Source organism: Anopheles arabiensis, chromosome 2 (genome assembly GCF_016920715.1).
Source record: "Anopheles arabiensis isolate DONGOLA chromosome 2, AaraD3, whole genome shotgun sequence".
NCBI classification, from domain to species: domain Eukaryota; kingdom Metazoa; phylum Arthropoda; class Insecta; order Diptera; family Culicidae; genus Anopheles; species Anopheles arabiensis.
This window is the reverse complement of record NC_053517.1, coordinates 92,914,920-93,028,185: the sequence shown is the minus strand read 5'-3', so window position 1 is coordinate 93,028,185 and position 113,266 is coordinate 92,914,920. Positions and strand designations below refer to the sequence as shown.

Here is a 113,266-nt window from a genome sequence, read left to right as displayed (position 1 = left end):
AGCGTCCAAAGACATGAACAAGAAAAAAAAAAACACACACACACATACGCTCGCGCCCTCCCATTCAACGTACAGCTCCCACGGCAAAGGGAAGCATTTTTGGGTGATTTTGAAACGGTTTTCGTACCGGTTTGACGGTCACACTAACGAACCTGCGCGAGAGGCGGCTTTTGGGGATCATTACCGCTCCAGCTTGGAACCGAGTTTTTGAGAAGGGGAGTGGAAAAGACACCATTCAAGACCAAAAAAATACACTCACACAGATACACAGCAAGCCATCGGTTTTTGGATTAGAGAAAGATAATTTAAATATCAGTCAAGGTTATTCGATGGCAAGGAGAGCGTTCGTCGCTGTGTTGGGAAATAGTTCGAAGTTGTCGGGCGGGCTAGCCAAATCAGATGCTGAACGCACGTGTGAAAGAGCGGAGCTAAGGCCACATAGTTAGTTCGTTGAACTAGAAACAAAAATAAGGTCTTGTTGTGGTTCTAAGCGTTACGCAAAGTCTCCCATTTTGAACACGGTTGATGCTGACGATGCTCACGACGGAAAGATGTTCTCCAAAATTTCAGCTCCTCAAAAAACCGGCTTTAAAGGACCAACCGGTCTAAAGGGTCACGAGCCATCTTCCCTTGCTTTCATCCTCCTCCTTCGCACGCTCACCTGCATCTGTTTCAAAATAAGGAAAAGTGACAGACCGACTCACCTACATACGGAACACGAAGAACTGGTATCTTTTCCTTTTCACTCGGTCATTGACACAGTTTCAGGCACGCTTCGACCATCCCCAGGGTCTTCCTGTTTTGCTGCCTACGAGCCTTGCGGGCGGGCGGTTCCAATCGGTCATCGCCGTCGGCAGGAAAAGATTAAGAAAGATTGAGCATGGAAAGCAGTAGGGCGATGGAAAGGCTAGGGCAGTAGAGAATAAAAAGCTGGATACATTGACACTGAGAACGGGTGGTGGTGGGAGGTTCGTTGATGTTCCATGTTCGTGGAGGGTACGGGTTGTTTGAAAACGGGATAGCTGATAGGTCAAGGACTACCTGTAGGCAAAGCGAATCGATACGAGGGTTCAAATTTTCGGATAATCCGTGATTATTGTATCATAGTAATATTTGATTTATTCGGAAGGTGTTTATTATTGTTTATTGTTTGAATATTCTATATGATCTTGTATTGCGACACTTTTTCTTTGTTTTTTACAGTCTCAATACTAGAAAAAATGATCTCATTTTTTTCAATTGACTCGAGAATAATCATCAAAGAAACATGCGAGGAATGATTTCTGTCCGTTACTGTAGCCAAGAAAAGCAAAGTGTTTTTGGAACCCAACGCTAGATGGCGCGCATAAAAACGATCATCGTGAGCTTTAAAGCTTTGTCGAAACGATCGCCAGGTTGGAGCATTTTAAAATCGATAATACGTCGTTGTTTTATGAAGCAATGAAATTCATCAGCTTTTCTTTTGCTGTGATAGTTATTTAAGTTTATTCGGGTTTCAAATAATTGTATGGCACAAGGGTAAAAAATCTCGTTCAGTTATGGGTGTTGAAACACAGACTTTAACATCGACTTAACAACAGATCTTAACATGAAATATAAATAAGTCTCTTGGCTCTTTGTTCTACTTACTTACTTATCCGGCGCTACAACCGTTTTGCGGTCTTGGTCTGCCTCAGGAGTGTCCGAAACCGCTCACGGTCTCGCGCCTTCGTCTGTCAGTCCGTTATCCCGGCCTTAATGGCGGACGCCTCCACGCCATCTTGCCACCTCAATTTGGGCCTACCACGCCTCCTCTGTCCTTGTGGACGGCCTAAAAAGACTTTACGGGCTGGGTCGTCCGTTTCCATGCGTATAACATGGCCAGCCCACCGGAGCCTAGCGAGCTTTATACGCTGTACGACATTGAGGTCGCCGTACATCTCGTATAGCTCGTCATTACATAGGCTCTTTGTTCACATTAGATAAAAGTTTTGTTTTCTCATCGCTTTCTTTATTTATTTGAGTCAAAGTAGGGGACTAAACGGCCACCTATATTGCCTATTTGAACACGTGTGGTACTAGTACGTATCTCGAGTCACCAAAGCTCCCATTTTGGAAACAACCCGCTCCGCCAATTCGTCAATGACGATCATGACGTCTTTCGAGAAAAAAAATATTTTAATTATCAGCTTACAATTACAATCTATTCTGCAACTATGGAGTGCAAAGATTACGTTATTGACAGCTTCACTTCCTACAAAAATAGTGGCATACTTTCCCCAAATGCCCAAATGTAGTTTCATCGTTAAAATAATTGAATACTATCATTAAAGTACCAACCTATATGAAGATTGTGTAATATCAAAAGGAAATCAATTGCGCTTTGTATGATAACGTAGTCGAATTACGATGATCAGCAGCAAAGTACTGCATCCGATCTGCATTGATTCTATATTCTAAGCTCATGTACGGTATAACCTTACTTCTTCCATGGTGACTTCTTAGCTTAGGCAAAATGAATCCCTACCAGCATTCAGTATGAGAAATTCATCAAATGTGCTGCTCAGAATCTTTTCCAGTAAAATCTACAGGCTCGACGTTACCGTAGTGTAGTTACCATCACCGTTGCCTTCTCGTTGGACCGAAGTCTTTAAGCGTTGAGCGGTATTTTATTCATTTGAACTCTTCTATCAAGAGCTTAACTCCAGGCTGCTTGTCGAATAATTCGTTCCAATCATAACGCGTACTTAATGAAACATGGCGCGAATTATCTTACCACTTCCATACGATTTATTTCGGACGTCACGTTAACCTAGAAGAGAGAACACGCCATACTGGTATTGTCACAAAACATCAAAACTTTTTATTCATCCTTCCTCAATTACCTCTTGAAGGAGACACCTATATTTTTTCTTCACTGTCTCTTTCAATCACTTCACTCAATCCTAAACGGCCCTCCGACAAAATAGCGGAACAGCCTCAAACGTATAAAATATTACAAATAAAATAATCTTATGTACTAATGGGACGAAAGGGGAAAAATACTATTTTTTGGAAAAAAAGGTAATGGTTTAGGACAAGCTAATGCAGTTACTAGAATCATCTGCAATCTTTGAAGCCACGTGCTACATTTTGTGTAAATGTACGCACAAAAGCTTAGAATAAAGGACCAAGTAAGGGAGAGACAGAGAAAGCGAGAGGGAGAGAGGGAAAACAAAACAAAACAATTACTAAACAGTGCACTAAATTGCTTTGCTATCACTTGCACAGGCGCGTCTGTCGGTGACGCATGCGAAACTGTCCTTCCTGCCATTCGCCAAACTCTGCAGAATATATCATATATCATTATTGTGTGTCATTAAACGTTCCTTTGCTTAATCAGTGCGCTTGTTGACAGGTGTTTTAAAGCTATCCCACAAAGTAGCAGAGCCGTTCCTACACAACTAACAAATGAAGATAATTTAACGGAATGTACTAACACCGAGCTCGGACACAGCGCGTAGCTACAGTGAGTGTGTGTACTGAAAATTGGATGAAGATGATTGGTTTGGTGCAAGGACAGGAATGGGGTAGTAGCTATATCGAGTAAAACACAAAACAGAGAGCCTAGATATGTACAAATTTGCCGATAATTATCAACCGGCTGGGAGTTTGCTATAAAACCCTCCTCCACGCGGTAGACAAAACCCGACGGAGTGCACATTTTCACCAGGAAAACGTGCGCTAGGTTTATGCTGCCATCAGATTTCACACTCAAACTCGGATATTCGCCGGTTGAAGTACACCATGCCCTGTTCCAGATCTTCGCTAAACCCGCTCACGTCCAGATATTCGGACGTGTTGGAGGTATCGTTGTCCTCCAGCTGCCACTGGCAGAGTGTCCGCGCGAGGCACGTGCGTGCCTCACTGAACGTGGGCCGCTGCCTTGGGTCCTTTCGCCAGGTGCGCTGCATCAGATCGTACAGCTCCGGCCGGCAGTCGGCGGGCACCTCCGGGCGGGCACCATTCGGGACACTCCGGACTACCTCACGGCCCGATAAGCTCGGGTAAGGAGTACAACCTGAAGGAGAGAAGGCATTGATTAGAATGCAATGTCTTAGATTGATGGGAGATACGGAACAGAGCCTTACCTAACGTGGCAATCTCCCACAGCACAATGCCGAATGCCCAGACGTCAGTTTCGCGGGAAAAGATGTGATACTGTAGCGCCTCCGGTGCCATCCAGCGGATCGGCAGCGCTGGCCGGCTCTTCGTATCATGCCCGTGACTATTGCTATGTCCACCTCCACTTCCACCACCTCCAGCACCGCCACCACCACCACCACCATGCCGTCCATGGGACGCATGATCGTGGCCATGGCTGTGATGCCTACCGATGCCGAACGATCGCGCACTGAGGTCAAACTTGAACCGCGACTCGCTGTGCTGGTGGCTGCGGGGCATTCGGATTTGGGCGTGCGACGATTTCACCTTCTCCAGATCGATCGACATACCAAAGTCGCAGATCTTGCAGATACCGTTGTGGTCGAGCAGCACGTTCCGCGCGGCCAAATCACGATGTACGATCTGAACAAAAAAAAAAAAGAAGCGGAAAACGGTTGAACAATCTGAATCTCGGAACACCTCACGGGCTACTCGTTACCTTCTTCTCCGAAATGTACTCCATGCCGCGGGCAATATCATGGGCAAAGCCGGTCAATCGCCTCGGTGACAGTGGCATGATCGGTGGTCGATTGTTGTGCACCGATGGGGCGAGCCCGTTGACAGCACCGCGGGCCGCACGTAGCAGTGATAGCAATCGGCCACGCATTGCATACTCCATGATCAGCAGCTGAGGATCTGTGTGGAGTAAAAGCAAAAGGGAAAGTGCATTAGAAGTTGCTCGGGGAAGCGAACAAGGGGCGACTCCTCCACATACCTTGCTCCAGGCAAGCACCGAGCAGCGTCACCACGTTCGGGTGCGAGCCCAGCTTGCGCATAATCTCAGCCTCCGCCTTCAGATCACCGTGCCCGTTGTCGCTCCGTTCAGTTTTTACCGCCACAATGCGTGTCGTCCCAAGATGGCCCGCCAGATCGTCCGCTTCCGCCTTCCAAACCTGCCCAAAGTTTCCCTCCCCGAGCAGGGATTTGAAGCGCAAATTGCCCCGATTAAAATCATGCTCCGTCATGATCGATTCATCCGTTGCGCTGGAGGTGTCGGACTGTTCCAATCGCACCACCGGGCTGATCGGTGGCTGACCGTCCGGGATGTAGCGTTCGAGATCGTGGGACACTTTGTTCTCCCGGTTAAACACGGTCGCCTTGAGCACGTACAGCACGATGATGACGATTGGCAGCATGCCCAGCCCGGCCAGCACAAAGGTGGCCGTGTTCATCTTGCGCATCTCGATCACGACGTCACTGTTGTGGTGAAGTAGCACACCGTCGAACGAGACGGCCGGTTTCTTCGTGCCGGAACTGTGATCTACCGGGGGTGGTGAGGTGAAGGCGAGCGAAAGGTCCAGGTTGGGTGGCGTTCGAGTGGAGAGCACCGGGCCGGCTAGTTTCGGGAAGATGTGCGAAAGGATGGGGTTAAATCCGGCTTCCGTTCCGTTCGATGCTGGAGGTGCTGTATCAGGGGGACTAGGCCGGAGACCGGTGAAGATGGCGACCGTTCGGTGTTCCGGGGGGCTGGTGGTGGTCGTCGGACGCGTTGGTTTCGGTGGAGAAGCGACCGTTGGAGGAGCCGAAGGTCGAAAGTGTCGGGAGGTGGTTGTCCGCACGTACACGGAAGGCGTTGCTGAAGGTACGGCCGACGTTACGAGAGCTTCCGTGGAACTTGTTGAAGCGAACGATCCTTCCGTTGTTGGTTTGGAGGTTAGAATAAGAATCGTCGTTGGAGGTTCCGTTTCTTCCTCCACAGGTTGCTCCGTGGTAGTGGATGTTGTTGTCGTGGTGGTCGTAGTAGTAGTTCGTGGAGTTGTACTCGTTCGGGTCGTTGTGGAACGACTAACAGGAACGTAGACGCGCGTGTTAAGCCGCGATCGTGCGGGAGCTGGTGCCATCGTGCTGGTAGTCGTCGGTTGCACTGTACTCGTTGTCGTCGTCGTCGTCATCTCCGTTGTAGTTGGTGTGGAAAGATTCCGGAAGATTTGATTAATATCCGGCAGGGACACAAGATTTCTCGGTGTATCGTAGTCTTCATCGAAGGTTGGCACGGATGTCGTCGGTACAGGATCTTCCGTCGCTTCCTGAAGATTAACGATCTGGGCGTGCGTTTCGAAGCTACTGAGCGGTCGATAGAAGTCTTCCGGTGTGGCATCATCCGGATAGTTGATGATGAGCTTGGAAATCCCAGAACTCAACCCGGACCCGTACAGTGCACCGGGTGAGCCGGCGTACTCATCCAGCAGGGTTTTGTGATTGCTTGGGAGCTCAGTTGTCGTGAGAGGACTACTGTCTACGGGTTCCACATACGAAGACTTCACAATGGCGTTGGTCGTCGTTGGAGTGTTGGACTTTGGAATAGCTTCATAAGAGCGCGTGTCCGGGTCTGTACGGTTCGGTGTGGTAAAGTTTGCACTGCGCGAAAACACCTGCTTTTCATCCTCGTCATTGCCGTCGGAGAGATTGCTCAGTGCAATCATTGAATTCGTAAGAGCATCCGAATGTACGGGAGCACCTTCAGGCTGTAAACTGCTGTAAGGAATGGTCGATGGATAAACAGTTGAAGTAATGCTCGCTGCTGTCGTCGTCGTTGTCGTCGTCGTAGTGAGAGGCAATGATCCACCCCTTCGCAGGTAATTGTTGAGCGCGACAACGTTTCGTGACTGATAGCGATTCGACCAGAACTTGCTCTTCTCCGTCGACGGTTTGATACCGTCGTTCATCTCGCCCAGCGCATCCTCCTTCAGCTTGTTCAGATGTGTGCGGCGTGTGTTGATCACCTGATTCCGCGCATCCAGGCCCGCCTTGTGATGGGCGGGCAGTAGCTTCTGCCCGAAGTATTGGTACGGGATGAGATCGCTTTCCTCGACCGATCGTTCCGTCGACAGCGGTGGAAAGGTTTTGCGATCGCGCATACGCTTACCGCGCGTCTCGAGGTAGAGACTTCGGGCGCCGGTGTGAAGTGTTGTCGTCGGGCTGGACGTGATCGGTGCAGTGCTGGTAGCCGCCGCACCCTTTGCCGAGGTAAGCTTGGTAATTTCGAGCGATTTGTTACCAACTGGCGCTGGTACGATGCCGATGAAGTTATTCGTCTCTTTGGCTAGCTTGATGGTTGCGCCCGTCTGCTGGAGTGCAATCTTGCCCGTGCGCGGATTCACCACGTACATGCCGTGGATGGATTCGTCCGTGTCGAGAAACTCATCCACTGGGGCGATGCGGCTTGATGATGAAGATGAGGACGACGATGAGCTGACCGGTACGATCAGGTTCGATTCGGGCGTGCTGCTGTCTTCAACCAGATTGCCCGCGACGCTCGCCTGCTGCCGAGCCTTCAGGGCGGAAGAGGATGATGGATGGTGGTACTCCTTGCGCCACCGGTCGCGGGACAGTGCGGTGCGCCGGGCTTGCAGAACCGACATCAGCTTATTGTCCCGATTAGTCATCCTGCGCTTGGTCATTGCCGTGGCCGGCGTTGCCGTTGTGGTCGTCGTCGTCGCTGTGGACGCCGTTGTGGTTCCCTCGGTGGAGGCCACCGTTGCTGTGACAGTCGTACCTGCAAACATACACAAATGGGAAACGAAACAACATGTCAGAAGAAAAGTAAGCCATTAAACCACTCTCTCTCTTTCTCTATCTCTCGTTCTCTTACTCTCGGTTTGAGCACTAATTTGAAACAGCAATTTAGAATGCGCTCAATCAGTGCCGTCGGTTTGGAGTCAGCGATCCGTTTCTATACACAACATTTTGCATACCCCCAACGGTGCGAGGTTCATTTTCTATCTGTCCAATCTGCCGATCGCAGTATGATCGATTGATCGATTGGTGAGGCACCCCGACCCGGGGGCTCGATTAAAGCGAAACGAATCGATCAGCAGCGGGAGGGCAGTCGGCATGTGTGCACACATACACACACACACGCTCGGGAATTAGGTAACTTCCTCTAGTCATCAGTCACTCGTCGGTCTGTGACGGGCGAAATTGTCACTCAAGCCGCATTTGCAGCCGCGGTTTGCAATCGATCGAATGAGGGGTCAACAGAGGTAAAGAGATTTGCAAGCGAACTCTGCTGGACGTTGCCAGTTCTGCGTCAGTGGCAATCCGTCAACAACATCATCGGCAGGTGCTAATCTAGCAGCATTGCGACACTGAAGGCCACACTAAGGAGGGCACATCGTTGGCTGTTGACTGCGCGTACAGAGCGGAACGGTTGGTCAATTAAAATCTGCTACCTCCTCTAGACTGAGCGGCTGATTTATTGAGCAGAGTTCCAGTTGATCGATGAAGATTCGTTTTAGACCACTGGGATGTCATAAGCTGACCTCAGGTAGATGAGGCAAGAGCTGACCCGTGGAAGGGCTAGTGTGTTCTATTGTTTCTTAAGCATAAATTACATAGCGCAGCTACGCTACACGCTGCACGTTTGCTGATGTACTGGCGAAGCTCCAACGCTCACAAATAGTGGACACAAATTGTAGGCTTTAACGTTCTGATCCCTACCTTCGCTGTAACCGTGTGAAATACATTAAACTTCTCGACAAGCTTAACGCTAGATCCATCTTCATCACTATCATGAAGATGGTGGCTTGTACGTTGGGGATGTGCGATTATCGTTGAGTTGATTAGCTCTTTCGGGGCAATGATTTGAATAAGTATGCGCCGAAAAACAAAAACGGTGTCAGGGGTGAAGGCTTGTTTGCCGGCGGCTTCAAATCCCTGACCTGTGACCGGGAGCCGATCGTAGTATTTGGTTGTTCCGTGTCTTCTCACGCTGTGGGCTTGAGTGGACGCTTCGGAGTAGCGATGAGTTTGGCCGATGAAGTTTGGAGGATGTGAAACGGGTCAATGGTCAATAGCGCACGGTGGAAGGTTTGGCTGAAAGATGGCGGCGCGATGGTACCGCGGTGAAGTTGGAGGAATAATGCCATACTTGGAGATTTTAGGAAACGATTCAATATCCAGTGTCGAGATAAATACTTTCGACTTTTTAGCAGTCCGGTTGTGCCCACTCTGAACAAATATCAATTATACTTCCAAACCCTGGATCATTTACAAGAAGGGCCCTTTGTACTGACGATGATGATTCATACGAATGGATTTTTTTTCCGCGGTAATCAGTAATATTTTGGAGTAAAGTAGGATACTCTAAGCATTCTTAATTTAACAATATCGCGTTGCAGCCTGTTACCTCGTGATTAGTGTGTGCGTAAGACTTCAGTATAACTTGAATGTAAACCAGTTTTTGATAGGAATTGTTTTTTAGTGAAATATGTTGCCAAAAAATCGAAAGTCTGTAACGAAAAGTGACTCAATATGAAGATCTATTTCTTCGCCAGGCAAGCTCTTGTATGGTTGCAGAAATCCCAGTTATCCCAATGATTGGTAAGTCCGTTTTGTATCTCAGTATAGCCCAAAATAGACCAATTGCAATTGAAAGAAAATTGAAGTTATAGAAATAATTCAATTACTACATCACTAAAATAGAAGAAGATTTGCTGAACGTTATTCATCAGGACCTAGACTCAATAAAACAAGATTCAAAAACTGAACTAGTAGAATATTATGTATTACTTCTCCTAGAAAAAGCAAAACATATGTCATTTCTTTTATTAAGATAAGTATTTAATCTTCATCGAAACAAAGCTATCACAAAACAAACAAATGGTACAACAAATTAGACGTCTAAAAGGCATCTGTAGGTCACCATCTCTATACGATTCGAGGGTTATAAGTACATAACTTGTATTGATTCCAGGAAATTCGTACTAACTACCTCAAGGCTGGTGGAGTTATCGCAGTTCGGCAACATGATGCCCTAACGCACAGCCTTGTCCCTAGCTTACGTTTCCCGCAAGATAACCCGCCCCACGCACGTTAAAGTGCAACGACGATAAAATTTGTGATAAGTGGGATAACTTAATCCCAAATTTCATGGAAGTATGATAACGATAATGTCTCACTAACATTTACACTTTGCTATCGCAACATCAAATCACACCATTAAACCACCTTCCCTTTGGCTTCGCTCTAACTTTAAGTAATTTACTCCGTAAAATAAACACTCGCCAGTGCCTATGGAAAGCTAGCTTTGACGAGGGATCGAATGGAATGGATCGGTTTCGGAATAAATTAAATGCCAAACACATTACCATCGATCTTAAGCTCCCTTTTGAGCGTGGAGAAAGTACACGAGCAGTAACAGAGCAACAGCGCTCCCCCCCTTCCTCCCTCATTACTCAACGCTCAATTCCATACGTTTTGTCTGTGCGTCATAATGTCCGCATAAAAAGTGCACTCAATTTGCTGCACTAAAAATTAATCGACATGTCTCCGGCTGTGGCTGTGGCTCCCGCGGGCACGCTAGGCGCGGGAGGGCGAAGTACACAGAGACAAAGTGATCGTGCATGTCGATGACAAGCGCTGGGGCCGTTTGTAGAAACAGGAAGTTTTCGCTAGACCGTCAACTCGAGTCACCCCGACCGACTCCTCCTAATCTCTTGGACTGTTAGGCGGGCGCGTGTTTCTTACGCAAGTCGTTCGCACGCACCCCGGCAGCGTGCAGATGTCGCGCGGAGACGCTTTTTTTCCCACAAACACACACACACACACACACACACACACACACACACACACACACACACACACACACACACACACACACACACACACACACACACACACACACACACACACACACACACACACACACACACACACACACACACACACACACACACACACACACACACACACACACACACACACACACATACACACACACACACACACACAAAGCACCATGGAGCGCAGTTTTCCCATACGCGTGCTCCGCTTTACGTAATTCCATCGGCAAGGGAACGGGAAGGAACGCCGGCAAAGGCTTGGGAATGTCACGAGTTGCACGGTACAAGCGGCGAGATGATGCTGCTGCTGGATGGTCACATCTGTCATCGGTTCCCAGCGGTCGATGGCAACACGCACACAGGGGGAGACAACACTACCAGGCTAGTCAACGTCACCGCAATGGTCAGTGAAATCGTTCGCTTAGGCCCGTAGGCTCGACATCTTCACGGCGTGCAAACGGCAAACGGCAGTGCACGCCAAAAGGTGCGCAGCAAACATGGAATCTTTCACGTAGCAGGCTGCCGTGTGTGTGTTGTTTGTTTTTTCTCTCTCACTGCAGTAGGAAATGGAGAACGTTTCGATTTCGCACTTCCCTTTTTACGCCACAACATAGCAACATTTTGTTTGGACGTACTGCTGCTACCGCTGGGCAGCTGCGAACGAACGCAGTAGCATCGATGTTTTCGCATGCATTCCTTAGGGCGATGCGTAAACGGAGGAGATTCAATAACGATGTACTGGTACGATCAGGCTTTCCGATGGGTCAATTAATTTGTTTTATTACGTGGAAATATGTGCTGCTGGAGATGGAGGTGATGCTGAAGCATGAAGAAAGCACTCTTCAGGGTGGTTGCAAGCGGGATTAAATGTTTAATTAAAGATGCAATCAGCTGGTTGAAAAAGGGATTTGCACTGCTTTATGATAGTGCTTGGGCAAATCTGTGCTAAGCTTTGAGGGCTTTTATGTGGAGAAAATGTACGTGATTTAAAGATTAATTAGAGGAAGGCCTTTAATTACAGCGGATAGGCTGACCTATTATACAATGAAGATAACAATGGAGTACAATATTCATGTTTTAATTGGGATTTTTTTTAAAGTTGCACGTAAGAGAAGATGATTGACGATTGATCAAAAAGCGTAACTTTAAGACTTGTGTAAATAATAATATAATGTTGATAACAATTCCAATGCTAAAGACATTGTAAAGTAAATATTTGGACATTTTAAAAGATACAAGACATAATTTGAAGTTTGATACATACAGCGGTAGATAATTGTGTTTTCGTAATAAATAAACATGCTTCTTAGCATTATAAGCTCTTGTTAAATGTTTTATGATAATTTTTTCACATGCAATTTTCTACATTGACATATAAATTATGTTTATGCAAGAAATATCTCAACTTTATCTCTTTGCATTGCACATAATTAATTACTTTTTTTTTTAAAGAAATACATGCAAAAATAGAAAAATGCACTTTAATGCTACCTCCTTTTGCATCACAAGAAGCGTCCAAAAGAATTCCTATTTATTTATCATATAATATATTCATCACTGGTCTAGTGATGGGAAAAATGAAGATTTTGTCGGAATCGATTCCGGCTAGCTCTTCATTTTCTTTTCTTTTCTAGAATTATTAGAAGTTTTCTGGAATTATTCGGAATAATTAGGAATTGGCTCCAAAATCAGAATAAGCTTCGAAACGGAGTCTTTTTCGGCATCCCTATAGGAATAGGAGTTTAGGTCCCATAATACTAAGTATTGATAGCTGCAAAACATAAAATTTACTTGCAAACAATCCATTCTCAAGGAGATTCCCGGACTGATTTCGCTTCTGAAACTTCTTATTTCAATTCAAGAACTAATTCTCATCCCGGAGCTAAATCCATTTCTTAATTCAATCTTGATTCAGCTACCGGAGCAAATTGCGATTCCCAGGTCGATTCCTATTCCGAAACCGATTCTGATTCCGGAGTTGACTTCGGAATCGATTCTGATCCCGAAATCAAATCCAAAGCCAACTTCGGAATTGAATCCGAAGTCGACTCCGGAATCGGCTCTGGAGGCAATTCCGGAATCTACTGCGAAATCTGCTCCAGAAACGACTCCGGAATTGGCTCCTGAATTGACTCTGGAATCGGAATTGGTACCAACATCGGAATCGGCTCGGGAATTGATTTTGAACACGGAATCGGAATCGGGTAGGTCCGATTCCGAGCTCCCACCACTACACTGCTCATATCTTATTTCGTATGCAACCATAGCCATTGTAAATTTGATTGTTTTTTCCCTTTCTTCTCTCTTGTTCATAATTTTCCTAGTTCAACAATCTTAAATCTTTGTGGTTGTTACCCCACCGCGAACGACACATAACCGGCGCGTGGTGCCTTTTGCGTACGGAACCGATTTTTCGCATAACGCATGTGGTACGTACGTCCTCCACGCAACGGTGTGGTTTGCCATTTTGTTGACTCTTTCGCAAGCTGCAGTATGTGTGTGCGTGGTAGAAGTGGCAGAGCATCTGGGGGTAGGTGAACTATTCTCATCTCGAAGCTTCTCACGGCCCACACCACGGGGAGTGGGAGCAGGAGTGACAATCGCAAATGTGCATTCTCGCATATTTCACTCGCGTAACTGTAGCGGCGGCATAATCTCCCAGCGGCAACAAAAACACAATGCACCCGAAGCATACTCGAGCTGCACTTTGCACCCATCGGCGGTGTGGTGGTGCATCGTTGCATAGAAATGGAGGTTCATGTGTTGTGCTTGTGTGCTTGCGCATAAAATTGCAGCCAGCTAGACAAACAGTATGCACTTGTTGCCGGTCCGGGATTTCCTTCCTTCGCGGACCACCACCACTTCGCGCGCACAACAATCCCATCGCGTGAGGTGTGCAACCTGGCGGCAACGGACGGCAACGTACCAACATCATAATTAGCCAGGAAGCACGGTCCGCCGAAGTGGTCTGCGCACACAGGAATCCAGCCTACACGGAGGGCAAACAGCTGATTTCCATCTCCCACCAACAAATCCTTCAATGGGTTAGTGACACACCCTCGGCCGGCGGGTAATTTCAACCCGAAAGGGTCTAAAGATTTCCTCAATTTATGTGTCAAAGGTATTTTTTTGCTATCGTTCGTTTCATTATCGAGACATACGGGAAGCGCCATTCTTCCGATCAGGCGCGAGGTCTCCGCAGCACCGCGCGAGGCCTATAATATCGGTTATTATCTAGAGAAACATGTTACGACATTATCGCACATGCTTTGGAGTGAGATACGGCGGCTGCTGCTGCTCCCGCGGTGTCCGAAACGGTGTGTGTTCTCCTGTCAATGCGGACTGAGGGATACAAATAAATAGATACAACCAAACCCAAAGTCATCATCGTCACCACGACAAACTGGTGCAACCGGCCGGAGGAAGGAAATAGAAAGTCGGAGTGTCCCCCGACGGACGGAGTGTCCCTGTTTTTTTTTTTTCGGTGTTCCTCTGGTTGACATCGTGTTACGCAAACGCGAGCAAGCGATTGAGGAAGCGATTGATTGGAAATGATTGGTTTTATCGGTTCAGGTTCAGGTTGGGGACTGGTTGAAACATCAAATCGTGAGGTAATTTATGCATGTCAATATTTGAATACATTGATTGAAGAATGTCGTTAAGTAATTTTGTGGTTTTTGAATAATTTGTTGAACAAAACTGTCGCACATGTATGTAACAATCTGTCTTTGAATTAATTGAGCTAAGACAAGTAGCTGCTGACTTCTGAAAAATGCTATTGGTTGCGTTATTGTATCCATTTTTCAAATTATCTTTATTCAGTTACTACACTGTAAATAGTATCTCAGACTTAATATCTGGTATGTATGACTAGTCAGTATAACTGAATGTAAAAAGTATGCCAAATCGTAGTTAAAAAGTAAAAACCCCCTAAAAAGCGGATTTTGTTTCATTTGTTTTTCATTATGAATTGGTAAATTAGTTTTTAATTACCGAAGAACTTTGCTCACATCTAAAACCACATCATCTTCACACCTTGAACGACCCATAACAACCCATTCCACTGTGCGCCATCGACATACACACATATAGTTTGATTCGGTTTGCCCTTGGGCATGATATTGGCTAATGAGTTTTCCTTTAACCTCATCTGTCCCTAGCGTGCCGGCAAGAAGGTCAGCCTCTGTCACCAAGCACGCAACAGCAATGACGAGTTAATTCAATTCAAAAATTTCCATCAACACAACTCTGCCGGAGTGTTTCGGAGGCAGCAAAAATCATCCGCAACAGGCTACCGTTCAGCATAGAAAAACCAGCCATTTCCATCGGCAGCTCACGCATAGACACGCAACCGGCGAGCATAAAACGCAATCATGCGTGCGTCCCTGGGACAGCATAAATCAATTAAATCGACCGATCGGCTTCGAGTTTATGACAAATCGTGCAGTTTGGGTCGTTTTAGGAGAGAACCCGCCGGTCCTCTCTACCAGCGGTTCTGTCCTGCTCACGCCAGCAACTCCAACGTGTTGAAAGTCCTAGCGAAACAGGCCCAATCCGGGTGGCTAACGTGATGGATCCGGGTGGCTTTTTTTTTGGGGGGGCGAGCTGCTCGGAAAGGTCAAACCTCGCGAAACATTCGTCAGTGACCAACACGACACCAAGAGCAGCAAAGGTGAAAGGAAGGAAGGAAGAAGCAAAAAAAAAAGCGGCCCCAGTCTACTGACTGGCATGTGAGATTGATCTGGTTTTTAACCGTTTCTCTGGCAGTTGGAATGTCTTGAGTTGCGGACGGTTTCGGTGGCTCTTAAGCCATCCTTCCCACTCTTTCTCCACTGCCATTGCGGGGAAGGAGAGGGAGGTGCAAACAAAATCTAGCACTATGAGCTTTTCCATCTCGTGCGATCAAATTTTTCTGTGTCGATTTCTGGGCGCTCGAAGTGGGCAAATCAAAATGGGATCATATTTGGCAGCGTCTCGTTGGTCTTTCGTTGAACAGTTGAGAGATTGATTTTTGAGACAAAAAAATGGTTTGTTGTGGTGGTAAAACATCACCATTAAAATGGCGACCTAGATGGGGCGTACGATTGATGTCATGAAGCGCAACTCGTGACGCGCATGGTACGATGACGCATAGATTAGGGTGAAGATAACATATTTGTAGCACTGCTTCCCCGGAATGCGTTTTGCGGGTGAGTTTTGATAAACGAAAGAAGATAAGTTTGTTTGGTGCTGCTGTATTTGAAAGTCGTGATAGGGTAATGCCTGTTTTGCTTGCGTTTATCGGCACAGTGCGGCGGCTGCACTGCGTAGATACTAAGGCAGGAAGATAACTAAGCGCAAGGTGATGCGAAAAATATGATGTTTTATTTCTTCTTTTCAGTCTTGTTGGTAAATGAATTTTAACGCATTTTGAATGAAAATAATTTAAGTGTTTTATTTACTATTGATATTTTCTGACAGTTTTTTTATCTTTCACAGCAATAAATTCGGAACTTTCCCTTCGAAACAAAATCCAAGACGAAGACGTTAATTTGCTGAGAAATTGATGCCTCAATCGCAAATATTTGATGCAAACATCCACAAATTGGTAATATAGTGTTGAAATATAGTGAAAAAAATGTAATAGTGTAGATTATTCCACATTATTTTACCTTACTATACACAGTAAAGAATTATTTCATTTATAGAATTAATAATATAGATTGCTAAAACCATTAAACTCCAATTTATATACGTTTAGTTCGAAAAACAAAAACAAAAAACACTGAAAATTGGTACGTTTCCATAAAGCATTGCAAAAGCATCATTTTCCACCATCTTTCACCTTCAAATCTTCACCAAATAAACTCTTCACAGATCGATTTTCGGACCTTAAAAAAGCCGAAAAAAACACCCACCAAAAAACGCTCAAGATCACAGGCTGCTGTGCCATCGCCAAGGTTGCTTTCCACGCCAAAGCGCCTGTGCTTTCCACGGCAGCCTCCCAATCTTACCCACCCCTGCTCCGACAACCCTCCCCCCCATCCATTTCTCGTGGCATACAATTGAATGTAATGCGAAAAGCAGAGATGATGCTCAATGATGGGTGGTTCGAGGGCGTCATTAGCATAAAATTGTTGATTATTATATGCTGCCGCAACGGTGGAACGGTCGCGCGCACGATTATAATTTTAGCTTTCCACCCACCAAGCCACAAACACACACAAACACACACATATATGCTGGATTTTTTTTTGCTTTGCCAAACGGCAAGCGTCAGCAGTCTGATGACAGTGACGGCAGAGAACGGAAAGCCGGCAAAGGAGCCGGTGGGTGGTGTTTAATGTTTAATAAAAGTTTAGCAACAAATTATGACGTGTGGAAACTTCCACCAACCAACCCACCCTTTCGAGATGAAACACGAAGGGAAAAGACAAGGAGGAAAGAGAAATCCGGCCCCAACAAGCGATGTGCCACACGTCGGTGTATGGTTCGAGATCTAGCCGTAGGAGATAAACACAACCCGATCGTTTGTTCGTATCGCTTCTCTTCACTCTGCCGCCGGTTTTTGCATTTTTGCAAACAGCAAAACCCGGGGGAAGGAAATTGCATTTTGCGTGGTAATGATTTCACACCTATCATTGTGAACCGTTTGCACCGTGGTGCATTAGTGTGCACGAGCCGCTGGCACCGTTGATCCGATAATGCCGCACTAAAACGGGCCGCGGGAAATGACGACAGCGGTGGCGTGTGTTGTTGTTTTGCGAAATTGCCGCTTTTTTAAACAAAAAAAAAAAACAACAGCAATAGCAGCACAACGTCCGGTGGGTGGTGTAGGAGGCTTAGGCACGGTATCACACAACGATCGCGATCGAGGCAGACACACAGGCCTGCTTTGGGGGAGGAAATTACGATAATGTCTTGATCGCTAAACGGACCGGGACAGTGTTTACGGCTGCGGATTTTCTTTGGATTTCGTTTGACAGATCGCACTGGAAAGTGCTCTGAGGCTTTTAACATGTCTACGGAGAATTAAACCATTTAAATCACGGCTCAAACGTTTCGAAAAGGAAAGTAAAATTAATTGCATCCGTATCGCACACCCATTCGATGCGTCGAGCTCCATTCGAAACCGGTTTTAAAAGGGATGGTCGGTACGCAACAGAATGCAAAGCACGGAATTGGGCTTTGAGCCCTCTTTCCTCCCCTTTTCTGTACGCCATTCGACCCAGAACGATCAGGATCAGTGGGTCAACCGATGGGGGGCGGCCCCGGCAGGTTCAGCGTGTTTTGGTTGAGCTTTATGGGATTTTTTTTTATTTTGTCGTGCGGCACTCGCCTTTTTTATGTATCGGTTTTCGTGCCGTCTTTTCGCTCACGGCCACTAAAGGCCGAAGGGTTTCCGGGGACGCGTGAAATTGGGCCAGGCGCAGAAAGTGATTGATTTGTTGGATTGTTGCGGGAGAAATTGTACTTTTTTTGTGTGGTGTGTATGCCGCACGATTGCTTCGTCTTTGAACGCTGTTCGTGGTCAATGTCACCAAACGGGAGATCAGCGGGAGGGCGAGAAAAGTAAAAGCATGACGAAAAGGCTTTGATGCAGCACAAGCCTACGAGTCGACTACGGTAATTGAGGTGTGAAAGTATTAGCTTCGTACGACAAGCCATCCACGCTCATTTGAGTTAAGCGGAGACTTGATGATAAACAAATACTTTCTCTTGCCTTTTGTGGTTGCTAATTAAACTTAGTATAATTGCATTTAACAAAACTTTAAAGGTTGATTGCATGGGTTTAGGATCAATTCCAAAACCAATATAGACGAGAGACCTATTCCAACATCAGTATGGATTTGGAATTAGTAATAGTTAGTATCATCAATTTCAAGACCCTGTGAGCTCCAATACCAATAAAGGATCCGGTTCCAACACCGTTTTGGGTACATGATCAGTTCTAGTATCAAAATAGATTCCGGATCAATTTCAACACCAGTTTGGCTCGAGGATCAGATGATCATTTTCAAAACCACTATTGGATCAAGATCGGATCCAAGGACAATATAGAACACGGTGTGGATTTAGGATCCGATCCAGGATCAATTCAGCTCCTGCTCAGTTTTGATATCAGTTTTAGCTTCAGCTCCAATACCAGTATAGTAATCGAATTCGTTTCAGAAATGTTATGGGCGCTGGATCAGTTCTAAGACCGTTATGGGTTCAATATTAGTTCAAGGATGAATATAGATTCCGGATAAGTTTCAATGCCGTTCTGGACTTAAGATAAATTTCACGATCAACATCCAATACCATCATGAGGTACATGAGTGATACGTGTTTATGCTCAGGTTCAGCACCGTAATGAGTTTCAGGAGGCTCAGGTCCAATACTAATATTAATGATCGGATCAGGTTTAAACACTAGTATCAGCTACAACTCCGAATTCAAGATAATTTAATTCCTTAGCAATGGGAATGAGGAACCCGACTCATGCCCCACCAAGAAGGTGTTCGATAGCGATGCCCGGTTCAGCATAAGGCGCAGGGGAGCACAGCGATCAGGTGAAGCGAGACCTGTCGGAGATCGGGTGTCTATATGGATGGGAGGCTACAGCCAGGGACCGATCATCCTGGAGAATGATTGGCGACAAGGCCATGTCACACTCTATCGTGAGCAGGCTAACAAAAGAAAAAGAGAGATTAATGGGAATAAACCACCATAAGTTTTTGAATCTGTTTAAACACCGGTATCTATTCCCGAACCGATACTGGTAAGGCATCACTTTCTTGCGACATTAATACATACATTTAGCTCTTTTTTGGTTCAGAAGGAATGGTCTAGATAGCCCGTATTGCAATATATTTTGGCTCTTTATGCCTTAAAATCTGCCAGATGGTTATACATATCTTGAAGACTACATGTTGAGGAGAAATTCCACGCAAGGATTGAGTGACCTTGACTATTAGAAATGCTCAGACGTTGTCACCATGATTTGTACAACTTTGTCCCAGCCAATATGTAAGAAAAGAAGGATCACGCAACGAAGTCACTTATACAACAGAATTGTGTCTAATAAATCTTTGATTTGCATGTAAATCTCATTATAACAACGAAGAAAATAAATTATTAAAATAACTTCTTGTTTTTGTAAATTGAAATACAGTTGAATTTCACAACTTTATTAAAAACTAACACATTCCTTATTCCTTATTTGACCACTATTCCTTATTTGCTTTGTGACATAAATCACACCCCATCTACATCGCTTATGTGTCGCCATTGCGTAATTGGGCAACAAATTCGATGCATCGGCCGTAAGGAGGCAAACACCCTAGGGTGTGCATCTACCAAACAACGAATCCTCCCCTCCCGCCGTTCACTTTGCCTAGGTTTTCGTGATCATCAAGCCCTTTGACCCACAAAAACAAAACAACTGGCAGAAGAAGAAGGAGAAAAAAAAAACAAACGACAAAATCAAAACGTCACCCACCAGCGAGCTCCAGCGCGCCAATCGCTAATTTCCCGTCGATGGCAGCATGCGAAAAAGCAGGCAGCGACGACCTGCTGCACCATCAGCATAACACATTGCCCAAGCCCAACATCCTCCCTTTGGCACTTGCCACCGACCTCCCCCCCCCCTTCCCCCAACGGTGCACTCCGAACCCGAGCGGAGCACCCCATTACGTAAGCTCATCTTCCGCACTCGGAGCATCAATCTCGATGGTAAGACCAAGAGAAACTTCGCCACCGAAGTGTGGTGTGTGTGTGCATGTATGGGCCCTGTACATTAATTCACCATAGGGCTCCGATCGCTGGTGCTCCGCTCCTTAGCGCACCGTTGGACGTCCGAGCGTCGCGGACTCGTTCGTTGCGGTTGCGGCAAAAATGGCAACCCCATCTCGTTAGATCTGCTTTCAGCGGAGGGGGGGGGGTTCAGGCGGTAGATGATGGTCACAAAACAACCAACGGCGTTTGCTAGTCTAACGAAAGCCGGGCCTTACAGTGCGCAATGCACCACACTGGAGTGGTAAATTAAATTTTCCCATACACTCACTCCGCCGGCTACAGTTTTCCCTTGCAGCGATCCAACGATTGTTTGAGTCAGCTCCCCACCCAAACACTGACACCCAACAGTGGACCATCATTTTGGACCATCATCTGCTGTAGCAGGGTTGAAGGGGCCGCATACCGCCGCATGTTAATGCGCTCTTCGGTGCAACTTCTTGCTGGGATGGCGGCGCCGGTTCTCGAGGTTTTGTACCCACACGACACACGACCACAAGCCACGCGTATCGTTTGACGTTCAGAAGATGGAGGGGAGGAAGGGGTGTTGCTATTACATATTGCTTTTGGCGCGAGAGCTGCTGACCCTTCTTACCGTTGCCGGGCCGTTCTGGTTGAGCACATTTCTAGTGCAAAGGGAATGGTAGTATATCTGTCAAGTGTTCCCACGAGTTCCTTTTTTTTTTTGGTTTTACATCTCGTTGGTGGTGTGATGCTTTTTCTTCTGCATGCTGCAGTCGTTGTTATGCATGCGCTTCGATGTCCGCACGGGGAGGCAGGGTGATGTGTGCGTCACCATGTTACAATTGTAGCAGCTGCCGATGTTCAATGCAAAATGTATATCGGTTGACAGTGTGTTTCACTTGTTTTTCATTAGCTACACCATTTTTAGAGCGGTAATTAGTTTCAAAAAAACTATCAGCACTATTATAACTATTATTCAAACAAATTGGAATGAAGAGTTAGGCAGCAAACAACTTAAACACATATGAGAAAAAACAACATTTCAGTTACTCTTTTTTTAGAGATCAAATGCACTTAAAAATAGTAAATGATCAATCTGCTAATTCGTGAGATAGATTACTCTGCTGAATATTTATTCTAATTTTTAAGGGGAAATAAGAAACGACATATTCATCATGTGATATTCTGCTCTCATTTTGCTTGCTCATAAGTAATCAAAAAAAAAGGTGACTTCAGAATTTACCTCTTGAATTCACCATTTGATTATATTTTAAAAAATAGAGCTAAATAGAGACTAAATAGTTTACAAAATCTGGTGTATTCGACACATTCATTTCCTTTTTATACTCTGAAGTAGTGATGTGCTCTCTGGAGCGCACTCACGACTCTGATCCGACTCCAACTACTGTTAGTCCGATTCCGACTCCGGCAAAATGGAACAACTAGATCCGCCCAGAGTCGGAGTCGCCCGGAGTCGTCATGAGCCTTCCGGAGTCGTTCGGAGTCGTCCGTGGTCGTTCGAAGTCATCCGGAGTCGGAGTCGTCCGGAGTCGTTCGGAGTCGTCCGGAGTCGTCCGGAGTCATTCGGAGTCGACCGGAATCTGAGTTGGTCGGAGTCAACAGGAGCCTTTGGGCTTACCATTTCGTTGTGGTTTTTTGTCTTTTACTTTGCGCGTGCACTTCTTATACAGGCCATTGTTTCGAAGGCCGACCTCGGCCTACTCCAGACGACTCTGGATAACGCTGTCTGTAGCCGATTTCCGATGAATCCATACGACTTCGAATGACTCCGGACGACTCCGAACGACGCCGAACGACTCCGAAGGACTCCAAACGACTCCGGTCGACTCCGACTCCGGACGACCACGACTCCGACACCTGACTTCTACGGACGACTCCGGACGGCTCCGGACGACTCCGGGCGATTCTGGACGATTCCGAACGACTCCGGATGATGCAGGGCGAACCTACCTACCGGAGTCGATTCCGAATTAATTGGAGTCGGATCGGAGCTGACTCCAGATTTTTGCCAACTTTAGCCATCACTACTCTGAAGGCTTTACGGTCATTTGGATTTTTTGTCAATAGATTTAACGTACAATTTCAAAATGTTGTCTACAGCTAGTAACTGTCAAAAGATACAACTTTCCTTCAAAACGAAAAACTTTGTGAAAGTTTCATGTTTCCCATGTCGAAAAGTTTCTCATGAATCTATTTAAAAAGCGTTCCAAAAGGTGGAAATTCTTTTGAAAGGTTTAAAGAACCAACATGTGGGGTCTTTAATATTTATATTCGAGCTTTGGTAGAATCATTTTTCGAAGTTTCAAACCAAATCCATTTTCGCATCGTTTGGTATTAATTGATTAGCGAATAGATTGTTTGTGTTTTTTCTACAAAACTGTTTTTTTTTTCAATTAAATTGAGCAAATGAATCATACAAAACTTTGATTGAAAAATGGCAAATAACATGTTTTTAAAATCTAATAAGAATTTATTCCGACCACTCATTATGCCATCTTTGATTAACCCATTTTTTGTACCTCATTTAAGCTTTATGAACCATTGCCTCTAATAACCCAGCCAGAACCGGGCAATCAATTCAAATGGTAGAGTTTATTAAAAATGATCAAACCATCGAGCGTATAATCAAAAGAATATTAGTGAGAGAAATAGAACAGCCCACTGGGCTGCCCACGTGGCCGTTTCGGAAAGATAGACTGCAGCAGCAGTGCAAGCGACGAACTTGCAAAACATTATTTTCCCTCGTGCGCTCGCAAAGGGATAATTATGATCATCACGGATTTTCCTTCTTCAATCAAGCAACACACACTGGACGGGGGCAGTACAGCCACCATAGCGCACATAATTTCCCAATCCGATGCGCATGCAGCAGCCATCGCCACAGCGCCGCGGTTTCGGTTCAATTACTCATCTTAGAAATAAAAATTATACTAATTTCATTTATCCACCTTGAGGTTTAGGTTGGCCTCGTACATCGTCGATTAATCAAGCCCCAAAATCTGGTACTAGCTGCCGAGCGGAACACAGGCCTCGGAGGTGCTTGGGGCAGCAGACGGCAAAGCCGTAAGCAGCTAGGGCTAGGATCGACGCCGGTGCGATAATAACCATCATTAATGAAATTTTATCGAAATTATACATCTCTTCCACGTGCAATGTTGGCATTGCACTGTTGGCTTCAGCTGGTCTCGGCGGCTTGCCCCATCGGGCCTCTCGCCGTCTCGCAACGGAAGCTCACCGCTGGCCGCAAGATTTGAAGGGCCCGATGCGTTTGGTGCTGTTTTTTGCCGCTCAACCATCAATCTTGATGCGAATTATGCGCTCTTGCACGCTCAGATAATCTGGTTTGAGGCTGAATCGCTCTCGCAAAAGTAGGTACAACAGAAGGCACACACAAAAAAACGCTGAAATCAATTGAAGTAAAGTGATGAAAAAAAACCCACTCAACGTATTGATGCGAAAATTGGCAAACAAATCAAACAGCAAACATCGCAACTACACACGGTAACCTCCACTTGCAACCAGTGTCCACCGCGCGGTTCTCATCGTTAGCGGCGCGCGCAAGCAGAGCAGGTTTTGGGGCCGCTGCCGCTGCGCTCGATCTGTTTTCCGCACGGATACGGCATTTAGATGTTCGAGCAAGATTTCACCGCTTTGTTTTTTTCTTTCACGGTTTTACACTGTGGCCGCATGCTTTCACACACACACATAACAAACTGTAGCGTTTGCTAATGTCCGGTAGCAAACCAAACCGTCCGTCGGCTTCAAACTTTCTCCCACGGTATGGCAAAAAAACGAGCAGGCAAACAACCACCGCGCACAGAAATAGTATCAAAAAAATTCCAGAGCAGCAAAACAGCAAACCCGGAGGCTTAAATAGCTCCGAACAAAGCGTGATTGAAGGTGGAGGGAAAATGGTAGCATCTCGGTCGGACTTCCGGACTCGTAAATGGTGTGCCGCACGGACGGGGACAAACGCGGTTAGGGCAGGTGAACGATCACGATCACGATGAAGAAGGCAGATGAGCTCGGATTCGTGAGGGTCTTTGTCGTCGTCGTCATCGTGCGGATTGTAAAAGTCGTCCATTTGGCATCAACCATTGCTGCCGCAGCACTGTCATTTTGTGTCAATAGCCCGCGACCGGAGGCCGCATGCATGAATGGCCGTTTTGCGAAAAGCGGTTCACTTTCCCGGCCACGGGTTCCGTTTTTCCGATTTCGTAAGAAGCAAACGGGGTGGAAATTATGGTAAGTTCGTGCGAGCATGCGGCTTGCCGCTTTTGCTCATTAAGCGATGACAGTTGGCGAAAATGGAAGACGGTTTGAAGGTGCTTTTGGGTTCCATTGGCTTGGTTACTGTTTCCGGCAGCCAATTGGAGCAGTGTGGTTGCACTTTTTTTTATTGCGAAAGCTTACAGAAAAGGAGAGAAAGTGATGGATTAAGTAATTTTATTTTAAATAAGGTTTGTTCAGACTTTTGGGATGAATTATTGAAGAGCTAATAAGTAGAAAAAGGGTATAAAAAGCATAAAGCCAAAAAGGTATTCCTTGAACATGTTGTCCAACATTTGATCTTCAATTCTTTCGATCCTTCTTTACACTCATTTCTCCTGCAACATGCATCGCGCTTCAAGTCAACCCTTCTGCATTCGGAATTACCCTATCGTTTCGATTCCCACGCGCCGCCAACTACCCCATCAGTTCTGAGAAAATGTCAAGAAGCACCGTCTCACTACCGTTGCCCTTTTTATCTGCTTCGGGTAATCAATTTCACTTTAACGCTACGACACACCAACCTTTTGCACCGATTTTTTCCCCTTCGAACCGTTCGATACTCTAAAAAACCCGGCGTTAATCCGGATCGGCGAGAAGGTGACGCTGGTGGCGGTTGATGGTTGTTGCATAATTGCAAAGAAGCACCGAATCGGATGGACCCCAAATTTCGTGTAACAAAGATGAGCGAAAGAGAAAGAGGGGGGCCCGGAATATGGCTTCCAAAATGAAAGTAAAAAGGCGGATAGTGCAAAGTGCGCTCCGGCCTAGCAGCAGCGACCGATGTCGTGAGTGTGCCTTTGTCGTGCTCTGCCAATGTGTGAAGCATGGCGTGGTGAGGAGAAAACCGGCGTGCAGAGCGCATTAAGTGGCAACCGTTTGGTGCGGTGAGGTGTCTTCGCGATGATTTCAGGATGGAAATGGAAAAGCTTGCTTGAGCCCACGCTTTGCCCTCCCCCGACAGACCCCGACGGTCTGCGCCTAAAGGCTAAAGGTTACTTTCTCCCAAAAGGGTAACCATCGGCATGATGGGGTGGAATTGTTGTCCCGGGTCGGCCGGAGCGGTTCGAAACACTCGTTGGCTGGCTGGAATCGATGTGAAGGATCCGGTTTTATGTGTGAATGTATTGAAGCGGCACACTGCAAGCCGGATTAAGTCGGGTTGTGGATTGCAGATTTGAAAGAAAGACAATACAACGAGTTATGGTTATGGTAGTTGGGTATTACACAGTAAAAAATGGCTTTAGTAATATATGGTGAGATAAAGGATGTATTTAAAAAAAACATGATAAAATAGCAAAAAATTTAAATAATTCAAAATAAGAATTTAATTTCATAGAATTTATGGTTTGCCGACAATGTCGTTAGAAACAAGACTAATGCAATCTAAGAATAAGTAAGTCACAAGACATTAACATCCAAACATGTGTTTTGAAGCAAAATTATGATTAAATACAGGACAAAACAAAAGATAACAAGGCAAGCAAACAATTAAAACAAACAGAAACTTATCTTATGCATAACACAATGTTTTTGCTACGGAAGAGATTGAACAAACGTATTATCAAGTTTAAATTGAGTTTTACGAAAGTCTTCAAACAAGGCGCAACTTGTAACATCAAAGGTTTGAGAAAAGAAGTAAAAATATAAGGAAATCAAAATCATGAATAACTAAGAATGAACAAACAAAGGATAACAAATAACAAAGGATTGAAAAAAAAAGTAAAAAAAAAAATGCCGATTCATATTCCAATTGGAAAACTAAAAAAAGCATTTAATCGTTCGTGTAGGAGAAAAAAGAAATAAAAAGAAAAGATATATTAATTGATAGAAGCAATTATAAAACAATCAAAATATACTGAAAGCAATTAAAACTTAACCCACAATATTGAACATTATAGTCTTCCAAACATAAATCTATAAGTAATGATAATTTAGCAAAAAAAAAAAAGAATTTAAACTCAGCAAAAGAGTACAAATCGATTAAAACGTAGGAAGAAACTAAATTAAAAAGTGACTGAAATGGATTTTTCAGATGATTAAAAGAGCTAATAAATCCGAAGCTAACCTTCACACAGGTATGCAGATGTAGAAGGTTTCATTAACATACAGTTAAAAAGCTGGCCATGCTGCATGTGAGCAGCCTGGGGGACCCCTTCTCGGATGTGCCCTTAATTTTCACGCGGGTGGAAAAGAAGCTTATGCTTCGAATAATGTTAAATGTTAACAGCTTTGCTACACTGCTCTGCCCGAGGAAACATGTTTTTTGTATGTTCAGCATCTCGTTCGTAAAACGCTTTTGTTGTAACCGCCGCCGATGGGTACGTTCCATTTCCGTGCCCGGCTTCATCCTCACAGCGTCATCATTGGGGGGTTTCATTTTTCCTAAACGAATTCGTTTTGTTACTTGAACGGAACGATTATTTAACACGCATCTTGCTGTACGCGTGTCTCTGCCCGCCGTATGCCGTGCGGTGATGCATTTTATCAAGCAGGACGTTTTTCGGATCGGTTGATCTTTCGGAAAATTGAAAACGGGTGTGATTTATTAATGAAAATCGAAACGTATTTTAAAACTGAACGTGTTACAAAGGGCAGCACCGCTTCAAAACACTTCGTTTTCACCCTTTTCTTTTGGTATTGAAAGCATTACATCAATTCGTTACTCCGAAAACGCAAACCTGTTGACCGGCTTTAGCCTGCGACAAAACCCAGGTTATGAATGCCTTTAAATCATGCCTGTCAACCTGAAACGGAACTCGAAACCAATCCGCCTTCAATTGCAAGGGGCGTAAGGGGAGTAGAAACTCTTAGGAGGTGAGGAGCATTTTTGGAGTTTGAATTTTTAATTAGATTTCTCTCTCTCTGCCAAGCCCGTGCTGGAATGGAGTGTATCGAAAGAGGAGCGTTTTTGCTACAATTGGAGGATGAAAATGGGAATTGATTTCCATATTCGTGTGGAATAATTTATAAATTTCGCAAAACGCGACTCGTTAGACGCGTTACGGTGCATTGAATTGAATTGAAAGTCGTGAGTGAGTAGTGGTGGCTTTGTTTTGTTTGTTTTGGGCATCGGTAGAGCGGCTAGCGGCACACCGCATTCCTTCCTTGAGGTGGGCGATCCTCACACATCGCGAATGCAGCACGAAACAAACAATGATCTTTCGCCATCATTTTTGAACAGAAATGGATGGGCTTAGACCTTAGAATTCGGCTTTATTTAAGCGATTTCCTAAACGAGACTCTTGCACATGAATAAAATAGGCTTAATCATGCTTGAATTACTTCATATTTTACGACGGTCATTAATGCCTCAACTTGCCTTCAAAATATTGCCACCGTTCTGCCCGTCCAATCGTTTGTTCGGACAGTTTTGGAACCGCCTCAAGCCAGCCGTTGTATGGGCTAATAATCATTATTAAACAAGGCATGGTTTGCCCTACATGCCCGTCATACTAAACCAGTAGTTACCGAACGGACGGTGCCAGTAGCATCAATCATATTTCTCGAGGCAAAAGAAGGCCTCCGATCAAAGCTCCGATGATCAAACGTCTCGCCTGTTTAGTGTTAGCGCAATGTGTTCCCTCCGTCCAGGGGAGGGGTCTTTTGTTTGATTCGCCCGTTCGTTAGGATGCTAATGATCGGCTCACTTTCTTAACCTTTCCCTCTTTAGGAAGCCCTCCGCTCCAAGATGAGCACCATGCGCGGTTGACGTAATTAGGGTGATCCATTGTTGAACCAGACACACATGAGCCCAAAGTTACGTTACTGTTCGACCTCTTCGAAATCCATCATTCATTTGTTTGCTCTGCAAAACCCACAGTGAAGTTGCAAAATGAAGAAAAAGTAAACCCCCTAAACACGTCATACCATGACGGACGACTCGTATGACTTTCACCTTCACTTGAGTGGGGCTAAGGTTGATCCTTTCTTTCTCAGATGCCAACTGTGGTTTGGCAGGACAAAATGTGCCTGCTTCGCGCGCAGACAAACCTGCCGGATGACTAAACACAAAGACTGCAAAACACAACGGACGCTCCAAAAATAGCCCAACAGGTATGGAGGGAGTTGTGATTAACAAACCATTATCGGTTTCGTGCGAGGGAGAGCTGTGTGTGTGTGTGTGTGTAAGCGTAAATGTGGTGTTTCTTTTTGTTTAATTTATGGACGCAAAGTTGCGTAGCGTGCTAACGTTGACCGAGTTGAAGCTTGCGTAATGACACTACGGTGTCCTCTTTATCGAACCAATCACCCGTGGCGATATGATTTGGACGTACGTGTCGCTAGACAAACACATGTTGGGGCATCGTAGAATGTGTCGTAGTCGAATCAACAGTGTGTCCTTGAGAAGTTGACAGTGGTTGTGGGTCAATTATTTGTTACTCAAGACGATACCTATGTAAGTCTTGTTTACTTCGGGAATGTTTCACTGAGGTTGACCGAGGAGTGCATATCTGGACCAAATTTGTAAAAAGAGCTTTAATTCAATTCAATGTAAAAAGAGCTTGAAGCTGGAGGAACAACATATGGTGATCTCTGCTCCTATGGCTAGACTACAATCCAAAACACTGAAGAACATTCGAAATCGACAGAGTTTTCTCCAAGATCTCCATACTTGACGGTGATCTCTAGTCCACTCTACTAGACGATCCAATGCACTGCAGATCTCCACCAATTCTAGTGGAATATATTCATACCACACGGTGATCTACAGTGCAGTGCGCTAGACAATCAAATGCACTATAGACGATCGAGAATCGCAGATCTTCTCCAATTCTAGAGGGAGCTCTTCATACCTCACAATGTTCTTCGGTCCAATGCATTAGCGCTAGCCATCTCCCAACAGGGTAAAGCGACCCAAATGCATGAAGATTTGATAACGTCTCTAAACAACACTGGCCGATGCATTCACGAACTGCACGAAACGCAATATGGCAGCAAACGGCGTGCAATGCCCATCTATGTTCTGGGGCTGTATCTATCCATGCCATCAGCACCATTTCGTGACCATCAATATTCAATAGACGACCCATCCGAACTACCATTGGACACACGAGAAGACGTCTTCAAGAGGAACGCATCGCATTGCACATCGAACCACAGACGGTACACACTCTGCGATCGACAGGCTTTGTTATTTTTTTTTGGGACGTTACGTTAACCCGATTCCATTTGAGTTACATCAAACACTTTGGTGGATTCGTTTGTGACAAAATCGAACCCTGTCGCACAAGTGCGACTGTTCGGGCAGCCATCCGAGCAACCATCTACACCGCACCCTTCACGACTGTTCCGGGTGTAGACAGCCGTAAAAGGAATGTAGTCGCCGTTCAATTCGCATCGGCAATACATATTCATAACAGCTTTATCCTTCACCGGGGCCGGGCCTTCATAAATCATGTACTCGAATTTCTTCGCGCAACGAGACATCAGTCCCTCCACCGCTTGGCTGGTTGATGAAGTTGACACAACGATCCGGTGAAGATGCTCCAGCGCGTGGTCTGTAGCGCACAAAAGGGACACGATCGTCTCAACTTCCCGGACGACCCCCGACCGTACGACCCAGCGAAGCGATGTGAGAATTATCTCGTCAACAGCAGCAGCATCCTCACCTACACGAGAGGTCGCACGATTCAATGATAATTGTCCGGTCGGCGTCCGGTCTTCCTGTCGCTGCCAGGGGAACCGATTCAACGAGCGGCCGATTGTCCGCCTTCGAGAGAGGGAGGCGTGCCGGGCAAATGCGATGCGAAGATGCACGAGCAGATGGCCCTGACGGGTGACGGCTCCGCATGGGTTGAGTGGGGCCGTCGTAAGGCAGGAAGGTTTTTTCCTGTGCAAAAAGGGTGTCTCACTACCGGGGCGTATGATAATGACGCTGCCGTTCTGTGTTTGCGTGTGGCGTGACCGTGAGATGAGATGACAGAGCGGGGTGTAAGTAATCGTCAGGCCGGAGAGGTGAGATAAAGGTTACGTTTTGGATGTGTGCGTTACAAGAGGCGCCTGCACATGAATGAATTTGTATTATTACTTCGTTTTTGTACGAGAAGAAGTTGAAGAGTTGTAAAATATTATGAACAATTGGGATCTTATCAATAATGCTTTAACGAAGATAAGTTTGAGAGAAGTCGTTGTTTGAAGATTGAGCTATTAAATGTGTTCTTGAGCTATTTTCATGGTATAAATGGTGCATAAATGCATGATAAAATATTATAAGTAAGTACCAAACATAAGATAGCGAAATCATTGCCCGTATTATCAAATAGCACAAGGTTCGATCAACACGAAGGTAAACATAAAAATGATGATCGATAACAGAATGTAGATTTATTGTACGATTTATCTTTCATCAGCGACCATTGCAAGGTCGTTTTGAGCAATTGTAGCTTGCAGAACTAGTAATCGTACTACTAGAATGTATTACTATAACTATACATGATGACACTTATATTCAATTGTTATCATTAAATTGAAAAAACAACAACCAAGAAATCGTTGGTATGTCCAAACAGTTACCAGAAAGGGTGTCTTCAGCTCATCTTGATCGTCGCGAGATATCGTAACATAGTAAATGCTTCATTAGCAACACATAATTTCATCAGTCCTTCCCATTAAAAACCGCATTACAAAGCTCAAAATTTAGGTTAGAAAACCCTCGTCTGCTCCATTAATAAAACTTATCTGATTCTTAATCAACCTCTCATCACTGATTTGATAGACACTTCTCCGCTGCCAGCGTTGTAGCAACAAAAAAAGAAGCATAATTCACCAAACCGACATAATGGACATCGCCGCCTATCGCTGCCACCGATCGGAACGATGCAGAAAATCACCATATTGCACAGGGGCTTCCATCCCGGACTGGCTGGCTGACTCACAAACGCAACCGTTTTGAACAAGTATATCCCTTAAAATGAACCCAAGCCGCCGGGTGATGCAAGTAATCGTTTCAATCAACACTGCCAAAAAAACAACAACAACACAATCCGATCAACATCTCTCGCACGATCGACGCCCGTAAATCCCTCCCCCGTTCTCGGGGCGGTTCAAAGGTGATGCGTGTGGAAAATGAAAGCAAGAAAAACACGATGTTTTCCACGCGGCCCGTTTTTGGTTGCGGCACTGTGGTGCAGAGCAGATTGGTGAACCCTTTCGCTTCCCTGTTTTTGATGGTTTGGCGCGAGCTCTTGTGTTTTTTTTTTCTTTTAGCAAACGTTTGGAAGCTACGAATAATTACGCGCTTAAAGTGATGCCTTTTGGCTGATGGCAAATTATGTAACGGCCGCACAAAAAAACGGGTCGCACGAACAATCGTCGCAGACGTCGAAACACGAGGAAAAAACACATGCAATAGAAGCAAAGATAAATGTTCCAATAATATTCATCCTTTCATAATCTAACAATCACGGCTGACCACAGCTGCCGGTGTTAGCCTCCGGGGAAAATTTTTACAGGCTGGAAACGTCCCACCCTCGGTGAAGGCCGCGCTGGCAACGAATCTAAAGCAGATTGTATCGGAGCAGCCGTCTTGGCTGCGGGCTGTGAACTAAATTGGTGCGCGCTGCCCCGCAGGGAGCAGAGAGCTTGGACGGCCATCAAGCCGCTGATTTATCGCGATTGTGCTGAAAGCAGTACACCGGCAGCAGTGGCGTGTGTTTCGGGGGTTTTCCTTTCTGCCTCTGGGAAGCGGCGAGGTTTTCGTTTTTGGGGGGTTGTATTTTTTGTAAGCCGTCTGGTAGCTATCTCGCAAGACCTCTGACCCATCGACCAGCCTTAATTGTTGCTTAGGCAGGGAGCGCAAACTCCAGCGCAGAAAAAAAACACTCACACACAGCTCGATGATGATGTTGATGATGCTGGTGGAACGAATTGTCCAACCCGGAGGAGTGTACACTTTGCGATCATCACTTAAGCGCATAAGACAATCGACTTGAAAGCACCCCCCCAAACAACGATTTCAGCCAGCCAACAACGAAAGGCTGAACATTGCTCACCCGTAACTTCAAGCTGCCGAGGAAGCTCCTTCAAGCAAAAGAAAAAGGGAAAAAACATCCTCCTCCCCCCACACACTAATGCGGTTGTTATAACACCATCAAACTACCGCGACTCGATAACACAAAACCTCCAAAAAAGCAACCAAACAAACCGTCCGTGAAAGTGAAAGGAAGCGGAAAAGTGTGTATCAACAGACCGACCGACCGGGGGCAGGGTGGGAAAGCAAAGCTTCACGTCCGCGAGGCTTGAAGATATCGCAAGCGCAACCCTACCCCACGAGCAATGTGCGCGATTATGATAATAGCGCAATTTTTTCGGCCTTCCCAAAGTGGTCACCGAGTGTAGTGTGGACTCACGGTAAGCGCCACCATCAACCAGCAATCGCGCTGGCGCGCGCTTGAACAGAGGGCACCCAAGTGGCAATCATGCGAGGAAATGGAAAACTGTTACCACCACCCGTACCACAACACCATCCGCAGTGAGGTGTTTGAATCGCATCGTCGTCGTCTGTTCCTTCTCGCGCGCGCGCGTCGTGCCTGCGTCTGGAGGTCTAATCGTTCGCTTACCTGCAATTGAAGTGGAAGAAAAAGAAATGGACAAAAATGCTGTAATTAGAATATGTATCTAACCGCCATGGGAGGATGCAATTTTACTGGAGCAACGCGAAGCAAATGGCTTTATTTTCGGGTCGGTAAGTTTAAGTGTGTACATTTGTGGTTTTACATTGTGTCGGAGCAGTGCGATCGTTACGAGTGTGGCAAGGCGTAACAAAAGGGCAAGCAATTTGCTGTCGGATTGTAGGAGAAAGAGAGCCAGAAAGAGCGAACTCAATCGTGACATGGAGCTGAGACATTTGAATGGAAAATATTGTTTTTTAAGGCTTCTCTATTGTTAGGCTACATCTTTCACTCCAATAGGAACAAGTTGAACACGTGTCAACTATATTGGTCTTTAAAAAAAACGAAAAGAACATTAGAAATTATGTATTCTCAGTGTTGTAAGATAATAATCAACTGAAACTCAATCTGAATGATACTCTGTAGTATGTACTTTCTGAGAAATTTGTATTGCATGACATCTTGTGAGCTGATTACTGCATATCTTCAGGTGTTCCTCAGGAATTTATTCCAGGAGTTTATTCCACATAACCTTGTGAAATATTGTATTAAATTTTGTTCCCACCCTTTCACCAACGGTGCAATGTTCCACCTACCCAAAGCAGCTTAAGTGAAGTGATACTCATCAAGCAAACAGCCTCAACACTCTTAAATCCTTTACTTAGTTGCGAATGATACATCACCTCCAAGCCCTAATCCGTTGTTCGTTCGCCTGTTTGTAAGGGCGTTGGTTGTTGTGCGAAGACAACTGGATTATGAGTGCAGCGCACTGGTTCGCTCCACCTTCACTCGGTCGGTGATGATCGTGATCGGATTGTAGAGTTCGCAATTAACAAGATTAATCATCGACGGTGGTGTCAGTTGTCAAACGGAAACGGTTTGGCCAACCCTGAACGCCCCTGGCGCGTGTTGCGTCAGCATTAGCTCATTTCGCATCACTTCTAACGAAGCGGAAGCTGCCCAAGAACCAACCAAACCAAGTGGCAGGTCATACTGGATGCATACACGATGCATCAACACCAAACGCCCCAGCCAATGTGTACACTTTGTTGGTGCCCCACGGGCCCCACAGCCAGCGCAAGCGAAAGGGCAATCGTGAGAACCTAGGTGTGATCGTGTTGATCACAATTAACAGCCCTCGTACGATTATCACGATTCCTGGGAATGGCCGCACCATTCGTGTGAGTAGCTCCATGTTCCTACACGATCTTCAGCCGCCGCAGCCGTGCGAGCCGATTCGTACCGGTGGGGCAAGAATCAGCGACAATTGATCTTTGAGTGACATTTTATCTAGTCCAGACTGCGGCAAAGATCATGCCCGTGCGCGCTCCGGTGGCATTTTTTCGCTTTATGAGCTAATTAAACGGAAAGCTTTGCGCATTCTTCTGCCAACCTGCTGTTGGCTGTATCGAGCGAGTCGGATCGAAATTCTGCAGGGCAGTGGGCATGAGTGGTTGAGATCATGGTTTTAGAATATCTATTGGTTGTCAGGCTTTCGAAGAGGCGTTTCAAATTTATCGCTTTTGCTCGGACGTCCTTGGCTGGATCGTAACATTCCCTGTTTGCTGGGGCTCAATTACCGCAATTTACCGTTCGGTCACGCTGCTTTCGAATGCGCACTCGCGCACGCCTGTTGATGAATATTTTACCGATGTCAATTTACATCTTCACTACATCTTTGCATCTTTCTTGCGTTGACCGGTAGAGCAACGTGCGTGGATTTTATCGTCCCCGATGCATGGGGTACCGATGTACTGTAGCTTTCAGTTTGAGCAGTGGCACTGGCATTAGATGGAAACTCGTTAGATGTCCATTCCATACGACACAAGTGTTACGTTGGTTGTGCTTTCGAGCTGCTGAGGTTGGTAGAAGAGAGTGCATGCTGTTGGTTTGCAGCTGGGCTAAGGTAATTTATTGTTGTCCTATAGCAGCTTGCAAGTGACCAGCAGACTTGCGGGACTTGAAGAATCAACGAAAACGAACCTACAATTTCCCAAGGGGCATCAAGATGTAAATAGCAGATTACTTGTAGTTGTGTAAACATAAAGTAGAATCTATACTAAAAGCCTAATACTTAACTACAAGGTACAATGATGGCCAGATCTTCAACAAAGAGTGTTTGAAGAAACGTGTCAAACCTTAGTCCTTGAAATAATACCTCCAACTACTGTTAGAACTAGCCCATGCTAAGGTCCAACATTTTTCGGCTGCGTATTACTTTAAAACATTACCCACAAGCGGACTTGATGCGGTTGAATTCAGTGCCATGTGGCCACGATGCTTGCATAATTGATTCGATCCATTTGACGCGCAGCGTCTATTTGCCTGTGTATATGTGTTTGGTGGTCAGTAGCCGGAGGCCACCAAACAATTCGTCACCTGGAGGACACTCTAAGCGCGCCGCCAAGTTCGAAGGTCTCCCGCGAAGACGGTCACCCCGAGATCGTTTGGGCACATCAGGCACACATCGCGACCCGCAAGCACCGTTTATGTCGACCGTAACGAAACTGCTCCGCGTGCTGAAAGTGGTCCAGTGTTGCCTTTGGGGCAGGTTGTTGAGTGGCAAAAACAATTCACCCGAAATACGATCAGTTACGAGCAAATCGATTGAATTGAGTTGAGGCTGCAAATGCGTGAATTCTGTGAAACGGCAACCGTAGCGGTAACGAGGCTGAGATGCTAGAACTAGCTACTACAAACAGCAACCCAAAAGCATCTGAGGTTGTCCGAAACAGTTAAGCGAGACGGAACGCGCAGACGAACGCGATAATTACCAGCGGAGAACCTCTCGGACCTGGTCTGTTATTTGGTCTACTTTGCTTAAAAGTGTTTAACCATTGGGGGGGGGGTTGTGGTTTCGATTGACGGGAAAATTGTCTTGCAGTAGGCAGCCGCCAGGCAGGTACGGTACGGCGCTGTGCTCCACTGTGTGCCACCGTGTACACCGACTAGAACCATTAACAGCAAACAGCGATAAAAGCGTTCGCCAAGACCAGGAGGGTTTTTTGTTTGTTTGCAAAATGCCAAAAAGGTCAACCAAACGGATCAACTATTTAAGCAGCCCTAATTGAATGGCGGCATCTGCAGGTCACTCCTGTCCCCGCGTCGATCTGCTCGGAACTTATTAAATCTAATTCCAATAATTAGCCAGCTCTTTAGGCCGGCTAGGGTTCGAATGCATGCCCGACCAATCAGTTGGGGGCAAGATGCATGCCGCACGATTGCTAAGACGGCGGGACCTCATTTGGTTAAATTGCAACCGTTTTGTTCTGCGCGTGTTTGTGTGTGTGTATGCTACCGGCAGAGGAATTAAAACTTAACCGTCGTTTGGTTTGCTGCCTAAAGAGGCTGAACTACCGTTCAGCAGCCGGTGTCGAGGGCAGAGAAATTTAAGCTGACTTTAAGCGACACGGACTGGGACGTACTTCAAGATCCGGCCGGGAGTCGTGGCGTGTTTTGTTTTTTGTGTTTTTGGTTTCTCCCGGTGGCAGATCTCCAATGTTTGTGTCCATAAATGGTTAATCAAACGGTGCTGGATACGAATGGAGAGAAAAGAAATGGGAAAAGCGACACGAATTGCAGTGGAGTGCTGGTTAGGGTTTAACCGTGGGCAGCCGTCGTGCAGTAATTAGATGTAAATGAAGCGAAAATGATCTTCGGGCTAGGAAGGGAGGGGAACAGCGGTGGTGGTGATTAGTGTGCGGGACTGTAATTATACTACGATCGGGAGGAGGAAAGTTTCTCAGGGTTGAAGAAAATTTGTTAAATTTGTTAACTAGCACAGCACCGCAGATGGTGCCGGGGGTGTGTGTTTGGTAAAGAGCGATGTTAAAGGTGATTATAATAAATGTTGGGGAAAGTAATTTCGATTAGTTCACCATACAAGCGGCATTAAAAAAACACTAATATTAAATATACTCAAATTAAGTGCTTAAAATGTGGCTTATTTTCTTCCATGGTTCCAAACTATCAGATCAAAAGCAAAAGCAGTTTTGGCATTAGACTTAACCATTTTAAGCGCGAATATGCTCAAACCTAAAACTAAGAAATGGATCATACGTAGTCAGCAAAATGATGGTAAATTTTGAAAAAAAAAACTTGTTACTCAAATAGTGTGAAATATATTCACGAAAAGGGGCTGGCTGTGATATTTGGAGGAAATTTGAATAGGAAAGTGTACACCTTTATCGCTGGTCGGTTTGCAACTGTATATTCGTTTGTCCTTTTTTGTATATAATAATTCATGCAGTTCATAGTTCATGCAGATCGAGCAGTTTCTAACGTCGAGTAGTTTATAACCTAATCTTAGTTTCCTAACGCTTTGTTTTATGCAATTCAAATTTAAGTTCGAAAATAATTATTCAAATTCCAACAAATAGTATTTAGTTTTCACGACCTCTGTTTCACGAAAGGTGTTTGGTTAGCATATTATTCGACATGTAGCGGTCGAATGAGTTGCTCTATGTAGGACAAACTTATTCGGAATCTACCGTTGGTTTAGATCCTCCAAAAAGTACTAACCACTCCATTAAACTGAAACGAATATCTCGAAACAGCAGTGAATATTTAAGCACATTTTGCAGCGAATACACAAGCATTGGTAAGTGATGATCGCTGAAGTATCACTGACTATCTACTAATTAACTAACAAACTGTATTATTCACATACATACTACTCACAACTTTTTATGCTTTTTATGCTAGACATGAAATCCTTTTTCCAAAATTTCAACCTTTAGCATGTAAACAAAATGAGTTCTGTCAACACCAAAACCTTACCCATGTATACCTCATATGGCGTGAGAAATTACATCTCGCAAGAACCAATCAATTCTAAACTGCGCCCAATTTTCTATCCCAACCCTTCTAATCGAGAACAATCTCTCGATCCACTTCATTCGCCTCATTTGCCGAAATGATGTCTTAATCTTCCAACATCCATGCCTGCCAACCCAACACGAGTACATTACAGACCTGTCAGACAGCTTAGGAGTACAGTTCTTTTTTTTTTTTTGCACAACCGTGCAAAGTGATCTGTTGTTTCTAGCAAACCCCAAAAACCACACCCACCCAGCGATCGTCATCCGTGTACCATCCGATGTTTATCGACTCCCAATACGGGGGTAGCGTGCACCAACCAGTTATGTAACTACCATATCCACCCATGGATGCAACCTGCCCCGATAGACATAAATTAGGAACCGCTCCGCCGGTTCCACACACACAAACACAAAACACCGAATTAAAACCCATTGTCCACCGGGTGTCTCAGACGACAGAGAGCACTGCTTGTTTTGTTTGCAATCCACTGTAAGACAGCCAGTACTGAAGGTGTGTCTAAAGGTGGGAGGGCAAGAGCTCGAGGGCTGCCACTACAACCTGCCCAGTTTCTCGTTCCGATGTCGTTTGGTTGAGCGTGTACTAACGGTCTATGCTGGGTTGCACCATTCTAGACACCCCGGCTCGATCGATCCTCTATCTTGACGGATCTCACGTACAGTGTCGAGACACTCCTGGAGTGTACGCTGAGAGAGCGCAATGAGTTTGCTGTTTGGTTTTGCGAAACATTAATTGAATCTGGTGGTCTGTGTAGATATTCCGTACTGCTCCGTGCCCGTAAAGACCTCATCCATACCGTTCATAACAATAATTTCACCCAGCCTGTGGCTGTGAGAAGCTACGAGCGAGTGGCGTGCGGTTCTGGTGGCTAGTAGCGGTCGTGGCTGGAGACTTAATTATGTCTTTGCAATTTTCGATGCGGCAAACCGGCGCTGGTGTACGCTGGTGAAGACTATCCAAGCTGATGCTGTACCGTGTGCCTAAGTCAGCGATGGCCTTCAGCGTGCAATCGTTAGAGCATTGTTTTAGCTGGACGATGATTATTTCGCTTTAATTGCACTGACCCCAATAGAAGCGTTATCTCGCTTGAACGCGACGGAACGGACCCATCTCGATGCCAGTAGAGAACGTTCTTTTGTGATGTTACTGTGGCACAGTGTGCCATGAAGCACGATTCCAACGCGACCTAAAAACGTGTCCAAATTTACGTAAAACTCCATTCGCCGAATAAAAGGGCTTACCTCCACACACTACTCCTGCAAATAACCCACAAAAAAACAATCAACCCATATTGCTTCTTCGGTGAATTGTGGTCGCTTCCCGCTAAAAAGTCCCGCCGAGTCATCCCATGCGTTATGCAATGATGGATATTATAATGGATCATATAGTTTATGCCCCACGGCACAGCGGGCAGCGCTTAACAATACGCAAGCAAAGTCAAACGGACGTGTGTGATGTGTGAAGCGTGATGCACTGCCCGCGCCGTAGTCCGAGCGGACTGCGCGTCCGTCGCGTGCGCCGCGACGACTTCCGCAGCGTGTGCCAGGTCCATCTTTGGCGAACCGGTGGCCTCGCCTCGTCTCCCATTCTCGGGGGTAGGTGGTTTTGTAGTGACGAAACCGAGCATAAAGGAATACCCGTTATGTAACGATTTGCCGTTTCTGTCCCAAGGGGACCGATGCCTTGTTTTTGCATCGCAAAAGGTGGTTGGTCGGTCGTGGGGGAAGCGGGGCTAAGGGAAAGGCCTTTGAAAGCCTTTTTCGGCGCACGGCGATAAGGTCTCGGGTGAGTTTGAAGGGAGGATTACATATGGCTGCTAGACACTTCGTTAGATGGAATTCGCGTTGGGTAGGAATTGAGTTGACTGGTTGAGGAGTTCGTTTGTCAATGTTTTATGCTTATAGAGGGATACAGATACAGGTAGTCCGCAATTTATACAACAAGTTTAGTAGCATGTTATTAAGCATGTTCCCTAATCAGGGTGTAGTGCGATCTGAAGATATCATCGTTGCATTAATATTAATATTTAACTTATAATGTTATACGTTAAATAAAACAATTAAGTTTGAGTATTCTGATTAATGGTGGTGATTCTTAAGGATTTAGTGAACTTTGCTACTATATTTGAGAAGCTGCTTTGACATATATCAATAATATAGACAATATCGAAGTTCTTAGGTGCTTTCCAGAAAAATTGAAATTGGATATCTTCCTAAGAGACCTTCGTAGATCTTACGTGATCATAATAACAGACATCAGATTTGAATTCTAACGTGTTTGGAGAACCAAGTATACAATCAGATTAATCAGATGACTCAGCCAGAGAGACTAAAATGATGTGTGTATAAGTAAACACTAAACAACAAGTACTACCCGTTCCTACAGGAACTCCCAGCGTTTCGAACTCCCCTGCATACCCCATCGCTCTTCATCGACCCCATCTAAATCGATGACAAACAACAAACAACTCATATCCGGTCAGCTCGTGGGAAAAAAACTGAATCCGATCTCGTAAAAAATCACTCGAAACGCTCGGTTTAGAATGCATCGACAAACCCGTTTGCAGCCTTCAATACCGTAAGCTCCCGACCTCACGAAACAGTCACCCTACGGACCAGTACGATGCAAAGAGGGTGAGGTTCGAATTAATTGAATCAGCAAGCAGCGCAGCCATCGCACCACGGACCCTTTTATCCCCGCAGGGCAAGGTAGAATATTAGATTTCCACTCGATCGGTGCTCACGGTGACCGGATCGGCCAGCACTCCTCTAGCCGGTGCATGAGCGATGATCGAAACAACATTCACTTGTTCTTTTGAACCGTTTAACCGGGGCCCGGGCCGATTTGGCATCGGAGCGGCACTGCAGATCGTAGCGGACCCGGTGGGTCAGGTTCACTTTCATCTGGAGCGGGTGGTTTTGCTCCCATCGACCGGGCCGCACCGGTGGGTCGAAGATTTATTGATCCTCTCCCGTGTGAGCGCTCGCTGATATTCAATTATGAATCGAGCGTAATAACGGTTGATTAGGGGAGGTAGAGTGCAATTCACCACCCTATTACAGCAAAGGAGCAGAAGAGGGTTTGTCCCCGCGGTTGCGGATCTTGCAAACAAACAAGCGAGTGGATCGCACCTGCACAAGAACAATAAAAGTGTAATGCATTGCTCCACCAGGATGTCACTGAAATGTCGAGGTGATTAGAATTTATCGTTCCAGCGCTACCCTACGCGGCTAGGTCCATAAACAAGCCGGTTATGATGATGCGTTATGTGCCGTCCTTTCACATTCACAGTAGCTCAGCGCCTTTATGGTTGCATATTTGCAAAACCAAATTTTAGTACCGGCCATTTACGACTCGAGCGAAAGACGATGCAAAGACGAGCGGACGCCAAGTGGTTCGGCAAGGCAGTGTGAAGAGGAGTTTTAATCACCCGGCGCCCGGAGTGTGGGCTTGCAGTTTTATTGCAATCGATAATGAATAATGACGATGGTGAGTGAAGGTGCTATGCAAAACCCCACACTCCGCTTGAAAGGCTTAGCTGTCGAACCCATTCACCGGCAATCCCGTTGGGAGTTGCACTGAGCGTTTGACTGTTGGAATGAACGTTTCAATGCGAGATGCTCAATACAGCGCTTTTTGCATGTTGATTAGACTGAAGGGGAAAGACTGCAGCAACAAAAAAAGAGACTAGGATGTGCTTCACACAAAACATACATCATTAATCTTGCTGGAGGATCGGGACAACTCTCTCGTGCTTGTATAAACATATCAAAAAGCTGACAAAAGGAATCATTCAATGTAGCAGAAATGGGTACTCTGCCATTCCGGAAGTATGTACACTTCTGTAGCGATAGGTGCTTTTCACCGTGGATGGCTTCATTTTCGATCACTTGTTTCATGTGTTCCAGTTCAATTACCGTTCGGGGGGGTTTTCCCTCGCTGATGTGCTCGTTAACGGTTGACTGACATGAAGTGGGTTTGTTTGGACAGTGATTTTAGCCCATACAAAATTGCGGAATATTCCGTTTTTGCATACTGCTTTTCCCTATTGAGGAGAGCAGAGAGCTTTATGAATATCAGCGCATTGGCTAAGACGTATAAATAACTACCGACTACTGATTACAGCCTTGCTGTCTGTCACGTACGGTAACAGGAAATGATCAAACTGATTGACTGATGACTACAGCAACGCCATCAAATATTAATTGAATTCTGTATTTAATCTTGACCGATGCAAAGATGAGTCGTTATACTTTGAGTCTGTTATTGTTAAATTAAACGAGAGTTTTTAACGAGAGGATGATTGATTGATTTTTCGAATTTCTGAGATGAAGAATAATGGTTCTTTAATAATTTCGTCGCAGTCTTATACTGTCCGATAGATTAAATTGACGAATGTATACAAATCACAAGCTTTTGATTAAACAAGAGATACAGTAATTCTAAGTTATGCTATTCATGCCAATCAATGAAAAGCTTCCATAGGTCATTACTTGCCGGATGTCTTTGTATATCTTAGAATCTAAGACTTAGATGGATAATGAACTAAAAATGCTTGCTTTTAAATGAAGAGATTGGCCTTAAGATATCATTTATACGATAATCGAGAGCAACTGAGACCTCCTATGCAGCAATCTGCTCAAGCTACTTTTAAGGCATAGCTTATGAAAGTTTCTAGTTAAATGTTTATTAAAATCAATGTCTCACCACCAGTGTTGTTAATTGTCGACATTTTTTTATGATATTCGCAGTAAGCGGGTGTCAAAATCATTTTTTTATCATGATATTCATGGTTACCATGACACGACTTTCCAAAAGCGACAATCATTTGTGCATTAACAATCAATGCTTTTGCGATGACATGATTGCAAAAAATGTAGAATGAATGTCATTTGACATTTTTCAGTGAGAATCCAGAACTGCTTAATCGTGCATTTACCGATACTAAGCCTCCAGACCACTTGATATTTTCACTCAGTGAACCAGGAAAATGGTATTCTCTTACAGGAGTATAGAAATTCACGCGAAAACACGAAAAAAGGACCCATTTTCGATGAAGATCTAGTTCACTTGTTGTACGGCAAAATCAAAAAGTCAAATGATTGTAGCAGAAAAAATATCATCGTGTCAAATGATATTTTTTTCCGTGATTGTCGAATGAATGCGTGGATCTAGAATGCGATGCTTCAAAAAGTATCATTTTGTAAAATTTTATGCCGATGATTATCACCGTTCGCAACACTGCTCACCACAGAAAAACGTCATGGATTTAACATATTGAAACAAATGTCATAAGCTTCTGCAATAGTTACCATTCATGTGAATTGAATTGGATCAATATCAGTTCACAACACAACATTTTCAGAGGCGGATCAAGTCACTCCGAGGCTTTATTAATAGGGTTTGGTCTTTGGGTGTTATTTCTTTAATTAAAATTGTGTGTGAGTCTTTGCTGAATATTTATTGAGAGCGTCCACTCACCTTGCTTTACTATTCAAATTTCAATCGCTTATAAAATTCAACAAACAACTCATCTAACTAATCAAAAACCGTTTCCCTGCCCAAACCGATAAGCAATGAACGACTGTCGAGTCATGCCGCCCGGTGGCTGACACCTTCCCGCTGGTGCACATTCCAAACGTATCGACTTGACTTGCGCCACCACCATTAGCCGATGTCAGCGCACCGATTGCAAAAAAGTGCAACCCAACCGAGCAGTGTGTGTGTGTGTGTTTGTATGGCGAGTGTATGGCTGCTCCGATCGGTGTCCGCCGTCCGATTGGTTCATAACGACACGTTAATTGCACGGAATTACTTTACAGCTCTCACAGGCGAGCGGTGCCAACCGATCGAGATGTTTGTATCGGCAAAAGGGATTTATTTAATTTTTAAAGTCAACCCATATTATTACCCACGCCAGCCACCACCACCACTACCATCATGAATCGCGTGTGTGTCCTCCTTTATCTGTGTGTCCTCGCGATCTTTTTCCAACCGTGCACCGTGCTGTCTGCCAAGGGTTGAGCGCTCTCGTACGCTATCGGTAAGAAAATTGTCCACCCCACACCTCTTTCCCAGTTTCACTCGAGCAAGCCCAGCGGAACGCGAAACAGTTGTGCGAGTTTTTAGTTTTATTGTGCCGTGCCGCACTAATCAACCATTTCATCGTTTCAAATGGACTTCGCGAGAGAAAGAGAGAAGGAGATCAGCAAATACAAAAAAAAATCCGCGATGAAACAAACAGAGCACCAGCCCAGACGATGGCATTTAAATTGTATCTTTTAATGAACTGCTTCCAGGGCTGCCTCTGCCCGCACGAAAGAAGCACGTGCTGTGGCGACTGTTGAGAATGCATCAACAAAAAAAAAAGTCCAATCCAGCAGCAGTTACGGCAACTGTTCATTACGCCATGCTTCTCCTTCTTTAACAGTAGATGGATGGATTATGCACGGTATTATGCAATGTTGGGACCCTTTTTTGGTTCCAAATTCCAAACGTGCCTCATTGGGGAAAAAGAAATAGGCCGAACCCTTCCCTAAACCAGCATTATATGGTACAATTTTCAGAATCAATAGAGCAGATCCTTGTGGCACATCCCAGCCGAAGCTTTCCACGGTTTGGATAATCTACCGGAAAAAATCGCACATTGCCATCAAATCGGCCCACGGCTGTGCTTAGTGAAAGTAATACCGACCATGCGTTAACCACCGCAGAAGACTGCACTTGCGGGGGCACAAAAAACACGCCTTTTTTGAAGTCATCTAACAGTCCTCCCCCAAGAAAGAAAGAAAAAAAAAGCCAGACCCACCCTGTACTTGCGCAGTTTGATTGCAACGTGGTGTAGTGGTGGTGGTGGCACTTTTTTATGACTGTTTTTCCCTCCCCATACGCTTGTTAGAGCTCTACACACACACACACAAAACCATCCTCTTCTGTGTTTTTTTTTTCTCTTCTGCATCCTCTGCCAGGTATTGCTGATCGGTTTGGGTTGATGCACCACCGCCACCAGTCCCTGCCACCACCGGGCATAGTGGCTCGGGGGCATTGTTCCGCGCTGGGGTAGATTGTGTTTGAATTTTGATTAGCGATCGATCGAGCCGGGTTCGTCGCTTGCTGCTCGGTGCTCGGTTGACCGATGGGCCACCAGAACCGCTCCCAGTGAGGTGGCACGCGTCACTGGCGGCCGATTGATCGACGGCAGGGAAGTGACGAACGGTTTGGGCAAGCCGAAAAGGGATGTGAGGGAAGTTGCATTGTTGAGCCGTGGATGTGGCCATACCATTTCCAGCGCCCTGCTGTGTGTGTATGTTTGCATGATGTATGCAAACGGTTCGATTGTTACCCGGTGAACCGGTGACAAAAAGCGTCAATGGTGGGACAGTACGGTGAACTGGCTTGTTGTGACTTCATCGCAATGAAGTTGAAGTAACAGTGGGTTTGAGTTTGTATGTGCTGTATTGGTATAAAATCAACTGCAAAATGATCTATATTTTCAACATAAATTGTTAAAATGGTCTTGGATACAACAAATTTGGTTAGTTGCTGTAAGATTGTAGACTATTAATAAGTTTGTGTGGATTTAGTATAGGTATCGTCAATTATTTTATTTTCTTTTGGTTTAATCTTAAAACACAATCACTTTGAATTGTTATATTTAGGCTTTCTATTCCCCAACTAGTAATTTTGATACTGTTAAAAATATAGAGACACGATCCAGAGGGCCCTGACACATGTCAAGTATATTATCAAGTATTTTCCAATCGATTAAAAGCAAACAAAACTATCAGAAAGTTGATGAACTGGTTATCATATAGCAATTGGTCAACAAACGACGAACCCCATTTGATTACTTTTGAGGAACTGCTCCTACTACATCCTCAATAAAATACTAACAAAATGCTGAAAATTGAAGTTTTATCTTTCTCGCTATGTAGCTTAAACATCGTTCTTTCGGGTTATTGTCTGTTCTAGTCGATGGAATATTATCTGGTTGACCAGCACAACTTCAAATACGATCAGGTAAAAATTGACCCTTGCATGAATAGTGACCTAACAGCCAACCACGTTTCGCGATAAAAACTGTAGATTACCAAAAAGATAGTAAAAAATAGTATAATTATGTCAGTGGAAAAACTTTCATAAATTGAATATGTTACCAAATTGTCACAATAAAGCTTCCATTTTTGCTAAAAGAAACCTCACGAATTTAAGTACAGTCCATGTCTCTTAAAACTCTATGTCCTTTCGAGATTCTCATTTAGAGTTGTTTTAATAACTTTTCTAGATCTACCAAACCATACCGAACAGAACAGCATAAACACCATTCCAGAAATTCTCATAAATAAAAACAGCAGCGCTCATAAAACAATCAAACTGAGTGTTGACATTTGGCATAAAGAGAGATTTACATCTTTTAGTAATTATTTCCTTCTAACGATTAGCATCGGCGCGTTTAGAGGCGGGGAAGAAATATGAGTTTATTATTATTACCCGCCAGAACGCTAGAACGTCCACGTGCCATTGCAACCGGTATGTGAACTCGACAAAACAATACATTCCTATATCATTTGGATCTTTTTTCCCGATTCCCTTAACGACAAAATAAACACTTCTAAAACCATCGTCTCAATGTGATTGTCCCCTTCATACCACCACCACTGTCGAACGACGCGTTTTGCAAAGAGACGTGTGTACGAACGGAAATGCACTCGGTGGGAAGATCGGGCTCCGGCACGATTGATCGAGGAAGCATCCCTCCTATAATTTTGACCTCGTTGATATGTCACCCAGCCAAAACGAATGGAGGGGTGGGGGGTGGTTCGCAGCTGTATTAATGCCACCCCTACGCCGATCCGTCCGCCTGTCAAGTGCAGTTAAACGTCGGCTACTTTATGATCCCACGAACGCGCCCGATGCTGGAAATAATTACGCGCCCGGGCGTCACCAAATGCGGGGCAGGGTGGGGGAGGGAGTTGAGGAGATGGGGTAAGATTCTGACAGCACGAAACAGCGGCATTTTGTCACCGGGAGAAGAAGCAAGATTTATTGCTTGGAAGTTGAAAACGCAGACCGACCCGAAGGCAGTGCGCATTGCTTGGGGATTGCGGGCGCAGCTGTGGGTGGTGGTAGAAGGGGCGATAGAAGAAGACAAAAAAGATACGCGAAGGTCATGGGAATCGGGGCGTCAGGGTTTTCCATCTTGGTTGCGGATCATCATCGCAATCGGGTGGTGGGTTTTGGTTTCGTAGCGCGTACGATCTTATTAGGTGGGTGGAGAATGGATGGGGATGTTGTTTTTTTACAAATTTTATGGCCAATTTTACACTCGCTACTAGATTTTAAAGGCACGAAATTCAACAGTTAGCGGTTGTTTGCTCCAAACACATCTACTTTTGAATAAATTAAGATAGATTGTGTAAATCCTATTTGTACAATAATTATGATGCACAAAGTATAATAAATGTATGAGAAATAAACATAGTTCTTGCACAAGATCCATTTCATTTCTAATGATTAAATCTCATTTCAAAATTGTTCATTGTTTGTCACACGTTGATCCAATCAACCATTGACGAATCATTTGAGGTACCACTGAATTTTTGAACTATTTCTTTATTGTGTTCAGATGACTTTAGAAACGTTGTTACTTATTTTATCCGATTCGACAGGTGAGAAGACAAGAGCGAACTAAATAAAAACAATTAAATCTGTTTGCAGTCAAAATGCTAATATTTTTAAAGCATTTTTATGCCCTTGCACTTTTAAACAATCAAAACCCCCGCTCAATAATTATAACTTCAACAATTATTGTACATCCCTTCATTCCACACAATCACACACAACGTGCAAACACCCTCCCCTTGGACACACCCAAAACACCAATAAATTCCCGTGCAGCCTGATTTGATAGCAATTTTCTCACGCTCCTTTTTTTTCACCTTCCACCAACCAACCAGCCAGTCCAATATTGCATGCGAGCATTATTTCCCTTGCCCTCGCTCTCTTTCCCTCTCTCCTTTCATAATCTAATTTCAAGCACCATTTCGCACCACGAACACCGTCAGCACCGGTCAGCATCGCGGTTACACGCGAGGTCGGCCAAAAGATTAATGTTCCACCAGCTTCGAGCAGGTGGCAGAAGCAATACGAGGGGGGAGCCGGCCGGTGCTGGTTGATCCCAGTGGGTGAGTGCATAAATCATGTGCCTTTTAGCTTGTGCATGATCGATTGGCTGGATCGATCACTAGCGCCACCGCCAAGTGCCGGGGAAGGGTTTTGTGTACGGAGGAGAAAGAGCGCACTAAATCACGCAGGCCGAATGGACGGATCCCGTCTGCCGGTAGCTTTGAGCGAATATTTTTGGAAACATTTGTTTGAAGATTGCAGCAAAACAAAAAACGCCCCGTCAAAATGAAAGGTTCAGAGAGCTTCGCCTGCAATGGAATGAGTTTAAATCCCGTCATTTAGCGCTGTAGTTCTTCATGCCGAGCAGTATGAGATCATCGGATTCCTTCAGCTGCTTCAGAGCTGCATTCTATATTTTGTACCCCACATGCTTACCCGCTAACAATGGAATCACGACAAATGCGCAATCAGCACAAAGCGGCAGGGAAGTACACATTCGTACAGTGGCGCGCACTCTTCTCGGCGCTTTACAATTGAATTGTGTGCCCGTGAGCGGTACCCAGAACGTGAGCGTTAGAGCAGAATCACGCCGCACGGTGGAAAGTTCAATGTCATAGACCGATCTTCCGCCGGTTCGGCGAAGCAGGGGCCCCGGTGCGGAAGATTTATTCCGCACGATAACAGCACACTCCAGCCCCGGACACGACGTGATTAAGGATTTTATATTAATATATGAACCGCTGGCGATGACGCTATCAGGCCGCTGACGTGCGCAGCGCGTTGCAGCAAGCCGAGCCGACGTCTCACGATCTACCTGACCAAACCTGTGTGATTAGCGCATGTGGCAGGGAGAGACAGCGAAGGGAAACAAGGGATCTATTCTAAGCCCTAAGACAGGACCGTTTATCAGAACGCTTTAGCGCATTAGTCACGAAACGACCTGCACAGCATCATTCGCGTAATGAGAAGAACGTGTAAATTACAGTGCAAAGGAGGACACTTTGGCACAAGGTGCATCCAGTTGAGGATGCACTTCTACGCAGGTTAAAGGGTTAATGGCGGCACGTTTTGGATAGCGAGGAGGGATAAAAAAACGAAAGATAATTTCCGTACGGGGTACGCTTCCATCACGCTTAATGGTTGAATTAAATCCAATTACGCAGAGGTACGTGGTGAGGCATCTTCGCGGCCATTCGCATCGACATTATTTAATTGTTTTTCTTATTAACGTGTGTGTGTGTTCTTTTTGCATTCATTTTGCATTTGCAGCGAGGTACAGTGTCTCGTTAAAATCGTTCATTTGCACTTAAATATGAGTGCAGAAACCCGTTTTCTTTTTATTCGAATGCTTACGCGAGGTCAACATTGCGAAAACACATAAGGGGACTTGATTCATTCGGCTCGTTACCGATAAATGTGTCTTTCGGTAAGCGCTACGAAAGCTCTTTTGCAAACGCCATTGGTGGTTGCATATTTCCCGCAATTATCATTTATCACTTTAAAGAGGATTTAATGAGACAGAATCCCTTGGTAGAACTTTTTCTGTGTACAACACTTCCTTTGGCCTTCGTACGTCACAAAAGCAAACATTAAAATTGCACGATTGTTTATCTTAATTTTAAGACCTGTCCATCTAATTAGTTCCTTGCGAAAAAACACACACACACTCCCCATGTGTCATAATAAGCTTGCAAATTTGTTCACCCTTCCTAATGGCATGTCCTTGGCGGCCGCGAGCGCACGATCCACCCACCCAGAACAGGACAGATTGACCGGCAGCAAAAATGCGATTAAAATGTCACGCGCTGTACGTTGGGCTGCATTAGCTAATTAAGGGTGCAAACCGCGCATTGGTACGCGGCTGGGCAGGTACGGTTGTATGAAGAGATTAACTTTAGTTCCGGTTACCAACCGTCAGAACGATCAAGATCTTCTCCGCCGCTGTCAATCATGGGTTGTGCTGCTTTATGCAAAGGTAAACGCCACGCTGGTGGTGCTTTTTTTATGACAACAGACGTTATAACTTAATCTGTTTTAATGATGTGACGTCATTTTATGCTATTGTAGGACCTTGAACGCGATTATGAACCGAAACAAAATGGGATGTTTGTGAGGGATGCCTGTGTGATCTAGTGTGATCTTCATTTCAGTGATTCAATAGTAGCGTTGCAAAGGAATGAGCCTCGTGAAATGTATTAGATACGGAAGAATATTTTGTTCGTTTTAAAACCATCCAAATGGTTTTTCTTCAAGTGCTATAAGGGAAATAATAAGTGTTTCCTAATCTCCTGATTTTCTCCCGATTGAAGTAAGAGATAATTCATTTGTACATGAGGATCTTATTATTTCTTAAAAAGAAATGCTTATGCTGCAGTAAAAACTGCCTTTTCAACGTGTGTTGGTGAAATTTAAAGCCTCAAATCACCTCCAAATAGGCATGACACAATATCAACCTGACGCCGGTGATGTGATTATGATTGTGATGCAAACACAGCAAACATCCTTGCAACGGAGCAAACTTTTCTCTCGCCATTTCCTCCCATTGCGGAGCGCCGTTAGCTCCATTCGGAAGCTTCTTCCTATTTTCAATAAACAGACAGAAAAAAAAACAGAAAAGAAAACAATCCCGCTGCGCCCCATCTCACCCCAGACTGATGCTTATTTAATGGGTACGTTAATGAGCAACATACCTCCGGGCGAGCGAGCGAGCGCCGGCTCATTACCGAAAAGCGGGGCTTTAGCGCCCGGGCCTATGCATTTGGCATGTTTTCCATGCTTTTCCTTTACTCTGTTTTTACGGTCAGCCTACGGGATCGATCGGCTTTGAGATTTATGTTTCGAAGAGGTAGATTTGAGTTTCGGCTTTTCGGCTCTGCCACTGCGCACCACGGTGAAAGCGTTCAATTAATTGCAGCCCACCCCGCCTCCCAGGTCGGTGATGACGTCCGTGTACGGCCGTGTGTTGGAAAATCTTTCTGCTTACTCTTTTCGGGGTTAATTTGAATTTTCTTTTGCTCGCGCTTTGTGGCGTGGTGGTTTTTGCGGAGGGAAAACAGTGAGCGAGTCTAAATAGGTACAAAATCCTAGATTTAGGCTAATCTACGATTGAACGCCTACGCCGTGCTCTAGCGGCAGAAACTAAGCAGCAATGGGGCAAATGCGTTCCCGTTACGTGTTGGGAGGTATCGTGTTACCGGATAGAGGGAAAATGATTTTTTCCTATGATCGTTTGCATATCGCGTTGCATATCGTTTGCAAATTGAGGATAATAATGAAAAAATGGCTAGAATAGATAGAACAATAATTATACTTCGGGAAACAATCACTTTAAATAGAGTGGAAGTACAATGTAGGTTAGTGTTTGTGCAGTTCTACACTATACATAAAATTAGACTATTTGACTTTATCTTTAGATAGCTGAAAATAGCTTTCATTTTTTTGCAAAAAGCATAAAGTACAATAAGTAATTTGAAAGAAAGATCATCTTGGACCTTAAGTCATTATCCTTAATTCTACATAGTAGCAATCTATTTACTTCATTTTATGATGGTCATCAAGCAGAGTTTTTATTATAAGTAAAGTAGGTAACCGCTAACTGAGAGGTTAAGGTTGTGAGAAAAATCCACATTTGCTATGAATTTCTCTTCGCAAGTTTCCGAATGTTTCATGTTTTGACATTTATGTGTTTTTCAACTGAGAATCACTCCAGTTAGCGAAATTCTAGTTAACTTCAGTAAGACACATCCAGTTAGTGGTCACCTACTATAAGGATTAATTATAACAGGACTTTGGTCATTCGTTAACTGTTAACATTCACTCTATTGCATTTAGAACAGAAAAGCTTTATCCTATTAGATTTATAGCTTGATGACAAACACTTCTCACCCTTAGTGTAAACAACAACAGGGAAGCTGTTTAAAGATTATTTTTTTTGTTGCTTCTCATTTACGTGTTTAATGTATGTGCCACCAGCACAACCTTCGCTATCTTGATGTAGATAAAAAATCAATTAAACTTAAATCATTTCGCAAAAAAATGGGAAGACAATTTTGCGTTTTGTTTTTCATCTAAAGTTTTCAGCTAAATTCTACGCTTCTGTGTGCTCTTAGATAGCAGACCGAGAGAAAAACGGCAAATAATTTCCTCAACCCAAAAACCACTCAGACGATGACAGGGCAGCAAAAGGGGCATCCTATTTTTGCTAGAAATAAATACATACCCCCATGCAATACCACTACTTCCCGGTTCACGTACTCATCATCGAGCCGTTTTCGCACCAGTCAGCACTTTTAATGCGTCGCTAAAGACGTCAGCATCAGACAGCGTCAGGTGGATAAGGCCCCATCCTCCTTCCTTCTCCCAGCCAGGCGAAAGAGGGGTCACATTGAGCACGGGGAATCGTCATTCTCACGAAACTCTCCGTTCGTGAACCTTACCGGTATCATCTCCGGGGTTGGCGGTAAATTGGGGGTACCAAATCAAACAAACCGACCGAAAAAAATAACGAAGAAACATACATACCGAATAAACGGCAACATCATGTTGAGTGGGTTTTTCGCTTCATTTTTTTTTGTGTGTGCTGTAACTCGGTACAAAAAAACGTAACGAAGCAACAGCTCACATGTTTGGCATTGACTCGCGAACTTGCCCCGTGTGCTCATCTACGACCGGCACCAAACTCACGCAATATTGCACAGAAGGCAGCCAAAAACGAACCGAACAAAAAACACCATCCAATCGAACGATCGTTTCGGCTGTCGTCTCCTTTTCATTCATCCACCGCACACACCGCAGCAGCGGTACATATAGATTAATGTTGCCGAGGTCACATTCACGGTTCAATATCTTCTCTTCCGTTACGGTAGTGAGGATGCCGCACAGAACCGCGTTCCCAAAAACGCGCCACATTGACTAACGTCGACCCGAAACTAATCAAACGAACCCTTGCCCTGCACCTCATCGCAGCCAGCGAAGAATCGTATGCGAAGTTTCGCACGTTTCGGCATACGATCTCGGCTTGGGGTTTTTGGTCGATCAACAGTAATGATGTGCTGTGTAGTTTGAAGTGTGAGGGTTGAAGGGGTGCATGAAGCTTGGTGGATCCGGTCTTTGCTACCGGCACAAATCATACACGGATTCACGGTGATCGATTTTCGAACAAAACAAAAAGAGAACAGAAGCAAAAATAACAACCCACAAGTAACGAGGAAGTCAATTTGCCGAGCAGCGGTGATTAATGTGTGTGAACAAGTTTATAACTTCATTTTGTTGATGCGTTTGGGGGAGTTATTTTTTGTTTTATTAGTGCACGGCGGCACACCGATCACTCTAATTAGAATCCGGCAGCCAAAAACCATTAAGTTTAATTGCATAGAAGGACGAGAAATATTATTTAAATTGAATTTTTGGAATTATTGGGCACAATGTTACATGGGAAGCATGCGGTTCTGCTATGATGAGCGGGGCAGATTTATTGGTGAAGCAGTTTGGCTAATTGAAAAACGAGAATCGTATACGAATGAGGATATTTTTAAGCCAATTGTATTATTTATCAAAAAAAAAAAACTGAGTGATAGACATTAATTTAAAGTCATTTTTAATAGGAAAAATGAAATCTTATAATGCAAGTAGTTCTTCTTGTTATTCAAACATTAAACTTCTTCTAGCAATACAGCTCCTTTTGCAACAATCGACCAACAGAGGCAGCGTTGCATTGTGTGTTCTCTTTCCATTTCCTCCCGGTGCTACTTTACTCTACTTTAGAGCATCTCGCACCGGGGTTTGCAATGTTTGTGCAACTGCAATTGTTGCGGTGCTCGAATCAAACTCGCTTAGGTTCGGCTTTTGTAACTGTCTCCGAATCGGTCCGGATCGAACGAGAACGAGAGCAACTACGAAGCCAGCGACGACGGTATCTGGCTCCAGCGATTCTTGGGCTCGTCGCTTAATTGGCCGTTGCAATTGTTCATGGGTTGTGCGGAGTCTCCTTCTCCCGCTTTCGTCTGCACCGGACGATTAGATTCGGTGCAAAGGGAAAAGGGAAAGAGAGACAGATAGACATAAAAAACAAACAACAAACAACAAAACAGAAGAATTACATTTTCTGTCCCGCTCCCCGATCGAGCTCGTACCGATTGATGGCCGGCTGTTGTTTCGTACGGATTGCTTGATATTATTTTTTCCACGCCAAATGACTTGTTGCAACAAACTGGAAACATGAACAGGAACAAGTAAAACAAGCTCTGAAGGGAGAAGTTTCCCAAATGAAGCGCAACGTGTAAAAAAAAAATCATGAAAAATCCGATAGACAGTGCAAGATGAAGGCACACATTTGCGGGTTGTCTAGATATTAAGTACACTTCACACCGCACACACACACAAGGTTAAAACAGGGCAAGCGAAACTACATCGCACCACAGAATAAAACGGAAAACTCATAAAATAGGACGATGGGGGAAGGAAAAACACTCACAGCTAATTGTGCAAACGAGTAGAATGGGTTTAGTTTGCAAAAAAGGCGTAATAATGTATCCACCTTCTAGACTCAATCTATCAATGCTCTCTTCGACCTCAACAACAGCAGTCTAACGAGGCGCAGACAATAAGATGGAAGGGTTTTGTGCAACATGACCACCCAGCAGCGCATCCGTGGGGGTTTTGTGCGATCATTATACAATCAGCCGGAGTTCACTGATCCTATTTGACCATCATCCACTGGGAGGAAAGCATTACCAGTAGCCAAGTGGAACTGATACAATAGCCCGGGCGGGCAAACTACTATTAGCTGGATTGGCTGTTTGTACTGAGTTTTCGTTTGCGAATGAGGTTCGCACGCCGGCGGATAGGATGGGCTGCTGGGCTGCACTACACTCTACACGGCGGCCAATCATCATCCCGTGCATCATGGAGTAAGGTCGATTGCCAAAAGGGTGCTCATTACGGTGGTGGCAGTGGCCGATTGCAGAATCGATGGTTTGCTAATCGGGGTGCGATGGTCGAAAAAACGGGGGCTCCCATCGGTTTAAACCAACGAGGTTTGATTGTTTCTTTGGGGCGCGCAGCTTTAGTAGCTTCAATTATGCGGATTGTTCCAAATAGGAGGATTTACATTGAGTTGCTTTCTCATGGAATGAAGAAACATTGAGTAAGAATAATAAATAAACTAAAAATACATAATATCATACTATACACTAAACACAAGCCATTTGTGGCAGTTTAGTTCTTATATTTGGTCTGTTTGTGAGCTTAGCCTACAAATAGAAAACAAATCTACGTTCCAGGCTGTACTGTACGGCGATTTTTCGTCCTACTTATGAATATGCATGTACTTACGTACTTATGATTCCTGAACAAAAATATAGGATAGATAGGATTGAAGCAATGCTGCGAAAATTTACACGTAACCTATTTTACTGTCCGTAGTGTCTCCTGCCCTTCTTATAGAACTAGGTGTGTACTCTTTGGTCCAGAATCTTTAGACGATAGACGTTAAACATTTCAATGTCTCTTATTACATACAGTTAATGTGTCGTTCCATTGATACACCCTTTCTACTCCCTTGCCGATCATTCATTTCTCCTTTTAGACCACTTAGACTCAGTCCGTTATTAGTTGCAAGCTGCTCTTCAACTGTGTTAGGCTCTCGTGACGCAATGTCTAGCTTAAATAGATGTTATAATGCTTTAGGTAACAGAGCAGATTTTCATATTAACTTAGAAGAATTGAAGATTATTTTACGTATCACTATTTTACGAACATAAATGAGTTTCTGGCATGATAGATGTAAGGCATAAATTTTAGGTACGGTTATGTAGGCTCGTTGAAGCCAGATGTCTTAATTAAATACGAATACGAATGCTAATGAGCTCAGGGAGTCTTTTAAGTAGACAATAGACATTTTATATATTGGAACTAACATTAAACAAACAACATAAAACGCTAAACTAATCTAACAATTCTATCAAATAATATTTGCTTCAAAATAACTCCATGTTTATATCCGATTTCTCACAAAGATTAGATCAACGTTCCTTTTAGATCTCGACAGCAATTTTATCACTCCAAAAACGAACAAACGATACGCTTCGAGCAATAAATATCTTCATCAACAAGTATCGAATCACAAAACCCTCATATTCTGTCCAAGAAAGGACCCCCAGTAATGAAGTTGTGTTTGTGCGCGCCAATAACAATATCATAACCAACCTGACGTATCGCGCGTTGCTCGTACGCAGCAGACAACACACGTTGTCTGTCTATCGGCTAGCATAGAGCCCCCTACACACACACACACGCCTCAGCTCGCGGGTCAGGGGGCAGCCTTAACCGCAACGGAACTGGAACGCACAGTCCTTGACAAGTTTTCGTATCGATTCTAAGCCCCGCGAGCGTTAGACGGTCGCCGGTAGGTCGCGTCTACGATCGGCAACACAAACTCACACCGAGCGGCAATGGCAAGTGTGTGTCTTTGTGTGACTGGTGCGCCAACGGAACAGGTTATAATGTATGCAAACGTTCGCACAAATATGGCCAAACCGGCGGGCGACAATGGTGCGTACTGTTTGGGACGTTGTCGGGTGTGTGTAAAGTGTGTTTAGCTGTTTCGTTAACGATCGTTAACAAACTCGCGATCGGGGTAGGAACACGCGAATGCTGAGTGCATGAAGCCTACGAGTTTGTTCAACCGAGTGTGTTCGAGAATCATTTTCAATAGATGTTTTTTGTGAAACTTTTTTGACAAGCTTGAATTAAATTTCCTTCCGCTTTGTTATTGCTTTGTTCGCAACAATATCCGACTGCCATCCAGTTCGAAACACGCCGGGGCAATAGCACGCAATCAAGCTAAATCGATTATTGATTGTACGAATAGGTATGCTTTTTATGCTTTTATACAGCAAAAAAAGCCCAACGCACCACACGGACAGACGCCCACCAAAATCAAACCAATTTGGCAGCCCTTCCTCATTCCTTTGAGTACGTGCGCGCGCTCACACACGTTAATTAAACGTAAGCGCATCATACAGACACACACACACACGCACACAGGCGGGCGGGTGGTCGGACGCAAATAATCACACCGTGAAATGTACCGCCACTGCCTGGTTTTCAGTGAAAGTTTTCGGCTGACCGTTTTTGACGTTTCGAGCGGAAACAGAAAACTTGCGCGAAAGTGAAAGCGACGAACCCCCTTCGCTGCAAAAGGGAATGCGCGTAGGACACCGGTCCGGTATGCCGTAGCTGAAGCGATCCTTCCTTCTCAACTGTTCTAACCGGTTGGCGTTATTGTTGTTGTTGTTGGGAGCAAGTAGTAACACAACACCCTGCTGCGGAGATGGTCCTCGGGCTATTACTAACAGCAGTGGCAGCAGCAGCAACCACCCCGAAAGACCCCAGCCTTAGACGACAAAACACAGAATCGAAGGACAACCGGGTCCGGGTCGGCTGCTCTAACGGTGCTACGCAAATATTCCAACCTAGCGATGAATGTTTATGATTATTTGCTGGTTGTTGAATGCCGCTAGAACGAGAGAGGAAAGGCAAGAGGGCAAGGGACACACAATGTGTGGGTGGTTTTGTTTGCCACCATGTCGCGCGCGGTTCGGATGTGATCGCTTCTCCGCGTCCGTTAGGTACCGTCGTCTAAGGTGGGATCGTGAAGGTCAGTCGCGCAGGTGGGCAAAGCGTTACAACTGCGCAAAGGGAGAGGAGGAACTTGAATGGATTTGTTATTGAAACCGATGTGGGGTTGTTTTAAGAACAAATGAACAGTTTGTGTGTAGTGTGCAGGGCATTGAATACAATACAACAAAAACATTCAAATTGATCTGTCAAGTGCAGTGGAATGAATGGAGAAAAATAGTAACATGTAGAACAAGACCAGCGATTGGGAAATGTATGAAAAGAATACAGCAAACAATAAGTAAAAATAACTACAAACTATTTACAGGTTTTAGATGTATTATGTTCAGATTTTCTCTTGTTTACTTATTATTCATTTTAAGGTAGAGCGTTAGATTATAGTTAATTTAATTATTTTTTTATTGAGTAAATCTAAAAAAACAAGGAATTAAATATTTTGAATTCATGAATGAAATACATTTCAACTATAGTTATGTTATAAGTATCAATAAATAACCTAAATGTGCAACGTATATGATGATCATGCTTGCTCTTTTTTATACCCTTTTACTGGAAAAAATCCATAGTTGATAATAACGCTTCTAAAACAATCACTCTAAAAAAGCATAAAGCCATCAACAACATGCAATTAACTTATTAGTTTTTGTTTACTGCACATTATTTTGTCAAGTATCGCTGACTAACTCCAAATTTGGGTCGAGTTTGGCTTTCCAACGACAAAAAATGACCCAAATGCTCTTTACAACTCTAACGACTTCTATGCCACCGTACAAGCGACGAACCCGGTGGTGCAAAAATTAATCTCAACCAATTCTGGCTCAAGGTAAGTGAAAATTGCCATGTTTTTTTGTTGTGGTTCACTACATTTTCATGATGATAATATCGCAAATGAGATCAGAAAAAAGTTCAGTTCAGTTTCGGTCAGCTCAGCTGGAGCGTAAAATCGTAATTTCCTATCGGAACTCCCGCACCGGTCTAAAATAACCATAATTCAGTGCATTCGTACAGGGCAGGAATTGGTTTGCGTGTGTTTTCTTTTCCTTTTTTCTTCTCTTCCTTACAAAACCAACTGCACTGCACACGCCATGGGGCGCAAAAGAAGGTGAATGCACCCGGTCGCAAAGTGCACCGGATATTCGATACCGCAAAACGTGATACGGCTCATATTGCGGCATTTCTTCGGTACCGTGGTTGGCGGTTTTGCACGAGTGCCCCGCCGAATAGGCAAACGCTCGCGCCGGAATCGGTGTGATCGTATGGCATGCCCGTGGTGACAAAACGGTTTCATTGCATGATTTTGCAACCCTTATAGAGGAGAGAGAGAGAAAGAGAGCCAAAGCGAGCAAAAACTGCGGTCCCTTAGATGGTAACTAAGTTCTCACATCGCACATCTGTCCATCTGATGGTGATGGCGATGACAAGAACCAGTTCGTTCAACCGTCTCTAGGGCCCTCCCCGCCGCCTCCCCTTAGCATCGCAGAATAGAGCAGCAGCAAGGGGCGAAGGAAAGCCAATGAGAAGGAAAGCAAGCGCGCCATCCGAAACCCTTCGCCGCCGTTCCGAGGGAGTAATTTAGTAAAATGTGTTTTCCACGGCACGGGGGATCACGGACCACGGGTACAGAAGAACCGTTCGAGAAGCAACGGTACCCTTTCGCGCGATGAAGCGCACATTGACTTATTGCCGATCGTATCGCGGGCTCGTTGCGACGATGCGACCATCCCGATGATGACGCAGGCCCAACAAAGAGCAAATGAATTATTGGCCCCTAGGAGGAGAGATACTTTGCTTAAGCGACGTGTGTGTATGAAATCGTTCCTTCCATGGTGTTTAGTGGCCCATACCGTGCAATCTAGAGGAGAAGTTCTATCTTAGCGGAATGGGGAAAGGTCCCCATTCTCGGCAGGGGACGCTCATCCCGTTATCTTTCGGTCGAAAGGAATTGGATCCGGTGCCTCAGGGCTTGTTGTACCGATCGCCAGTCTTTTGTCACCGTCGGCCGTTGATCTGCTTTTAATGGGTGTGCAATCAAGGGATGGATCTGTCTGTATCGGGCGGCAGACGGTGGTTTAAGCGAAGGCTTTTTTCCAGAAGATAGCAGAAACAAAGCAGCTAATGATTATTTCATTAGCCTCGTGCTCAAACGAAATACTTTATATTTTCTTCTCGCGCTAATTTCTACCTCTTTTATTTGCTATATTCCATTATTTATTTATCATATTTCCTTCTGTGCAAAATAAAAAATGAAGCTCAACTGCATAATCCAAACCAGACTTTGGTAAATGAGTTGATAGAAAGTAATGTATTTAATAAATTGCAATTATCTTCATGGTCTTCAGTGCTGCTAAAGCAACTTAATAATCATCCTTAACTATTTTATAAACCTCACCTAGCCAGAACTGGCATCAAGGCGATTCAAAAGAGCTTTGAAGATTTTGAAAAGAATCCGTAGATTGATTTAAATCAATACACTCAGGTGCAGTTAAAACTTTTAGGCAACAAAGGTTCATTCTACTGTGTTTAAATTATACTTATTATACTATACTTAGTATGATATACTGTGTTTAAATATCAGATCATTTGTTGCAAGATTATAGATTCTCCAACAATCCCATCTTTTGAGTTATGTTTAAACCAATTTTTGCCCATTGTTGGAAATGTCTTCGATCATCCTTAAACCAATTATGTTGAAATTAGCAGCCTTTTGTGAATATTCAATATTCCTTGTAAATAGAGTCTAGTATCAATGCTGCCAATCGCTCATACACATAAGCTCTTTATTTACACGCTTTTGCTCACCTCATGCTGAACCAAATTTCCATTGCAATCTCATTAATTCCACTCCACCGACTCCAGCTTGGCGCACGCTTGGCGCTTTTCCAATGCGTTATTTCTTTCGCCATCTTCCATCCCAGCTTACCGATGACACTAAGAGGATGCACTTTCAGTTCTGGCTGTATGTGAACTAGATCTCCCAGCTAAAGCCGACCCGCAACCCGCAAGAGCAAAAACAAAAAAAAAAAATCCCCTCCGAAAGTGTGGTACAGTTCGGTTTGGATCCCTCCCTTCCCCGGCATTGCCTCTCCCACTCGATCGCCCTTTTTTCGAAAGTGGCACTAGACATTCGGATCCGAGCAAAAGCAGGTCACATTCAAATTTTACGACACACTCAATCCGAACGTCCGTCCGGCGCCCGGAATGGTGTTTGGTGGTTTCAGCTGATGGATCCGTAGCATCGAAAAGCATCGTTCCATAGAGAGCATGCGCGCATGGAAGTGAGCTGCACAAAAAAAAAACGAAACAGAACCACACGCGCTACTCCCCGCCATTTTCCCATTCAACACAGCCACAAAGTCAGCCGGTAGAGTGCAAACAGCGTTTTTTTTTTCTTTTGCTTTACTTTTTCGGTTCCCATCTTGAACGAACAAACCGCAACGACGTTGATCGCGCCAACCTGCCGCTCACGAACTACCACCACGGCTTCAAATGCGGTCGGTGCTTGCGAAATTGGTGACCGTGGTGCAGACGCGCGACGATCATCGCTTTAATTAATACCCTCCTAAGTGCTGCGCGTACTCAATAATTCACTCACCATTTAAATGTGCTCCGACGGTGCTACTGCTGCTGCTTTGTTGCTGTACCGCATCGAGCTGCGTGGAAAGCTCCGGCTCCGGGATGGCCGTCGGTGTCGGTTTGGTGGATTTTCCACCGCCATAGCTTTTCGCCGTCACCTCCGGCGGGGGGACGGAGGAGGAGGAGGAGAAGAAGGGGGAGGAGCTGACGAGATACGGCTCGTCGTGGGTGGTGGGTGTCGCACCGACGGGACCACCCGGCCTGCCGCACACGACCAGGAGCAGCAGCAGGACGAGTGGCCGCGCGGCCGTCCCGCGAGAGTCACCCATGGCGCCGTTCCAACGTTGCCGGTGCACCGTGGCTGTGTGGATGGTACGGCACCTGCTCTCGCATCTATCACCGGTGGGTGGCAGAATGGTGCTAAAGTTGAGGCAGGGGTTAGGGGGGGGTTGAGGGGGTCTTATCACACGCACACCGGACACTTACACTGGCAATCACTATTTTTATCACCTTTTCTTTGTATATTTCGAGCTGATGATAGGGACACAGATTGATCTTTTTTTGGGGAATGAATCACACAAACACTATCACGACATTCTTCCCGAATCGTCAGTCACTGTGCTGCTGCTGTGAAGTTTTATGATGATTTCTCTTCAATGACGAGTATGCTTGTATCGATGCAGAATAGTCCAGTGGGTTTAAAGACACCTAGAAAGAAAGAAAAGCGTATAGGTCAGTTATATTTAAATATTATTCTTATGAGCTTTTGTTATTTGATTTTTTGTCATTTAGTGTCTTGCATAGGTTTGCTGGGACACATATAACATACACTTAATTTATCTACAAACTGATTTTCAGCGCTATTAATGAGGAAACGAGTGACGATTGGGGTTTGAGCTGGTTTATACTACTGTTAAAGTCAAAATATCTTCGATTTTTGTTAAAACTTTACAGCAATTACAAGAATGAGCAGATCGTGAGAACGTAGGTCTTAACAGCTCACCTGACCTGGGCGGTCGTTCAAAAGCATAAAAATTCAGTTTTTTTTTCTCGCAGGTAGGGAGAACTTGAAGTCCCCGTTGATTAACTTCGCGACAAAAGTATCCTCTGACGTCTATGTTTCAAGGTTTGCAGATCAAAAATTAATGCACTGTAACAAGTAGTCTAACTTTTCAGAGGACGTCCATTGTAGTCGGTATATTGCTATTCTGGAGAATCGCTGTTTTGTATGCTTTCTATCCTGAAGCTGTCCACACGTCCCGGTATGGGGAGAAAAGAACTGAATTATATTCTAGGAAGGATCGTGCCAATGCAGAATATAATACTATCAAAGGTATTGGATCTTTTATCTCAAGATTTTGCCTTATTACCAATCGTAACATCCAATCATCAATCCTAACATCCTAAGGTTTTTGTGATTCTAATTGGAGTATGAGTTTGAAGCATTTATGTGTTGAAAGCTCCAAATTCGTAAAAATATGTCCAATATGTATTGTGTTAGAAAGAACAATAATAATAATAATAATAATAATAATTATTATTATTATTTATTTAATCTTCAACGGGCCGTATAGCCTAATTAAGATGTAACAGTTCATTAAAAAAAATACATAACAAAAATAAGATTTTCTACGCAATTCACTGCGGCCACGGCAAAAGCCGGAGACGTTCCTTGAAGCACTGAGTCGAGATGTCGAAGTCGAAGCAATCCGAGACAGATAATAATAGATAATAATTAGAAGTAAGTAAAGAAGGCCTGTCTATAATTTGTTAAATTCACTTTCTTTCAAACATGTAATATTCGTGATAAGGTTCTATAAAAATCTGTAAGAAATGGAAATAAAAACCTAGATAAACTTATTTTTAAACATTAAGTACCAAAGAAAGAACAACATTCAAAGAAATTCCAAGAAATACATACAATATTACAAATTCCTAACCAAAACTCAGAATACCACAGCTTCGAAAGAACATTCTACTCTTAACTAATGCTCGCCCTTTCATACCGTTTGTCCCCAAAACCCCTCTCGGAATTCCCCTTTGGCCCTAGCAACGCTTCCGAAAGTGGCTAATCAAACCGACATCGATACCAAAAAGGGCACACACACAAACTTCAGGGCACGCGATCAACACGAGACACTGTGCAAAAAACCCTGCAATTCCTTCCACGGCAAAGAAGGTCGGCTTGGGCCAGTTCTTTGTGCGTGCGTGTGTGCAGCCAGTGCAGCCAGTTCGAAAAAAGGGGCCACCTCGGGTGATGTAAAACGGCATGCCGCTCTAAACAAACGGGCATATCGGTCATCAGTCAATTGCGTTAGACACGGTCTAGCACGGTGCGTTACCTTTTTGTTGTTGCCCCGCTGCCTCCATGCCCGCAAAACGCATACATATTTGCCAGCCTTGGTGTGATGGGGTGGGTTTTGCTTTTTTTTGGGTGGGAGATACGCACCTGCTCGCATACGCACACATACACATTCGTGCGGTGCATTGGGTCAGCACTAAACTTACTCGCTGCATTGAGGTTACGCAGAAGGCGGTAAAGGGTGGGGCAGCTGGTTAAATATGCCAACGGTTAGTTCTGCACTGTAAGCACACTCACACACACTCACACAAATGCATGGGGCCGTGGCATAGCCGTTATGCAAGCGAGTGCATCGACGAGGCCGGCATACCGTGATTGCATTTGCGCGAGATCGCATTCAACCTAGTCGATGATAGTGAAGAAAAAAATGCAACGATTAGTTTCACGCCACTCGGTCCGAGGACCGAGGCACTGCGTTTTTACGCCGTGTGCTGCCGAACCAGAGGAATTTTCGCCAACGGTTGCCAGCAGGGTGGGGAGGTTGCTTTGTCGTCGGGGTTTCACTGCATTTTCAAGACATTTCAATGCTGATAACGGAGCGTACAATGCAGTTTGTTATTTTGTTAGCTCAAAACATGTCTACGTCATACACGCCATTCTTCTCACCGACGAATAACAACAACGCTCGGAACAAACAATCTACCTCACGCTTTGGATAAACATCCTTCACCACCCGTGGAGCCGATCGAGCGAGCTGGCGGGGCAGGTTGATAAATGTGCTAAAAGAATGCCGTTCTCTGTTGTGTGCCTAGACGACTTCAACAGATCAACCACACCCAAGCGTCGCCCGTTGAATGACGGTTCTGTCGGTTCTGCCTATTTAGTGGGCCTAATTTATTCACAATAATTCCCGACAGCTCTGTCAGCGAGGAGTAAGCTGAGCGAACCAACCAACAAAACAACAGCGTGCCATTGTGTCGTAACCACTTTCACGTAAACGGAGGTACCCGTGTGGACCTGTGGCTTACTGAAAATTGCCCCAAAACATACGGCACCGATCTATGGCTTCATGTTTATGATCGACTTCTAATGAGCTCCAGTTATGGTAACTGAGATCTTCCACAGTCGCTCCACCCGACCCGTTCCCTTTGCAGGCGGCATCGGAATGGGGTTTATGGCGTTTGGCGATGTTTTAGTTCAATATTTATAGCTTTGCTGCAGGCTAGAAGCGCTGTTGATAAAGCCCAAACCCACGGCTGATTGCATCATGACGGTATGGCGTTTCGTTCAGGCCTTTTTTCAGGTTTGATGGAAAAAGGTGGACAACGGAAAAGCAACGAAAACGTTTGTTTCTTTTCAACGAACTTCCGTCAGCAATTTCCGCCCTGAGAGAGGAGGGAGGGTTGAATTTTTGATGCTTTTGAAAAATGGCATCGAAACAAAACTGTGTAACTGTGTTGGGTAGGTTTAAAAATGTTTTATAACCTTTAAGTTTAACACTACCTTTCGCCATGTTACATCAAAAACGGCTGACAGTTGCTGGGGTATTAAACATTTATGAACTGATTTCTGAATTTCTAATAATTGCATTGTTAAAGCACACACCGTCGCGATATGGTAACATGTGTTCGCTTTATTTTATTACGCCTTTTTTGTTGTAAGAAAATATTAACTCATTCCTCATCGAATAAAGATAGAGCCGAACGGACCAGCAAAACCGAAGAGCAACAACAAAACGTCTCGCAAAACTCGCAATCTGTTGAGTTATTTCTTTTTTAATCAGAAGCACGACATTGTCTTTCACGACCGAGGCGATGAGTCAATGTGCGTTGGCAGTTATGCAATGCAATGAGCCAAATTTCCGAACGATTTTACTGTTACCGTGTCCTTTTTTTTATAGCGCTGTTTGCCAAAAACCAAGAAATACGTTACGCGAAACGTTTGCCCAAAAGGTTCGTCGCTTGCTGTAACGCAAACAGTCTTTTGTGATGTGGCCAGCGATAGGTGGATAATTTCCGCCTTTTCCACTGTTTTTAGCTAGCGGGCCGTTGTCAACAGTGTGTGTGTATCGGTATGTGTTTGCGTGTGCCTTAATGCAATTGCCTTTCAAGCGCAGCTGCTGCACCGATTTTCCGAAACCATTTTTCTTTCAGCCCGCCCGTGAAACGATGCTACTTTCTCCTTGCGGACCGTGGAGGAGAAATTCGTACTCTGTACTGCCGCGGTGGCAACCAGGGCAGGAGTAAGAGGAAAGGGGAATTTTTCCGTTTTCGGCTCTGTTTCCCCGCTTCCGCTGCGTGAAAATCGAGCACCGGTACCAGTGGGCAATGGCAGTGAGCCGTGAGCACACCCGACAGCCATGCCGCCGCACGTGCTGGTACATTAACCGTCAACGGCTTTGATCTGAATCGATGTGATGATTAAGTTGTTTTTTTTTTTTTGTTTAATGTAAACACGATGGAAACGATAGCAAAGTCGCTTGTAGCTCGGTCGGAAAATGTGAATGCGAAAATCGAACGCCTGTGCTTTGTTTCAAATTGAGTGAATTTAGGTTGAGAAACAGTGTAAAAGAACGGCTACAAAAAAGGAATTAAATTGTTAGCAATCTGGTTTGAGATGACGTGTTGAGCAGCATCTTGATGAACACACAAAAACACACGTTTTGATCGAAATAATATTTCTCTTGAAGCAGTAGTCACGTAAGGGTACACGAATACCACAAAAATGCCTCTAAAATACTGTTTGAAGTTTTTTGACATTCATTCCTATACCCAGCAAATGAATGAAGTATTTCTTATTATGCTCGATGGCATTATTGTTTCATCACAACACGCACGTTATATCGCTCACCCATCAAGCTATGGAAAGCAATACCCTATCGCATACCCCTCTAATACTCCGCACTAATACAATCTCACCTCATTCACTGTCTTCACGATCGTATTTGCTTTGACGTGGAAGAAAAAAATCAATTACCCTTAAAAAAAATCGCCCCGAGAGGATCGCTCGACAGTGCGTCAACAGGACCGTCCTTCGGCGGTGTGGCAATTTTGCCTTCGAACCAATCAATGCCGTCCTCAGCCATTGCGTACGACGATCCATCCACACCGGCATCCTTTAAGCACACGAGCGGTGGTGAAAGATGCCTCAACGATCTGCCGTTGCCGGTGATCTTGTTTTCGAGCATCGAGCACTCAGCGATGCCTTTAATCGGTCGGTCCTTCACTTCCTCGGGGTGCCCCGAGTGGCCCTTTACCCCAAAAGTGAGTCGGGGTGAGTGAGGAGTGAACGAAAACGAATACAGCAAAAAAAAAAAAATGGAAAGAAAGAAGCACACGCACTGCACACTTGCAGAGCGTATAATTCACTCTAATGGTTCTTCGGACGTGTTCTCAGCGCAACACACCACCAGCTACCACCAGAAGCTACCACACGGTCGAGTCCGCGTTTTGGTGCGCCTGACACGATGAGAGACCTTCTCGAAATAAGAGCAATAATTTGCTGCGGGCCACTGTGCGAATGTGGCGGCGATGTGGCAAGAGCGTGCTTCTAAACAACAAAACCTTCTACCGTTGGTCAGTCGAGGGAATAGGCCGCATGCTTTGCGCAATCGACTCACACGCCGCGGATCGTCTGCTTTTGCCGGTCCGACCGATCGACCGAACGGGTTTGCATCGCCACCCATCGAATGTGACTTATTTATGGTGCTTTGGATCGGTGCAGGGAATGTACGCGTGTGTTTGAGCGTTCACTCTTTGCTAGTGGAACGGAAAGGGTGAAAGATTTATAGGCTAGAATAGACGTTTTAATCAATTAGCAATGCGGAGGGAGCGACAAGAAGCTGTCTTAAGGTGTGCAGATCGATATCTGGCAGGGTGTTGAGTGAATGAAAATGAAGCAGGATCTTGGGCCGCTGTTTGATGATGATGATGATGGCAGGCAATAAATCGAAAAGAAAATCTACATTTTACTGATAAAATTGGGCTTGCAAAAAAAAGAACTCCTTTATCACATAGCTCAAAACAAGAGTTCTAACTAAAACTGCTAAATATACACAAACAATTAGAATCATTTCTTAACGTAAGAAAAGTCCAGGCCTTTCTTAGGAATCAATGTATTCTAGCCCACTCTTTGCATCCTTCTAAATTGTAATTAATCTTCTCGATCAGTTTGGCTAAAAAGCTTATAACTTCAGCACTTTTAATCTTTTTATTTCGAAGAGCAATGCATTACCAAGTCACTTTGCGATGTGAGCTGCACAATTTATCTCATTTGAGACGTATTTCTATTCTGACATGCTACCTCATTTGGCCCGAAATAATTTTCTATTCCACTGCAATCATTTTCATCCATTATATGAAGTCTTTTCATAGGGGATGTTAGCTGGAACCGTCCGCGATGTTCAATTGTTTTCCAAAATTAAATGTTGGGGCTTTTAGTGTTGATTTGTGATACAATTATGTTGTTTAACAAAGATTGTAAGTTTATGTTTGTTCTACAGCAAAATTATACTCGAAACATGGGTTACAGAGTTTTCCAAGTAAGTTTCGAATGTAAACATTGTACTTCACTGTATTAAAATGTTTTTCAACAGAGGTCAAATGAATTATTTGTTTCAAAATGAAATTTCAGTTTCAACACATGATTTTCAACACACAACAAAGAACTGTCAAACTCAATCCAGCTTGAGACGTGTTGAAAATCATGCTGTAGATTTTAAATATTATTATGATGGAAATGAAATGGCAGCTCGATGTGCAACAACATTTTGCATGCGGTGAATAACAATGTTTACATTCGAAACTGACTTGGAAACCCTGTATTCTTTAAGTTATTAGCAGATTTGACTGAGCAGGTCCAACTACTAATAACTTAATGAATAATACATTTTTCGGCTAGAATGCTACAGCGGAGCAAAGATAAACTTCTATTTTTTGGTAAACAACATAATTGTATCACAAATCTGCACTAAAAGCCCAAAATCTTAATTTTGAAAAAAATATAAACATCGCGGACGGCTTTAGCTAACATCCCCTATGAAAAGACCTATGTTCAGTTTGAATGTAGCATTGCAACACTTTCTTCAATTGTATTACTAAAAACTGTCAATACTTTAAAAAAACTCAATGGGTTAAGTATAAAAGGGAATAATATAAATAAATATAACAATTCAATATTGGCTGAGGTTTCTGTTCTGCAAATGTAAATATCTATTTCTTTAATATGCAATATACCCTAATATTCCTTATAGTGCAACCTTTCAGTAAACATTAACATCAAACCGTAAAACCCTATGTAAACATTCCCGTAGCTTTTTCATTCAATTTAACCTCCACATAGCTGTTCGCTGCACGCACCGGATCCGTTGTTACGCGTGCAATGTCCATTTGTAAGTACAAAATGTCATTCAACCCGCCCGCGTTTCGTGCGTTCGTTTCATTTTGTTTTCCCATTTGTATGGTTTCGATTTTGTGCTCCAAATACCCGCCATACACACGCACATAAACGGGAGCTCAAGTTAATTCGCTCTAGACATGGTGGCGTCTGGGGGTTACGTTTCGGTTTGCCCCCTTACATTGCTCATGCGTATCCTCATGCGTCCAGTGGCACGGAGGAGGTTCAGTATGCGTGAGTAAGGTTAATTCAACCCATTTAGGTAGGTGTTTGGTGTCACTTGGGATCGAAGGGGGTTTTGGATCACATCAATTGCCCAATTTTGTGCTAATGGACATAGGAAATGAAGCGTAATTGCGATACCGCGATGACCTGACATTGGACAAAGTGTTGCAAATTATAATAAAATGCAATTGATAATGATTTTGTAATTCAAAAACATTGTAATATTAAATGTTTAAAATTTAAATTAAATGAAATTGAAAATGTTATTTGAAAGATAAGTACGCGATGCCTAGACTGCACATAAAACACCCGCGGACAAGCTGCTTAATTGTACAGCCACCACCCAAGTCACGTAAAGCGGACGCTTCCAAGGGGCGTGAGAGCCAAAATGGTCATAATTCAAACACACACCAACACCCCAACTCCCCCCACAAAAGGCTCGCGTGCGCAACCCAGGCAAGCCAGGCACGCGTGAAAGCAAACCGTTCTGTTGCACCTCCCGTCCGTTATCCTTCATCGTCACGTACAACAAAAGCACTGCCACTGCATTGCCCCGCCGTACACCGCACACTCGCTGTTGGGGCTTCCCGTTCGCGCAATCGCAATGTGCAATATGATTCCCTCCGCGGTTCGATAAAAAAAAAAAAACATTAGCCCACCCCATCATCAGCGTACGTCCGGGTGGGTGGGTTTGCGCTCCAAAAAGAGAGAAAGAAAAAACCCACCACCAGCTCACGCACACACTTGTTCTCGTGCAATTCTGTTTTTTTTTTTTTGTTTTGCGCAAAGGGCTGTAAAAAAAAAAACCGCGGTTCCGCAACCTCGCATTGCGTTGAGTTCGCGCAGTGCCGATTGTCACGTTTAACGACGTAATTGTTGAGCCCGTTGACGACCTGATAACTTCGTTGATTGCGCTCGGATGCGCATTGCGATTTTGCGCTAGAACTGTTTTTTTTTTTACCACGTCTAGCCCCATTTCTATCCACTCCCTCCGCCTGCTGGTGGCGATGGTTTAGACGCTACACGAAGAGATTTATAGCCGCTTGCCAGTGCTGCAGTGTTGGTACAGGTGGTACCACGAGCTTCATTTTATATGCTGCACTCTCCGCCAATGATGACAAAACGATGCCAATAAAATCGGAACCTTAAAGTGCAACGAATGCAACCGGTGCTGCAATGTGCAAGGCTGCGTGAGGTTTCGTTGCGAGAAGCGGATGGAGCTTCCAATGCATAGGTTAAAATATAAAACAGTAGTTTAATAGTTAGGCGCCTTACAGCTTAATTTTCATGATCTGTTAAATATGATTGTCAACTTTAAACTTTTTTTAGCTTTATTTGATACCGTTCACTTTAAAATATAAAAATCTATTCATCCTCCATTCATTATATTTGTTTGCCATTGAATTATCAATTGATTGTCTCTGATCATATCATATAAGTAGGATTTATGGCCATAAGCAAAATATCATAATGAACAATTTTAACGCAAGCTTGTTGTTTTCTCAATCAAATGAATCCATTAAACATCAAATTTTGATAAAACTAAATGTTTTGAATATTTAATGTAAGTAAGTTTATGTAAAATCAGACAAAGTTTTCATGCCAAGTTTCAAATAATCATAAATAAACCCTTCTCGCCCGTTTCAAAGCTCGAAAGTGTAAAAATACTTCAAACGCGTAGACACATTAAACCTCTTCTGCAAATACTTAGAACATACACCTTACGGATACTGTAAAGTGGCGCAAAATTAACACAATGCAAACAATCTCAGCCTCTTGAAAAGCCCCCCCCCCCCCAGCCTAGTAACAATTGCCATTAACATCCATAAACAAACGTTGCCACAAGCACAGGCGGAAGATAAAAACCCCGTCGAACAAAATGGCCCCGTCCACGGACAGGCAACGCTCGTAAAGTCACGCTTCTTCCCCCAAATCAGCGAAACCCTCCCCCAAGAAAGGGTCATTCCGTACGCTCCCAGACACGCTGACAAACACTGCTGACAAGTGCGAAATGCACTTCACCGTTTGCATTGTGTCGAACACATGCAGTTCAACGTCATTCGGGGTCGTTTTGTTCCTCTCGGAAGTAAAGCTGAACTGTAGACCTTCGTCAAACCACCGTCAACCCTGGTGCGATACACGCTTTGTCACATGCGCGTATGCGTTCCGTTTGATTGTTTCGCATTTCAATCGCTCACTAGCCTCTCTTTCCCCTTGGAACGTAATCTTAGTTTTTGCGGGCGGTCTTAGAACGGTTTTGTTTGGAGAATGCTACACAGAACAAAAGACACACGTGGGCACAATTTATGTGCACATTTTAGATGGATTAGATGGAAGCTGTACCGGGGGAGGGTTTGGGGTACATTCTCTTGCAACGAAACCATTGGGAGCCAGACCCCCGGATAAGAGATGCGTGTGCCGCTAGCTTTTCAAATCCGCCTCTCAATGAAACCCTTTTTGTGGGCCATTATTTGGCTGTGAAGGTAAGAAGGCCTGGCCGACCGAACACAAACCGATTGACCATTGTATTCCGAGCTGCTCACTGATGTAGAAATACAGCTACATGGAAGGACGCAGCAACCCGAACGAACGTATTGCATTGTCGGCCATTGTGGGGCGGAGGAGGTTCGTCGCTTTGGCCAGCGTTGCAGTTACCGGGGTGTTCGTTTGAAGCGCTGCCCATCTGAAAAGCTGAAAAGCGGCTCCCCCTCTCTCTCTCTCTCTCTCTGGTGCTTCGGGTGGAGGATGCAGTGAAGGAAAACTTACCTCAACCCCTCCTCCCCTCCCCCCTTCCCCACATACCTCTTCTCGACCAAGAGCCGGCTTAAGTAGCTGAGGTGTCTTTTTCATGAGTGTGTTTGGCGCAATTTTATGCGCTTAGAATTCGAGGGCCAAACCGTGGGTGATGTTTTAATCATGAGACTGTTGAAGAAGCGGCAGCATCAAGATTTAAGCCGAAGGCGGAGAGGGTTTTCCTCTCGCCGCCCTGCTGCTTGGTGTGGTGTTGTTCGATTGTGCTTACTGATTTATGAATTCTGCACTGCCAGCTGCCCCGTTGCTGGTGGTGTTTTTTTCCAGCTAGTCGCGGTGGACTATGTAACAATCCGTAACGCAACCGAAGGCCACATCGGACGGAACGCACACCAAAAGCACCGTGCCGCACGTAGTGTTTAGCTTGTTTGGTCGGTGCGTTAATTGTGGCGCCTTGCTTTTAGAAGGAGGCGGAGGCGACTTGGTATGGTTTAATTTTTCCATTTTGGGCGCCACTGTTTCAGGGACACGGGCGAAGGGTTTTTTTCCGTGGGGGAGGAATCGCCGTGAAGGTGATAAAGATAAGTACGAGAGCGCGATGAATTAATCGCTCAGTTTAGCGTTTCAAAGTTACGTCTTCACGGTGGAACGGATGAATTTAATCTCCACTTCCGAAGCGCAACCGAATTGTGTGGGGGAGAATGAAGGCGCAGAAAGAGAGTGTGGCCACCAATCGTAGGATTAATTCTAAACGTCATTCGTAGGGTGAAGCAAAAGAAATTCTTCGCAATCATTACCAAACAGGCTTAGCTATGTGAAGAAAGATGTTACGGGAATTTTAATTCGAGCTCGTTAAGCCCCACCCAGTCTACGATAATACATCAGCATGACAACAATGGGTATGTGTTGAAACCGGGATCGCACTGACAATCAACGAAGTGATAAATTTAATGTTCCGACAAAGCCACGTTTAGCTCGCGCTCGGGATAATTTTGATGAAAATATGAAATTTCGTACTTTTTTTCTGCAAAGGTGTCCATGTGTGAAGCATGTGTTGGCTGAGAAAGTTATGAATATTAAACGGGTGCTTGGGAATTGCAGATAAGCTTATGGAGTGCCCCATTCTAACCATAAGTGGATCTGATTTATTAGGCTGTTCATTTTTTGGGTCTTATTTTGTTTCAGAATTGTTCAGAATAAACAATGATTAAGCCATTCGTATTGAGAGGTTTTTAAGGGAACAAGTGAGACATAGGAATTTAGAGTTAATTAAAGCAAAAATAAGATGTTTTATCACTATATTCACAGTTCTAATCCAACGGATAGCTGTCAAAAGCTTAGTAACGTTAACTATCCAAAATAGTGAAATACGCGAATCCGGTTTACCTAGAACTATCATAACTGAGGATATTAAACATGAGGATCAATGTATATTTATCCCTAGGGATGTTCTCTTCTTTGGATGTTCTGCTTCACTATAGACAAAAATGAGAAAATGTCTCCTGAAAGCCGGTATTTTAGCGAGAATTAACCATGCTCCAGCTGAAGACGTAAAGCAACGGTTGCTTTAATTTATTTCATGAGTATCCTGCTCAATTATGCGTACAATTTGGCAAACTGTTCGAAAAATATCCATAGAAAACACCATTTTCTATCATTTTGACAATCGCTACGATGGTTCCCGAATGCGATCGAGTTTGGAAAAGTGGTTCAATGATCCAGGACGAACACATTTCAAATTCATAAAGTCACAAAAAGTATCTCTGGAAATCATTTCTCATCGATTAAAAGTAATTAGAAATAATCCGATACGATGAAAAATTGTGTCTTATATGAACTGAAAGTGATAGATTTGGTAAATAAATATAACGTTATAGACAAAGCAGGAGACTTCCAAGTGAAACTACGCCATATTTGGTCCAACATATTTAATATCTTCCAGCATTTTGTTTGAAACGTTTGTCTTATCGATCGGTGAAGTGTATGCTCTCCACTACCAATAGAGAGCCCCATGTGTGTTCCTTTACCCCGAGGCGAACGCCATACGACGTGTTGAGTCGGTTTCGTTAATTATTACTTTCCAACACCAATCATTAGCTAGAAATCAAAAACAGAGCACTATTAAATAATTACGAGATCGCGATATTGCCACCTCGTCTAGATCGTTCTGCATCTAACAGCTCCGAAGAAAAACGACAGGTCCACGGCAACGACAGTCAACCACCCAGCCCCGAAGGCGAATTCCATCCAACAGTGACCTCGCCCCGGCCAGATTCCACGAAACATTCCATAAGTATGGAGTGTAGACACAAACCAGGCGTTTCGATGCAAGCTGTATGCAAGCCAACAGGACACTGCATCTACGGGGTGTTTAAAAGCACCTCACAAAAAAGCAGAAAACAATCGAACTGTTGTGATCGTGAGGCGTTGGGCGGTTTGGCAGGCCATTTTTTGTTTCGACGGTATTTTAGCGCTTAAAAACTGTTAACACACACACGCCGAAGTTATCGCAATCGAACGCGATCTCACGTGCCTAGAATGTGGTTTTGCGTTACCATTCCACGTGCGGCGTTGTATCCGGGCATGGGGAAGTGAGCAAAAAAATAAGGGGAAAAAACACCCCCATATGATGAATGGCTTCTTTTGACGTTTTTAGAACACGGTTTGCGGTTTGCGTTCCGTTCGTGTGTAATTGATCTAGTTTTTTTCCTTCTTTTGCTGCTGTTGCGGGTGCAGCTAGGCGGGAAGAGTTAATTAAACGTTAACAAAAACGGGAAAAAGCCCTGTGCGCGAAAGGGTGTAGGCAAACGGCTTAATTTATGGCTTTTAATAATGGTACGTAAAAGCTTTCTTAAGATAAGCAAGGCATTGTTTGAAATCTTAAATGACAGATTATTAACCATTACGAAACGCGATGCATTAGTGGAAGCAAGCACGGGACACAAACTCTGCCTTCATTTTGCCTAAATGCTACTAACATCTGTTAGATATTCAGGTGGGACCTAATTGCTGAATTGTTTTATTATTTTTAACAAAATCTACTATGCACACAATACTTAAATAAAATATTTTAGCACATCTGATAGAAGATCCAGAAGCGTATATTGCATCGGTTGTTGTGTCTATTTACACTTATATACTTTGAAAGACAACATAAGCTTAGATTAACATTAAACTCAATCTACTAAGCCTTTCGTTTCAAGCTATTTAATTTAACAATAATTCCCTTGTTTAATTAACTAATCCCTCTCTCAAACTATCAACTTTCAACGAGTGTTAGTATGTATATGTAGTCTAGCCTTATTAAAGTATTTTTAACGCTTTTTTAAATAGTAGAAAAAATCTTTTAATATTTCGATATATTTTATTTTAAATATGTTTGTATTTTCAAGCTTCTAAGGCAATATTAGAGATGTTTGGGGATGTTTAAAATCCAATAATATATTTTAGTGAAGCAAATTTATCGATAAAATTTCAATTTATTCTTAGTTTGGCTCAATCTTTTGTATTTTCTATTCCTTTCTTTATGTTTAGCTTTCCCCATTGGGTTTTTTTAAGATGTAGTGTTAAGCTAAGGAACGAGAATGTCATTAAAATAGATAACGCAGTGTTTAGCCCAATGAATGTCCTTTTTTAGAGTTAGAGTTAGAGTTTGAGTTAGAATTATATTACGACTTATGATATGTTCTATAGCCATGAGATGTTGCGAAACATTGATATTCTGCACATTTTTCTGCTTTATAGCATAATTTGCTAATGTGCAGCCATACTTCAAATGATGTAGTTATCTCCCACGTGAAACAAGTGATTCCTTTTATAGTAAATTAAATTAATTCCTTTTTCGAAAAACTAAACCTCTCATTTATGCCGTCAAAAAAAATGACCTCACCCTTGGAAAAGCCCCTAAAATAACAAAAGAAAAACTACCTACCAGCATCAAAACAGCTTCAAACCTTCAACAAGCAGCTACAACCGTTCCGAAACTTTCCATTAAGCTTCTGTGCAGTCTGCAGGTGCAACAGCTACGGCCGCCGTATGGTTACGGTTATGATTACGGCTACGTAGTGTGGGTTGTTTTTTTTTTTGTTGTACCACCAGCGTACCGTCGGGAAGATTAGATTTTCACTTCGCGTTTTCCAGACACAGACACTCACAAAAAGATCACTCTCACTTGCTTCGTGCTCTTGGTACACGAAATTATTTATTATCAAAATCAAACAGCAAAATGTATCTACAATCACCACTTGCAAGCACCATTCAACACTCTGGACAGCGTCGCGTTCTTCCTAAGCACAGTAATTCACTAAGGACGGAAAACAAGATAAATAAAAAGCTCATTATTTGAAACTCACTTCAACGGCAAACACACTTCAACAAACACACCCTACAATCATCAAAACAAGATGCATAATTCACCGCACAATTAAAACACTCCCCAACACTGCACAGAGAGGAACGGTCTAGGAGGAAATTTTCACTCGAAATAATCATTACAATTTCCCTTCAAACGACGTGCCTCTCGGCGAAGATTTGGCTGGCGCGATGGGCGATCGCAAGATGCGAGATGAAAACTACCAGATAAGGGTTGTTAATTTTCACTTTCACTCGCTGTGCCTTGCAACCAGTCGGCTCTTTGTCACTTAACGCGCGGTGCCCACACACACAGGGGAAGGAATGCTCAACGCACAAAAGCTCATCATAAAGATCATCTCATTTGTTTGAAGCAATTTGGCGCTTCGTTCCACGTTTGGAGCAATGTGTTTCACAACCTACGTATCACTAATCACATATCGCGGGTGTAAGGAGTGGCTGGGCAAACCGAAAACCTAACCAAAAATGTATTCGCAATTGCTCCAAACTGTTGGCCGGCTTGTGTAGTCCGCTGTTGGTGTTGTTTTGTGTTTGATAACGCTCGAATGAAAATCACCTTAAAAAAAAAACATTCCACAACCTCAACCTGGTTGCCCATCACGGAATCACTGAGTTGGCGCGGTCACCCGGCGGCGCAAAAATTTGAAAGAAGACACGGTCCGAAACCCAAACCCACCAAAACTATATAAAAACGCAAAAAGAAATCATTTTTAGTTTGCCTTTTTTTCGATGCTGCACACACCATCACATCTTTCTTTGGCCACCGACGGCTGCTTCAACCAAGCGGAGCCACAGACACCGAAACCTGTTTGGCGCGAAGAAACAGCACCACAAAACGAAACGTTACCAAAACACAAAAAGCGCTGCGTTACGCGATCATCACCACCGGAAGAGGCGACCTCTGGCAGTGGCAAGTGTGACGGGGCGACGGTGGCGCATTGACCATCAACGCAGCGCCGAAAGATGACCACCACGGCCGTGGACAATCCGCCAGCCGCCAGCCTTTCTGCTTGATGCGATCCAATGATGAGCCAACGCGATGGTCACACGCGAAGAAACACACCTTCGCGGGATGGGCACTGCCAAGCGGACGAACACGCTGCCAAACATGGTGTAATGTCACCTTTTGCTTTCGATGAGGAGCTGCCTGGGAGCATGTGCTGTGACTGTACAAACCAGAGGATTGATCACCAATCATCACTGAACACGACACACTTTGAAATTGTTGGGGAAAATGCTTAACGAAATAAAACAACCAATCTCACTTAAGATCAGTTAAAGATGATCGAAAGACATTTTTGTAAAATCAATAACACACTACTGCTACCCTTCACTCTTCACTCAAGTCACATTTTGTATATCTTATCACCAAAACACAACTCCAAATGCATACACACACTTACAAATTTAACAGCTTTCTTGGAATGTTTGGTAGCGAAATAAAAACCCTCAACACACCATACACTGGGTTATTCCCACAGCGGAACCGCGCTCGACCTTAGTGTACATAGCTGAGAGGACACCGAACAGTCGCCCAACAGTTTGTTTGTTTGCGTTTACGTGAAGTTTCCACCGCGCGATCGGTTGTTGTTGTTGTTGTCGTTTGTTTTTTTCCTTCGTCGTTCGTTTGCCTTGCGTATTTGAAACTTTGTTAGCCACGCTGCCACACCGATCGGCCGTGTGTGCTTGCGCTGACTTTCAAAACCCGAATGAAGCACGATCGTCTGCGCGGGGCTGGTAAGCGACGAACCCACCGCGTGCTCGCGCACTCGCAAACTGAATCCGGTTTGAGTTGCCGCTGGATGGATTGAGCTGGCCTGTGTAAATATGTAACCGATTTATGTTGGTGGAAAATTACAGAGCGTTAATAGTTGATGTAGTTTTCAAAAGTTGTTATTACCGGTGTTGTTTGTTTAGAAACAATTATAAACAATCGTAATGGAATTTGTAATTGGTAAAAAAAGCTGCACAGTTGTGAAAAACAGAAAATTGTTACACAGCTTTAAGCAAAAACTAATTAAAGCAGTGTGTGATGCTTATTTCCCACATACATCATTACATCATATTTAAAACATTGAGATCCCTGATGCAAAAAGGAAAAAAAGAACATTAGTACCAAAACGCTAGCAAAATGTTACATGTTCAAATAGCTGTTAAGTAGCGTAGTTTGCTTGAATGCCGAACAGCATTTCAGATTTGCTTGAAAGTGACCGTTTCTTACGATACAGGAGTGTCAAACCTTCGATTTTTGAAACGTGGCTCAAAATCAATCATTTAAATAAATTGCATGAACATTTCAGTTATTCCTTTCCTCGGCATGATTTTCAACATGCGTCAAACTGGACTGAGTTTGACAGTTCTTTGTGATGTGTTGGAAATCATGTGGAAGAAGAACTGAACAAATACTGCGGTGCAACTTCAAAATGTTACTAGTATTGAAAAAAAAAACATCTCGAAAAACAGTGATGAATATTGATTTTCACATTGAAACTTCACTCGACAAACCTTGTAATAGGTTGCTTCTTACTACGAATAATGTTCAAACAAATGTTATTGTTATGATCGCAGGGCATAAAATGTCCAACTGTTTTCCTGATGGTAAAACAATAAGCTAAATCGAACACTTTTTTCCTTATCAGTTTACCTTGGTTAATTAGGATTCTATAATCCTCAAAGTATTACCGTGCTTGGTCTTGGTTTATCAAATCTAATCTTCAGCATAAACTGAATGAAACTAAAATAAAGAAGTTCTAAAATAAGGATGTATATCTAAAATCAGTTCATTGATGACCCATTTTTGAAAATACTTTATAAATGTAAACGTGTTGATCCATTGAGGGTCATCACCAATTAAACAATCGTTTTAATGCTAAAAAAGATATTCCTCCAGATGCGAGAAAAAAATACTATAAAGAAAGAGAGTTCCATGTTCTCAAATTCACCATAACATTATTTCTTACTCCTTGGAAACGATCAATTATTTAATGTACATGTGCAAATATGTGGTATCTCTTTCAATTGTTATTATTTTTTTAATTTCCTAATTGGGCTTGCAAATCCTCTGTCAAATTGCAGTAAATGAAAAACGCTGGACTGCTCTAAAAATGAGTCGTATGCTTTAGTCCTTATTAAAACCTGTACTTGCGCTTTGTCATAATGCACGTAACATAATTAGAATGCTTCTCTGATGATAATTCGATAGCCATGGAAACGAGACTTTTTGAAAAAAGTTTGCAGTTTTCGTTTATTGGATTTTTTTAGCCCGGTACGGAGATTTCCCAAATTTCCATTGAGAGGTCGTCTTTTATAAACCTGCGACATCGGCAACGCTTAAGCCAGAGCCTCCCACATTGAGGATGCTTTTCGCTCGGAGTGGTCTTGGCGGACGGGTTGATCCTTGCGGTCGGGGACCTCCTTGCGGTCGGGGTCCTCCTTGCGGACGGGCTTGCCCTTGTGGTCGCGTAGCGGGTCGTTGCGGTTTTGGATCTTTGCCACGGGCCTGGCTACCTGCACGCTGTGCTTCAGCCAGGCTCATCAAAGCCAAGATAGCGAGCAGTAGGAATGATAGCGTAATCTTCATGTTGTTTGAATGTAGCTGCGATTGTGGCTAGATCTGAACTTCATATTACATTCACGTTCGTAATGGTTTTATAGCAGAAATTCTGGAAATCTTTCCAGAACATGGTGTGTTCTGTGTTTGTTTGGTTCCAGAAATGCAAACAAATAACCGTATACCAACCAGAGCTAGAACATACTAGAAACACTGCATGACGCAAATAATGATGAAGAGGAGAGTTCGGAAATCTTGTGTAGTGCATGAAAAAAACAGATGGTGGCCTCACATCTCTGATGAGGCATTTGATACGACACTGGCGAGGGTTGTAAATAAACATCTGTCAGAAGCTCAGATTTGTTTGTACGTTTTTAAACAAATGTTACTATACATTTTTGATGACCTTTTTCCATGAATATGTATGGTTGAGTTTTTTTTTGCAAATTAAAGAAGTTATAACAGGTTTGTACTGTTGCAAATAATTATTCTGTTATCATTTTCCATCAATTGTGCAAACTAGTACACAAGATATAACCATTTGCTCCATTCCCGCTTTTCGCATTGCAAAGTTACAGCCTGTCGTACCTCTTTCATATGGTACTCGTATATAGCGAATGGTTTCGTCTATAGCTTAAGAAAGGATCATCAATAACATGCAACAGAACTTAAAGAATTTAGGGTTATCACATTTCCATTTATATCGGTTTTCTCGTAAAAGGCAAGAATGCAGACAAATGATCCAGAGCAACTTGAACATCGATACCGATCAAGCTCTTATGAATCTGTTCGGACCATTTTAAGCACGGTTATGCGTGTTCGCCGGAAAAAGAAAAGTAATAATCGAGCAGACAAAGAGAACTTAGAACTCAGGTACATGGAGACATGTGATTTTTTTTCTTATCACCATCCTTTTATACGCATACTTGCAAGAGGACTCCTCTTTGTACGAACTGGACTCGAACCATTTAAGGCATTTGCAAGAGCCGACGCGTATGTCGTTATACCATTTGAAGTCTCGTTATTGCTTTGAATTTGTCTTTTGTATATATCAAACTACACAGTAGCTTATTAACCATGACAGTGGAAATAACAAATCATGTATTTTTTTAGATCTTGTTTTATTGAAACATAGAAATCGGTACAGTTCGGCAAAGAAATTTTTCATTTCTACAATAATCACTGACAACAAAGTGCTTCAGCTTTTAGCCTTCGTATTATCCACGGACAGGACGCACGGGACGTGATGGTGGCCGTTGCGGTTGCGATGCTCCTTGTGGTCGCGCTGGGGGTCGTTGTGGTGGTCCTTGTGGACGGGCTGGTCCTTCCGGGCGCGGTGGGGGTCGTTGTGGTTTTGGAGGAGTTGGTCTAACAACAGGCGGCCGTTTAATTGGTCCCTTGCTACCAGAGCGTTGTGCTTCAGCCAAACTCATCATCGCCAGGATGGCGAACAGAACGAAGAAGAGCGTTATCTTCATGTTGATTGAATGTAGCTGTAATTGTAGCTCGATTCGAACTTGACGTTAACACCACGCTCATACCGTTTTTATAGCAGAATTACTGGATACTGATCTACTCTGTGTCTGTGTGCTTGTTATTTTTGAAGATTTGTTTGGCAAACTGAGGCTGAAATGCAAACAAACAACTATAGACCAACCAGAGCTAGAAAATACTAGAACCAACGCATGGTGCAACCCAAGAGATAGCAAATACAGTTCCGTAGGGTAAACTCGTGTGGCGCATGCGAAGAACATGCAGTGGCTCCACATCCCTGATGAGGCATTTGATACGACACAAGCAGTGGCTGTTAAAACAAAACACTTGTTAAAAGCTTCGATTTATTTGTACGTTTTAAGACGGATATTATTAAACATGTTTTGATGATAGGTTGTTCCATGGGTATGGTTCAGGTTCTTACAAAAGAATATAGCTGAAACAGTTTTCTGATACTTCAAAAATATTCACCATAGTAAAAGGAAAAGTAGTAAATGTTCTTCTTCTTCTTTTGCCTCAACAACCGTAGTCCGTCAAGATCTGTCTGTACCACTTGTGGGGTTGGCTTTCAGTGACTTGTGGACTATCCCCCCATAGCAGGATAGTCAGTCTTACGCATAGCGGCACGGTCTATTTTGGGGCTTGAACCCATGACGGACATGTTGTTAAGTCGTACGAGTAGACGAGACCGGCTAAAAGTTTTTATTATCGATTTGATATTATCGCATTTGAATTAGTGACGGAATTGGTTGTGTTTTTGAGTCAGTTTTTTTGAGTCATTTTCTCATGTTTTACCAATGGTAACAGATCATTTCAATATCTGTACAAAATGGCACGCAAAATACAAACATTCTCACCCTTCCCACCTTTCGCATACCAAAGCTATAGCCTAGCGCATCTCGTATTCGCTTCAGAAAGCGTCAAGTTGCCATCCGGTTAGAGGTAAGTGGCCAATGATCGTAGAGATCATCCACCTTCAACCGAACCGCAGTGACAGATGAAAGTGAAGTGATTTCCGATGCCAAACGACACGTCTTGCAGCGGGATGATCTCGAACCGGGCAGGTAGGTTGGCAATGAAAATGGCACAGCAAACCGCCAACGCTGAATAATGTATGCAAGGTCTTGCCCATCCCCGTACCGCACACGCATATACTTTCTTCAGCTTTGAGTCGTTTGTAGTTGAGTTGATCGTTTTTTTCGCACCGCACTTTTACCCGAAATTGAAACCAGGTCTACCAGGGAAGGCCGTGAACCTACCAGGTGTGCTTCGGTTGCGTGAGGTGCGTTCTGGTTTCAATTCCCATTGCGGTGGTTTATCTTACCTGGGCGAACCGAGACAACCGGTGTATGGAGATTGAACTTTCTCAAACACAAATAAAGCATAAATAACGAAAGATGTGGGCGCACGACGGTACAAAGAAATGGCAATGTCAGTCATCGTCTTGAAAGTTGGGGTTTTGAGGTTTCGATTACTTGTCGATCATTCAAACAAGTGATCGATCGATCGTTGTTTTCTAATCTTCTATCGTCCATGTGATTGCACACATTGTGGTTTTATTTTATGCAACAAGTGATCGTCTGTATCACGAGCGTGCTTTACTTAAGCATCACAATAATTCTAATAACGCTCGAACGTTGCATAACCGATCGATAATGAAAAGGCGAACATGATAAGAGATTGGATCAACTAATAGCATGCATCAAATCACCAAAAAATCTGATTAACCCAGCACTAGTCATGAGCCCCAGCACTAGTTATGGGCCAACCGAGCGATAACAGGAAATGGTTAGATATACCTGCACTGACAGATTAGAGAAAAGTCGATCGATCAAAACCGGTCAGCCGTCAATCAAAATTGGCCCCTCTTGTTACATTCGGCCGAACAAGGGAAAAGGTAAAAATAAATCGCCGAGAGAAAGAGATCGAAATTGGCATCGAAAATTGACCGATGGAAAGCAGGATGTCGATAGAGGGCAGTGCCAAATTTCGCCCTGTGCCTGGGGCTCATATTTCGTGGGCAATCTCCTACACCGTCATCGCCTACTGTTGTAGGGCGATGCTGCAGCAATCAACGCTAATTCCTTTGCCGTTCACCTTGTGGTTTATCAGACTTTGAAATGCACAGTACGAAGTTCATTGATCTGTTAGATGGCGAATGGAGGGAAAAAGAAATGTTTGCTCCGCTCGCCTTTCGAAGATCGCTTCGTAATTTTAACGGAAAGACCTCATACTAAAAACTGAATCAAAAGTAAGCTTTTGCAATCGTTGCGGAGATAGATTTGAATCTAAATGTATATTGTGCTGGAAAGTCGTATATCGGGTGATTTCAGTCGGTGATAAATCATGTAAGAAATATTGAACATCGCACGCATAAGTTTAACTAGTTTGAAACTATTTTATTCGATTCTAAGGAGATGTAAGATTCTAGATTATTCTAGTTCACCTTGAAGGACGCTTTTGTCATTCCAAGTGAGATTTACAAATCCATAAGACATTTACTTACACACGAAATAGTATACTCAACTGGTTAAACTAACTTCATTTGCAAAACAACCTCAACCATATTCAGGGAACAAAATTTCATCAAAACATGTATCATAACATCCGTCTTAAAACGAACAAACAAACCGGAGCTCGTGCCAAGTGTTTTGTAACTACCGGCACCTGTGTCGTATCAAATGCCTCATCAGGGATGTGGAGCCACCGTTGTTCTCATGCGTCACAAGAGATTTTCGAATTCTTCTTCCTGAACATTATTTACTTAGCCTTGAATTGCGTCTCGTCATAGCTCTATTATTTTTTAGAATCTGGTTGGTCTACGGTTGTTTGTTTGCTTATCAGTCTCATTTTTGAAACTTTGTTTGGAAAACTAGCAAGCAAACAGACACAGAGTAGATCATCTTTTGGATAGCGTTCCAGTAATTTTGCTATAAAAACAGTATGAGCGTGGCTCTAATGTCAAGTTCGGAACTAGCTACAATCACAGCTACATTCAATCAACATGAAGATTACGCTCTTCTTCGTTCTGTTCGCCATCCTGGCGATGATGAGTTTGGCTGAAGCACAACGCTCTGGTAGCAAGGGACCAATTAAACGGCCGCCTGTTGTTAGACCAACTCCTCCAAAACCACAACGACCCCCACCGCGACCGGAAGGACCAGCCCGTCCACAAGGAGGACCCCGACCGCAAGGACCTCCAGCGCGACCGCAAGGAGGATCCCAACCGGGCGGAGGAGCCCGACCACCACCACGTCCCGTACGTCCTGTCCGTGGATAATACGATGGCTAGAAGCTGAAACAGTTTGTTACACTTTGTTATCAGCAGCATTGTTGTCGATGTGAGACATTCGTTGCATTGTACTGATGTCTAAGATAAAATAAATTAACCTCATCAAAACTGCAGAACTTTTGAAAAAAAAAAAAAAGATATTGACGAGAAAAACTTGATTATGTTGAATGTTTCAACAATGACATCTCAATAATACACTTATGCTGCAAACGCCGGTGATGCATCGAATCCAATTCGGTGCTACCTGCTTTCTTCCTTATCTTGGTGTCTCCTGGCATAGTTACTTGTGGTGTTCGTCCTCGGCAAAATGGTTTGAAACCGCTTATGGTCTTGTGCCTTCGTCTACTAATCCGTTATATCGATATGATCCTTGATGGGGGTCCCCATCTTGCCTTCTTAACTTGGGTCTACCACGCTTCCTCTGTGCTTGTGGCTGATCGGCAAGGATTTTACCTATGACACATGGTTACCTGTCAAACATGGTAATTCATCCATAGTGGTTTATCTCCAAAGGGCATAGAGTGCCATATGTTTGTCCTTAACGGTTGTCTTACACCATAGATTCTAGAGCACTCCCTAACAAGCCCACTGGAGCATAACGAATTTACACAATAGAGTGATCGTGGTATAGTTTATTTAAATCATCGTTATTGTGGCTACTTCATTGTCTTTGAGCAACCAAGTAACAAAAAAAAAGAAATTATATAACAGCATTGTAAAAAACACCTTGACTGATATCGAATTGATACTTACTTACTTATCCGGCGCTACAACCGCTTTGCGGTCTTGGCCTGCCTCAGGAGTGTCCGAAACCGCTCACGGTCTCGCGCCTTCGTCTGCCAGTCCGTTATCCCGGCCTTAATGGCGGACGCCTCCACGCCATCTTGCCACCTCAATTTGGGCCTACCACGCCTCCTCTGTCCTTGTGGACGGCCTAAAAAGACTTTACGGGCTGGGTCGTCCGTTTCCATGCGTATAACATGGCCAGCCCACCGGAGCCTGGCGAGCTTTATACGCTGTACGACAGTGAGGTCGCCGTACATCTCGTATAGCTCGTCATTATAGCGGCTCCTCCATTGTCCTTCCACACATACGGGGCCAAGTATCCTTCTGAGCATCTTCCTCTCGAACGCGGCTAAGAGGGTTTCGTCAGATTTGGACAGTGTCCATGTCTCAGAGGCGTATGTGAGCACTGGTACTATATAGGTACTATATAGTCCCAGCTTCGTCCGTCGCGACAGGTTCTTTGAGGTGAACTGCTTTTTCAGGCTGTAGAATGACCGGTTGGCAGCCAGCATCCTTGCGCGCAACTCAGCTTCCATGCTATTGTCGTTGCTGACCTTTGATCCCAGATAGGTGAATTGTGGGACGACTTCAAAAGTGCGTTCACCTATCTGCACGTCACGCCTACGTAGATTCTGATTATTTGTTGGCGGGCCCGCTGATGTTGCCACCATCAGTTTGGTTGTTATAACTCGTGGAAGGAAGACACATGTGTTTCGTTCGTAGTTCAGACACAGAGTGCCGTTTATTCTCACTGACAGCTGTTTGCTACCCAACTAGCAGTTTCTGTCGATGGACAGCTGTCAGACGTATATGACAACTCTCTCCTCCTAACAATATAAAGTGATTACTTGCTAAAGTGTGAAAGACAATTCATATTTATATTCTAAATTAAAGTAATAATCCCTAATCACGGTATCGAATTGGTGGTTGTCGAGTTCTTGTTGATCTCCTAACTTGAGTTTGAGATTCTTCTCCACAAGCTAAATCTTCATTGATATTATCAGATCTAACCATCTCCGTTTCTGAATCATGAGGGAGTTGAAACTCTTCCATCCTATCTGGCAGATAAACTGATTCATCTATCCAAGGTTCTATGTTTTGGTTACTACTATGGTGGATTGATATTTCTTCAGGACCAGATCTCATTTGGTTTATGTGCCTTTTCCACATCCTTCCATCGTCTAATCGTATTTCGTAATGCAGTTTTCCTAGCTTCTTTGTAATCGTTCCAAATTTCCACTTTTCGGTCTGGGAAAGGAAATCTCTTGCTGCTACTCTTTCGTTTACTGCAAATGATCTTGTCGTTTTGTGTACTACTTCGGGATTGGATTTCTTTTCGATTTTTGGTACCATAACATCAAGCCGAGACCGTATCTGTCTGTTTAACATTAACCGCGAAGGACTTTCCCCTGTGCTTGGATGAGTTGTTTTCCTGTACGCTAGCAGTATGTTTTGTAACTTTTTGGAATTTCAGATTTATGGCATTGCATAGTTTTAATTTTATCTTTAATTGTTTGTACATATCTTTCTGCCTGACCATTTGTTGCGGGATGGTAAGGAGCTCCTGTTTTATGGGTTATTCCGTTAGATTTTAAGAATGTTTGGAATTTTTCTGACATGAATTGTGTACCTCTATCGGTCACTAAAATTGATGGCAAGCCAAAAGTGGCAAAAATTTCTCGCATTTTGTCTATAGTAGTGTCTGTATTCATATCCGGTGTTATTTTTACTTCAGGCCATTTGCTGTACGCATCTACTAGAATAAGAAAATATATACCCATAAATGGCCCAGCGTAATCCGCATGTACTCTTTCAAAAACTGATTGTGGACGCTTCCATACATGAGTTGGTACTTTAGGAGGATCTTTTCTTACTTTTGCACAAGAAACACAGTTTTTTGATAATCTTTCTATGTCGTTATCCATATTTTTCCACCAACAATAAGATCTAGCAAGAGATTTCATGCGTGATATGCCGAAATGGCCTTCATGAAGTTCGTCTAAGACTCGATTTCGTAATTGAGGTGGAACGTAGACCCTAGCGCCTCTCATAAGACATCCCTTTTGAAGAGAAAATTGTGTCTGGTCGATTCCAAAACGATCGTTAATGGATACTGTTCTCCCTGAATTTAATCCGTCTATTAGTAATTGAACATTTATGTCTTTGCTAGTCTCTTTACTAAGTTCTTCTACTGATACGGGAAGATTTTCTATTTGATTTAGTTCAATTTCATCGGGTTCTTCTGTATCCTCCAGCTGAATGTCTCGGATTGGCAATCGTGACATTCCGTCAGCATTTCCGTGTTCTTTTGATGGTCGATATCTAATCTCAAAATTGAATGATTCTAGAAATACAGCGTAATGTTGCATGCGAGTTGCTGATAGCGTTGGCAAACCTTTCTGTGGTGATAGAATTTGAGAAACTGGCTTGTTATCGGTTATTAAGATAAATTTTCTTCCATAAAGATATCGGTAAAACTTTTTAACTCCGAAAATAATCGCATATGCTTCTTTATCCACCTGAGTATATCTTTGTTGGGTTGGTGATAGTGTTTGAGATGCGTATTGAATTGGATATTCTTTGCCATCTGGATAGATGTGACTTAAAACGGCACCAACTCCGTAGGGCGAAGCATCTACTGCTAGAGCTATTGGTAAGCTAGGATCGTAGTGTACCAAGATCCGTTCAGATTGCATTTCCTTTTGATCCATTCAAATGCGTCCTGGCAACCTTCATGCCATTCGAAAGGAATTTCGTTTTTAAGTAAATTATTTATGGGATAGATCTTTTCACTTAAATTTGGGATAAATCTCGCGTAATAATTCACAAGGCCTACAAAAGCTCTTACCTCATCTTTGTTCCTTGGTTTTGGCATTAGTTGAATGGCAGTAATTTTCTCCTTCATTTTGTGAATACCGTACTTGTCGATCCTGTATCCACAGTATTCTATGCAATCTGCAAGGAAATTACATTTGCTTTCATTCACTCTCATATTATGGTCTTGAAATCGTTTTAAAACAGTGCGCAGTCTTTCCACATGGGTCTTGTCATCAGGAGCTGTTATTTTAACATCATCTAAAAATACAGAAACGCCTGGAATTCCTTGGAGAATCTGTGTGATTTCTCTTTGGAATATGGCTGGGGCAGAAGCAACCCCGTACATTAATCGTGTTGGTCTGAATAGTCCCATGTGAGTGTTCAGTGTTAAAAATTCCTGATGTTCAGGTTTAACTGTCATCTGTAAATATGCCTGCGCTAAATCTATTTTCGAGAATTTTTCTCCCCCAGCCATGTTAGCAAAAAGCTCCTCTATTGTGGGCAAAGGAAACTCGTCTATTACCAAGTTTTTGTTCACCGTTAATTTATAATCTCCACACAATCGTACACGGTTTCCTGATTTTTTTACGGGTACTATTGGTGTAGCCCATTCACTGCGATTGACTTTTATTAAAATTCCTTGATTTACTAAATCGTTAATTTCTTTCTCGACACTTTCTTTTAATGCAAATGGTATAGTACGATTTTTTAGAAATATTGGCAACGTATTTTCTTTTAGGATAAGAGATGCTTGAATATTTGAAATCTCTCCTAATGACTTACGAAAGACTACCTCGAATTCTTCTTTTAATTTTTTTATCACTTCTTGATTAGTATTAGAATGGGTGACAATTTGATTTACGTACGAGTTCCCCTTACTTAATAATTCGTTCCAATCAAATTTCAAATCTCGCATCCATGTTCTTCCTACAATAGGTCCTCTTTTAGACTCTACCACAAATAGTGTTAATTTTGTTTTAGCATTTTCCACTATAACACTAATTGTACCAAATAACTTTATAGATCCTCCACAATAGCTTTGTAATTTTATATCTGATTCTCTAATAGGGATATCTTTAAACCATCTTTGTTTGTCGTTCATACTGATAATAGAAAACGGGGATCCTGAATCTACTTCAAATTGAATTTTAGTATTATTGACTTTTAGTGTTATGTATATTTTTGCGGTATGGTTTGCATTTTGGTATAAATTGTTGATCAAAATTGAGTTTACCTCTTCGTTCTCCTCGCTGTCTTGATGTTGTTCGTCAATTAACCTCACACTTTTGCTTCTATTGTTCGTGCGACAGACGCGCTGCAAATGTCCAATTTTCCCGCACTTTTTGCAGACGGTTCTTTTGTGCTTGCATACATATGCAAAATGTGATTCTCCACATCTATAACACTCGACGTTTTTCTTCGTTTTGTTGCTCACGATGTTTACTTCTTTCACTTCAGCACCTCTGCTATTCAGCACTTCAGCACTTCTGCTATTCAGCACTTCAGCGCCATCTCCGGCGGCTTCCATGGCTAAAGCAATTTGCTTAGCTTTTTCCAGTGTTAGATTTCTTTCTTCAATCAGCCGGTTGCGTATTCTTGGATTCCGTACACCAAAAACTAGCTGGTTCCTGAGCGCCTTTGTCAAATATTGCCCGAAATCACAATTAGCCGCCACTTTTTGCAAAGCCGTGATGAACTCCGTTACAGTTTCGCCTTCAGTCTGAAGTCGTTGACGAAACTTCCATAGTTCCACCATTTCGAGGGGTTTCGGGTCGAACAGCTCATCCAAACACTTCACTATTTGTTCGTATGTTTTGTCTTCTGGTTCTTCCGGAGAAATATGATCACACAATAAATTGTATGAATCAACACCCATGTAATGCAGAAGCATGGCTTTTTTATTATTCGATTTAACCTCAAATACCGACATTGCTCCTTCGAAGCGTTTCACCCAGCGGGCCCATTGCATGAGCCCTTTGTTAAAAGGTTCCATATCGAATTTTGCCATTGTGGTGCGTTGTTCACTCTGTGCGATGTTCTGCTTTGTACCACTGCTTGTTGGTTTCTCTTCGATCATGACACTGTCTCCACTTATACCCGATTGTTTCAGCTTTTCTTTAACTGCGTAGCGCTAGCGTTCCAGGGTTCTCAGAATTTGTCACTCGTCGCCAATTGTTATAACTCGTGGAAGGAAGACACATGTGTTTCGTTCGTAGTTCAGACACAGAGTGCCGTTTATTCTCACTGACAGCTGTTTGCTACCCAACTAGCAGTTTCTGTCGATGGACAGCTGTCAGACGTATATGACATTGGTCTTTGCCTCGTTTATCTGCAATCCGAGGTTCTCTGCCGCCTGCTCGATCCCTTGGTAGGCTTCTGCTACATAGGAGAGCCGCAGACCAATGATGTCTATATCATCAGCGTATGCCAGGATCTGGGTTGACTTATAGAAGATGGTTCCCGTAGTCTCCACCCTCGAGTCGCGGATGGCCCTCTCTAGCGCCAAGTTGAATAGGAGACAGGCAAGCCCGTCCCCCTGGCGCAGACCCTTGGTGGTAGCAAAAGGTCCTGAGAGTTTTCCATCCACCCTCACCTGGCATGTGACGTTGGTCGAATTGAATTGAAAATCGAATTGAACACATAATCAAAACGGTAATTTTAAATCCATTGTGAAAAGTTTCCATCATTGCAGCCTGAAATATTTCATCATGTGGAAATATTTCACCATTTTCCTACAATAATGCCTTTAATCGATGTTCATAGTGCTTTAGTTATTTTTACACAAATTCTCATGAATATCAACACGTTTTAAGTAAATAGCTTCCAGTTTAACGGATGAACTAGAAAATCATTGCGTTTTTAAAACCACTCCCACCGTGCTTCAATTTTGCGAATGTCACAACACAGTGTCATCAGCGCGTGTCCGCAAAACCCTTCCCACCGTGCAGTGGAAAACAAAATCGAAAGAAAACACACTCGTCGTGAAACAGCCATCGAACGCACGCACACGGAAAGTCTTGAGCGAAATTGTAAATGAAATCTCTGCCGATCGTGCAGTGGGCCGTGCTGCTTCTCCGACCACCCAGCCAGGAAGTGTGAAAATTCGTGCGGAAAGGTTAGTGTTGGCGAAAACAAAAAAACAACGCGGCGACCAAGACTTCGAATACCCCTTGCGGAAAAAGAAAAAGCAAAGAAGACAGAGTGGCATTTTTGTTGGTGTGCCCCGTAGGTGACTGTCGCTGTCGTGTGGTTGTCGCCCGTTGCTTCTTCCCGTTGGGCTCGAGGTGTGTGTGTGTGTGTGTGTGTGTGTGTGTGTGTGTGAGTGTGTGCACAAATTATGTTTTTCCCATTTCAACGCGTGTCGCTCCAATAACACATCATCGTCAGCAGCAGCAGCAGACCCAAACCTGAGCAAACGCCTTAATCGGGCCTTAATTGTGCTGTAAGAAGCTGATCGAATGGTAACATTGTCCCCGGTGCGATACGCCCCATCGCAAAAGGGGTTTGTTGCGAGGGGTGGTTGAAGGAGCATAGGGGAAAGGGTGCAAAATTGCTGCTGTGCTTCTTTGTAGTGTTTTTTTTACTTGCTTTTGAGAGGCAAGCTGCTGGCTGCGGTGGTTGTGTTGGCCCACGGAGCCTGGCCTGGCACCGGAGCACATTCACACATTCACCCGTTTCCCGCAGGCAAAGCAGCCCACAGGCAGCATAATCATCGTCGCATAACTTTCTCCCTCCGGTATTTCACCGGAGACATTCTTCCATCGCTGAAGCTTGTGTGTGTGTGTGTGTGTGTGTGTGTGTAGTGCGACAAGGGTGGGGTTGGGGGGAGGCTGTGAAAATGTTCAAACGGATGTGCAGATTGCGTCGTTTGGAAAAGCACACAATCCATCATTGGAGGAAGGAGAGAAGGAAAAAAAGTTGTGTTTTTTGCCTCTCCCTCGCTCCCAGCCCGATAGAACCATTCAGCAAAAGAGCTCCAGCAGAAGCAGCAAAAACTCAAAGGCTCCTCCGATGAGGAGCTGTGTGTGCGTGTGTGTGTGTGTGTGGCTAGTGATGGCAACATAATACAAACACTACCAACACCGTCAAGAAAGTCGCGGGCAACAGCCGGCGACACCGCTCTAACGCACTAGATCGCACCCGTCTGGTTCGATTTGTTGTGTTTCCGTTTCACTCACACCGTCCGCCTGTCTCCCTGTTTTGTCCCTTTTTACCGCGGCCTCCCCTCACATCGCAGGCATAGAGCGCACCCATAAGGGATGGTGGAAAATGGAGGTAGAAGGTAGAGGAAGGACGGGGGTGATGAATTTTCCTCCCGAATACATCACGCTGCGGTGTTGGTTTGTTGTTTTTCCGGTCAGGTAGGGGTGTGGGCGTTTTCGGTGGTGGCTCTAGCCGAAGGGAGGAATCAGGTGTACTTGTATGTGTGTGTGTGTCTGTATGTCTGTGTGTGTACATGTGTATAATGCATGTCGCGCACAGTAGGAGCGAGTAAACAAATGCTCCCAAAATAGTTGCAACATAAGTTTATGCTTCTAGAGACATGCACATCGTCCCATAGAACACACACACACACAAAATGATGTGCGAGAGCAAGCGGCGTGGAAAAATGACGCACATTTTCATCTAATTTGTTCTTTGTTTTCTTGTTTTTCTTGTTTTCTAGCTTCACCCGAACGGAAATCATCTGTGTGTCGGAGCGAAACTCTGGCGGATGCACCTGTGGACCCCAACCCCGGTCCCCCCACTTCCTCTGTGCTGTGCTTGTTGTCTTCCCGTTGAGCTGAGTGGCAGAAGCAGAGCATCAAAAGGAAAGACAACATTTACGCACCCTCGCTACTCGTCTACTACATGCGCTGCAGCTTCCTCGAACGGTGACGTTCGAGTATCGACACAGACAGACTGCCAGACACACACACCCAGACCCGTCGGCGAAGAATGCAGTTTTATTACATTACCGTACCCGACGGTGACCGCCCCGGTTGTTCGTGATTAGAAACGAACGATCACGCGCGAACGCAAAAAGAGCAAAAGAAACAACGCCGTGGCTTGAGCTGGTGGGCGACCGGAAATCGGATGAAAGCAGTGTAGCAGTACCGCTAAGAAGAGTTTACATCCTTACACATTCGCCAGCAGACACAGACACAGACAGAAGTGGCGCGTTAGGAGGGGACAAAACCGCGCAGTCGGGGGTTTGAGGGCATAAGATGCACACGTGGTGTGGTGCGCTGGCCAGAGAGTGTGAAAGTGTGCGGGCACAGGCTGATGTGGTGATGTGGTGAGCGAGACTGCTGTCTGGTGCTGGTGGGGCGGTGCTGGTGTCGCGAAACTCTTGTTCTTCCACTCCTTTCCATCGTCCGTCGTGGCAGCCGCGCGCCGGTGCATTCTAGATTGCAGATTCTTTGTTGCACGGGGCATACCACCGTTGCATCCTTTGTGTGTGAAGCCGTGTGAGTGTGTGTGTGTGTGTGTGTGTGTTTGTGTTTGTACCAGCACAGGGAGGACCAGCTTACTTGTCTTTTGTGTGTCTGGGAGTCAGCGGAAAAGAAAACCCGCAGTTTCAGTTCACTCATAGTGCGCTGCTGGCGGTGGTCTTGTACAGCGCGCGTGGCATAGAAGAAGACATCGGCCGTGTGGTGCCCTAAACTTATCGATAAAGCAAATCCACGCGCCAGTGTAGTGGGTGTGCAAAAAGCTCGCACGAATCGAGTTGGTGTGCGTTTTTATTGCGAATGTGCCAGCCCAACCGAGCAACCGAAACGCTAAAAAGGTGACCCCCCGGGTGAGGACGCTCCTCCGCGTGCTATATCGATTCTATGTGTGGTGCTAGTCCGCGTGTGGTGCGAGCTCGAGTGTGCTAGTTTGATTGTTCCCAGTCGCCCTTCCTCTCTCCCGTCCTTTATTCCTTCCACCACACCACAACCCGGTCAGGCTGGTTTACCCGGGCACGATGAATGCAGCGCCGGATTTCGGGACCGCAATCCGGCAGAACGGCTCGCCCAAGCACGACTTTCCGCTGCAGAACGGTCCGAACCATCATCCGGTCGAGTACCAGAATTACATCGGGGGCGGTGCTGGCGGTGGTGGTGGTATGCAAAACCAACAACCAAACCATCAACAGCAACAGCAGCAGCAGCAGGATCTGACCATCGATGGCATACCGAACAATTTCCCCCATCGGCGATCGCGCGCCTCGAGAACGTTCAAGAATCCGCCCCAGCCGCACATGTGCATCAAGGAGCGGACGCTGGACGGGAAGGAGGTGTTCATCAACGTGCTCAGCTGGACGCGTATCGCCAACCCGGACAATCCGGACGCACCGATACCACTGTACGGGGGTATGAAAGTGGGCAAGGTAAGCCTGTGGAAAGCGGAGTGGAAAGCGGGACGACGAGTGTGTGTGTGTGTATTGATTTATGAGCATCATTTCGGTGGAACAACGAAACCAACAACAACAAAAAAGCACTTTGGCATTGGGATGGACAAAGAAGTGGAGAAATCAGTGCGCCAATGGGTAAGAGGGAATACCCCGGAAGGAAGCAGCGCGCACGACGTCACACGTGGGTTTTGTTGCCGGTTGGTGCAGTGGTCGGCACGCGCTGGCTTTAAGCGGGACAGTAGGGCAAGCTTTAATGCCATTTAAGTAAACTTTGGGAAGCATTTTTTTACTAGTTTTTGCTTCCTTGGTGGTTATTTGTAACATTTTGTATATTTTTGGCAAAGCTGAAGTATTTTCTTACTCGTAAGACATTGCCAATCAAGGTTATTTTTAAAGTAATTTTGATTTATGGGTTATTCGTGCTATTAAAAGAAAATCTATTTTCGAATTGTCTATAAAGGAGCATTCCTTAAGTTAAAGCAATTAAAGCCGTTGCCGCCAAATTGAATTAACAATTGTTATATATTAAATTCTATAAACGAAATTATGTACTACTTAACTTAAATTCAGTAATTTTGGAACACACATTTTCAGATATTAAGTTAAACTTTGTAAATAGAGTCATTGACTTACAGTCAAGATTGGGGCCTTAAAGACAAAAATAGGTGACAACGAGAGTATTAGTGTGCTACAGTTCGACGTTATATTAATTCTAAGTTTCGACCAGTGCTGCAAAATATCATGAGTATCACGAGATATTCACCAATAAAAACAAATAACATATCCGTGGTAGCTTGATGCTCATTGCTGATACTCATTGAAAGTACGTCATGACATGCCGAACACGACATGCGAGTGCTTGAGTCAACCGCGATACTCTGACTCGCAAGCTAAGCTTGCATAATCACCACAAGCATTGTCATGACTTTTTCTGCCACTGTTTCTATCATCAACACCCATGACTTAAATGAAGCTCAAATCAGCTCACGTACATAACTGAGATGCTCAGTGGTTAGACTCTAACAGTTGGTGATTCTATCACATTATTGATGGGATTTTTTTAGCACCCAACTCTTGATCACTCACTTGGCCATGACATTTTCTGTCGGTGATATTCACGACATTCTTGCAATATACTTGACGAACCAGCAAAAAGAGCATGCTTTCCCGCTCTGTTTGGTTTGATGGTCTTTCGGATTTCGCACGCACCGCATATCTCCCATGACTATCGGGATGATCACTGACTGAAAATGTCGCGACCAAGTGACTGACCAAGAGTTGTTTGCACATATCTGTCACCAAGCATGTGATGGTCGCAACAATTGTTTGAGTCTCACCTCTGAATCATCACAGTAGAGCTATTGACGCTGACATTATTTTATTTTATGCCTATGTCAGTGACATTTTGCAGAACTGTCATAGTAAAAAAAAAGTCATGACATAGTGTCTGACCAAGCGTTGGTCGCAAAAATGTCACGAAGCATGCATTGGTTACACCAATCGTTTTGAGTATCACCTCTGAATTGAGTATGTGACGCTGACATAGACTTTATTTCAGTCAGATTTTTTTATGATGTAGACAGAGACATTTTGCAGCACTGGTAACAACACTAATTGATTATCATATTATTCCCATTTTCCATTTTCCATCCATTCGCCAGATCAGCTTAGAGGCAGGCAGCTCTTTTAAAACAGGAGCATTTCTTATATTTTCTACCAATATTAAATGCAGTGTGGAATAAATTGAATTTGAAAGCTTGCAATTTGAACCGTGCAATTTTCACGTTGCAATTGCGTGTAAAAAGAATTGAATAAACTCAGCACTATATTCAAACGTTAACAAACTTGCCAACCCCTGACCTAGACAATCAACGAACGCGCCCTGTTAGGTTACGCGAGCATCTTGCAACAAAGATCTTCTTTGTCGTTGGCTGCGCTAATACGCTGCAGATGCTGCAAGTAAAAGCGTATCGAGCTGTACTAATGATGAATTTCGATTTTTTTTTCTTACCAAACACCACACCCTACAGTGTGTGAGTGAGTAAAAGGTAATTTCGCACCGAACGCTTAGTTACATAAAGCGTGGCTGGTACATCAAGTTAATTATGAAATGCAATGGCGAATAAAAAAAAACGACGCAGAACGCCACCAACAGCGAGACAGCAAGTGGAAAAAGTTTAATCGAACGTAGATAGTTGATTTCGTGTGCTGTTTCGCAGGAAGTTTTGCGCCTCAACAACAACGGCACGTCGATATAAAACTTTCTCGAGCCACCATTTAGCATGGACACGGATGAATTAGAGAGTAGGACGCATCGCATTAAGACGCGAACACCACTCACACCGGACACGAATCGCGAAGAGGAGGAGGAGGAGCAGGAGAAGGAAAAGTGTTGAATCGAAATTTTAATTACTGCTGCTGATTGAAGCTTCCGCGGTTTTTTTTTTTCTTTCTCTAAACATTCTAATTACTTTTGATGTTTGGCAAAAAAGGGGGTTTATTATGATATTTAAATTAAAAGTGTCTGCTATTAACATAAAAATCGACAAATGATACATATATTTACATATTCAGTATAGATTAACTGGTCGCTTCTGGGAAATTGTGCTTTTTTTTAATTTAAATCCTTCTGTTTTTGTTAAGCTTTGCATAATGCATTCTAATTACCTTTTCCAATTTCCAAATAACATAATTGAATGTTTTGTGTAATTTGTAAATTAGTTTACAAACAAAGAAATTACCACCCGTTGTAGGGCGCCACCATGATAATCCCCCTCAGTGCGTCATTGTATCCGTCAATTCCGTTCGAAGTCCAACGAACGAACCGAAGAAAATCAAACGCGACCGAACAAACGCGGTGGTCGAAAAAGCAAGCTGTACTGGAACTGATTCGAGTCTTCTTTCTGCCACTGAGTGGGTGCCAAATTGTATCTTTGTAATTATGCTCGTGAGGAAATGAAAAGAAAAAAAAGAGACCCCCACCACGCTACAAAAGAGCGCAACAATTGGTCATGCAAAGGTGGCCACCAGACCAAACCGGTGGCGGGGTGTGGAAGTAGCCAACTGAAAATTGAATAAACGGCCGTGCGCAGCCGGTAAGAAAGTAATGTGCGTGTGTGTGAGTGTGTGCAGTATGGAGAAATGAGGAAAATGAAATGAAAATGACACACAATCTGGAAGTGAACCGCGGGAAGGCAGGTTGAACAGTGGAAAGCCGACCCAGTTGGATGTTTTATTAGAGACAAAAGAAGCAGCAAGACACTTTTGCGAGTAAAATGAAGAAGCGAGAGCACTCCCCACGGTAGGGAAAACAGATCGAGGTAGATAAAAGTGAAATTTAATGCTGTGTAAAGTTATGATGCTTATGCTTTGGTGGACTTTTTTGGGGGAACAGCATGAGAGGGAGCAACCGCAACGTTGTTGAAAGCTCGAGATGTACTGACCGACCGGTGTGCTGTGCGCTGTCTGCTTTCGGGCCACGCCGCAAGGGACATCATGTTGCCTTTCCCGTGCCCCGAGGGAAAGAAATGAACCAAAAAAAAAAATACACACACACACCGATCGGCACTTCTGTTGTTGCGCTCGTACGCTGAAAGTGTGCCGCTCTTGTGGCTTTCTTCTTACTCGACACTTATTGTTCTTCTTTTTTGTATTTTAATTCGCAGATTCCACCCGGCAGCCCGAAAGCGCCACCGCTCGTCTACGCCGTAATGGCCAGCCCGGAGGTGCTGAAAAAGGCCGGTCGTAAATGCCCCGACACACCGGTAAATATACATATCGCATAAAGCAAACAGCACGCCGCTGCCGGCTTTTATGTGCAACGACGACGACGCCACCGAGACTCATTGTGGTTTGGTACATCTCTTCCTTTCTTTTTTGTTTATTTTAGGAACGAATGAATCTGGTCGATTTGATGTGCGAGTTTGTGGAAGCCATGAATCCTTCTTTGCATCTGTCGAGGTGAGTAGTGGAGCACCACCACCCACGTGCCTTGCAGCTTGTGGATGTAGTGTGGGATGGAGAGAAGGAAGGTGGGAGTAGTGTATGAGCAGTCATCTTTTTATGGCTGCACTTCTGGAGTGGAATGTTTCGAGAACCTTTTGCGCTTTTAGTTATGAAAGAGCAGGAAGCTTTCCATTGCTTAGATAATCGAGTGGTTCTTCCAGTGGACCACATTTTGTTGATATTTTTCTGTAATGAAAACGGTTGCTTTAACTGTTGAAGTTAACATTTGCAGAAAGATAATAGAATTTGAGGTACATCTAGCCTTTTTTTCTATTTACTATAAAGTTTGGATGGCCAGGACCTAATGTTGTATTTGTCTTTATTATCGTTCATCAGTATACAAATTGTACAAAGTTTACTTGATTTGTACAATAAGTTATGTAGCAGACACCTAGAAGAAATCAGAATTATGACCGGGACATGGTTGAGTTAGACTTTTGCGAGCAGGTTTAGTTAAAATTCGGTTTCAGGATCAAGATACAGTCGTTGCCGCCAAAATTTGCCTCTGAAGCCCATGTTAGAGTCCCATCGAAATTGAACGTGAAATTTTGGGGGTTTCTGCTACATTTCAATAAATTTTTATCCGAATATGGTTCATCGTACACCAAGAGAAAGGATATTCAATTTCCCAACTATCTTGATTATAAAAAAATTATTTAATTAATAAATTAAATGCATTTCTTTGTGATTCCCCGCTTTATTCACGGTGAAAAAAAAAATTGGTCAACGGGGAATTGCAAGGAAATGTATTTAATTCTTTATTTCAATTGAATATCCTTTCTTTTGGTGTGCGGTAAGCCATATTCTGATAAATATTCAATGAAAATTTCACGTTCACTTTCAAGCAAGGTCTAAAGCATCCTTAAGGCACCAATGTTTGGCAGAGTGTATTAATTTTTGATCTAGTTCATCAATTTTTGCCTCTAAAGCATCAATTATTGACTCTAACGCTCATATTTTTGTCTGTAAGTCAACATTTTTTCATTCTTTTAGGAATCTAAAAAAAAAGACATTTGAAGCTATGCAAAGACATTTGAGCTAATTAATGACAACTGTAATTTTACTTAACAAAAACACAATTAAAACCGTGTAATTTAATTGTTTTTCGTAAAAAAAAGAAATAAATTTAATGAAGTCTAAAGCCATTGTTTTTACCTGGAAATACATGCCAACGTTTTACACTCCATTAAAAGTTACAAAATTGTCATAAAAATAGTTCAAATTTAAATTCTATCAATGATATTATTAATTCCTTTCATTCCTTCCAAATTAAATAATTTTGGAACATACCGTTTCATACATTAGGTTAAATTTTGTAAGTAAAACAATTGACTCACAGTCAAAAATTGATGCCTTAGAGACACAAATTGATACGCACTTTCAAAAATGTATGTCTTAGCGGCGATAATAGTGACACGCTGTCAAAAATAGGTGAATTAAAGACAAAAATAGGTGCGTTAGAGCCAAAATTTAGTGGCAACGTCTGTAACTTAACGATCGGTTCCGGGACCTGTACAGATGTGCGATTGGCTCCTGAGTTCGGGGAATATTCGTGATCAATTTCATGATCGCTTTTGCTTTTCAACCATTTCCAGGATCGGTATAGATCCAGTTCCAGGACCGATAGCAGGTCGCTCAAGCGTTCACTGAACTAAGAAGTGTAAGCCTTCGGAAGATTTAGACTTCTTGGAATTGCGAACCAGCGCCCTGCCATTTCCACGCTTAATAATTTATTAAAAGCTACTAAATTGTCAACAAAAATTTGCCATTTTTATTGAAATTACTTCTAATAATCTGCATTCAATAATGAATTCTTTTCAATTCAATTCCCATTTTAGAAAACCTGAAATACTCAAGGACCGCGACCTGTCCGGCGAGCTGAAAGACGTGTGGAGTGCGGTGCAGGCGTGCCGCGATAAGGGCCGCTCGGACAACGGGCCGCCCGAGAATCTAGTCGTGTACACCGAGTTCGGCCCGGACAGTGCACCGAGCTACGAGCAGACGATACAGCAACATCACCACCAGCAGCAGCAGCTGCAATATCAGCAACAGTACGATCAGCTTCCAAACACACCCGACCAGCAGGGCCGTTTTCCATTATCAGCTGGCCAGCAGCAGCAGCAGCAGCAGCATCATTACCCTTATCATCAACAACAACAACAACAACAAAGTGCAATTACTCACAACAACCACAGCAACTCCTCCATACTGACCAGTATTGAACCGATCTCAACGCTTTCCGCTACGGACGGTGCTAACGGAACCGATGGCTCGCCGCTGAACGGATCCAGTTGCTACGCCATGCTGGACGAGTTTCTCTCGAAGGAAGCGGAAAGCCTGCGACTGTCGGCGAGCAACGGTAGCAACGGAACGACACTGCCTAACGCGGACGGTAACGCGAACTCCACACTGACCTCGTCTTCTAACTCTTCATCTACTCCAACCGTGCCACAAACGTCACCGACGAATCCCTCGACGTCGGCCGCAGCCAGCGCAACGCCCGCGCCGGTGCCTGCAAAAGAACCGACGAAAAGCTCCTCGGGGCACACCTTTTTTCCTATGTTTCGCTCGTCGAAAAGCAGCTCTAGCAGCAGCAGCAGCAGCAGCAGCACTACTACTAACAGCAATAGTAGCAGTGGTGCTAACAACAACACTGCCAACAACGCACAGCTAAGCGCCGGCAGCCAGGCAGGCGAGAAACCGACGGTGAATGGTGGCAGCGAACCGGCCGCTCCCGCGTCTTCCACCCCGACCAGTGACAGTGCGCAGGGTGCGCCCGAACCGCCCACCCCGAAGGCGGCCAAAACGGGCAGCAAAAAGAGTGGGCTTAACTTTTTCCGCCGCAACAAATCGTCGACGGCAGCGGCGGCGTCGGACACCGCCTCCAGCAAGAAGGACCCGTCCACCACACCAACCAAACAACCTCCCGCCCCGGTGGTGGTGGCCAGTGTGCTACCGGCTGGGCTTTCTTCCCCTACCTCCGCACCGGCCACGCCGGCAGCTACCGGGGCCGCGTCGACCGGGCCAACCGAGGCCAAGCTGCAGGACAACATGCCGGATGCTTTGCCGTCGCACGGTTTAGCTAACCACCGTACCCATCAGCACGGTGGCGCGTACCATCTGGACGGTGGTAGCAATAATGCCAGCAATGGTGGAGGCGGCGGCGATGGTGAAATGCACGAAACCACCAGTGCGGCCACGATCGCGGCAAAGTAAGGACGGCTGGGGACGACGTACGCATGAGTGCGAGGGGCAGACCCTGTGGCATGTGATATTTTCGGCTGGGCAGGACCCTTCCTCCCCTTCCTTCCCTCTCCTTCTTCGGACGGTGGGCAAGAGAAAAACAATGAGTGTTGATCGATGGTTATTGACGATTTTAGTATTATTCGATTCGATTCACACACCATCCGCACATTCAGCTGTGTAATTTGGATACAGGGGGCCGTGTGTAGGTGTGTGTGGTGAGGTGCATAGGTGTGTGTATGTGTGTGTGTGTGGGAATGTTTGTGGTATGTAAATAGCAGTCGCACGAAGGGAAAAACGATTAAAAAAATAGCGAAAAGTGTGCAAGTGTATCGCTGCAGCAGCATTTCAGTCATCATCGTCACCGTCATAGAAGAATGCGTGCGTGTTAGAATTGTTTCCGCAATGGGCAGCATGTTTATTTGCGCCCAAGTTTGGTACCATGATCATGCAGTTAAGCTCCTCTTCCTCCCCCTGCAGCGTAGTGTGTATTAGCTTCATCCAAATTCATCGCCATCAATCATGCCGATGCACGGAGAAGCTTCAAGCCCCCTCCTCAAACGCTACTGCCATCTGAACTCTCTTTCCTCCCTTTGGCTAAAAGGGATGGGAAACAGTAGACTTATCAACAATCGATTTTAAACGCACGGCAGGAATAGGAAACGAAACTTTTGTACCAGCGGGTTACGGCCCACAGCGTCGTAAGCTACCTTTCGCAGTGCTTTTGCTGTAGGGATGCTTAGACAAATGACACTAGTGTATGTATGTGTGTGTGTCTCTTTTTTGCATGAAACACACTGCCCCATATCCATTGCTAGGCAAGCAAAGAGAGAAATATAAACATGTATTAATGCTCGCTCGCGTGTAGAGCGGAAAGCAGCTAGCAGTATTGCTTTTAAAACCATTTGCTTCCCATAGCCAGGTAGCAGTCCCGAAACCCACATGGTGCGGTAGCATAAATAAGCGCACACTATTGTGTGAAAATTTAGTATGAAATTCAAACGCGCGGTTGTATGGCGGCCACCACAACACGGTGCTTGTTGAGAGAGTGTGGTTCTGCAGCAGTGGAGAGATACGATAGTCAGCAGAAGCATTACACGCTGATGAGCGGCTGTTAATGTGTATAGCAGTGTTGTCAATTTTGTGAAAGAGTCATGTAAGCGGAAATGGAAAAAAGTGTTTAAAAAGGGCAAGAAGAAGATGGTGATGCAGCAGAAGGCGAACAGTAGCGAGGACCTCAGGCTGGTGTGTAAATGCGTGTTATAAAGTACATTGCTATTATCGATCGATCGTTCTCGTTTTGGGCACAGAAAGGATGTACGGAAAAAAAGAAAGAGGATAGAGCCATTTTACGACGGTGCACATTTTCTACTTCTTATTCCATCGTTCGGGCTATCTCATACACATACGGGACCGGACCGGAAGGCTATCTTTTCTATTGCGTACGGTATACATTACATATACTATATGGTAACCTTTTGTGAAAAGATACTCTCTTTAAGCTACTTAAAACACCTCACAGACATAGACACTTACACACACACATATACAGATACAAAGAGATCGAACCAACGCCGCTTAGGGCGCGCAACGACATGCTGCCATTTGTTTTGTTGCTTTAGTCAAAACAGCTAAGGACACACGTTTGCTCGGTTCAACAACATTTGGGTTTGACTTTGGGTTACTACGAGACTGCGGAATGGAACGGTGCTCTCTCACTCTCTTGTATTACTAGTTAGAGCTAGGTAGAAAGTAGCACTGCGTGCAGTACAGTTAGGCAAAGGGAAGGTTCGAACACTTCCAGTGCGAAGTAGGAAAAATATATCCATCGGGGCTAGTCTACGTACCGTTTGCACGCAGGACCATTGTTAGGCGTTCGCACTGATCCCGTAGCGTATTGACAGGTTAGTGGAATACAAGACAAGTCTAGTTTAGTAGAGATGGGCCATTAAATGCATACAGATGGGACAGTTAAAAATAAGCAAAAAGTATTCCGCACCTTTGATCGTACTGATTTTTAAACAAACAATTTTAGCAAACTCTGCCGAACCGGGCGCGCGTAACCGGTCGATCGTGATCTTATATATGCTTAGTTTGTGCGTTTTTTTATACTTATATATACGTGTATATGGCAACAGTTTCCGGACTGATTCGGTTTAGTGATTTAAGCGAGCGGAATAATTTACAAAATGCTAGGATAGCCAACACACACACACACATCCAACAACACAAACACACTCACTCATACACAATCTATTTGTTCCTTCTTCGTACTTGTTAGCTGTAGAGAGTAGTGCGATAATCTTTATAACCCACGGAGATGTATGCTTTTCCTCTGCAGGCTCCACAATGAAAGACGTGAACCGAGATCTCAAACCGATTTGACGACCTTTTTCGGGTAGCGATCGAAGACGATCGAATTTAGTTTTGCTCTCTCTCTCTCTCGACTTCTGATTCTGTTTTGGGAGGAATCTTGAACAGACGAGGGAAAAGAACATTACACGATGCCCTCTACATTGTGCAAATTCATTATTATGAATAGGCTCATTCATTCCTCACTTACTATCTCCATCCCGGCTAGGTTTAATGGGAACAGTTAGCAAAATGGATCGTTGGCAAGCGTACTAACATAGTATCGTCAGTTTAGTACAGATTAGGGTAGCATTATTTTCCTTCCTCGCTCTCTGTCTCATGCTCAGGCGGGAACGACAGAACAGTTGAAGCTAACAGCAGGTGATAAGGTGATCGAGTAGAATGTGCACTGCGAGCAGAGAGGCGCAAAAAGTATTTATTTAATTTTCCGGCTATCCCGGCCAGCGATAGCAAAGAAGAACGGTGCGTGTGAGTGTGTGTTGTGTGCGTCGTGAGTGGGATTTTCTTTCGTGTAATGCAGTGTAGTGTTTTTTTTAAATCACTTAATTGTTTAGATATATTTCAGCGCGCAATATCAAAACCGCGCCCTTTAGCTAATGTGCACAAGTTGCATTTCCGAAATGGAGGAGGAAGAAACCCCAATCCCTTTTTCGGATATGCCAAGTGTTTTCGCTCTCTTTGGTTTTGGCACACGCCTCCCCCTCCCGAGCCCAGTACATAAGGAGTAATTAATTTTGCAGAAAAAAGCAAGAAAACCCGCACACAGCACACACTGAAAAGTGGTGCAGTTTATCAAAATATCGTTCAAGGTGTGCGTGTGGGTTTGTGTATGTATGTATGTAACTCGCGCACTCAGTATGTTTTTTGTGTCTAGTTTTTTCGTATGATCATCAAATCTGTCCTACTAGGGCGTTTAAATTATAAAACAGAATGGAAAGCAAAACAACAGCAACATAAAAAAAAAAACAAACAAACATCCACTGTCAAGTATTCACGCTGAGAAGCAGCTTGTATTTTTCATGCTTTGTTCCTGATTTTTGCAAGAAGAATCCGAAAATTCAGCCAGAAAACGAGAAGGGCAACACGCTGATCGCATCGCGGAAGCCGGAAACACGTTTCATCCCGTTTTTGATCACATCCACAAGAAAGTCGACCGGGTCGATGTCTGGCTTGTCCTTCGGGCTGTCGTCCTTTTCCACGTCCGGCTTTTCGGCGGCTTCCTCCGAGTCGGAAGCTTCGGTAGTCGCCTGCTCCTTCTCTGCTGCTGTACTGGCTTCTTCGCAACACACGACGGAAAGCAGGCACACCAGTAGCGCGATTGTAAGGAACTTCATGTTAAAACAGGTACGTAATAACTTGATCTGACCTGATCTGTAACAACTAATGTTTGGGTTCGAGCTGGAAAACGGTTCGTTTTATAGAGCTAGTTGAGAGTCGTTGATTGTTGCGATATGGCGAGACAAGTGCCAATAGCGCATCTGTGCATATAGACACGATATCGGATGGCATTCCTTTAGATCAAAGTTTATTTAAATATTGCGTTATAAAGATCACGCGCTTAACGGTGTGGCAACCAGCAACCGTATCATTAGTTAATTGCAAGCGTAGTTTATTAGACATCAACTCGCAGAATGTGGACAGAAAGGAATAAGTGCACACGTACGGGTTCATTATAACAGTAGTTTTCTCTCTCTCCATCTATTCAGATCGTTACTGTGTTCTGAACTATAAGATTTATCTATTCATATTTAGTGCTTTACAAACTGAAAGTATAGGCTATAAGGCCAAAGTGTTAGAGATTAGGAACAGTTTTTTTTTAAAGGTAGGAGTTACTGAGTTCAGTTTCCTACATGACAACGTCACATTGATCATTAATCTTCTCTTAATGGGTATCTTCGTAGTGCAATTTCATGCAAGACCTGTCCATTCTTGTACCCAAATCTTGAAATCTTCTCAAAAATGGTGGTAGATAAGATATGTAGAATTGATGGCAATAACGGGAGGAATTTATTTTCATTCCATCTGTACCAGTTTTTGCTGGTTCACGATTTTTTATTAAAAAAAAACCTGCAAAAAACTTGAAGAACGTTGTTCGTGGACTTTATTTGACTCATATTCGGCAACATATAACCTCTCTTTTTTTCTATTCCTTTTGAACGTGTTCTTTGATGGACAACTGCATCCACTTATCAGGACATCAGGAATCACATGGCCACATCAGCCATGTATTTAAATATCCAAGATATCGTGGCTAGCGGCATCTCTGCTAGAATAATACTTTCCTCGTAAATATCAGTGTGCGATACATGAGTTAGAGGGTCTAAGAAGTTCGATTGCTGCTCTAGATGTCCATGAAGATATCGCTGCGTAAAACGTTATCCAGAGAAACAATTGTGTCTAGCAGAACTTCTCTACTAGATCACGGTCATCGTCTTCTATAAGTCCATTGTTTTTCTAATAAAATAACAAAAAGATGCTTTCATCATTAAGGGAAAATCGATATGAATGTCGCAAGGTTAGTTGACATTGTTCAGGTTTTTTTTGTTCATAAATTTTACTGATATCTGTCATTCCTTACAGAATACATTCTGACATCCCCAAAGCAAGTTGTATGATAAAGAACATTATGTCACAACTATGGATAATCATTTCTTGCTGGAGATCATGTAGATAAGCCTATGTATAAGACAAAATGTGATATTTACACCCCAATAACACTAGAAAAAGCATTTTTTGCATTTTGAAGATTGATTTATTTAAAGATAGTTTTGAATTAAGAATTCATCCATCACTGCTTCGACCCAGTCATTGTCACTATTTCACTCGGAAAAAATCAAACGTCCGGCGGGACAACTCTGTCCCAAAGCGCGTCCCCGTGTTCCAAAACTGTCCAAACAGTCTGGTGGCCCCAGTAGCCAACCGGCCAATGTCAGCCATCGGAGAGTAAGTGCTGCCGACATTACCAGGTGCTTCAGTTACTTGTGGAGCAGCACTGACCTTCTTACCCACGATGGACAGCACCACAAGCAATGTGCTCATCAAGCGCAGCAAACACATAACGCTGCCCATCTCTCTGGTGCGGTTGTTTTTTTTTCTCTCCAAGGCTCGGTAACGAATTTACAACTTTTACCGGCGTCTGTCTAACTGCTGACGCTGATGGCACGCCGCTTGGGGTGCGTCTGTGAAGCGACTAATGAGAATCGAGCCACCGCCCTCACAACGTTCGCTGTTACGCCATGGAAGGTGTATCGTCTGGCAATCGCTCTTGCACACCTGCAGATCACATTCCGTCTGAATAAATAATAAATTGACTGCAAATAGTAGTTTCTGCTACTGCGCTACCTCTGTACAAATGCACTTGAAAGAGGCGCATGGAAAACGATGGCAACGTGGTGCGTTACCACCTTACTACCGGTGTGTTTTCCATTTGCATGGCTACTGGTGATTGCACTTCCCGTCCGGTTGACCGGTGTGTATCGAGTGCACACTTGGAGCATGGCAACACACCCATGGCAAAGCACCCTGCTGCTGGTGCTGCTGCTGGTATGTAAATTGTGTGGTTTTTCTCATTCTTCTATTGCAGTTGAAGTTCCACATTCAAGGACTGCCCGCAGCGGGTAACCATGCGTGTTACAACCATATGCTTGCCCGCCGCACCGATGAAATTGATCGGTTTTTACAACGCCACCCGTACCATTCCTTCCTCTCCCCGGGAGCTTCAGTGTCATCCTTTCGGGGTGCGGTGCATGTAATGGAGTTTTAGCATTTATTACAGTGCCACAACAACAATAGTTACAACAAAATATGGGAAGAATTTAGAACCTTTCACTGCACGCTTGGGGGAATTTATTTATTAGCATTTGCGAGAAACTGCACTTTCGTGTGCTGCATGCATCATGTAAAATGCGATCAGCAAAGTTGAAAGTGCAACCTAATTCCTCGTCTCGTGGTGGAGTTTTAAATCCTCGTGTGCCCTGACGGAAAGTACTTTGCAGTGCTTTTAACGGCTCAAGTGAATGGGAGGGTTTAAATTAACCGCCCGTGCAAACAGTGCAATTGCATGTTCAAGACATGGAACAAAGAGTTTGGAAGTGTTTGAATGCAACGCAAAGTAACTGAATAGGTTCTGAATAGCTGAGGGATGTGGATTCTGTGGGACTTATTGTACACAACACATTTCCAACTGGAAACTAGAACGTTCCAATCGGAATGAATTAGGAATGACATAACATTTATTTGAACAGTTGCATTCTTTGCTTATTTTTGCTTTTTTTTTCATTTACTCATGTCTTTATTTATAGTACTCTGTCCATACGGCATACTATAAAATGGCGATCTACGATGCCCCTAAATCGGCGGGGCCCCAGGCGACCGCCTAGTCCGCCAACCGTTAGATCCGCTACTGTACTTACCTCCAGACTTTCATTTGCTACCTGGTACATTTTACTTATTTTATGAGATTGTTTGTGACATAAGGTGATACTTTCTAACGGCGTTTTAAGTATGGAATAATAAGCCACTGTGTCGCTTAGTGTGCAAAGTGTGTGTAAATAGTAACAGATGAACTGAGAATATTTATTTCTTAAAGCAATTTTTTTTTGGAAAATGGCCCTGTCCTACGTATCATTAAACAATTTAAAAAAGAACCTCCTTTGTACATAAAAATCAGTTACAACAGAAAAAAAAAATTCCACACTTTCCAAAAGCCACAAACTATTCCGTTGCCGTGTTTTAATAACCGCACAAAGAGAAACGGTTCTGCTGTGGTGCATACGCGAAAAGACGAACGGCGCCAGGAAGTGTCATTTTATTTTGCCATCCAACTTCAACACCCGCCATGGCCGCACACACACACATAGACACACACAGCTCTGTCCATTCCCCTTCGTCCAAGTAAAAGGCAGCAGTAGTTGCACGTGGCAAACATAAATCCTTCCTTCCTTTCCGGGTTTTCAACCAGCCTCTCATGTGTGTGTGTGTGTATGTCCCTTTAGCCCAGTGTTCTATTTCTTTCCAGTGCTCCTTTCAATCTCAAACCCCGTTTTGGCAGCGTTTTTGGTTTCACTAAACCACGGGTTGGGACTTCAAAAAAAAAAGCACCAAACCTACTAACAGCATTTCGTAGCGTTTGGACAGTCGTCGTATCGTGACAGCTAGGCTATGTGGCTTTTGCCCTTGGATGACCCGCTTGGATTCTTCCAGCCCTCCAGAGTTCGGTGGTCAGTGGTGGCAACGTGCAGTTTGAACTTGGGCGCATTCTTCGCGAGTGACCAAGACCTCCAAGACTAAGCCTCCCCGACAGTCGCTTGGATTTGATTACCGCAGGCACAGGCTAAAGAAGGAGTTTCGTGCAGCAATGCAAGCAAAACGATGCAGGGTTATATAGCTTTTTCTGAAACGGACCTGAAAGAGCTTTACGAAACAATGTTACTATGCTGTTTGTGTGACTGCTAGGATTAAAAGCGCTCTAATCCACGAAAGCGATCCGCCCCTGTGCTTCTAGAATGTGGAGTTTTTTCTACTACTGGCAATACGGTAACCCGGTCATTAGCTGGCACCGGCTCCGGTTCTATTGAATAGCTCTCTTTCTCGCACAAATACACAAGTGCTTAAGTAGTTTGTAATCCAATGCCAAGAAGACACAGGGCCCAGACCTCTGGGGCTCCTGCCACTGCAAAAACCGGCTAAATAGAAACCCGTTTCTGTTCAGTGTGTGGTGGAATTTAAAACAGAAGCAATTAATAATTGTCACGAAACAGAAATAAAGAAGCTTTTAAAAATAGTTCACGTGCCTGTCGGACACGCCACACTGAACACCGCAATGTATTGGTGGCGCAAAGGAAAAACCAGTGTACACAAAAATGGCTACAAGGGACACCCACAACCGGGCAGGAGGGAATCGCGCATTGCGCGTTCCTTTGAGAACGGATTTGCACGTGCCAAAGTGCTGACGATGGTGTCGCTGCCCATTTCCTTTCCGGGCGGCCGCTCGCTTCTAGTGCCGCAGTGGCAAATAGTAGTATTTCAGCAGTCTCTCGCGACCTACCTTGGGGTACTTTGTTGAGTACGGGGCATTTCCAACCGCGAAACTTCAACTCTGGGTCGATAATTAAGCCATCATTGCTGCTGCTGCTACTTTCGCGTGTTGTAGCGCGTTACCGTTTGGTGCAAAACTTGCCGCTGATTCTATACTTACCCGTCAAACTACAACAAAAAACGGGACAAGCGCGCAACGCAACATTGTTATAAGTAAATAATGTCATTTATTAACCAGTACGCTATTTTGACCGATCGAAATGCCTGGGGTAGCACTACAGAATACAAACCGATTCAACCGATTTAGTTCTTTAGTTTACTATTTTGTCGATTATCTCTGCCGCTCCTATCCCGGAGGACCGGGTGACTCCGTGATGTTGGAATTTTTCATTTAGTTTTTTTGTTTTTTGTTCTCACTCTTTCGGGACCCCACACACTTACGTTTATGCTGGTGGTTTTTTGCTAATTTCTTGATGTCTTTTTGTTTTGTTTTCATATTTTTGTTTTGTTTTCGTTTTTACTTACTACTAAGGGTAACGTTACTGTTATGCTCATGTTAAATGGTGTTTTAGCGGTTTAATTTGCAGCGCTTTCGTTTCTCCACTCTTATGTTGCTTTTATCTCATTTTCTGTTTTACTTTACTCTTCTTCATTTGTCTTCTTTTTTGCCATAATTTGCCATTTACTTATCATCTTTCATCGCCCTCCTTCTGTTTTGCTGTTCATAAGTTATTGTATCCTTCAGTTCCAGCAGCTTGCCGCTTGATTTTCAGACTGTTCGCAAACCTTTTTACCTTGTAGTTTTTTTTTCTTTCGTTGTTGCTCATTTTTCTGCCCCTTTTGAAGCATCCACCGACTTCGATCGTTTGTTTAGCTTCCAGCGCGCATTTAGCGTTTTGTAATTGTGTTTTATTATCATAACAACAGTGCCATTTAGGGTTTAGCGTTTCCTTGTATACATTGCGGGGTTTTTGCTTCTGTTTTCTGCTTTTGCTAGCCAGCTATAGAGTTCGTTGCATATGTATGCTGTTTTTTTCTGTTATTTTCTTTAATCTTTATTTACAACTATGTTGTTTTTTGTTTGCAGTACATTTAAGAATCGATTTTGATTTGATTTACTTTTCCTTTCTGTGAGTAAGGTTGTTAGTTTTGCGTGTTTTTTCATTTGTTTCTCTATCATGTGGTAAGTTGAACTGTTTTACTTTGTTTTACATTTTTACTTATTAAAAAATAAATAAAACAAGCACAATACACATTTACAACTATCACAATTTGATTTGTAACAACGTATCAAATGATCATTATCATTACTCTCTCGCACTATACGATAGAGCAAACATGTATCCCTCCCTTTATTCCTGTTGGCTAGAGGGTTCGGTGTGTAACCCTTTGCGTGAACATTATTTACAATCATCACACACCCGCTCATCCGTTTTTAACGGTAGAAATTGTTCAACAAATGCCATTATAAAACATGCGTTAAAAACTTTGCTTAACATTGGCTACATATCTAAAGCGGCAACACGCCGCCGTCACTGCCCCACACACACACTGGCGCCTGCGGTGGATAACGAACCGGGCAAGGTCCGGTTGCTACACAGCTCAGCAATAATGATCGTAGTAATGATAATAATAGTCATAAAAATGCTCACACTCGATGATAACGATAATATCTACTACGGTAGCATCGGCCCGCAACCCTTGTGTGTTCAGTGCTAACGGAACGCCACTAAACACGAAAGGATGCTTGACGAATTCGCACACACACACACACTCATGAACTACCCGGTACGGAACTTGTTTCTGCTTGAAATCGACAACGATGAGTTTCTCTTAGACGCTTTCATTGCTTGCCGTGTATACGTTACACACTTCACCTATCAGCGGATATTTGTGTTAATATATTCACTATATAATTTACGTTGATGTATTGAATGATGTAACTTGTTGTGGTTTTTGTTGACAATTTTCTCCTTTCTTTTGTCTTTGTGTTTTGATTTTAGGCAAATGTGTAAGGCAATGTTTATGGGATTTTCTTTAGCTTAGGTTTGGTTTGTTGTGTACATTTGGATTGCATTGCATTTACAGGCTCTAGTTTTGTGTGTTGCCTTTTTTGCTATCATATTCATAGCATGGTTGTGATTGATGTTTCATTCACTAACTAACTAGAAGCTTCTACAAATCATTGAAACGACACGTGCACGAAGCTCGTATGCCATGTGCTGGCATGTTTTCTTTAGCATAAAAGCAGCAATTTGTCGATCGGTTTGCAGCACAAAGAACGACACTTACATGGGTAGAGATAGGTAGATTAACGCTTTGTTTTGTTTGTCTAAATTTAGCTTACATTTTTTTTGCCTAATTTAGTGTCTCACTTTAGTGGTTCGAGTGTAAGGTTATGTAGTTTGGTTAGTGGGGTTAAACAGCAGTGGAGCGCCCTCTGTACAGCTTGTAGCATAAATTGGATCTTTATTCCCGGTGCCTTTGGCAATTGTGCGTTAATGCCAATCAATGTATTCTGTTCGCTTTCGCGGAACTGTTCACTTCTTCTTCTTCTTACTTCAGTTTCCCATCAGTTGAACTAAACTCTAAACCACCACCGTGTCACACCGGGAACCAGTTCCCGGGAAGTGTTTTTCTCTCTCGATTTTTTTTGTTTTGTTGCTTTTTTTGAGGAACGTTGAAACGATCTTGATTGTCGTAAT

General features: G+C 43.9%; 4 protein-coding genes and 1 long non-coding RNA gene across 12 annotated transcripts; 2 read left to right on the top strand and 3 right to left on the bottom strand.

Annotated features, from left to right (window-relative positions):
- Positions 1–2,817: 2,817 nt before the first annotated feature.
- On the bottom strand, positions 2,818–78,311 carry LOC120893794 (mucin-5AC). 5 transcript variants are annotated; one of them, XM_040295900.1, is made up of 7 exons: positions 77,984–78,311; positions 76,147–76,518; positions 61,563–62,251; positions 4,898–7,678; positions 4,622–4,818; positions 4,110–4,545; positions 2,818–4,039 (listed from the first exon to the last, which is right to left on the bottom strand). In XM_040295900.1, exons 3-7 carry the CDS (start codon positions 61,870–61,872, stop codon positions 3,720–3,722), a joined length of 4,044 nt encoding a protein of 1,347 aa, XP_040151834.1. In that variant the 5' UTR covers positions 61,873–62,251; positions 76,147–76,518; positions 77,984–78,311; the 3' UTR covers positions 2,818–3,719. The 5 variants fall into 5 exon arrangements, with proteins under 5 accessions (XP_040151834.1, XP_040151832.1, XP_040151835.1 ...); XM_040295898.1 differs by having other exon boundaries at positions 77,990–78,311; XM_040295901.1 differs by having other exon boundaries at positions 78,045–78,311.
- Positions 78,312–88,421: 10,110 nt separating this feature from the next.
- On the bottom strand, positions 88,422–90,831 carry LOC120897900. The gene is made up of 2 exons (XM_040303087.1): positions 89,760–90,831; positions 88,422–88,663 (listed from the first exon to the last, which is right to left on the bottom strand). The coding sequence occupies exons 1-2, from the start codon at positions 90,600–90,602 to the stop codon at positions 88,655–88,657; spliced, it is 852 nt and encodes a 283-aa protein (XP_040159021.1). The 5' UTR covers positions 90,603–90,831; the 3' UTR covers positions 88,422–88,654.
- A 647-nt stretch (positions 90,832–91,478) lies between these two features.
- On the top strand, positions 91,479–105,515 carry LOC120894333 (uncharacterized serine-rich protein C215.13). 4 transcript variants are annotated; one of them, XM_040296854.1, is made up of 5 exons: positions 91,479–91,640; positions 93,192–94,880; positions 98,570–98,668; positions 98,794–98,864; positions 100,748–105,515. In XM_040296854.1, the coding sequence occupies exons 2-5, from the start codon at positions 94,476–94,478 to the stop codon at positions 102,123–102,125; spliced, it is 1,953 nt and encodes a 650-aa protein (XP_040152788.1). In that variant the 5' UTR covers positions 91,479–91,640; positions 93,192–94,475; the 3' UTR covers positions 102,126–105,515. The 4 variants fall into 4 exon arrangements, with proteins under 4 accessions (XP_040152788.1, XP_040152789.1, XP_040152791.1 ...); XM_040296855.1 differs by lacking the exon at positions 91,479–91,640 and adding an exon at positions 91,668–91,809; XM_040296857.1 differs by lacking the exon at positions 91,479–91,640 and adding an exon at positions 91,868–91,967.
- On the bottom strand, positions 105,502–105,925 carry LOC120894335. The gene has a single exon (XM_040296858.1). The coding sequence runs from the start codon at positions 105,857–105,859 to the stop codon at positions 105,584–105,586; it is 276 nt and encodes a 91-aa protein (XP_040152792.1). The 5' UTR covers positions 105,860–105,925; the 3' UTR covers positions 105,502–105,583.
- A 174-nt stretch (positions 105,926–106,099) lies between these two features.
- LOC120903849 lies at positions 106,100–107,265 on the top strand. The gene is made up of 3 exons (XR_005739664.1): positions 106,100–106,347; positions 106,427–107,040; positions 107,106–107,265. It is a non-coding gene; the product is annotated as an uncharacterized LOC120903849 (long non-coding RNA).
- Positions 107,266–113,266: the final 6,001 nt, after the last annotated feature.

Excerpts from the sequence above, each read along its gene's own strand:
- LOC120893794 (XM_040295900.1), bottom strand. The coding sequence starts at position 61,872 with ATGGGTGACTCTCGCGGGACGGCCGCGCGGCCACTCGTCCTGCTGCTG. Across the intron at positions 4,546-4,621 it reads AGTACATTTCGGAGAAGAAG|ATCGTACATCGTGATTTGGC; the intron begins GTAACGAGTAGC and ends TTTTTTGTTCAG. Across the intron at positions 4,040-4,109 it reads GTGGGAGATTGCCACGTTAG|GTTGTACTCCTTACCCGAGC; the intron begins GTAAGGCTCTGT and ends TCTCTCCTTCAG.
- LOC120897900 (XM_040303087.1), bottom strand. The coding sequence starts at position 90,602 with ATGATCGAAGAGAAACCAACAAGCAGTGGTACAAAGCAGAACATCGCA.
- LOC120894333 (XM_040296854.1), top strand. The coding sequence starts at position 94,476 with ATGAATGCAGCGCCGGATTTCGGGACCGCAATCCGGCAGAACGGCTCG. Across the intron at positions 94,881-98,569 it reads GGGGTATGAAAGTGGGCAAG|ATTCCACCCGGCAGCCCGAA; the intron begins GTAAGCCTGTGG and ends TTTAATTCGCAG. Across the intron at positions 98,669-98,793 it reads GTAAATGCCCCGACACACCG|GAACGAATGAATCTGGTCGA; the intron begins GTAAATATACAT and ends TGTTTATTTTAG.
- LOC120894335 (XM_040296858.1), bottom strand. The coding sequence starts at position 105,859 with ATGAAGTTCCTTACAATCGCGCTACTGGTGTGCCTGCTTTCCGTCGTG.